Source organism: Schistocerca serialis, chromosome 7 (genome assembly GCF_023864345.2).
Source record: "Schistocerca serialis cubense isolate TAMUIC-IGC-003099 chromosome 7, iqSchSeri2.2, whole genome shotgun sequence".
Taxonomy (NCBI): Eukaryota; Metazoa; Arthropoda; class Insecta; order Orthoptera; family Acrididae; genus Schistocerca; species Schistocerca serialis.
In genome coordinates this window covers 166,854,825-166,999,003 of record NC_064644.1, presented here as the reverse complement: position 1 = coordinate 166,999,003, position 144,179 = coordinate 166,854,825, and the positions used below count along the sequence as shown (strand labels likewise).

The 144,179-nt window shown below is 44.4% G+C and overlaps 1 protein-coding gene across 1 annotated transcript; it reads left to right on the top strand.

The window, feature by feature from the left end:
- The first annotated feature begins 45,720 nt into the window (after positions 1 to 45,720).
- Positions 45,721 to 104,168, top strand: LOC126412206 (uncharacterized). The gene is made up of 2 exons (XM_050081688.1): positions 45,721 to 46,095; positions 102,253 to 104,168. Exons 1-2 carry the CDS (start codon positions 45,741 to 45,743, stop codon positions 102,348 to 102,350), a joined length of 453 nt encoding a protein of 150 aa, XP_049937645.1. The 5' UTR covers positions 45,721 to 45,740; the 3' UTR covers positions 102,351 to 104,168.
- The last annotated feature ends 40,011 nt before the right edge of the window (positions 104,169 to 144,179 follow it).

Here is a 144,179-nt window from a genome sequence, read left to right as displayed (position 1 = left end):
CTCGCCATCCAGGACAAAAACCCTGACAGCGTCACAGCCAAGATAATTGGAAGATACAAGCCCGCATCACAAGAAGCTCCGGTCGACACGAGGCACATTCCCTTCAGAAAGCGACACGTCAGGCTGCACTACGCCAACAAAAGTTACGTTCTGGACACCGTGGCGAACCCTAGCCAGAGAACAGCCAAGAGAATATACTGGGCCCTCAGGGGCAAGCCGGCAAAAAACAAAACTGAACACAAACTCCCGCAATACAATTGGAAACAAATATGGGGGAACGTCTCGGAAAAAGTGTTGCCTAAACATGCGAAGGAGACATGGTACAAAATAATTAACAGAATGGTACCAACCAACCAAAGACTGGCGGAGATAAAACTCGTCGCAAGTGCCAAGTGTGACGTATGTGGCATGACCGACACCCTCGAGCACCGATTCACGTGCGGGAATGCCATCAACATCTGGGAAGCGTGCCAGCAGATAGTGGCCCACATCAACAGAACAGCGCCGGGAAGCATCACAGTGGAAGCAATCACCGCCCCAGACTGCAACCCATTTCCACGGCCCAAGCGACTGGCGACTCTCTGGATCCTCACCATGACGGCACACGCCATCGTAGCGCGGAGGCAGGCCGACCAGCTGGCCTTACTAATGGACCTCTGGGAGTAGAACAAGACAGTCCAGCAGCACAAGCGATACCATGAGAACTTCAAAAACTTCCTGCAGATTCCACTGCAGACTGCAGACAGCAATCGCCAGAGTCCTTCCCAACCTGTGACCCTCAGCACCGCCACCAGCCACCTCACCGCACTCACCACAAAAATAACGTGTGCAATGATAGTGAACAAGTGCAACAGAAATAGTGAAATAGTGAAGTATAGTAGTATAAAGTGTTTCTTCTTAGTGAAATCAGTAATACAAAGTGCTTCTCACCAAACATCTGTCATGCTCGCAGCCAAAAGAGTGACAAAAGTATGTACAGTAGTACTACCAGTTTTTTTTAGTTAACTTTTCTTCCATTATTTGTACTTTACTGAATAGGAAACAAGCATTACTTAGTGGAAAGTGCCAACTACTCATTATTATTATTAGATTTTTTTAAAAATGATTTCCTTTACTTTGTGCCTATAAAATTCTATTGATTACTCACACTATCCTTTCTGCTTCTTTTATGTAATATGACAAAATTTTCTCTCTTCTTCAATTTAGGTATATTCTGTACTATATGTAAAAAAAGTTTCTTCCACTTCTCCTCCACCTGTCATGGTGACGTTTCCCTCATACTGTCCCACTTAAAAGTGTAACTAGAGGAAGAGATCAAACCAGAATTCACAATGTGCCTGTGGCATCACAAGTGCATCACATACAGAAACATAAACTCAAAATCAATGCATCGATGCCAAATATAAACTGTTATGCCTGTCCTGCAATGTCTACCCCCTCAAAAAAAAGACTACAAATGGCCATGTAAAAGGGTTTAAGGAACAACAACAAGAGAAAAACGAAAAAGGAAAATATAAAAACGAAAACATATAAAATGACAGTAATATTAACCAACACTAGGAATATAATAGATTAATAGAATAAAATGTCTTTTTTTTAATGTATCGTTGTTAATATATTTAAATAAATTTATATGGTTACAAAAAAAAAAAAAGTTCGAGTCTCTGTCGGGCACACAGTTTTAATCTGCCAGGTAGTTTCATATCAGCGCCCAGTCTGCTGCAGAGTGAAAATCTCATTCTGGAATCATTAGATTTACTCCTGGCATACAATACTTTTTTTACAAATAACTTACTAAATAATGTAATGCCACGTTTTTCACTCATATCTCACTATCAGTCACTGCACACACTATACACCACACGTTGTTTCGTAACATTTCACTCACCACACACACACACACACACACACACTGGTGATCTCTGAGCCATTTTCTGTACCGCAACTTCCCATTTGCTATCCTGAAAAACTGAGACAGCATCCTTCCATAATGAGTGAGATGTTGAGATCACTAAGAGGTATTAGTATTGTGCTATGCATAGCTTGGGGTAGGTATTTCTAGAAAGGAAGAAAGATGGAAAAAACATAAAATGAAAGTGTTATGTGGAATGTTGGATATTTTATAATCATCATTATTATTATTAATTTGTATAACCTTTTTTTATCAAACCCCTACTCTCTTTTAGTTAAGTAATCAATGTTTAAAGTGTACTAATTTTTAGCTGCCGTTTTCCTTTTTTGCAATTTCTTTAATCTCTTTTGGTAATTTATTGTACAGTTTTATTCCTTGGTAGAAAATGTTGTTTTGAGTTTTATGTTCATTTTTTCTTGGTTAATGTAAGTTGAGTCTGTCTCTTGTTGCAAGGGTCATGGACAAAGCTGTTTGTGCAGTAATTACCAATGTTATTTTAAATGTGTACAACTGACTGGGCCGGCCGGTGTGGCCGTGCGGTTCTAGGCGCGTCAGTCTGGAACCGCGTGACCGCTACGGTCGCAGGTTCAAATCCTGATTTGGGCATGGATGTGTGTGATGTACTTAAGTTAGTTAGGTTTAAGTAGTTCTAAGTTCTAGGGGACTGATGACCTCAGAAGTTAAGTCCCATAGTGCTCAGAGCCATTTGAACAACTGACTGGTAAATGTATTCACAAGGGGCAGTTAAAATCCCCATTGTTGTGAACAGATCTTTACAATGAGCTCGACTAGTATTTTTGGTTATTATTCTTATGACTCTCTTCTGAAGTTTGTAAATTGTGTTCATAGCTAAGAATTGAGGGTACACATGAATAATATGCAACTAAAAGACACTGCATGTTACACACTGAAAATAGGATTCTAAGGTTTTGTGTTCACACCACTTCAACTGAGAATCAATATTCATTCCTAGAAATTTTGCATTTGTGACACAGTCTATAGAGGTGCCATCTACATTTATTTTAACATTGTCATTTTTCCTCTTCAAACTGAAATTCATGGCATTAGTTTTCTTTGTGTTCAGTGTCACCTTATTACTTATTGACCAATCATAGACTTCCTTGAGAGTTTCATTTGCTTTCTAGGCAAGGAGTTCTCTTGTTTTTTCAGTGACTGTAATATTACTGTCATCAGCGAAGAGCACTTTACCGACTGAGTTTTTCTTCGGAGGAAAGGTAGTGTGGTATCCAACTCGCATGCACGGCCGTTTTGTTTCCGATTAAAAGCGATGAACCTATGTAACGCGCCAGCGGTTCCGCACATATGGTCCTTTATTGGTCTTTGTGGTCTTTTCTTAGGCGGCGAGGAACCCAGCGGGTACACACCTATCAGTGACTGGGGGACATGTGTGTCAGCACTGCCAACGGAGATGTCCAGTTGTGCAGCGAGTCGTTTGACTGTGATCTGTCGATCACTTCGAATGAGAGTGTCCATACGTTCCAACATAGGAAGGGTCACAGCTGTATGAGGCCGGTCGGAATGAGGGAGATCGGACACATTTGCGTGATCTTGTTGTCATGATGATAGACTCCTCGCCAACGGCTCACCGTGCTTTTGTTCACAGCCAAGTCTCCGTAGACATTGTGCAAGCGCCTATGAACATCTGCGATGCTCTGGATTTCCGCAAAAGGAACTCTGTGACAGCTCACTGTTTGAGAGCACATCCGTTACAGACTCCTTTTTGAAGGCTACGTTTATACAACGCCTCCACCTATCTGAACTTCATGAAAATATTGCACTATGCCCCACAGCAAATTCCGCATTTTTTGCAGCCGAAATAGGCTAAACGTCCCTCACATTATGGCATTACATGTAACCTATCTGACTGTGGATATTCATTTTATTGGAGATAAGAACAGACACGTCATCGAAGTTTTGAGATAGAACTGTCGCATTTCGAATTAAGAAATGTTCAAATGTGTGTGAATTTCTAAGGGACGAAACTGCTTAGGTCATCGTTCCCTAGACTTAAGCACTACATAGTCTAACTTATGCTGAGGAAAACACACACACCCATGCCCGAGGGAAGACTCGAACCTCCGGCGGGTGGGACCGCGCAGCCCGTGACATAACGCCTCAAACCACGCGGCCCCTGCGCGCGGCGTTATAATTAAGATTGTTACCTTTTATGCTAGAGTCAAACTGCTTCGTCCTCGTTGGACCACTGAACGGCAAGGCAAAGGATACTTACATCTTCTAAAACAATTGTATGATCAGGAATCAACTGTTCTTAACGAACCAACCTAAGTACATTAGCAGACAGTCCAAAGGAATTTAAGGAATTTTTCTTTCCAGTCAGTTATGCGTTAAACTAGGCGCGAACGAAAGTGACAGAACACTGACAAGGCCTACCAGCGACGGCGAGTCGCCACAGAGTATACAGGTGGACAACAACAGAGACGGCACGAAAGAATGACGATTCCAGCAAGTAAACCGAGATCGAAACCTAAGACTTAGCGAATTCCGGACGAAGACAACGATGTGAGGCGATATCTGCACAACAGCACAGAGAAATAGCGGCTGAGTGCAGAACTGTTGCCGCTCGGAGTGGCCGTGCGGTTCTAGGCGCTACAGGCTGGTACCGCGAGACCGCTACGGTCGCAGGTTCGAATCCTGCCTCGGGCATGGATGTGTGTGGTGTCCTTAGGTTAGTTAGATTTAAGTAGTTCTAAGTTCTAGGGGATTGATGACCTCAGAAGTTGAGTCCCATAGTGCTCAGAGCCATTTTTCAGAACCGTTTTGTTTTCCTTTATTGTTATTTCAGTTCCCCACAAAGGGGAGGGGCTGCCAGCGGATAAAAACAGCTCTACAGCTAAATGTTACATATGCTGTATTTAAAAGAAGGAAAATATATAAGAAGATGACAATAACAGATGATTTTGTAAAAACATAGTCGCGGACGATATTCACGATTTTTACATGAAAAAAATTAGCGTTAACGAGCTTTTTGTTAAAAAAAACACATCGATGGAAAATTTTGACAGCTTTTAATACTTGCTTGGCGATTTTCTATTGTAGTTAAAACAACAAATGTGAAGGATGCCATGATGTAATGGTGATGCTGGTGATAAATGAAAATAATTGTAATATTGAGAGCGCAACGATTTGTATGAGTATAGAACCGCAGGTAGTGACCAAAAAAATCAGAAAGTTGAATAAAGGGGAAAGGAGAAAATAGAAGGATCCTGTGAGATGCAGTGATGTGATTAGGATTGGAAAGAGGAGTATATCTCGAGACGATTTCACTCTTGGGCAGTGGGAGTTGGCTAAAATACCAGCGGGAGGGGATGGATAAGGCATGAAGGTGCATGGTAAGTGGAATATGTCGTGAAGCACAAGATAGCCGCGCGGAGTGGCCGCGTGGTTTGAGGTGCCATGTCACCCCTGTGCGGCCCCTCCCTCCGGAGGTTCGAGTCCTCCCTCGGGCATGAATGTGTGTGTGTGTGTGTGTGTGTGTGTGTGTGTGTGTGTGTTGTTCTTAGCATAAGTTAGTTAAAGTAGTGTGTAAGGCTAGGGACCGATGACCTCAGCAGTTTCGTCCCTTAGGAGATCACACACATTTCAATATTTTTGAACACAAGGTAACTAGATTGGTTATTAGTGGGTGGGCAATTGGGTGCTGTGACTAGGTTTTGCGACTAATGGTTCGGATCCGAAGGTGCTTTGGAAGAGAAGGAGGTGTGGGAAGTGGATGATTTGGTATTGAGAGTTGTGTGTGTGTGTGTATGTGTGTGTGGGGGGGGGGGGGGGGGAGGGTAGGCGGAGGCAGTTTGCAGGTCTCTCCAGGATTTCAAAAACGTTATAGAAATTAGGGGAGGCGGAGATTCAGGCAACATTGCAGGCTGTACAGAAGTGGGCAATTTTCCACATTTTCTTCCTGCCTGTTTCACAGGGGTAAGTGGCAACAGTAAAAAAAAAGATTCAAATGGCTCTAAGCACTATGGGACTTCACGTCTGAGGTTATCAGTCCCCTAGACTTAGAAGTACTTAAATCTAACTAACCTAAGGACATCACACACATCCATGCCCGAGGCAGGATTCGAACCTGCGACCGTAGCAACAGTTCGGCAGTAATTCGCACCTCAGTCATCTAAGCAACTGTAGTGAATTACGAAGTCATATAATAGAGAACTGCAGACGTTAACGATTCGAAAACCACTGTATTGAATGGCTGGCTTTGAAAGAGCCTAGTATAAGTCTGACTGTGAGACTGAAGAGGAAGGAAAAGTTTTATTCTCACATGCATTCTTCTCCTGCTAAACTTTTCAGTGTCCGAACCACAAATTCAGTGACTAGATATTGGACGGTAAAAGTAAACTGATGACTGTCAAAGTCCGCCGGGTCTCACACCAAGTCTATTAGCTTTCATTGATATCTGCTACATTATGCCAGTTCTGCTACTGCTCCCTTGATTGTACAGAATGTGACTCAAGTTCCACACAAATACCGTCTCGGAGTGAAAATATTTTTTGTCGACAAAAGAGTTATTCGACAGATGGAAATTTCGTGCTGTCTCAATATTCGGTTCTTGATATTCCTTCTTATAGCTTCTTTCATGAATGTCTCAAGAACCGAATCAAAACTCTGTCATCAACAATGACGTAATGGACTAAAGGTAACAATGTAGAATTCGGTCCAAAGAAGGTAGGGTCGTCAATTTCCTTAGATACATCACTATCTAATTCCTATTCGTTTGCAGTGTCATACGTCAACTTTATTCTTAGTATACTTCAGTAGCCTGCATATCAATTAATTAGTAAGCTGCAGAGTGTGCACTCCTTATATTACAGCATATCGTGAGAGGGGAAGAATTTAGAACTGAAAATATATTAGGCAGTGTAGCTAACTACAACAGAACTGTTTTCTTCAACACTGGAAGATGATTTTATATAGCTTAATTTGGATGCTGAAAGATCTTTCATCGACGCAATCTATCTCAAATGTTTTCGATTTTCAGAAGAAATTGTTCTGTTTTATTTTCTTCAACTGCTGTATTACATCGAAAAAGAGGTTGTAATTAAAAAATGCAAAATGTACTACAGTAAGTCCAAAATGATATATAAAGTATAGTGAATTTTAATAACAGAGTTTTCAGCTTGGTAGATGATTTCTGAATCTAGACTAATTAAAAAAAAAAGTACATACGCGGAAAAGTAACAAATAAAGAAATAAAATTAAGAAAATTATATTTCCATTGTGACTGAATGGAAAACGCATAACCAGTTCACACAGTCAGTCTAATCTGTGGCAGAATCCCGAAATGGATGTTGCTGTGCAAGACGTTCTCCGGGAACTTGTTGCAGGAAATCTGTACAAAATTCTCGATTTTGAAAAAACTATCATATTGTTCGTGACGAAAACAACTGTCTCAGAGGTAACACAATCTTGCAGATGGAAATGTGGTATATGTGCTCCTCAACGACCAGGGATTAGGTCAGCGCCAATGGTGATAGGTTGTCCGTACATAATTGTTTAAGTTGATATATTAATGTACGATAAATCTGCATTTAATGAAAATTGCTATATGAACTACTCAGATTTCAGAAAAATATCAGTCTGGTGTAAAGAGACACAACTAACTCTTGCTATTGAGAAATAGCGGTTTACGAAACGTAAAGGCTTAGTATCCGTTAAAAAGTTTAGTGAGCCACATCCAGTCAGTCATGTCACACAAATATTTTCGAGTGGCGGGGTGTATGACATTAGTTGGAGCGACCATATAGACTGAGTTGTTGGTAAAGTAAGTGATATGCTTCGAAGGAGATTGGGAAGCTGTAGTACATCTACAAAAGAGACTGTGTCCAAACCACATCTAAGATCCAAACCTAAACCCGCTCAAATGATCGGTACCACTATCAGATCAGTTTCACACGAAAGATATAATGCGTAATAGAAGGGCTGTACAAATGGTCAACACACTTGTTCGATTGGCGAGAGAGCCTAACAGAAACATGTTGAACAATCTCAGCTGGCAGGCATTTGAAGAAAGACGGCGTCCATCTCTCACGATAACCTGCTTATAAAACGTTAAGAACCATATTTTAGAGCATAAATCACCAGTGTTCATTATCTTCTTTCAGAGTTATCTCGTAGAAATCGTGCCGGAAAAAACAGTCACAAGATGTCCCACAGAGGCGTATTAGCACACATTCTTTCAATTCTCTACCCGAGAACAGAATGGGAGGAATTCTTAATACACCGACGGGAATGGAAAACGTTACAACACGAAATACTTTCAGTAGAACGAAAAACCAGCTAAAACATGAAGCACTTTCAGCAGAACGAAAAACCTGTCCTAAGTTGCAAATTTTTACATTTTATTCTCTCGATGACTAGTTTCGGGCCAAGATCTACACTCCTGGAAATGGAAAAAAGAACACATTGACACCGGTGTGTCAGACCCACCATACTTGCTCCGGACACTGCGAGAGGGCTGTACAAGCAATGATCACACGCACGGCACAGCGGACACACCAGGAACCGCGGTGTTGGCCGTCGAATGGCGCTAGCTGCGCAGCATTTGTGCACCGCCGCCGTCAGTGTCAGCCAGTTTGCCGTGGCATACGGAGCTCCATCGCAGTCTTTAACACTGGTAGCATGCCGCGACAGCGTGGACGTGAACCGTATGTGCACTTGACGGACTTTGAGCGAGGGCGTATAGTGGGCATGCGGGAGGCCGGGTGGACGTACCGCCGAATTGCTCAACACGTGGGGCGTGAGGTCTCCACAGTACATCGATGTTGTCGCCAGTGGTCGGCGGAAGGTGCACGTGCCCGTCGACCTGGGACCGGACCGCAGCGACGCACGGATGCACGCCAAGACTGTAGGATCCTACGCAGTGCCGTAGGGGACCGCACCGCCACTTCCCAGCAAATTAGGGACACTGTTGCTCCTGGAGTATCGGCGAGGACCATTCGCAACCGTCTCCATGAAGCTGGGCTACGGTCCCGCACACCGTTAGCCCGACTTCCGCTCACGCCCCAACATCGTGCAGCCCGCCTCCAGTGGTGTCGCGACAGGCGTGAATGGAGGGACGAATGGAGACGTGTCGTCTTCAGCGATGAGAGTCGCTTCTGCCTTGGTGCCAATGATGGTCGTATGCGTGTTTGGCGCAGTGCAGGTGAGCGCCACAATCAGGACTGCATACGACCGAGGCACACAGGGCCAACACCCGGCATCATGGTGTGGGGAGCGATCTCCTACGCTGGCCGTACACCACTGGTGATCGTCGAGGGGACACTGAATAGTGCACGGTACATCCAAACCGTCATCGAACCCATCGTTCTACCATTCCTAGACCCGCAAGGGAACTTGCTGTTCCAACAGGACAATGCACGTCCGCATGTATCCCGTGCCACCCAACGTGCTCTAGAAGGTGTAAGTCAACTGCCCTGGCCATCAAGATCTCCGGATCTGTCCCTCATTGAGCATGTTTGGGACTGGATGAAGCGTCTTCTCACGCGGTCTGCACGTCCAGCACGAACGCTGGTCCAACTGAGGCGCCAGGTGGAAATGGCATGGCAAGCCGTTCCACAGGACTACATCCAGCATCTCTACGATCGTCTCGATGGGAGAATAGCAGCCTTCATTGGTGCGAAAGGTGGATATACACTGTACCAGTGCCGACATTGTGCATGCTCTGTTGTCTGTGTCTATGTGCCTGTGGTTCTGTCAGTGTGATCATGTGATGTATCTGACCCCAGGAATGTGTCAATAAAGTTTCCCCTTCCTGGGACAATGAATTCACGGTGTTCTTATTTCAATTTCCAGGAGTGTATTTTCAGATCATCGTAACATGGTCGAAAATGACATTTCGTATGATGTGAAGAATATGTACTGGTCCGTGACTGGCAATACCCAAGATCTATTGACAACGACAAGGGATCGTACTGTGCCAACGTCCCTATGCCGTTATTGCAGAGTATCCTGTTGCGCAAAGTACTTAGGCCACCAGTCGACCACCACACCTTTAATTAGGTACAGTTTCTTATTTTTAAATAGATGTTAAGACTGCAGAACGCTATCTAATTGCAGAAGATTCCAGTTGGAGAGGAGCCTCTGATGACAAGAATCTAGCCCGCGCCGCAGTCACACTGACAATGAACTAATCGGACACGAAATCAGCCTTAGTAAATTAATATTGCAGCCACCTCAGCCGCTGACCATGCAAACAGCCTGTCTGTCAAAAGATGGGAACAACACCCTGCCTAGACACGACGCCGAAATCGTACCAAGCCACGACAGAACTGCGAATAATCACTTATAATTATTCACACCGCCAATGATTACTGAAGTTAAGCAGTAGTGAATAAAAGGGCCTATTTAATGAACCACTCTCGTTGTCTACGATACTAATATCGTCGGAGCAACAAATTACTTTAATTTCAGTACTTGATTATCTTGCGTGATGGTAAGTGCGACATCCAACTAGCAATTGTTATCTTTCGTAACGAGCTTTTCACAACGCAGTACGTACTCTCTGACATAAACTATTTCATTACTTGTACTAAAATACCAATCTGTCTGCCGTCTTGGAATGATTATTCTGTTTATGGACACTTCCATCACTACTGTTAGGAATTAAAACATTTTTTAATTCTCCCTTAAATGTTTTTCCAACTCTACGCAGCGATAATATGTAAGTGATGAGACTTCGCATGCGTCACAGAATAACGAATCTTTGTTAGTAGCAAAATCTTTGGCCTTTCTGTAAATAATTCAGTTACTACAGTTAAACTTATTCATCATTTAGAAAACTTTTTCCCTTAATTGAAATCTTTTCTTTAATATAGAGAAGATCTACTTTCAGTAGCTTATTTATAATTTCATTCGTTCAAGAAACTCTTACCAAACACATTTAAAAACACCACATTATACGTGATATCGACTCCACTGTATCAATATCTCTAAATTACACTCTTTTAGACTTCCGAAAATGATATAGATATATTCACACTACATACCAATTGAATAAACTGGGAAGCTTCCTTTAACCCGAATAAAATTGGATTTATTTTCCTTCTAGGTTCTAACATTCTGCGTGGTATCTGTTGTTCTATGTCGTGTCTCCCTACCACTTTCGCGCAACGACGCTCTGGGCGTGTTTTTTAGGGAATTGACTAGTTTGAACCTGGGACCTGTTACTGGTAAGGAGACGCCAGACCACACATGACATGTAGAGTTCAGAAGAGTTCAGTGAGACTAGCGATGATATAACCAAGTACTTAATGATTTCAGCGTCAGCTCCACTGCACTGTAAAAGAAACACTGCACTGTAAAAGAGTCTTAATACTAACTAAATTTAGTGGAAGGGGTTCAAGGCTTTCCTATTTTTAGTTAGCTGGTAAAATAACGTCGAAAAAGCAGTTACGTTTACCATTGGAAATTTTATTCTACTCACAAAACATTGTTTATAAATTGCACTATTGATAAAAGGAAATGTTTTAATACAGGATGATAAAAACCAACTGCGTTCAACAAAAATGTGAACGAATATTCCCTGAATGGGTTTCCAAGTTCTACAATGGATCGAAGGATAACCTATGCCGTATCACATCTATAATCTAGGTTTAAATTAAGTTTCACAAAAGAGAAAACTATCAAAATGGTCTACAGTGACCCTCAATTATCTTTATTTACTTATCTAACTTGTCGTAAATTACAGTGGCTGATGTGGCTTCTCAATAATTATATAACAGAAAAATCATCGCGTTTCAGATTTTAACTTACGTAGCAAATGTGAATACCATGAGCTTTAATTGACGATCGACACTAGTATTACGCAAAACGGGGGTGTAACAGATGAGACTTGTGCAGTTCTGAGTGAAGCCTTATGCGCTCAAAAATGTGGCATCGCGTGCTTTCATTACCTTTTGTCGGTGTTCGTCAGGGGGCGGCGGCCAGCGCAGCTCCCTACAGCTCGCCGTCTCGAAAGCAACTCTCTCCTAATTTCTCCTTACTACAATTTACCGAAGTTGGTTTAAAAAAAAAACTGTCTGGCTGTGTTTTCATCTGACCAATCAGGGTCTCAATGTTAACCTTAAGCTCCACCTGCAAAAATTCTGTCTATCCAATGAGAAACGTTATACTTTTCGTGGTGGGGCAATATTTTTAAAGTTTGCAACGTAACAGAGACTCGAAAAAGTCTCACGTTAAAACTTGCAGCTGGTGTGGCCCTTTTAGTGTTATCGTAAGATCTATACTGTTCTTCTGGAGGGCTCTAGCTTTTAACATGGGCTGGGGGGTGGTCCTGGGGGTTAGCTGGGACGTGGGTGTCCGTCCCTTATCGTAGGGCCTTCTAGCTTAACACGGTTCTGCTCTCGGCTTCTGTTCTCGTTTCTCCCCTCGGAACTGCGTCTGTCTCACGGTGGGAAGGTATGACATGCATTTAGGCATTCTTGTGTTAGTCCGTGGTATTCCATTTGCTCACTCGTTACTCGTATTACTTTGGCTAACTTAATGTCACGATTTATTCGGAGCTATGTGACATACTACTGGATTTGCTTATCATGTCAGGGTTTTCATGGAAGGTGTTTGATTTGCCTGACACCTTACAAGGTATCTCAATGCACGTTGGTTATCACCAGTGAACGAGTGCCAGCAAATATATTATCAGCCCCACAATACGAAAACAAGTAATAAAAAAAATCAAACAAAAATCCCAAACGTCACCGCCACTTTTCGACTAACCTTAAATTACAATTTAAAAGCAAATCTTGACCTCTTCAGGCGTTGACCACACTCGACCCGCTAAGTTCCCTAACATTTAAATCGGCCACTCGTCACCTTGATGAATCAAGTTTTGGTTTAGCTACGTGTAGCTCGTTAAATGGTTCCTTCAATTTATTATCGCTTTTCTACTCAGTGATACGTGCACACCATCACCGTATAATGAAACAGTTCGTCGTACTGTGAGCCAATTCTTTGTCTGCTGCAAGCTAGTGGTCTTGAAAATACAACTACCAACACGTACTCGAGGCTTTACCTTCTCGATACACACACGCACAATACCCAAACCACCTCAATAAAAACGACAAGCAACCCAATTACCTCTAGGTGCGCCGGACCACTCAACATACAATGCAGACGGGATATCGGTCACACCGATTCCACAAAACTCAGCAGTTATCAAAGCAATCTCTCAATGAAATCAGGCTCATACGGGACTCACCACAGCAAATTTTACGAACGAAACTGTTCCCACAACCATAATCAACAAAATTCCGTGCACTCTCCCAAGACTTAGGTGTCAACTGAGTAGCCTCACTACACCACGCAGTGAAACGCTATAAGAGCAGACCTGACATACACTCCTACCACCACTTGGTCGGTGAGAGGTCTATCCGGGAACTAACTAACCCTTTTCGTTGTACAATAGGAACCATTTAAAACGAACAAACACGCAACGCCACGCTCACACGGGACTCACCCCAGCAAATTTTACGAACGAAACTGTTCCCACAACTATAATCAACAAAATTCCGTGCACTCTCCCAAGACTTAGGTGTCAACTGAGTAGCCTCACTACACCACGCAGTGAAACGCTATAAGAGCAGACCTGACATACTCTACTACCACCACTTGGTAGGTGAGAGGTCTATCCGGGAACTAACTAACCCTTTTCGTTGTACAATAGGAACCATTTAAAACGAACAAACACGCAACGCCACGCTCACACGGGACTCACCCCAGCAAATTTTACGAACGAAACTGTTCCCACAACTATAATCAACAAAATTCCGTGCACTCTCCCAAGACTTAGGTGTCAACTGAGTAGCCTCACTACACCACGCAGTGAAACGCTATAAGAGCAGACCTGACATACTCTACTACCACCACTTGGTAGGTGAGAGGTCTATCCGGGAACTAACTAACCCTTTTCGTTGTACAATAGGAACCATTTAAAACGAACAAACACGCAACGCCACGCTCACACGGGACTCACCCCAGCAAATTTTACGAACGAAACTGTTCCCACAACTATAATCAACAAAATTCCGTGCACTCTCCCAAGACTTAGGTGTCAACTGAGTAGCCTCACTACACCACGCAGTGAAACGCTATAAGAGCAGACCTGACATACTCTACTACCACCACTTGGTAGGTGAGAGGTCTATCTGGGAACTAACTAACCCTTTTCGTTGTACAATAGGAACCATTTAAAACGAACAAACACGCAACGCCACGCTCACACGGGACTCACCCCAGCAAATTTTACGAACGAAACTGTTCCCACAACTATAATCAACAAAATTCCGTGCACTCTCCCAAGACTTAGGTGTCAACTGAGTAGCCTCACTACACCACGCAGTGAAACGCTATAAGAGCAGACCTGACATACTCTACTACCACCACTTGGTAGGTGAGAGGTCTATCTGGGAACTAACTAACCCTTTTCGTTGTACAATAGGAACCATTTAAAACGAACAAACACGCAACGCCACGCTCACACGGGACTCACCCCAGCAAATTTTACGAACGAAACTGTTCCCACAACTATAATCAACAAAATTCCGTGCACTCTCCCAAGACTAAGGTGTCAACTGAGTAGCCTCACTACACCACGCAGTGAAACGCTATAAGAGCAGACCTGACATACTCTACTACCACCACTTGGTAGGTGAGAGGTCTATCTGGGAACTAACTAACCCTTTTCGTTGTACAATAGGAACCATTTAAAACGAACAAACACGCAACGCCACGCTCACACGGGACTCACCCCAGCAAATTTTACGAACGAAACTGTTCCCACAACTATAATCAACAAAATTCCGTGCACTCTCCCAAGACTTAGGTGTCAACTGAGTAGCCTCACTACACCACGCAGTGAAACGCTATAAGAGCAGACCTGACATACTCTACTACCACCACTTGGTAGGTGAGAGGTCTATCCGGGAACTAACTAACCCTTTTCGTTGTACAATAGGAACCATTTAAAACGAACAAACACGCAACGCCACGCTCACACGGGACTCACCCCAGCAAATTTTACGAACGAAACTGTTCCCACAACTATAATCAACAAAATTCCGTGCACTCTCCCAAGACTTAGGTGTCAACTGAGTAGCCTCACTACACCACGCAGTGAAACGCTATAAGAGCAGACCTGACATACTCTACTACCACCACTTGGTAGGTGAGATGTCTATCTGGGAACTAACTAACCCTTTTCGTTGTACAATAGGAACCATTTAAAACGAACAAACACGCAACGCCACGCTCACACGGGACTCACCCCAGCAAATTTTACGAACGAAACTGTTCCCACAACTATAATCAACAAAATTCCGTGCACTCTCCCAAGACTTAGGTGTCAACTGAGTAGCCTCACTACACCACGCAGTGAAACGCTATAAGAGCAGACCTGACATACTCTACTACCACCACTTGGTAGGTGAGAGGTCTATCTGGGAACTAACTAACCCTTTTCGTTGTACAATAGGAACCATTTAAAACGAACAAACACGCAACGCCACGCTCACACGGGACTCACCCCAGCAAATTTTACGAACGAAACTGTTCCCACAACTATAATCAACAAAATTCCGTGCACTCTCCCAAGACTTAGGTGTCAACTGAGTAGCCTCACTACACCACGCAGTGAAACGCTATAAGAGCAGACCTGACATACTCTACTACCACCACTTGGTAGGTGAGAGGTCTATCTGGGAACTAACTAACCCTTTTCGTTGTACAATAGGAACCATTTAAAACGAACAAACACGCAACGCCACGCTCACACGGGACTCACCCCAGCAAATTTTACGAACGAAACTGTTCCCACAACTATAATCAACAAAATTCCGTGCACTCTCCCAAGACTTAGGTGTCAACTGAGTAGCCTCACTACACCACGCAGTGAAACGCTATAAGAGCAGACCTGACATACTCTACTACCACCACTTGGTAGGTGAGAGGTCTATCTGGGAACTAACTAACCCTTTTCGTTGTACAATAGGAACCATTTAAAACGAACAAACACGCAACGCCACGCTCACACGGGACTCACCCCAGCAAATTTTACGAACGAAACTGTTCCCACAACTATAATCAACAAAATTCCGTGCACTCTCCCAAGACTTAGGTGTCAACTGAGTAGCCTCACTACACCACGCAGTGAAACGCTATAAGAGCAGACCTGACATACTCTACTACCACCACTTGGTAGGTGAGAGGTCTATCTGGGAACTAACTAACCCTTTTCGTTGTACAATAGGAACCATTTAAAACGAACAAACACGCAACGCCACGCTCACACGGGACTCACCCCAGCAAATTTTACGAACGAAACTGTTCCCACAACTATAATCAACAAAATTCCGTGCACTCTCCCAAGACTTAGGTGTCAACTGAGTAGCCTCACTACACCACGCAGTGAAACGCTATAAGAGCAGACCTGACATACTCTACTACCACCACTTGGTAGGTGAGAGGTCTATCTGGGAACTAACTAACCCTTTTCGTTGTACAATAGGAACCATTAAAAACGAACAAACACGCAACGCCACGCTCACACGGGACTCACCCCAGCAAATTTTACGAACGAAACTGTTCCCACAACTATAATCAACAAAATTCCGTGCACTCTCCCAAGACTTAGGTGTCAACTGAGTAGCCTCACTACACCACGCAGTGAAACGCTATAAGAGCAGACCTGACATACTCTACTACCACCACTTGGTAGGTGAGAGGTCTATCTGGGAACTAACTAACCCTTTTCGTTGTACAATAGGAACCATTTAAAACGAACAAACACGCAACGCCACGCTCACACGGGACTCACCCCAGCAAATTTTACGAACGAAACTGTTCCCACAACTATAATCAACAAAATTCCGTGCACTCTCCCAAGACTTAGGTGTCAACTGAGTAGCCTCACTACACCACGCAGTGAAACGCTATAAGAGCAGACCTGACATACTCTACTACCACCACTTGGTAGGTGAGAGGTCTATCTGGGAACTAACTAACCCTTTTCGTTGTACAATAGGAACCATTTAAAACGAACAAACACGCAACGCCACGCTCACACGGGACTCACCTCAGCAAATTTTACGAACGAAACTGTTCCCACAACTATAATCAACAAAATTCCGTGCACTCTCCCAAGACTTAGGTGTCAACTGAGTAGCCTCACTACACCACGCAGTGAAACGCTATAAGAGCAGACCTGACATACTCTACTACCACCACTTGGTAGGTGAGAGGTCTATCTGGGAACTAACTAACCCTTTTCGTTGTACAATAGGAACCATTTAAAACGAACAAACACGCAACGCCACGCTCACACGGGACTCACCCCAGCAAATTTTACGAACGAAACTGTTCCCACAACTATAATCAACAAAATTCCGTGCACTCTCCCAAGACTTAGGTGTCAACTGAGTAGCCTCACTACACCACGCAGTGAAACGCTATAAGAGCAGACCTGACATACTCTACTACCACCACTTGGTAGGTGAGAGGTCTATCTGGGAACTAACTAACCCTTTTCGTTGTACAATAGGAACCATTTAAAACGAACAAACACGCAACGCCACGCTCACACGGGACTCACCCCAGCAAATTTTACGAACGAAACTGTTCCCACAACTATAATCAACAAAATTCCGTGCACTCTCCCAAGACTTAGGTGTCAACTGAGTAGCCTCACTACACCACGCAGTGAAACGCTATAAGAGCAGACCTGACATACTCTACCACCACCACTTGGTAGGTGAGAGGTCTATCTGGGAACTAACTAACCCTTTTCGTTGTACAATAGGAACCATTTAAAACGAACAAACACGCAACGCCACGCTCACACGGGACTCACCCCAGCAAATTTTACGAACGAAACTGTTCCCACAACTATAATCAACAAAATTCCGTGCACTCTCCCAAGACTTAGGTGTCAACTGAGTAGCCTCACTACACCACGCAGTGAAACGCTATAAGAGCAGACCTGACATACTCTACTACCACCACTTGGTAGGTGAGAGGTCTATCTGGGAACTAACTAACCCTTTTCGTTGTACAATAGGAACCATTTAAAACGAACAAACACGCAACGCCACGCTCACACGGGACTCACCCCAGCAAATTTTACGAACGAAACTGTTCCCACAACTATAATCAACAAAATTCCGTGCACTCTCCCAAGACTTAGATGTCAACTGAGTAGCCTCACTACACCACGCAGTGAAACGCTATAAGAGCAGACCTGACATACTCTACTACCACCACTTGGTAGGTGAGAGGTCTATCTGGGAACTAACTAACCCTTTTCGTTGTACAATAGGAACCATTTAAAACGAACAAACACGCAACGCCACGCTCACACGGGACTCACCCCAGCAAATTTTACGAACGAAACTGTTCCCACAACTATAATCAACAAAATTCCGTGCACTCTCCCAAGACTTAGGTGTCAACTGAGTAGCCTCACTACACCACGCAGTGAAACGCTATAAGAGCAGACCTGACATACTCTACTACCACCACTTGGTAGGTGAGAGGTCTATCTGGGAACTAACTAACCCTTTTCGTTGTACAATAGGAACCATTTAAAACGAACAAACACGCAACGCCACGCTCACACGGGACTCACCCCAGCAAATTTTACGAACGAAACTGTTCCCACAACTATAATCAACAAAATTCCGTGCACTCTCCCAAGACTTAGGTGTCAACTGAGTAGCCTCACTACACCACGCAGTGAAACGCTATAAGAGCAGACCTGACATACTCTACTACCACCACTTGGTAGGTGAGAGGTCTATCTGGGAACTAACTAACCCTTTTCGTTGTACAATAGGAACCATTTAAAACGAACAAACACGCAACGCCACGCTCACACGGGACTCACCCCAGCAAATTTTACGAACGAAACTGTTCCCACAACTATAATCAACAAAATTCCGTGCACTCTCCCAAGACTTAGGTGTCAACTGAGTAGCCTCACTACACCACGCAGTGAAACGCTATAAGAGCAGACCTGACATACTCTACTACCACCACTTGGTAGGTGAGAGGTCTATCCGGGAACTAACTAACCCTTTTCGTTGTACAATAGGAACCATTTAAAACGAACAAACGCGCAACGCCACGCTCACACGGGACTCACCCCAGCAAATTTTACGAACGAAACTGTTCCCACAACTATAATCAACAAAATTCCGTGCACTCTCCCAAGACTTAGGTGTCAACTGAGTAGCCTCACTACACCACGCAGTGAAACGCTATAAGAGCAGACCTGACATACTCTACTACCACCACTTGGTCGGAGAGGTCTATCCGGGAACTAACTAACCCTTTTCGTTGTACAATAGGAACCATTTAAAACGAACAAACACGCAACGCCACGCCAACTTTTAACAATTAATGTAATAATCATCGATGCTTCGATTCTTCGCAGTAGCGGCCGGCTGCTGCGCGTCGGTCAGGCAGCATCTCTGGACGTAGCGAGGGCGACATGGTATATCGCTGCAGTCGCGCATGCTCGCCACCTGCTATTCCGCAGACGCTCTCATATCATCTAGAACACAGTTTGATTTTGGTTTTACCACATCATACGCATATATTATCGTGACCACCAGGTATTATCATTGATTTATCACGAAGGACGGTCAGCACCAGTAAGGGCGAACGTACCCCGTGCGTTTTGACGCAGCACAAATATGCAATGAACATTTACAGCGCATACAGCGCAGTTATCTATATGCACTGTAACGGTTCGTCACACATTTTTGACATCTTCGGAAATGCCATTTTCGAGAATGTTACGATGATTTGAAAATCAGTCTCGGTCCGAAATTAGTCATTGAGTGAATAAAAATGTAATAATTTGCAATTTTGGGCTGGTTTTTCGTTCTACTGATTAACAGAAGTTGCTAACACAAGGTACTCCACCGTGCCGGAAGTTCATGAAGCACTTCACTCATTTTTATCAAACTATAGTGAGATGTTCATCACATAATGACTGTTAAGTGATTTGAGTCCAATCGAATCTGATGTCTATCGTCATCAGGAGGAGGTGTGACACCAACGACCACGAAGCCCAATTTGTATCCATTGTTACATTGGAGGAAAGTTGTCTTGAAGAGTTTTCAACCAAGTCTAAGACACATGTTGCATCAATTTTTGAAAATTGCTGTACGTTAGCTGGTATGGGAGGACACGCCTTCTCATCACACCCCAGACGTGCTTAATGGGTATCAGACGAGGGCACTGGACTGGCGAATCAAGGCCTCCTATCTTCCTCAAGGCCTCAGTATTGCGAACTGCAGTGTGGAGTGTTGCTTCACACTGCTATAATATGACATTCGGTGTCATGGACATCAAGGGCAAGGGAATGCAAATTCTTGCCTTGTACTGGACAGAGTTCCGCCTCTCTTCAACACTTACCAAAACAGTCCTCTTGTCATATCCAATAGCTTCCCACACCGTGACTCCAAACTCAAATGGTTGAAATGGCTCTGAGCACTATGGGACTTAACATCTGAGGTCATCATTCCCCTAGAACATAGAACTACTTAAACCTAACTAAGCTAAGGACATCACACACATCCATGATCGAGGTAGGATTCGAACCTGCGACCGTAGCGGTCTCGCGGTTCCAGACTGAAGCGCCTAGAACCGCTCGGTCACTTCGCCCGGCCACATCGTGACTCCAGGGTCTGTCGGTCGATCGAGTGCCGTTTCCTTATTTCGCCCCGAAGATCTTCCGAGTTGAGAAGGGCGTGAGCTGCAGAAAATGCGGATACAGAGGCTCGCGCAGCTTGAGCAGAGTTTTATGTTTACACGTCTGGAAGCAGTGTGGACGCCCATTGTAACGTGCTGGGCAGGGCACTGCGCCGCCGATATCGGCCGAGCAAAGTGGTAAGGAGGCGGCAAGTGCTGGAATAAACAGTTGTCGTGCCGTGTCAGTCACATTGGACAGCCGTTTGAAATTGCACGGACGGCGGCCGAGCGTTAATTTGCTATCATGTTACAGAGTGGTCCTTATGGTGTGCACCGCAGCGTCCAGTCATTGAGAGATTTTGATATTTGTGTCGCCGAGGCACTTTTGCTGAGTTGTTTTCGTTCGTCTGTAAATTAGGCTGAGTGCATTAATGCCGTTGGCCGTACCTGTTAAGTTACCTCAAGATTACTGAACTTTCATAAAGCGTGATCTGCAATCATGCGTCTGCTTATCGCGCGTGTGTAATCCTAGCCGATGGTCATTCGGATTTGTAATTGATAGCCGGCCACTGTGGCCGAGCGATTCTAGGTCCTTCAGTCTGGAACCGCGCTGCTGATACGGTCGCAGGTTCGAAGCCTGCCTCGGGCATGGATGTGTGTGAAGTCCTTAGGTTAATTAGGTTTAAGTAGTTCTAAGTCAAGGGGACTGATGACCTCAGATGTTAAGTCCCATAGTGCTCGGAGCCATTTGAACCATTTGTATTTGATAATTATTGTGATGTATAAATTATCTGTTAACCGGATGATTAGTTAACGCTGAAAATTGTCTTTCCTGTGTGGGCCGATTTATGTCAGCGGCACTTCACACGTAATTCTTTTTACCGTGTGCATTCGGATTTGTATTTTGAAATTATTGTCATACATAAATTTTCTTTTATTTGTTGTTGTTGTTGTGGTCTTCAGTCCTGAGACTGGTTTGATGCAGCTCTCCATGCTACTCTATCCTGTGCAAGCTTTTTCATCTCCCAGTACCTACTGCAACCTACATCCTTCTGAATCTGCTTAGTGTATTCATCTCTTGGTCTCCCTCTACGATTTTTACCCTCCACGCTGCCCTCCAATACTAAATTGGTGAGCCCTTGATGCCTCAGAACATGTCCTACCAACCGATCCCTTCTTCTGGTCAAGTTGTGCCACAAACTTCTCTTCTCCCCAATCCTATTCAATACTTCCTCATTAGTTATGTGATCTACCCATCTAATCTTTAGCATTCTTCTGTAGCACCACATTTCGAAAGCTTCTATTCTCTTCTTGTCCAAACTATTTATCGTCCATGTTTCACTTCCATACATGGCTACACTCCATACGAATACTTTCAGAAATGACTTCCTGACACTTAAATCAATACTGGATGTTAACAAATTTCTCTTCTTCAGAAACGCTTTCCTTGCCATTGCCAGCCTACATTTTATATCCTCTCTACTTCGACCATCATCAGTTATTTTGCTCCCCAAATAGCAAAACTCCTTTACTACTTTAAGTGCCTCATTTCCTAATCTAATTCCCTCAGCATCACCCGACTTAATTAAACTACATTCTATTATCCTTGTTTTGCTTTTGTTGATGTTCATCTTATATCCTCCTTTCAAGACACTGTCCATTCCATTCAACTGCTCTTCCAAGTCCTTTGCTGTCTCTGACAGAAATACAATGTCATCAGCGAACCTCAAAGTTTTTATTTCTTCTCCATGAATTTTAATACCTACTCCGAATTTTTCTTTTGTTTCCTTTACTGCTTGCTCAATATACAGATTGAACAACATCGGGGAGAGGCTACAACCCTGTCTTACTCCCTTCCCAACCACTGCTTCCCTTTCATGCCCCTCGACTCTTATAACTGCCATCTGGTTTCTGTACAAATTGTAAATAGCCTTTCGCTCCCTGTATTTTACCCCTGCCACCTTTAGAATTTGAAAGAGAGTATTCCAGTCAACATTGTCAAAAGCTTTCTCTAAGTCTACAAATGCTAGAAACGTAGGTTTGCCTTTCCTTAATCTTTCTTCTAAGATAAGTCGTAAGGTCAGTATTGCCTCACGTGTTCCAGTGTTTCTACGGAATCCAAACTGATCTTCCCCGAGGTTGGCTTCTACTAGTTTTTCCATTCGTCTGTAAAGAATTCGTGTTAGTATTTTGCAGCTGTGACTTATTAAGCTGATAGTTCGGTAATTTTCACATCTGTCAACACCTGCTTTCTTTGGGATTGGAATTATTATATTCTTCTTGAAGTCTGAGGGTATTTCGCCTGTTTCATACATCTTGCTCACCAGATGGTAGAGTTTTGTCAGGACTGGCTCTCCCACGGCCGTCAGTAGTTCCAATGGAATATTGTCTACTCCGGGGGCCTTGTTTCGACTCAGGTCTTTCAGTGCTCTGTCAAACTCTTCACGCAGTATCGTATCTCCCATTTCATCTTCATCTAAATCCTCTTCCATTTCCATAATATTGTCCTCAAGTACGTCGCCCTTGTATAGACCCTCTATATACTCCTTCCACCTTTCTGCTTTCCCTTCTTTGCTTAGAACTGGGTTTCCATCTGAGCTCTTGATATTCATACAAGTCGTTCTCTTATCTCCAAAGGTCTCTTTAATTTTCCTGTAGGCGGTATCTATCTTACCCCTAGTGAGATAGGCCTCTACATCCTTACATTTGTCCTCTAGCCATCCCTGCTTAGCCATTTTGCACTTCCTGTCGATCTCATTTTTGAGACGTTTGTATTCCTTTTTGCCTGTTTCACTTACTGCATTTTTATATTTTCTCCTTTCATCAATTAAATTCAATATTTCTTCTGTTACCCAAGGATTTCTACTAGCCCTCGTCTTTTTACCTACTTGATCCTCTGCTGCCTTCACTACTTCATCCCTCAAAGCTACCCATTCTTCTTCTACTGTATTTATTTCCCCCATTCCTGTCAATTGCTCCCTTATGCTCTCCCTGAGTCTCTGTACAACCTCTGGTTCTTTTAGTTTATCCAGGTCCCATCTCCTTAAATTCCCACCTTTTTGCAGTTTCTTCAGTTTTAATCTACAGGTCATAACCAATAGATTGTGGTCAGAGTCCACATCTGCCCCTGGAAATGTCTTACAATTTAAAACCTGGTTCCTAAATCTCTGTCTTACCATTATATAATCTATCTGATACCTTTTAGTATCTCCAGGGTTCTTCCATGTATACAACTTCTTTTATTTAAAGAGAGTAATTAACCCTTAAAATTGTCAGGTGGTGATGTTTCTTCGAAATCGTGTGGGCTGACATATGTCAGTGGCAGTTCACACGTAATTATTTTCACCGTGTGCATTCGGATTTATGTATTGTAGTACTGAAATTTAATGTTGTATCTATTTCTGTTGCAGGCAGACTGTGAGCCGGTTATGGTTTCTGTATTATACTGCATAAAGCCGCGTGGGTCGCGCCACTGAATCTGACTACCGATATTACGTCTGTTTGTCAAAGGTTTTTGAACGGATCACGATCAAACAGAGTAGCAAGTTAAAGAGTTGTTAAATTCCTGTACTTGAAACAAAGCCTTAGGTGCTAGATAATTTGATGTTAAATTGTTCCTTTTGATTTTACTAATGTAAATGTCTTTATTTTGGATAGTTTGGTAATTGCTGTGTTGTATGTTATAGTTATCGCCAAGTTGTTTTAAATGTGCTAAGGTAGACCACTGCCATGGTGTTGACTTTTGATTTCCTAAGCAGAGTAGATCTGAGAGGACATACAAATTAGTGCTACAGCGTGCTAGCCTATGTGACAAAAGGTATATTTGTTGATCAGTTATTTTAATCTTCGTGTTAGCGAACTGCTTCGTTGTGTTCTGTCTTCACGGTTAATTACTGTTAAGACTTGACGTCTTTTGACGTGTCCTTTTGATATGTTTTGGTGGAACCTTCCACCGGCGAAGAACTTGGTCTGTGTTAATTTGAGCCGATAACTCGTCCGTTATAATTAAGTACGATCTCATGATTTTGGGGACTGAATTCTAGCTTAAAATTGGCTTACGGACTGAGCACTATAACATTTAAGTGATTTCAGGTTCTTTAAATGAATTTCTTGGCTTAGTTACCTGAAAAATCTAATGAGTATAAGATCTTGCATGAGTTTTTAGGCCCGAAGCAGCTTTTCTGTGAAAAAGTACTTGTATAGAGCGTCTTCATGTTGTTCATTAAGTTATTATGATTTTGTTGTTCATTCAACAAGTAAATCTTTTGTATGGCTTACTGTGTTATTAATTCTTTGTCTGCAAGCCTGACGCAAGCTTCGGAACAGCCGTGAAGTGTGTACTTCTGAATCCTTTTAAATTTTCTAAGCTTGGTTTAATGTCACTTCTTTCATTTATTTGACAAATTACACTATATGATCAAAAGTATCCGGACACCTGGCTTAAAAGACTTACAAGTTCATGGCGCCCTCCATCGGTAATGCTGGAATTCAATATGGTGTTGGCCCACTCTTAGCCATGACGACAGCTTCCACTCTCGCAGGCAAAGTTCAGTCAGGTGCTAGAAGGTTTCTTGGGGAATGGCAGCCCGTTCTTCACGGAGTGCTGTACTGAGGAGAGGTATCGATGTCGGTCGGTGAGGCCCGGCTCGAAGTCGGCGTTCCAAAACATTCCAAGGGTGTTCTATAGGATTCAGGTCAGGACTCGGTGCAGGCCAGTCCATTACACGGATGTTATTGTCCTGTAACCACTCCGCCACAGACCGTGCATTATGAACAGGTGCTCAATCGTGTTGAAAGATGCAATCGCCATCCCCGAATTGCCCATCAACAGTGGGAAGCAAGAAGATGCTTAAAACATCAATGCATATCTGAGCTGTGATAGTGCCACGAAAAACAACAAGGGGTGCAAGCCCCCTCCACGAAAAACACCACACCGTAACACCACCGCCTCCGAATTTTACTTTTGGCACTACACAGATGACAGATGACGTTCACTGGGCATTCGGCATACCCACACTCTGCCACCGGATCGCCACATTGTGTGCCGTGATCCGTCACTTCACTCAACGTTTCCCCACTGTTCAATCGTCCAATGTTTACTCTCCTTACATCAAGCGAGGCATCGTTTGGCATTTAGCGCCATGATATGTGGCTTATGAACAGCCGCTCGATCATGAAATCCAAGTTTTCTCATCTACCGCCTAACTGTCATAGTACTTGCAGTGGCTCCTGATGCAGTTTGGAATTCCTGTGTGATGGTCTGGATAGATGTCCGCCTATTGCACATTACGACCCTCTTCAACTGTCAGCGGTCTCTGTCAGTCAACAGACGAGGTCGGCGTGTACGCTTTTGTGCTGTACGTGTCCCTCCATATTTCCACTTCACTATCGCATCGGAAGCAGTGGACCTATGGATGTTTAGGAGTGTGGAAATCTCGCGTATAGACGTATAACACAAGTGACACCCAATCACCTGAACACGTTCAAAGTCCGTGAGTTCCGCGGAGCGCCCCATTCTGCTCTCTCACGATGTCTAATGACTACTGATGTCGTTGATATGGAGTACCTGACAGTAGGTGGCAGCACAATGTACCTAATACGAAAAACGTATGTTTTTGGGGGCGTCGGGATATTTTTGATCACATAGTGTACTTCATCCTATTTAATTTATCTGAATGCGTCTCTTGGTGTAAAGTTCCAAGCAGCCGTTATTGTTGATCTCTGAAGCTTGAATAATCTTTGCTTGGCTATCTTAGTGTAATAAGAACAGTTAAATTTTGTCGGCCGGGATGGCCTAGCGGTTCTAGACGCTACAGTCTGGAACCGCGCGACCGCTACGGTCGTCGGTTCGAATCCTGCCTCGGGCATGGATGTGTGTGATTTCCTTAGGTTAGTTAGGTTTAAGTAGTTTTAAGTTCTAGTGGACTGATGACCTCAGAAGTTAAGTCCCATAGTGCTCAGAGCCATTTGAACCATCATATAAATTTTGTTAGGTTATGATAGGCTGTGAGTCGTGTGACATGTAAAACTGTTTAATGATGGGCCTCTGTAAATCTATCAAAAATAGAGTTTGTTTAATAAATTCGTGTTGTGTACCATATTCTTTTCTTTGGGTGCCAGCACCTTACGGCTCCAACCTAGCTCCCTACAACCTGACAGGAGTTGGAGAAGTATGGGTTTCGAGAATCTCTGTTCCCTGTGGCTTTTCACAAGGTCCTCTACGGACACTGCGTCAGTCTGACCACCACGAATAATAGCAGCGAAACTCATCGCTGAGCATCACAGTGCCTACTTAGTCTGGCCGTACACCACGTAAGTCACTGTTGTCTGTGGTATGATGTCAACGGTAAACAACCAATGGCAACTCGAAATCTGAAGCCAGCTTCCAGTAATCTGTTCCCAACAGTTTGTGATAATTCTCTTCATGTCACCTCTACCCGGATATCAGTTATTGTCAACTGTTTGTCACACCCAGTTGAACAATCCTACGATATTCTCATCGTATGGTACTTCTGGAAGGCCCCATGAGTTGTATTCTTGCCACACTGTCATTACGAGTTTCGTTACCACTCTCTCTGCAGTTATTGCATTATGCTTGTAGTGTATCGACCATATTCGGTCAAAGAATACGCCAGATCGGAAGCGAGTTGCAACAGAACCAGCTGCAGGCGCGCGAGAATGTTACGTGCTACAAAGCAAAAGACGGTCGCCTGGCGTTGCGAAAGGCAACCAGCTGTTTGCGGTATTGCAACATCATACACTGCAAAAAAATGGTTCAAATGGCTCTGAGCACTGTGGGACTTAACATCTGAGGTCATCAGTCACCTAGAACTTAGAACTACTTAAACCTAACTAACCTAAGGACATCACACATATCCATGCCCGAGGCAGGATTCTAACCTGCGACCGTAGCGGTCACGCGGTTCCAGACTGAAGTGCCTAGAACCGAACGCCTACATTGCATATACGCTGGTGGAAGGACTGAATCTTCCCTCACTTGCCACGTGGAGGTGTTTACAGTACATGCCTTACGCCCCAAACGAAAACATTCTGGAGCATATAAGTGCCCTCCCATTCGTCTACTATAAAATTGAAGATGTTTATTTGACACCACAAACGAAACTGATGACTCAGTGGGTCGAATATAGTTATGTAGCCTTTTAAAAACTTCATTGTTTTAGTGACTGTGGCTTGAAGACCCGTTTGTGGTGTCAAATAAACATTTTAAACTTCATTCAGCTACACTCCTTGATGACAATTAATGCCAAAATACGAAAGTCATGTACTAAATGAACCTTGTCTCAGTATCACAGCCTACGCAATGAGGCCGCAACACCCATAGTAACATCACAGAATGAAATAGAAGGTCCATAGTTCGACCACGAGACAGGACACCCTGCCCTTAGTCATGAAGGAGCCGCCTGCTTGCTGTGCCTCCATACTGTGATCGTGTGGTCACAGCCGGTGATTTGCTGACAGTGACATTCAAGTGACTGCATGCTCGGCCCCGCTCTTGTAGCTGTCAGCAATGCTGGACGTCTATTGTTTCGCATGAGAGGCAATTGGACACTTCCACCAAGCTCTTCCTGATTTACAATGTATGAGGACTGAAATAAAGAAATTAACTGAACGAGCCTACAAATTTTCATGTGTGACAATCCAAGGGTCATTTAACATAGCCAACAGTCTGTGAGATAGGTCGGTATCACGTTCCCATGCCCATCATGATTCGACCTTCCTCAAAGTCTGAGACATGACGATAAATAGCACATGCACATATTCTGTGCATACTGTGCTGCGATCTTCACCAGAAACGTTAGACGCACACGGCTGCCATCATGTACTCCCATCATTCTTTATCTGCAGGAATGGCTTTTTTCTACACTGAAATTAACCCGCAAAGCACAGACATTTTTTTCCCCAAATCTTTAGACTTATTTGATGTGGCCCACCACGATTTCGTCACCTGCGCCAACCTTTTCACCTCAAAATAGCACTTGCAACGTGTGCCCTCAGTTATTTGCTGCTTGTATTCCAGTCTCTGTCTCCTCCTGTAATTTTTACCGTCGTACATCTCCCTCTAGTACCATGGAAGTTATTCCCTGATGTCTTAACAAATGTGCTGTCATCCTGTCTCTTCTTATTGTCAGTGTTTTCCATATATCCCTTTTCTCGCCGATTCTGCGGAGAACCTCCTCATTTTTTACCTTACCAGTCTACCTAATTTTCAACACGCTCCTGTAACACATCTCAAAAGTCTCGATTCTTTTTGTTCTGGTTCTCCCACAGTCCATGTTTTACGACCATACAATGCAGTTCTCCAAACGCACATTCTCAGAAACTTCTTCAAATTAAGGCCTATGTTTGATACTAGTAGGCTTCTCTTGGGCAATAATACCCTTTTTGAAAGCACTAGTCTGCTTTATACGTTTTCCTTGCTTCGTCGTCATGGATTCTTCTGCTATCCAGGTAGTAGATTACCATCACTAATTTTGATGTTTAGTTTCTCACTGTTCTCATTTCTGCTACTTCTCGTTACTTTCGTCTTTCTTCGATTTACTCTTAGTCCATATTCTGCACTCATTAGACTGTTGACTGCATTCAGCAGATCCTGCAATTGTTCTTCACTGATGACAGCTATGTCATCAGCGAATCTTATCATTGACGTCATTTCACCTTGAATTTTAATCTCACTTCTGATACTTTCTTTTATTTTCTTCTTTGATTCTTCGATGTATAAATTGAGTGGTAGGGGCGAAGACTACATTCCTGTCTTACACCCTCTTTAATCTGAGCACCTCGTTCTTCATCTTTCACTCTTATTGTTCCCTCTCGGTTTTTGTAGATACTATATGTCACCCTTCTTTCACTATAGCTTCCCCTATTTTTTCGAGAATATGGAACATCTTGCACCATTTGACACTGTCGAACGCTTTTTCCAGGTCGACATATCCTAAGAACGTTTCTTTAATTTTCTTCAGTCTTACTTCTACTATCAACCGCAACGTCAGAACTGCCTCTCCGGTGTCTTTACCTTTCCTAAAGGAAAACTCATCCTCATCTAACAGATACTCAGTTTTTTTTCCATTCTTCTGTGTATTATTCTTGTCACCAATTTGGATGCGTGAGCTGTTAAGCTGATTGTGGCATAATTCCGCACTTTTAGGCTCTTACTATCTTCGGAATTGTGTGGTTGATGTTTTCTTCGGGAAGTCTCGTGGAATAACGCCAGACTCATAAATTTTCCTCAACAACGTTAGTAGTCGTTTTGTTGTCACTTCCCTCAATGATTTTTAGAAATCGCGATAGGATGTAATCTATCCTTTCCGCCTTATTTGATCTTAAGTCTTCCAAATGTTTCTTAAATTTTGATTCTAATACTATATCCCGTATTTATTCCCAATGGACTCCAGTTTCTTCTTGTTCTATCACGTCATCAGACAAGTAGTCCTCCTCATAGATGTCTTCAGTGTTCTCTTTCCATCTGTCTGCTCTCTCCTCTGCAATTAACAGGGGAACTACCATTGCACTCTGAACCTTACCGCCATTGCTTTCAATTTCACCGCAATTTGTTCTGAGTTTTTTCTGTATGCTGAGTCAGTTCTTCCGATAATCATTTCTTTTTCGATTTCTTCACATTTTTCATGCAACCAATTTCGCCTTAGTCCCCTTGCATTCCCTACTTATTTTATTTCTAAGTGACTTGTATTTCTGTCTTCCTGAACTATTGCACTTCCTTCTTTCGTCGATCAAATGGAGTATTTCTTCTGTTACCCTTGGTTTTTCCCTAGTTATCTTCGTTGTAAATATTTTCCTTTCCAACTCTTGTAATTGTCCTTTTCAGAGATGTCCATTCCTCTTCAACTGAACTGCCTACTGAGCTGTTCAATATCACAGCAGCTGTAACCCTAGAGAACTTCATGGGTATCTGTTCCATCCTTGCTGACCTCTGTGGACGAGCGGTTCTAGGCGCTTCAGTCCGTAACCATTCGGCTGCTACGGTCGCAGGTTCGAATCCTGCCTCGCGCACGGATGTGTGTGATGTCCTTAGGTTACTTAGGTTTAAGTAGTTGTAAGTCTAGGGGACTGATGACCTCAGATGTTGAGTCCCATAGTGCTTGGAGCCATTTGAACCATTTTTATTAATTTTGCACACGAGACATACGTCTCCCTTCTTTAAGCTTCTATATTTGTCCTTCTTCTTTTGAATTATTGAATTAGATCGCTCACTGGCATTGTGATGTATATGTCAAGAACTCGTGATTTTCCCGCCAGGGGCTGGCCCCACGGTTCATGTGCCCTTGTCACAATCTTCTCTCTACGGGTTACGGGTAGGAGGAATGTCTGGACGGGGCCGCAATGATAGTTTTAGCGAAAAAATCCTAGTTATGCACCCCTCTGGCGGCCGGTCAACTTGATTCCGCCAACGCGGGTGGACACTTACGCCAAAGAAACCCCGCTATCCGTCACCTTACAGCAAGAAATATACTCAGCTGAGACCGCTAGCTTTTGCAAGATGGACTGGATTCCGCGCGATAAAATGAACTAGCCAGTGACATAGTGGAAGATAGGTGATCCCAAGAGGCGGTGACATATTCTACTGCACTGCGGTGACAAAACTCATGGGATAGCGGTAGGCACTTATACGCACGGTATAAAAGGGAAGTGCATTGGCGGAGCTGTCAACTCCGTCGCCAAATCTCGCGGCATTCGCAGGGGAAGCTCCTACTCGTACGAGAACCGACCGGAGAACATCGGTGGTTACCGCAAGCTCATGAAGCTTGTGGAAGAAGGAAATGGTATTGTTTTATCCACAATGCCGAGCCGCAGAATTTGTTGAAGATGGTCTTCCGCCATCTTCTGACCAAGTGGGACCCAGAGTTCCTGAAGCAGCAGCACCTCGCAGCTCAGGGTTTGCCTGTCCACCGGCCTGATGAAGTCGCCTAGGGCACACAGGAACAAGTCTCTGTTCCTGGTTGTCCTGGTCGACAACATTGAAACTTGTGGACTTTTAGGGGAAGGTCGAGCCCTTTCGTGCAGAAGATAGGAGAGCCCAGTGCTACGTCTGCAAGGGATGGACCATGTGGTGCGCTGCTCTCACACGCCAGCTCGCTGCGCCAGGTGCGCCGGACCGCACCAGAGTAGGGAGTGCAGCAAGAAGAAAGAAGACCCGCCGACTTGCTGCAGCTGATGTGAACCACATGTGGCAAGCTACAGGGGCTGCAATGGCTTCCGCCGCAAGACAGCCACCAGACGGATCCAGCCAGGACGCAGCTTCGCTGACGTCGCCAGGGTGAAGCGCCACCAGCTAGCAAACGGCTGCGCCGTCAAATGCGCCACAGTCCGCACGAGTAGGGCGCGGATGTCAAACGGAGCGACGGGTCATCTCGCAGCGTCCCAGTGGACAGCGCGCAGCGACGAAGAGCAACGTCGCAGCCGCCGGAACGGACGGCAACCAGCTCAGTACGCTCCTGCGGGCACTGACCCAGCTTTTGCGACAAATTTCAGCACTCGTTGAAGCAGCAACGGCGGCCTTCCCAGCCAACGCCGTCAAAAACCAGCGACATCACGGATAACGCTCATATCCATGGCTTGACGATAAGCCCGTTCAATGCGAACGGACTGTGCTCCCAGCAGGACGAATTTCGCCAATTCCTACGGAACGAGGATGTTGCAGGAAACATTTCTCAAAACCGGGGTGAACTTCTGGGCAGCAAACTACTGTAGCTACCGGGACGATAGAGCCACCCACTTGGGCGGCACCGCCGTCTGTATCATGAGTTCGCTGCAGTGTAATTTTTTCCACCCGCTGGAGCTCGCCTTGTTGGAGGCCACGGGGGCCGTCAACACCACCGCCGGGAAGATTTTCTTCGTGTCGTTATATCGGCGGCCCAATAGACCAACACACGAAGCAGATTTCAATTCTCTGCCGTCACTTGAGGGCGACTTTTACATGCAGGGGATTTCAACCAGAAAAACCCGGAATGGAACAGTCGTCTCACCAACACCAACGGGTGCCAACTCTCCCACATCGTAACGGCGTAGTCTGCCAGGGGCCGTTTGATCCCACACACTTCCCTGCCCGACGTCATAATAATAATGTCGTGTGACTAGGGCCTCCCGTCAGGTAGACCGTTCACCTGGTGCAAGTCTTTCGATTTGACGCCACTTCGGCGACTTGCGCGTCGATGGGCATGAAATGATGATGATTAGGACAACACAACACCCACTCCCTGAGCGGAGAAAATCTCTGACCCAGCCGGTAATCGAACCCGGGCCCTTAGGATTGACATTCTGGCGCGCTGACCACTTTTTTTTTAATCTTATTTTGTTCGTTTTCGTTCGTTGTATCTGCTGTGGGCGGACGTCGAAAGACACCCGTTTCAGCTCGTTGTTGATCCATTAACTCAGTTTCTTTTTTTATTACAGAGGGCAGCTAGCCCTCTGACCGAACACGCTGAGCTACCGTGCCGGCACCACTCAGCTACCGGCGGCGGCCAATTCACATACGTTGAAACACGGAACATCCTGTCATCCGACTCTGTCCCTGTCTTCTGGGATCGTCTAGACCAGAGTCCGAGTTACAGGAACTTGGGGAGCGCTTCCACACGGAAGTACTATAGCCACCTGAAGACAAGGCAAACACCGAAACTGTCGGGACCGACGCAGTCCTAGAGCCTTCTTCAACCGAAGATTACTCAGTGCAGCAAATGCTGCTATTCCGAGACGACCGCAGTGGCCACTACACGTCTCGCGTGAATTACCGCCGCACAGCCTGGCAGCTGCCACCGAGAAGAAACGACTGTTTCGTGAATGGCAGTTCACCAGCCAGCGAGACACTAAAAGCCACGTCGACCGCATGCGACAGGAGATAAAGAAAGCAGTCGAAGAACATAGGAACAGAGAATGGACAGACGTAGTCCACGCTCAATCCTGACGACAGCAGCACCTGTAAAATCGTAAAAATCTTCTGCGCCGCCGACAGCGCGCACCGCTGCTACAAGCCGGCAACGAATAATTCAGCGAGCTTGATGCAAAAGCCGGCGTTCTGGCCGACTCATTCACCGCAATCTTCGCGCCAGTGACCGATATCGTAGACGAGGTCCACGGCCACCGAGTCGATGAGCAGTCCCCCGTCTCACTAGCAACAAGGAATGAAGAAGACGTAATCGAGACGATTACAGAGGAAGAAGTAGCGGTGGAACTTCGGTGTCTTAACACCTGGAAAGCAGGCGGCAGTGACGGAATCAACAAACTCCTGCTAAAGAACCTGCCACCAGGAGCACACCATCACTTAGCCGATGTGTTCAACGAGATACTTCACTCAGGCTGCTATCTTACAACGTGGAAACACGCCGAAGTTGTGGTCATCCCGAAGGCCGGGAAAGATTTTCGCCAGGTAACAAACCACCGGCCCATCTGTCTGCCCCTGTCGCTCTCGAAAGTTTTCGAGAGGCTATTCGCGAAAAGACTGAATGAACACCCAGGAGGGTGTCATCCCAGACGAGCAGTTCGGGCTTCGAAGCGGCCATTCAGACTACCACCAGCAACTGCGACTCTTAGAGCGGGCGATGAGAGCACTGGAAACATGAGAATACCTTGGAGCAGTGTTTCTCGACGTGTCCAGAACCTTCCATTCCGTCTAATATGACGGCCTCGTGTACAAACTCTTCCCACTCTGGCTGCTGCCTATCGGAGCGAAACCTCCAAGTCAAGGCAGACGACAGATACGTGCGGGAGTACCGACGGGGTCTGTACTCGGCCTTTTGCTGTACTCATTGTACCGGGTGATCAAAAAGACAGTATAAATTTGAAAACTGAATAAATCACGGAATAATGAGGATAGAGAGGTACAAGTTGACACACATGCTTGAAATGACATGGGTTTTATTAGAACCGAAGAAATACAAAAGTTCAAAAAATGTCCGACAGATGGCGCTTCATCTGATCAGAACAGCAATAATTAGCATAACAAAGTAAGACAAAGCAAAGATGATGTTCTTTACAGGAAATGCTCAATATGTCCACCATCATTCCTCAACAATAGCTGTAGTCGAGGAATAATCTACATCTACATCTACATCTATACTCCGCGAGCCACCTTACGGTGTGTGGCGGAGGGTACTTATTGTACCACTATCTGATCCCCCCTTCCCTGTTCCATTCACGAATTGTGCGTGGGAAGAACGACTGCTTGTAAGTCTCCGTATTTGCTCTAATTTCTCGGATCTTTTCGTTGTGATCATTACGCGAGATATATGTGGGCGGTAGTAATATGTTGCCCACCTCTTCCCGGAATGTGCTCTCTCGTAATTTCGATAATAAACCTCTCCGTATTGCGTAACGCCTTTCTTGAAGTGTCCGCCACTGGAGCTTGTTCAGCATCTCCGTAACGCTCTCGCGCTGACTAAATGTCCCCATGACGAATCGCGCTGCTTTTCGCTGGATCATGTCTATCTCTTCTATTAATCCAACCTGGTAAGGGTCCCATACTGATGAGCAATACTCAAGAATCGGACGAACAAGCGTTTTGTAAGCTACTTCTTTCGTCGATGAGTCACATTTTCTTAGAATTCTTCCTATGAATCTCAACCTGGCGCCTGCTTTTCCCACTATTTGTTTTATGTGATCATTCCACTTCAGATCGCTCCGGATAGTAACTCCTAAGTATTTTACGGTCGTTACCGCTTCCAATGATTTACCACCTATGGCATAATCGTACTGGAATGGATTTCTGCCCCTATTTATGCGCATTATATTACATTTATCTACGTTTAGGGAAAGCTGCCAGCTGTCGCACCATGCATTAATCCTCTGCAGGTCCTCCTGGAGTACGTACGAGTCTTCTGATGTTGCTACTTTCTTGTAGACAACCGTGTCATCTGCAAATAGCCTCACGGAGCTACCGATGTTGTCAACTAAGTCATTTATGTATATTGTAAACAATAAAGGTCCTATCACGCTTCCCTGCGGTACTCCCGAAATTACCTCTACATCTGCAGATTTTGAACCGTTAAGAATGACATGTTGTGTTCTTTCTTCTAGGAAATCCTGAATCCAATCACAAACCTGGTCCGATATTCCGTAAGCTCGTATTTTTTTCACTAAACGTAAGTGCGGAACCGTATCAAATGCCTTCCTGAAGTCCAGGAATACGGCATCAATCTGCTCGCCAGTGTCTACGGCACTGTGAATTTCTTGGGCAAATAGGGCGAGCTGAGTTTCACATGATCTCTGTTTGCGGAATCCATGTTGGTTATGATGAAGGAGATTTGTATTATCTAAGAACGTCATAATACGAGAACACAAAACATGTTCCATTATTCTACAACAGATTGACGTAAGCGAAATAGGCCTATAATTATTCGCATCTGATTTATGACCCTTCTTGAAAATGGGAACGACCTGCGCTTTCTTCCAGTCGCTAGGTACTTTACGTTCTTCCAGCGATCTACGATAAATTGCTGATAAAAAGGGGGCAAGTTCTTTAGCATAATCACTGTAGAATCTTAAGGGTATCTCGTCTGGTCCGGATGCTTTTCCGCTACTAAGTGATAGCAGTTGTTTTTCAATTCCGATATCGTTTATTTCAATATTTTCCATTTTGGCGTCCGTGCGACGGCTGAAGTCAGGGACCGTGTTACGATTTTCCGCAGTGAAACAGTTTCGGAACACTGAATTCAGTATTTCTGCCTTTCTTCGGTCGTCCTCTGTTTCGGTGCCATCGTGGTCAACGAGTGACTGAATAGGGGATTTAGATCCGCTTACCGATTTTACATATGACCAAAACTTTTTAGGGTTCTTATTTAGATTGTTTGCCAATGTTTTATGTTCGAATTCGTTGAATGCTTCTCTCATTGCTCTCTTTACGCTCTTTTTCGCTTCGTTCAGCTTTTCCTTATCAGCTATGATTCGACTACTCTTAAACCTATGATGAAGCTTTCTTTGTTTCCGTAGTACCTTTCGTACATGATTGTTATACCACGGTGGATCTTTCCCCTCGCTTTGGACCTTAGTCGGTACGAACTTATCTAAGGCGTACTGGACGATGTTTCCGAATTTTTTCCATTTTTGTTCCACATCCTCTTCCTCAGAAATGAACGTTTGATGGTGGTCACTCAGATATTCTGCGATTTGTGCCCTATCACTCTTGTTAAGCAAATATATTTTCCTTCCTTTCTTGGCATTTCTTATTACACTTGTAGTCATTGATGCAACCACTGACTTATGATCACTGATACCCTCTTCTACATTCACGGAGTCGAAAAGTTCCGGTCTATTTGTTGCTATGAGGTCTAAAACGTTAGCTTCACGAGTTGGTTCTCTAACTATCTGCTCGAAGTAATTCTCGGACAAGGCAGTCAGGATAATGTCACAAGAGTCTCTGTCCCTGGCTCCAGTTCTGATTGTGTGACTATCCCATTCTATACCTGGTAGATTGAAGTCTCCCCTATTACAATAGTATGATCACGAAACTTCTTCACGACGTTCTGCAGGTTCTCTCTGAGGCGCTCAACTACTACGGTTGCTGATGCAGGTGGTCTATAGAAGCATCCGACTATCATATCTGACCCACCTTTGATACTTAACTTAACCCAGATTATTTCACATTCGCATTCGCTAATAACTTCACTGGATATTATTGAATTCTTTACTGCTATAAATACTCCTCCACCATTGGCGTTTATCCTATCCTTGCGGTATATATTCCATTCTGTGTCTAGGATTTCGTTACTGTTCACTTCCGGTTTTAACCAACTTTCCGTTCCTAATACTATATGCGCACTATTTCCTTCAATAAGAGATACTAATTCAGGAACCTTGCCCTGGATACTCCTGCAGTTTACCAATATTACGTTAACTTTTCCTGTTTTTGGTCTCTGAGGACGGACGTTCTTTATCGACGATGATAATGTCCTCTCTGGTAAGCCGTCAGGTATTTTATCGTTTCGCCCAAGGGGGGGTCCCTCTAACCTAAAAAACCCCCGTGTGCACGCCACACGTACTCTGCTACCCTAGTAGCTGCTTCCGGTGTGTAGTGCACGCCTGACCTGTCTAGGGGGGCCCTACAGTTCTCCACCCAATAACGGAGGTCGATGAATTTGCAACCATTATAGTCGCAGAGTCGTCTGAGCCTCTGGTTTAGACCCTCCACACGGCTCCAAACCAGAGGACCGCGATCGACTCTGGGCACTATGCTGCAGATATTAAGCTCAGCTTGCACTCCGCGTGCGATGCTGGTTGTCTTCACCAAATCAGCCAGCCGCCGGAAGGAACCAAGGATGGCCTCAGAACCCAAGCGGCAGGCGTCATTCGTTCCGACATGTGCTACTATCTGCAGCCGGTCACACCCAGTGCGTTCAATAGCTGCCGGAAGGGCCTCCTCCACATTACGGACGAGACCCCCCGGCAAGCACACCGAGTGCACACTGGCATTCTTCCCCGACCTACCCGCTATTTTCCTGAGGGGCTCCATAACCCGCCTAACGTTGGAGCTCCCTATAACTAATAGGCCCGCCCTCTGTGACTGTCGGGACCTTGCCGGAGAATCGGCCACTGGCCCAACAGGCGAGGCATCCTGTGGTGGCTCGGAAACGATGTCATCACCACTAGGAAGCACCCCGTACCTGTTGGAAAGGGGTAAGGCAGCTGCCACGCGGCCAGATCCTACCTTCGCCTTTCGGCCAGGCACGCGCGAGCCCACCACTGTCCGCCATTCACCCTGGAGTGATGGCTGACCGGTAAGATGCTCACTGCCGGAAGACGCAGCGACATCAGGAGTTCCATGTGATTCCAAGGCCACCGAAGTAGGCATAGGTCTCACCACAGTAGCCCCAACGCCACTACGAGCCGACGCCTGCGCCTCGAGCTCGATGAGCCTAACAGACAAAGCCTCCACCTGCCCCCGAAGGGTGGCCAATTCTCCTTGCGTCCGCTCACAACAACCACAGTCCCTACACATGACTATGTTTAGCCTACTCTATACGGTGACAAATTCCCAAGATAATCTTCTGATGAGCTACTCTGATAATCAAGAAACACTCACTGAAATACGAGACGCGAAAACTACGCTAGGTTTTCCCAGAAAAACTATTTAAAAGCTAAGCGCAGCAAATAAGTACAAAAACGCTTTATACAAACAGTACTCGCTGCTGCTGGTGCTGTCGCTCTGGCTGTCACAAGACAACTGCTGATTCAAGTGACTAGTGGCTAACGGCCGCGAAACAAACAAAAGACGGTTTTAGGGCGCTTTCTGTTCTAAACGATCAAGAAAACACTAAGAAATCTAACACGAAAACTACGTAAAGTTTTATCAAGAACTGTTAGTTACTATGCAGAGCAGATAAACACAAATAGAATCCCTTCCTTAGTGGAAGGTCGTAAACAAAATGCAAAATAAACGCTTTATACAAACAGTACTCGCTGCTGCTGGTGCTGTCGCTCTGGCTGTCACAAGATGTTGTGAACAGCACTGTAATGCATGCCCGGAGTATGGTGAGGCATTGGCGTCGGATGTTGTCTTTTAGCATCCCTAGAGAAGTCGGTCGATCACGGTACACTTGCGACTTCAGGTAACCCCAAAGCCAATAATCGCACGGACTGAGGTCTGGGGGCCTGGGAGGCCAAGCATGACGAAAGTGGCGGCTGAGCACACGACCATCACCAAAAGACGCGCGCAGGAGATCTTTCACACGTCTAGCAATATGGGGTGGAGCGCCATCCTGCATAAACACGGTACGTTCCAGCAGGTGTTTATCAGCCAGGCTGGGGATGACGCGATTCTGTAACACGATTGTCATGCGCAGTCTCTGATGTTTTGCTGTCGAGCGCCATCTGTCGGACATTCTGTGAACTTTTTTTTGTTCTAATAAACCCCCATGTCATTCCAAGCATGTGTGTCTATCTACATTATTCCGTCGTTTATTAAGTTTTCGAATTTATACTGACTTTTTGATCACCCAGTACAATGGCGATATTCCGCTAGTGACGCGCGTCGAACTGGCACTCTACGCCAATGTTACAGCGTTGTGTATCCGCAGCATGAATGCACGCACCATGAATCACCGTCTCCAACTCGGGTGCGACACTCTGGATTCATGGTCAACGAAAGGGCGGCTGAAATTCATCGCAGTGAAGAGCCAGGCAGTGATCTACACCCGAAGAACGCTGATGCCAGACCTCCGGCCAGTGAAAACCAAATGGTTAAAATGGCTCTGAGCACTATGGGACTTAACATCTGAGGTCATCAGTTCCCTAGTCTTAGAACTACTTAAACCTGACCAACCTAAGGACAGCACACACATCCATGCGCGAGGCAGGATTCGAACCTGCGACCGTAGCAACAGCGCGGTTCCGAACTGAAGCGTCTAGAACGGCTCGGCCACAATGGCCGGTCCAGTCAAATCCCTGAGAGCTCCTGCCCCATGGAGCAAGACGGCGAATTAACTAGGGATACCCCCAGACGCCTCATACCCGAAACATCAGAAATGATCCATGGGGCACCTGCGCGCTCTCTACCCGCTGCTGAACCCACAGTTGACACTCGCGCTGTACCTAACACTGATTCGATCAGCATTAGAGTAAGCAACTGTGTTGTGGGGAAAGGCCATAGACTTACTCATCGCAACGTCAAAGGTTCCAGAATCGAGTTTTGAAGACCACCCTACGCCTTCCGAGGAAATACTCCACTCGTCTACTGCACGGAGATACAGGCATCCAACTCCTGCAGTACACGTGACGTCCTTCTGCGAGAAGGCAGGGCAGTCCCACAACCGGCTTGTCCGTGAATTGGACCATCAACAAATCACAGGCCAAGAACACGTCTGCCTGACCTGTTGAGAGAAAAATTTTCTCTTGGATGGTATAGGAAGGCCAATTCGTATATGTAAGGTTTTTCTTTTCTTCCTTACAGGAACAGCAGGAAGAGCATTTTCATACTTACATTGCTCGACATGTCGAGCAAGGAAAGCTCGTTAAAAAGGCTACAGAAGAGGTGATATTTACAATTTGATTCATGTGAAGAGATTTCCGATGTGGTTAATGCTACACGAAGGGGATTAACAGACCTTGAACGCGGAGTGGTGGTTGGAGCTAAATGCATGCGACATTCCGTTTCGGAAATCGTTGAGAAATTCAGTATTCCGAGATCCACCATTGTCAACAGTGTGTCTAGAATACTAAATTGTAGGGATTACTTCTCATCACGCAAAACGCATTGGCCGACAGCCTTCACTTAACAACCGACGGCCTCGGCATTTGCATAGAGTTGCATTGTTAATAAACAAGCAAACCTGCGTGAAATAACCAAGAAAAATCAAAGTGGTACGTATTACGAATGTACGAGTTAGGACAACGCTGCCAAATTTAGTGTTAATGGGCTATGGCAGCAGAACACCGAGGCGATTGCCTTTGCTACCAGTTCGACATCGCCTGCAGTGCCTCTACTGGGCTCGTGAGCGTATCGGTTTGACTCTGGACGACTGGAAAAGCGTGGCCCGGTCAGGTGAGTCGCCATTAAAGTTGCTGAGAGGCGATGGAAGGGCTAAAGTGACATCATAGACCAATATTTCTGCAGGGGACTTCCAACGATTTGCTGGGTCCTTCTCACGTGGAGCTGCTGCGCTACGCCGGAGAAGAGGAGGTTCGACACGGTATTAGGAAGTGTGACCTATGTCACCTCAGTGCAGTATAAATATTGTAATACCTCGATATCTCTGAATAAAGCATTTATCTAGCTCTGCATAACAAATACTTGCTCATGACGTTTCTGTAATACACATGCTTGGAGATTTTTCTTCTCTGATATTCCCATTATCCAAGTTTCCTTCCTTTCAACTGAATTATAGTGAACAAAGTCTAGATTTTAAATTGTGTGTTGTGATTTAAACTGGGGACCTAGAAACGACGGGGAGGATTCGTCCCGCCGTAGCCCTCAGTGATTCACAACAGGCCTTAGCAGTCCACCAACCCCACCGCCGCCCCACACCAAACCCAGGGTTATTGTGCTTTTCGGATCCCAGTGCACCCAGCCACCGGGAACGTACCATACCAGACGAGTGTAACCCCAAATGTTTTCGTGGTAGCGTAGTTATGGTGTGCGGGTACGTGGAGACAGTGTTTGCACAGCAATAGCCGACACAGTGTAACTGAGGCGGAATAAGGGCAACCAGCCCGCATTTGCCGAGGCAGATGGAAAACCGTCTTAAAAACCATCCACAGGCTCGCTGGTCATACCCCGAGGTGATTTAAACCCACAAGCCGCCCACCAGAGCGTTGTTTCACCATGTATCAGCATTATCCTTCATTTATGAGCATGAGTGCATTATAAAGGCCACACAAACCTTCCTCATGAATCAGTCTATGTAATACCGAAAACCGTATCGAAATCCATACAGTAGTTTGTGTGATTAGCCTTCAGCTAGACAGAAACCGCGGGGACGGACTCTAATCTCTATGTATAAAAGGAAATGTCTCGAGTGACTGACTCACACACTGACTCATCATCGTCCAGCCCAAACGGCTAAGGACAGACACCTGCAACGTGCAGATGGTGTTGATCTTATACTGTAGGCGTCGTTTCAGGAAGGATTTTTCGAGATTCCATCCCTAAGGGCTAAAATAGGGGATGAGAGTCTTTTTGAAATTATGTCGCTGTTAAGGCAATTTTGAATCCAAGTCTCCGAAAAGTGGAAACCGTTTTCTAGATTATCAATAACGTAGTACGTGTTTCAGAATTTTTGTAAACGTAACCCCTACAGGAGTAAAACAGTGGGTGGAACTGTTTTGAAAATAAAATATTACTAAAGAACTATCAAAGCATTTTTAAAGCTAAAGGTATGAAAACTGGTATTTGGCTTCTGATTTAGATATAAAGATGTTTTGGGGGATGAAAGTTTCTATGAAAACATAACTACAAGAACGCAAAAGACATGGTTAACAAACCAGAGACCAGAATCGTTTTCTGGTCAGAAGTACATTCGGATAAGACCATGCTTGTATGGTCTTCATGAGCTTCAAACGCTTAGAAGGTGTTGCAGTTTGTGAACAACATAAAAATTCGATTAAATAAGAAACCAAGAAGTCTGTACAGACCGTATAGTCTACACGATCGAAACAATTCATTATATATGTACATATTGGTGAAAACGTTGTCCCTTGAAAATTTCAACGAGACTGTAGTTCCAAAACAAATATAGTTGTTGAATGTTTTCACTCAGTGATCTTTGATTTTATCCTAATGATGATGAAATTTTGTAAGTTTAGTTAACAATTCATGTACAAAGTGTTGTACATGTCACAACATTATTACTATAAAAAATTAATGTCTTACATACATCTTCGAGCGCAAAGAGAAGATTGAAGAATTACGAGTAATAACCACGTAGTTATGTCCCATCGTGCCGGCCGTTGTGGCCGAGCGGTTCTAGCCCCTTCAGTCCGGAACCGCGCAGCTGCTACGGTCGCAGGTTCGAATCCTGCCTCAGCATGGATGTGTGTGCTGTCCTTAGGTTAGTTAGTTTCAAATGGTTCAAATGGCTCTGAGCACTGTGGGACTTAACTTCTGAGGTCATCAGTCCATTAGAACTTAGAACTACTTAAACCTAACTAACATAAGGACATCACACACATCCATGCTCGAGGCAGAATTCGAACCTGCGACCGTAGCGGTCGCGCGGTTCCAGACTGTAGCGCCTAGAACCGCTCGGCCACTCCGGCCGGCCAGGTTAGTTAGGTTTAAGTAGTTCTAAGTCTAGGGGACTGATGACCTCCGATGTTAAGTCCCATAGTGCTCAGAGCCATTTTTTTATGTCCCATCGTAATCATCGTCATCGAGGGGCACTAATATAAAATGATTTGTTGATGCGCCTTTCCATCTTTTTAAGTTTGACACACTCGGCTCCAATGAGATGTACGGACCCTGCAACGAACTTGTGACGTCACAGTAGTTGGCTTGTCCGCCACGCTCCATTCAGGGCCCACGTGAAATCAATACGTTGTTGAAAAGTTGTGCACTAACGGTGTTATAAATTTCACGTGCTAACGAGGGTTTACATGCATTTAGATAAGCGATCAATAATTTTTTAACTCGTCTCAAATAGTTATTCGCTCCCCGCCGGAGACGACTGCTACCACTGTAAGATGTGCAGGCCACATGCTGTGACGTACGCGCCACGGCTATCTTCCTCGTGGGCCTCGCACACACTGTATTGTACACTACTGGCCATTAAAATTGCTACACCAAGAAGAAATGCAGATGATAAACGGGTATTCATTGGACAAATATATTGTACTAGAACTGACAGGGGATTACATTTTCACGCAATTTGGGTGCATAGATACTGAGAAATCAGTACCCAGAACAACCACCTCTGGCCGTAATAACGGCCTTGATACTCCTGGACATTGAGTCAGAGTTTGGATGGCATGTACAGTTACAGCTGCCCATGCAGCTTCAACACGATACCACAGTTCATCAAGAGTAATGACTGGCGTATTGTGATTAGCCAGTTACTCGGCCACCATTGACCAGACGTTTTCAATTGGTGAGAGTTCTGGAGAATGTGCTGGCCAGGGCAGCAGTCGAACATTTTCTGTATCCAGAAAGGCCCGTACAGGACCTGTATCATGTGGTCGTGCATTATCCTGCTGAAATGTAGGATTTCGCAGGGATCGAATGGAGGGTAGAGCCACGGGTCGTAACACATCTGAAATGTAACGTCCACTGTTCAAAGTGCCGTCAATGCGAACGAGAGGTGACCGGGACGTGTAACCAATGGCACCCCATACCATCACGCCGGGTGATACGCCAGTATGGCGATGACAAATACAAGCTTCCAATGTGCGTTCACAGCGACGCAGCCAAACACGGATGCGACAATCATTATGCTGTAAACAGAACCTGAATTCATCCGAAAAAAATGACGTTTTGTCATTCGTGCACCCACGTTCGTCGTTGAGTACACCATCGCAGGCGCTCCTGTCTGTGATGCAGCGTCAAGGGTAACCGCAGCCACGGTCTCCGAGCTGATAGTCCGTGCTGCTGCTAACGTCGTCCAACTGTTCGTGCAGATGGTTGTTGTCTTGCAAACGTCCCCATCTGTTGACTCAGGGATCGAGATGTGGCTGCACGATCCGTTACAGCCATGGGGATAAGACGCCTGTCATCTCGACTGCTAGTGATACGAGGCCGTAGCGATACAGCACGGCGTTCCGTATTACCCTCCTGAACCCACCGATTCCATATTCTGCTAACAGTCATTGGATCTTGACCAACGCTACAATCCGACCTTTATCAAAGTGGAAACGTGATGGTACGCGTTTCTCCTCCTTACACGGGGCATCACAACAATGTTTCACCAGGCAACGGCGGTCAACTGATGTTTGTGTATGAGAAATCGGTTGGAAAATTTCCTCATGTCAGCACATTGTAGGTGTCGCCACCGGCGCCAACCATGTGTGAATGCTCTGAAAAGCTAATCATTTTCATATCACAGCATCTTCTTGCTGTCGGTTAAATTTCGCGTCTGTAGCACGTCATCTTCGTGGTGTAGCAATTTTAATGGCCAGTAGTGTATTTAAGACACGCCCTCCTACGAGGTGGTAACCGAACTTTCAAAATCTCTGTACGATATTGTGACACTCGGGTAAAGCCACGGAGGTTGGCATATCTCTGTCTCCGCTTCCACGGTCTAAAATGCAGTACCGGGTAGTCTGCTGGGGCGCCGCCGCGCAGCTGATAGGAGGTATTTAAATGGCAAGTGGCGGCGTCTGCTGCATGCACTCACTGTCCCAGCAGATGACGTTCACTTTAGCGGACGGCGGTTTACCTTGTCGAGCAATACTTAACCGAGACTTTGCTCGCTTCCCGGAAATCTCGTTACCAGGAAAAAGCAGGAATTTACGAAGTGGAAAAAGCGTAACGCAAGAGAGGCGCAACACTCGGCAGCAGCGGTGTGTCCTGGGACGCGGCACGTGGCCAGCCCGCCGGCTGCCGATTGGCTACACGCGGGAGTGGTGGGGGAAGGGTGCTAGGGTAGGGGGGACCGGGCCGCCGCAGGCCAGCTCGCGCAGAGAGCTGTGCCGGCAGAGTATCGCGTACGCTGGCGCGATGCTGACGGCCTCAGCTGCGATGGTGGAGACGTGCCTGCTGCTGCCCGGCGCCGTGCCTGCCGAGAAGGAAGTGGCGCGCGCCCGTGGGGCCGCGCGCTGCCTGTTCGGTCCGGCGGACCCGGGCGCCGCAGAACTGCTGTTGCGGGAGCAGCTGGCAGCCGAGAGGGAGCGCTTGCTGTGGCGGTTCGGCTTCCGAGTCGTAGCAGCGCTGGCGGCCGAGGGCGTGGAGGCAGGCCTGGGGGCGGAAGAAGAGCTGGCCGCGAAGGAGGAGGCGCAACCCCTCGGTCCGGCGCCGGCGCCGAGCTTGCGGAGACCCAGGGCCAAGCCTTACCACCGCCAGACCACTGTTAAAGGTACGTCCCACTGTGTGTATGGTAACAAGTCTCTGTGTGATGCTGTCAACTGCCGTGTCTGAAGATGTACTTCTAGGTGCGGAAAGGTTTACTTTTCTTCTTCTTTCTCTTTACAAGTGTGTCACTAAGTTACCTGCAACGTCCTCTTGTTCACTGCTTCCATTGTTGATGATTAGTTACTGCTTGATCTATCTAGTTCACTTGGCCTACCTGTTATATTTTTCCCTATTGGTCGACAATTGATTGCTGTTGCTGGCATCCTATTTCTCTGTTTCAACATTTTGTTGATAGAGGACTAGCAACCTCTTTTTCATATTTCTTGAAGCATTTATTAACAAATTGTCACAGTTGCAGGCCATATGTATATTTGGCAACTAGTTTCGAACCAGTTGGTTCGTGCTCAAGCCTGACCTACTGAGGTTGCACGGAAAGTGCCTGATCCTACTGACAACCATCAAAATGGCAATAATTGCTTTACAAAGTAAAAAAAAAAAAAAGAGTCTGACTTGCTAACTAGGCACATTTGATTGCTACAGTCATCTGCCATTACTCTGTAAAGCATGCATTGTCGTTACGATGTTTGTTATTAAGATAGGGACTTCCAGTGCAACCACAGTATGTCGCATGAGAATGGACCAGGTGGTTCGAAACAAGACGCCAAATATATGTCCTGGAACTGTGACAGATTCGTTAATAAACAGTTCATGAAACAAATTATTTTCGCTCATTCTTATGGCATTATCTCTCCCATTAACCCTATACTTCTCGACCTGTTCGTACATGCTTATAAGTCCTAGTTTTCAAGTCCCAGATTTTTTTCACTCAGTATCTCCCATGTCCGACGATCCTCTCTCACTTTCTTACTTGCGATCGTTTCTTAGACTAGTTGGAATCCAAAAGTTCATTACACGACAGAACTGGCTGAAACACGCAGTCGCCGTCGTCGAAATACGGTGCAGAAAAATGTAATTGTCATCCTGGCCAGACACCCGGAAATGTAAAACCAACCAAGACAGGAAAACTTGTTACAACCATATCAGTAGGGAAAATAAGGTACTCTGACCGACTATCATATTACCTTCGTTTGGATTTCACAATCGGTGAAACTGTTCTCTTAGGTAGGACGGGGAATGTCACACTAACTTCGAGACGGCATATGAATGATGCTTAGACACTAAAGTCATTGCTTAAATCAATTTAGAGGAATAGCCAATTTGTATTTTATGGATTGACTTATACTCGAAGCTGTCGGAGACCAGCGAACGTAATGGCAAACGCTGTCTTCCAACCATTAGGTACCTGTTGTGTTAATCTCTGCACTGTATGTCATACTTTTTGCAGTATAAGTAAGGGTGCTCTCCAGCCGGAGGGCTCCTTAAACATCATATTAATGTGTAATAAACTGCTGTTTTGAAGGTTCAATACTCATACTGCAATTTTTTCCCCCAGCAGGCTTACAACTGTACAGTTGAATCACACCTACTGTGTAATCTGTCACTGAGGTCACAGAAAATCCAATCACGAGTCTTTGCTTCCCTATGCCAGTTTTGGTTCTGCACAGTCAAACTCTAGTCAAGTATTAGTACGTTTGTTGCATTCCGTTACAAATGGTAGACTTCTTGCGGTGTGTGGCATGGCCGTAGGAAAGGTGAACTAAGAGCTACTTTGTGGTTTCTCATTTCGCTATGTATGTGGGAGTGAAGCGAAGCGTCGATACATTGCCCACCGTTCTTCTTCTGAAGTTCAACAACTAACAATACGACACACGGAGGTACATTGACGACTAGTCGCTCGATAGCGGTATCGCATAACTCGCCTCCCTCACTCTCTGCATATACTGAATATTGGTTACAAAAATATTTGTCCCGCCGCTTCTACTCGAGGTGTCTAAATCCAGGTTAGTTGACACTGCACTATCTCCACTACGAAGTTGTTGTACGTCCATCTTTGTGAACCATTGTCCATGGGACATCGGCTATTCATTTACGTAATAAAATGAAACATCTGCAGCCGTCATTTTGATGTTATTTTATTATATTGTTGCCAGTACCGGTGACCCAGTACACCATTTTCAAACCTTCACTGACGCTGAGATGGTATACCCGATCCCTTCAGCGGCCAACATGTACGAACTGACTTCTGTAGAATCAGCTATCAACTCGCTACGAAGGCAAGGCACTGCTTATGTACTCGCCTTTAAGTGTCTGCTTACCAACTGTCTTCTGAGACGTAGATCACGGAAAAGGTCGACGAATTTTCCTCATTGTTACCAACCAAGTTGGCGTGGTAGTAACGAGGCTGGACTCGTGCCTGCGGAAAAAAGTTCAGATCCTGTCTGGCAACCTTTGTTCTAGGATTCCCTTTGTTTCCCTGAATCACTTGTGGCGGATGGTGCAATGGTTCTTGCATCAGTTTCGGATTTCATCTCTAACTGCATCGTTAATCGACGGGACGTTGATCTCCCTCCTTTTCTTCTGAAAGCCATCGTTGAACGAAGGCTTTGGCAGACAGCTGGAAAACCGTGAGCGAAATGTGTGTGCTCGTATTTCTCTGCCGCCTACACGTAGCAACGTCTCTGTTGTAGTGAGTGTGAAGTCGACACCGTGATCAGTAATGCGGACCCTTGCCACAGCATTAAGCGCCCCTGGAGATGCAATAAAGAGATCCGTCTTATTAGCAATGCTGAAGTGATGGCGCAGTTAGTATGGGAGTGCCGTTCTCCGACGTGTGATGGTGGCGGAAAATGCGGAAGTTGTAATGCGAGTCCAAGCGAGCAGAGTCGCTGACGGATTGATTAATTTCTGTCTAGAATCACGAAGTCGTATGTCATAAAGTAGTGAAGTATTTCTCATTACGTTGTTGCTAATCGTTTTTGCTCGCAGTGGAACGTGAGAAAATTGAAGATTGCTTCTAGGCTGCAGCCTCTGCGTGTTTCTACGTTGAGCTAATCTGCCTCCCCCCTCCCACTCGACGGCACTAGTTCCCTCTTTTCTCTCGTACTTAGTTTTCGCTACTGATTATGATACAAACTGTATACAAATCTTGCACTTGGGCTTCTTTGCGATCTTCTCAGCTTGGCGCTGTAAGCGGCCGCTAGTGTTTCTTGAATCTTAACCTGGCCCTGCATATTGCAATTATTCTTTTTTTGTCCATCAAAAACATTCTTGTTCACAGTTTATTTATTACGGTGTAACCGCTTTCGGCCACTAATATGGTCATCTTCAGACCAATAAGTAAGTAAGGACCTCCTGCTCACAATAACCCCAGGGTTATTGTGCGGTTCGCTCACACCAATCCCTTTGATAAGCAGGTATCTATAAGATAGCCTATGTGTTAATGCAGCTAATTCAGGGTGAAAGCTATCGCCATTTCGTATGTTATCGATATCCGTCCAGTCGTTTCAAAAATGGTTCAAATGGCTCTGAGCACTATGGGACTTAACATCTGTGGTCATCAGTCCCCTAGAACTTAGAACTACTTAAACCTAATAACCTATGGACATCACACACATCCATGCCCGAGGCAGGATTCGAACCTGCGACCGTAGCAGTCGCGCGGTTCCGGACTGAGCGCCTGAACCGCTAGATCACCGCGGCCGGCCAGTCGTTTCAGCGTGAAGGAATAACAAACTTAGTAACACACACAAACACACACACACACGCACACACACAAACTGCCGCGATAATAATATATGTCAGATTTACATATTAACTTGTCACAGTTGTCGCGTGACGGAGACGTACGTGGGATGAGTAACCTCTAGATATGACATGTGACTGAATCCAATTGAAAAACATGTATGAGTTCGTTAGGACAGATCAAACGCCCCGCCGCCGGATCTCTCAGAAGTATTTACCGTTACTTCGCCGATTAAAACGTACGTCAGTAATCAAAACGCGGAGAGCATACGTTACGTCTCCAGGCTGCCAGGGAAAAAAGCCGTGTGAGATAATGAGGAAAGAAAACATAGAGAAAGAAGAGAAGTAGGCTTGCCCTGTGCTGCAGACAACTGGGCGCCGCCAGTGTTGCAAAACTTTTGCCCAGAAGGCGGTGAATCGCGCGCAATGAGGGCAACCGCTGACACATCGCTTCCTCACTCTTCTGAGTAAGAGCGGAGAGGAGGGAGGAGGAAAAACCAAACGATCCGTAAACAGCTGCGACCTACTCGCTAGCCAAAACACTGCTGTCCTGTTTGCTAGCGGACAGCGCAGAGAAACAGTAGCTATGTAAGGTTCAAATGGTTCAAATGGCTCTGAGAACAATGGGACTTAACATCTGTGGTCATCAGTCCCCTAGAACTTAGAACTACTTAAACCTAACTAACCTAAGGACATCACACACACCGGCCGGCAGCTATGTAAGCTCCGTTACTGTTGTAATCCTCCTGTGCAATTGTGAAGTTGTTTTATCCACTTTTGATGAACATGGCGTCACTGAAATATTCACACATCGTAATCGCAGTGCGGTACTTCGTCCTCGTCGTCTTCGAGACGCTGTCATCGTCGTCGTGGTTGTTGTTGTGATCTTCAGTGCGAGGACTAGTTCGATGCAGCTCTCTATGCTAGTTCAAAAATGGCTCTGAGCACTATGGGACTTTACATCTGAGGTCATCAGTCCCCTAGAAGTTAGAACTACTTAAACCTAACTAACCTGAGGACATCACACACATCCATGCCCGAGGCAGGATTCGAACCTGCGACCGCAGCGGTCGCGCGGTTCCAGACTGAAGCGCCTAGAACCGCTCAGCCACACTCGCCGGCTCTATGCTAGTCCACCTGTTCTAGGGATGGTGGTTATAGCTAAAATACCGGTTTTCAGTTATACTGGTCTTTTCGTCTCCAGCTGGTTTGATGCAGCTCTCTATGCTAGTCTACCTGTTCTTGGGATGGTGGTTATAGGTCAAAAACCGGTTTTCAGTTATACTGGTGTTTTCGTCTCCAGATTAACCTGAACGTTAAAACCGCTTGAAATAACAGATTTTCGGTTTGTTTATTGCTGTTATTTCCAGCAATAAATGTAAGACTTCGAACAAAGGTTGGAAAATTCAAATGAACGCGAAGAGTAGATCATCTCTATCGACATGAGATAGCGGCTATGGCAGAAATCGGTCTCAGTATCTCCAATAAAGACGGCAAAGATGAGGAAGACGTTCGGGATGACAGCGAGGGTGAAAGGTCACAAACTGAGGTCTTCCCTGCACCTTCACTTTATGGTGGTGTCAATTTTTCATCCTCAAGCAACCATACAATTGAGGATTCACTTATTATTTTAAATTTATAGAATGTAAATAAAATTATGGGTATATCAATTAAGGGACACTGTGGATATTTTGTCCTTACATGATGTCGCAAGTTCGTTGGCCCTTTTAAAGTAAATAGAGCGTTGTACTTCATTGATACTGTACTTGGAAACATACTTCCAAACTAGGGAAGGTGCCATTCTGCATTACAACCAATGTCTGAGGAGAACAGCAGGAAACTATCGCATAGACCAGACGGGGGAAAATCTTGCACACTGCACGTAAATTCGTTACTTCTTTTGGGCCACGTCACAAGGCAACGGATACATTATTGTTTCAGCAAAGCTATGCTCATCCTCATGTATGTGAGTATCGATGGTTTCTAACCGTAAGCAGATTTATTAAAACTGCACTGATCTTTTCCTCATTTTCTGTAACAACACAGTATTTTAAATCAATGAAAATTTTGTGAATAAACGTTATTTAAAGACCAAAAATTTTAGCACTGGTGCTATGATAAATATGGCGTTTTCTTAGTTATTAACAGAAAATGAAAAAAAGTGTTATAACCGAGAGCAAACAGATAACGAAAATACCGGTTATTCCGAATTCATATACGGTATCTATTTCAGCTGGTCATTTTGTCCATTTCTACCGTGTACAAGTCTCTTGATCTCAGAATAGTTACTGCAGTTTGTTTAAAGTAAACCTGATTTGCATCCACATAGCTGCGCTATTACCACCACTCTTATGCAACCGGCGCGAATTATGAGCAGGTGTCCCGGGCATGGATGTATGTGATGTCCTAAGGTTAGTCAGGTTTAAGTAGTTCTAAGTCTAGGGGACTGACGACCTCAGATGTTAAGTCCCATATTACTCAGAGCCATTTTTATGAATAGGCGTCATCATTCACCCTTATAAATACGCCTACCAACTTGTGTCTTCCTCAGCCAATAAGCCAAGAAGTCACTGCGTGCTGTGTTGAAAGGTATGGTGTAAGCACAGTGCTGTCTCGATAGTTGTCAGTTTCTGTGGTTCAAATGGTTCAAATGGCTCTGAGCACTATGCGACTTATCTTCTGAGGTCATCAGTCGCCTAGAACTTAGAACTAATTAAACCTAACTAACCTAAGGACATCACACACATCCATGCCCGAGGCAGGATTCGAACCTGCGACCGTAGCGGTCGCTCGGCTCCAGACTGTAGCGCCTAGAACCGCACGGCCACTCCGGCCGGCCTCAGTTTCTGTGACCTGGAGCTGTACTACTGTGAGGAACAATTAGTATGGTAAAAGGATGGAAGATGTATGAAAGAGAACTTTACCTGGAATCAAAAGAAGATCGAGACGACGAACTTGTGTCAAATGACTCGCAGTAGCAATACGGGCAATATGGACAAAGAACGTAATACACGGAAAAATCTAGAAAAGCTTTATACAGGGTGTCCCAGCTATCTTGTCCACCCAAAATATCTCTGGAACAATAACAGCTATTGGAAAATGACTTTCACCGGTATCAATATAGGGCTGGGGACCATGAATGTACATATTTGGAAACATTCTAAAACGAAAGCATATGTGTTTTTTTAACACAAACTTATGTTTTTTTTAACACAAACTTATGTTTTTTTTAATGGACCTCCTATATTTTTTCTTCAGCAATCCATAGCATGACAAAGCACATACACAATGGCGTTGATTGCATCGCAATATTCCCATTACATCCCGAAGTTGACGCTTGAAACACCCGACATGCGCTGCTAGCGCACGTGCTGAGGCTCAGGCGTGAACCCCATGCTGCCCGTAATCGCGATGTGATTGACATGCGTAATAACGCTTCCATACTTATCAAGAGGTCCGAAACGAATAATACGGTCTGCTTCCATGCTGCATTAACGTCATACATTCCAGCAGGTATTTATCCCATAGGCTAGGGGTGATGCGGTTCTGTAACATATCTGTGTACCGCAACGTTAGTCACAAAGTTAACTTCGCTTATCGTTAATCCGTTACTAAAAAGGTAATGCCGTTCAACGTTAAAACTTTACTTTATTGTAGATCTAGCGCAAGTGACAGTTAATCATTCACTCGTAATAGTAAAATTCATGTTGATGGTTTTAGTGAAACGAGCAAGTGGACTAAAAGTTTTACCGTTGTTTCGGACCTCTTGATAAGTATGGAGGTGTGATTACACATAATCACACCGAGATTACGGGCAGCATGCGGTTCACGCCTGAGCCTCAGGACGTGCGCTAGCAGCGCATGTCGGGTGTTCTAAGCGTCAACTTCGCGTCTCAATATCTCGGGATGTAATGGGAATATTGCGATGCAATCAACGCCATTGTGTACGTGCTTTGTCATGCTATGGATTGCTGAAGAAAAAATATAGGAGGTCCATTTAAAAAAAAACAGAAGTTTGTGTTAAAAAACACATATGCTTTCGTTTTAGAATGTTTCCAAATATGTACATTCATGGTCCCCAGCCCTACATTGATACCGGTGAAAGTCGTTTTCCAATAGCTGTTATAGTTCCAGAGATATTTTGGGTGGACAAGATAGCTGGGACACCCTGTATATCAGAGAATATCAAACGGCTGATGCTGCTGACGATGACAACTAGAATTATTTGGAAAACTAAGTAGGAAAAATGCCGGAGTGGTTCCATCGAGAAGGCGACGAACATTACGCTTTCCGACCTGTGGTTGGCTAGGCTGGTGCCGTGTATTTAATGACTTCCTTGTCATCTGGAAGCTAAAATCCAGTCTCTTTCAGTTTGAGGCCATAAATACGGCTCAGTAAAAGTGATGGACCTGTGATTGGCACCTGGTGCTGAAGACGAATCGCAGTGTAGGACGGGACGAGAGGATTGCAGGCTGCTAAAGCGCAACGCGCGCCTGCTCCGGAAGTCGTTAAGACGTTGCGGGCCCATTGTATGAGCGCCAATCTGTGTGCAAATTAGCGGCTCAGCGGAGGAAAGGGAATGGGTAAGGGGGAGGGGTAGGGGGGCCCAAGCGAAACACGACGGATGGATGGAGCACGCGGGCCATTTCGCAGAACCGCGAGGCGCGCATCCGGCCACAGCGGATCCTGATCGCGCTGCCCTCTGTCTGTCTTTTGTCACCATCTCGTGCTAAGAGGGGCTAGTCAGGCAGGTAACTGCTTTTTGAAGGGATAGTTTGTCCATAAATCGTCGTGATAGTACTACAACAGATAACTGAGCTCCACGAATACAGAGGGAGGAAAAATTTCGTGAGCTGACGTGTCCATTATCGTACAGAAGAGCTGTAACTGCGTTTGCTATTTTCTCAAAACTGAACACCATTTTTTTCTTCTTCTTCTTTCGTATAGGCCGACTAAGGACCACTACATTTTCAACTGTTGTGTTTGGAGTGGATTCTGGCGTTCGTCCAGTAGTTGTGCATGCTCTGGATGCATTGTTCCTTCCAGTCGATATGCTGACTGGTCAACCTTCTGGGACGCGTCTTGTGAGTATGTCCGTACAAGGATAGAGGTCTCTTCCTAACCACGTCGGTAGTCTTTATATTTGTTACTTTCTTTGACTGGTCCCAGTATCTTCACCACTATATTCCCTTCTGGATTTCCAGTTTTGAGACCCTTCCAGTTGAGAACCAGACACGCTAAAGTATATAGGGCGGATAACTGATAGTGCTTCATGTTTCGTTAAAGATGCTGCTGGTCAGTTGACATGCCAGTCCAAGCTTTTTTAAAAAAAAATGGTTCAAATGGCTCTGAGCACTATGGGAATTAACATCTGAGGTCATCAGTCCCCTAGAACTTAGAACTACGTAAACCTAACTAACCTAAGGACATCACACACATCTATGCCCGTGGTAGAATTCGAACCTGCGACCGTAGCGGTCTCTCGGTTCCAGACTGAAGCGCCTAGAACCGCTCGGCCACATTGGCCGGCAAAGCTTTTTTTCGAATTGATAATGCTGTTCTTTCGGAATGATTAGGTTCCAATCACTCTCCCAGTTATTTAAACCCGTCTGTGTAGACTTCTCAACACTTCAGGTGCAGTGGTGCAAGAAAACCAAATGATGTTCGCATTGTATTGTTTTTTTCAAGCAGCACATTACTAGATAATCCAAGGGGAAAAACGACCCATCATGAAGGAATTATCAGAATGGGACACAAATCGGTACATGTGATGTTAATGTACAGAGGAACAAATTATTATAGTTTCAGAAAAATTGGTTGATTTATTCAAGAGAAAGAGCTTCACAAATTGAGCAAGCCAACAAACCTTTGGTCCGCCTCTGGTCCTTGTGAAAGCAGTTATTTGACTTGGCATTGGTTGTCAGAGTTGTTGGATGTCCTCAAGAGGGATTGTGAAATCACGAACATGATGGACGTCTTGGCCATAATTCTCCAAACGTTCTCACTTGGGGAGAGATCCGGCGACACTGGTGGCGAAGGTGGGACTTGGAAAGCAGGGAGTCAACCAGCAGAAATTCTCGCCTTGTGCGGGCGGGTATTATCTTGCTGAAATGTAAACCCAGGATGGCTTGTCATAAAATGGAAAAAACGGGGCGTAGAATGCCATCGATGAACTGGTGTGCCGTAAGGCTGCCGCGGATGATAACAAAATGAGTCCTGTTATGAAATGAAATCTCGCCTAAGAGAATCACCATGGTTGTCGGGCTGTATGATGGGTGACAGGTTGGTATCCCTGTGCCGACCACGGCTCCTCCAGACACGTCTTCGCTGATAAACGGGGCTCAGTTCGAAGCGGGACCCCTCACTGAAGACAGTTCTACTCCATTCAATGAGATTACAGGCCCATATGACCAGCGAAGATATGTGCGGGGACGCCCTGGGTAGCGGTGGCATATCATCCTGATTGTTACCCACCATACAGCCCGATAACTAGGAATGACTGTCTGAGTTGCCATTGTATTTCATATGAGGACCCCTTTAGTTGTCAATTGCGCACTCTTACTGCGGAGCGATACGTCGACGATACTCTACGCCTCGTTATGTTGCCTTTCATGGCAGACCGTCCTGGACTTAAATTTCAGCAAATTAATGCCAGCCCGCAGATGGCGATTTCCGCTATTTGTCTTCGTGCTTGCCAAATCCTACCTTGGCCAGCAGTGTTGTCGGTTCTGTCCCTGTATGAGAACGTCTGGAGAATTATGAGCCGGTCCCTCCAACCATTTCGGAATTGGGACGATCTATCGTTCCAATTGGACAGAATTTGCCACGATATCACTCAGGACATCAAACAGCTCTATCAATCAATGCGAAGCCGAATAAAAGCTTACATAAGGGCCAGAGGTAGACCAACGCGTTATTTACTTGCTCAATTTGTAACTCTTTCTCCTCAATAAATTATCCATTTTTTCTGAAATTGTAATCATTTGTTTCTCTGTACGAGTCGTCACATCTACTGATTTCTGTTTCATTCAGATTATTCCATCGTAGTAATTTTTTTGTCTTAGAGTGCATTTGCTCTTTCATTATTTAGCGTCCATGCACATTAACACACCACTTTACATTGCTCAAGATGCTCAAACGCTCAATCCTGGTAGCACTTTGCCTTCAGAATAAATTTTACAGCTTGTAGTGAGGCGGTATGCAGTAATCTATACGTTCCATCGAGATTACAGGATCGCCTTACCGCTCGACTGTAAGTTTCGCTTTGGACTTGTGTCTATACTACCTTCCAAACGCCATAACGTGTTAATCTACCAAAAAGCGTACATACCGCTATATAAAATATCCACTGTGCAGAAACGCTTAGATTGCATCTAAAATATGCGCCACCATTCCTGATGTTTCGGACAGCGCTGGTCTATCAGTGTAAGCAGGTAAGCCTCTGTGGAAAAATAAATGAAAGAACATAAGAGTTTAAAGTCCCGTCGATGTGGGGATCATTAAAGAATTGGATGAAGTTCGGGATGGACGTCGACGGAAAGGTACGTCAGGCGTCTCCCTGTTCACGTCCACTTCAATGTGGATGCCAGACGGATATGTGGGCGCATTCCTCTGGAATTCGAGTCTAGCGTCTTAACCACTGCTTCAAGTCTTTCGCTGTGTAAGTGGAGTTTAGATAATGGGATGGTTACTAAACATTAAAGCATTAAATCGGACCATTTAGCGCAAATGAATAACTCAGTGAAAAGCATTGGGCCTGAAGTGAAGTGACAAGGAGTTTCAATTCCCAGTTCAGTATACTGTTTTCAGCTGTCATTAGGTTTTTGTATTTTCCGCACTTCAAATGGCTCTGAGCACTATGGGACGTAACTTCTGAGGTCATAAGTCCCCTAAACTTAGAACTACTTAAACCTAACTAACCTAAGGACATGACATACATCCATGCCCGAGGCAAGATTCGAACCTGCGATCGTAGCAGCAGCGCGGTTCCGGACTGAAGCGCCTAGAACCGTTCGGCCACAGCGGCCGGCTTCCGTACTTCAATAGGCAAAAACAGAACTCTTGTAGGATCACTTTGTTGTCAGTCTGTCTGTACGTATCTTTTTCTTAGTAGCAGATGAGATTGTGTCAAATACTAAGGTCTAGAGTCCCTTGGTGATGTAAATAACTTAAGCTTCTAAGTGAATGCAGTCAACAGGTACGGCTATTTATGTTACATACTTTGACAATCGGAAACTTATCAGAACCATTAAATGACCGCCGGCGCTACAGTCTGGAGCCGCGCGACCGCTACGGTCGCAGGTTCGAATACTGCCTCGGGTATGGATGTGTGTGATGTCATTAGGTTAGTTAGGTTTAAATAGTTCTAAGTTCTAGGGGACTGATGACCTCAGAAGTTAAGTACCATAGTGTTCAGAGCCATTTGAACCATTAAATGAACAATCTACGTACATATCGAACCAGGTGGTCTAGCGAAGACGGTAAAGTAGCTCAGCATGTTCGGTCAGAGGGTTGGTTGTCCTCTATAATAAAAAAAAATCTGAGTGAAGTATTCAACGATGAAATGGAAGGTGTGTCACGTGACACCGTTCAGACTTAATGATGAGAAGAATGACGAACAGAATGACGGGAAAAAAGAGCTAAAGCGCATGGCTGGAAATTGAGAAGTCGCGAAATCGAATCTCGGTCGGACCACGGATTTTTCAGTCTATGTTTTAACCTAGCCTTCACCTCTCAGCTATGTAAGGAATCGCCAGAAATAAAACTTGTTTCGGATTCCACACTAAACTAGTTCCCGTTTCCCTAGAAAGCTGAGGTATGTTAGAGACATGCAAGTCGCCATAGTGGCTTCCGATAGAAAAGATTGCACCGCATCAAGTTATTATTATTATGTACATACATAATTAAGAATGTAAGAGCGCGAGTCCTGCTAGCATCTGCCATGCCTATTTTGTTTCTCCTGGTTTTCAGAGTCATAAAATTCAATTTGAGTAATAGGAGCGCGTAATTCGATTCGCTGAAGTAACAGAAGACGGGTATAAATTCAGCAGTAACACCTGGAAATATGTCCATTTAGGTCTTGATCTGCGTAGTGCAGTACAATAAAACGCGCCGTTTGTCGCTGGATATCAGTTCTTAAATCTTCTCTGTAGTACCCTTGCATAAATACGTAACTAGATAGTAACTGACAGAATTATTATTATTGTTATTTTCTATTCATTTGCCCGTTTTTGTCGTTACAACTGCTAGGAATGCACCGTTTGATTACGAGCACAGGGTACGGAGAGGATTGCGTTGTCCAGTGCTGATTCGCAAGCAACCGTTGGCAGAGTGTGCAGAGTGTCGGAGCTCTTCCAGGCCTAGTAACAGCGCCTCGATGCGCGGCTTGCTGTAGGCCCGCCGCGCGCTGTGCAGCGGTGGGGTGTGCCCGCGGGGCATCGGCGCACGCGCTCGCTCTGTTCCTGACCTACACGCGGGGCCTTGAGCTCCCAGCGGCCTGCAGCGTGTGCTCAGAGCTGCCGTGCAGTCTGGCCGCCGACATCACTGCGGCGGAGGCGTGCACAAGCACGCGGATGCAACAAAAGCATCGTGAATCTACACCCTTTGCTGGACGAAGTGCTTTCCACAGCCCTCTTAAGTGGCTAATCCAATCAGTAATAGGCGCATATACACCGAGGTGACAAAAAATCGAGGGATAGCGATATGCACATGTACGCCGATGGCGGTAATATCGCGAACACAAGGTATAAAAGCCATTACATTGGCTGACCTGAAATTTGTACCCAGGTGGTTCACGAGAAAAGATTTCGCACGTCATTATGGGCGCAGGCTGGGAATTAACACTCTCTGAATGCAGAATAGTAGTTGGAGCTAGAAGCATGGGATATTCCTTTTGGGAAACCGTTAGGGCATTCGATATTGCGAGATCCACAGCGTCAAGAAAGCGCCGAGAATACCAAATATCAGGCAGTACTTCTCACCACGGGCAACGCAGTGGCAGATGGCCTTCACTTAACGAGCGAGAGCAGCGGCGTTTTCGGAGAATTGTCAGTGTTAACAGACATGCAACGCTGCGTGAAACAAGAGCAGAAATCAATGTGCGACGTATGACGAACGTGTCCATCGGGACAGTGTGGCGAAATGTGGCGTTAATGAGCTACGGCGCCTGACAGACGATCATCGCGATTGCGTTTGCCAACAGCATGACGTCGCTATAGCTCCTCTCCTCTCGTGACCATATCGGTTGGACGCTAGACGACTGGAAAACATAACCAGCTCAGACGAGCCCCGATTTCTCTTGCTAAGAGTTGATGGCAGTGTTTGAGTGACCCCACGTAATCATGGACGTATGTTGTCAACAAGGAACTGTGCAAGCTGGTAGTGCCTCCATAATGGTGTGAACTGTGTTTCCATCGAACGGACTGGATCCTTTGGTTCAACTGAAACGGTTGTGGTCGGCTACTTGGAGACCATTTGCAGCCATTCATGGACTTACAGTTACCAAACAATGATGTTCGCAATTGGTTTGAAGAACATTGTGGACAGTTCCAGCGAATGATGTGGCCAGCCACATTAGCCTATATGAATCCTATATAAAGCTTATGTGACGTAATCGAAACGTCAGTTCGTGCACAAAATCCTGCACCGGCAACGCATTCGCAATTATGGACGGCTATAGATGTCGCATGGCTCGATATTTCAGCAGGAGACTTCCGACGTCTTGTTGAGTCCCTGCCGGTCCAGTTGCTGCACTACGGCGGGGAAATGGAAATCAGACACGATGCCATGAACTTTTTCACCTCAGTGTACAGTGAAAGATGAAACTCGAGGCCGGTTGAAATTGCACACACAACCAGTTAGCTCCAGGAAAAGCTCTATGGTCAACCGGGGATCGAACTGCAGTTACGTGAATTTTAGCTTTCCCCTAATCACTTGACGACCACTTTGAAATCGTGAGTTATTCTTCCACATTTGACTTAAATGATATTACGCGGTATTCCAGGAAAGTGAACGGTATAAGCGCTCCTTTATTCACTCCAGTTTGATGATTACTACAATAAAATGTGTGTGTGAGTACCTAAGGGACCAAACTGCTGAGGTCATCGGTCCCTAGACTTGCACACTACTTAAACTAACTTATGCTAAGAACAACACACACACCCATCACCCATGCCCGAGGGAGGACTCGAACCTCCGGCGGGAGGGGCCGCGCAATCCGTCACATGGCGGTTTAAACCACGCGGCCACTCCGCGCGGCCCGCTACAACAATAAGGATGAAATAAAATTCTGACCATGAAAATGTAGAGGTGACTAGAAGGTCTAGGGCTCTAGGCTATGAAATAAGAGCAAAATACTGTTTGTACTGTCCTGTATATGAGCCATAGGCTGCGTAGGGTGTCGGGAAGTACAGGGAAGCATTATACGTAATAAAGAGAAACGGTTAGGATGTCAGTCTGCTTGATGGTGTCCTATCCAGGCACGTATTTCTTAAGCGTGTCCTGGTTAGTAGAACTACTTCCTACCTAACAATACATACGACAGTAAGATACTTGCGTCTGGGGTCATTTATGGCAGAGACACTAAACAGATACACAGAAAGCTGCAGAAGGCTTTCTGTACTATCGAACGGTTCTTGCTTTGTTTCAAATACTGATAACATTCCGATTAACCCACACGCACTGGTAACCGTAATCAGTTTGAGTTAAAGCCTATATAATTAGAAGTTGAAAAGTGCATGCGGATCGATGACTCTTAAAAAGTGAAGCTTCCCATTAAGATAGGATTGTTAACATTGGTACAAGGAAGGGGAATGCATCGACAACAATTGCATTAAAAACGCACTGTGTATTACCGTAAACATTGTATCGGACTCTCACGGACTCCCAAAATTCGTAGTATACTTTAAGTCCATGAACCAGTTTCCCCACACACATCCACCAGTTCAGTACAGTGACTTACCCTCTGCGATCAATTCAACCTCACTAGAGGTACCAAAGCGTGGATGAACGCACGTTGCACATGAAGCTGGCGTCTAATGCGCCTAATGCGGTCCAAAGTTTCGAAGCGTTCGTGGTGCACAAGAAATTTCTTATAAGCTCGTGACAGTTGAAATCTTGACTAACTGTAAGAAATTTTCTTTCCAGTCAGCTGATATGTAGAGAAAAATGTATCAACGCCCAAGACATGAAGGGCGCTCACACACACACACACACACACACATATCTGCGTTATTAAACGTGTGCGTCATCTGAAGGCCTATCCGTTATCTGTCACCATTGACTGCACCTCTCAGCAGTCGATAGTCATTCGGCAGAAACCAATCAGTGCTATAGGATATGTTTTTGGCTGAGTAACTGCCGATTCACTATTCGTTCATTTGAAGTGATCATGCTGAATTTTTCAACTGCTGCAGAAACTGAATAGTTTTCTGTGCAGTTCTTACCCATGTACATTCCTAATGGTCAGCGTTGTTGGTTTCTGGCGTGGGTGCTTCGGACTGTCCCCAACGATTATTGCAAATCTAATTTGTAATGGAGAGCTATAAAACAGTGTCCTTTCTTCCACGCGAGATCAGCCCAGAAGCCAATCGTATTTATAATCGAAACGTAAACTCAGTCAGCAGGCGCATGCACCACATCGTTGCCGACCGACCGCCGTGTCATCCTCCGCCAATGGCGTCATTGGAAGCGTGATGGAGGGGCTTGGGTGCTGCACACCGCTCTCCGGACCGATGTCTGTTTTTGCGAGCTTGAGCAGCTACCACTCGCTCAAGTAGCTCGTCAGTTGGCAACACAACTGTTAAGTCCACTCAGTTCCACTTCTTGCACCAAGGAAAAATCCCTGGCAGTACCGGGAATCGAACCCGGGTCATCCGCCTTTGTCAGTCACACTGACCAATCAGCTACGAAGGCGGACGATATTAAAAATCACATCGCCCAAATGCAGTCACATCGACACGCACCACTTCCTTACACGTCTTTGTCACTTGCGTCTTTACATAATGCTAATCTCATGCCTTGGCTGCGTTGTACATTACGTCTGAAAAAAGCGAATCCGTATTCTGTTTTTAGTGTAAGCTCTGTTGGCTGCCCGCTAGTTGAGGGGGCGGTGAGTGGATATATCATGGTGGAAGTTTAGCCATTCTTCACAGCGCAAGGCTAATCTTGCCAAGTCGACCATACCTTCTAATAAAAAGCCGGCCGACGGAAGACTCATGGGCCCCAGCACTTTTCTTAATAACGCCTCCGTAGCGGCAGGCCAGTCATACCTCCTGAATGATTGCCTTCTTCACTCTCCTCTAACTCGACGGAATTGCTCTTGATGCGTTTCACATTGTGGGTGCTCCGCAACGATTGCAGCGTGCGTTCCCTGGATGAAGACGGACTGCCTCGCAGCGGTGTTCTTCACTTAGCCAGCCCGTTGGCCGGAATTAGTGCTGATGGGGCGCTGAAGATAAGTTATCCACGGACGGAACGTCGGAGAACCGTAAAGTAAACGCCCGGAGAATATGTTCCGCACTGGAGGGGAATTGGTTTCGTTCAGCAGCATTAACAGACATACAGGGTGTTTCAGAATGTTTACCGTGATTTAAAGTGACCATAAATATCGTACTAAAATGCACACACACATATTATTTCATACATGCGTACAAACACTCGTGTTCTAAGTTCCATTTAATGTATTCAATGAGAGTACAGCTTATGACTCGCGAAATAGTCTATCACACGCCACAAATTTCGTTGTATTTGACGGGTACCTCTTTCAACAGTTTGAATGATACGTTCGCGCAATGCGCGCACATCTGGTAAATGTGTGTCGAACATCTTTCTCTCATTATATCCCTTAGGAAAAAAAATTCAATGGGGTAATGTCCGGCAATCTTGTTGGTCGTGGAATTGGGTCACCTCTTCCAACCCAGCGACAAAAATATTCCTTATCCAAAGACTGTAGAGTACATGTTGCCTAATGAGGAATTGCTCCATCTAGTAGAAACATCACACGGGCCTGCACCTCCTGGAACTGGGGTACAGCATAGTAGTGAAGCATATCCAAGTACACAGTACCAGTGACGGAAATTTTGTGTTTGATCTTGGGGTTCCCCCTATGTGCTTCCTCACAAGCAGTGGCTTTTCATTAACCCGATACGCACGTTTTGTCTATTTACACTCCACTTCAGTTAAACATTGCTCCATCTGAAAACTCTATTTACTGTACGAAATTTTCATTATCGCCAATAGGGAACAAATTGATATCAGCAGATTATTTACGCTGTTCAAAATAATGTAGTTTCACTTCTTGGAAAATCGGAATCTAATAAGCGTACAGTCCCAACCGTTAACGTAACATTCTATGCGCCATGGTATTCGGTTCACAGAGCTGACGTGATCCTCATCTTAATAATTTGGACGGCGATCGTGTAAACACCGTCCGTATGTTTTCGGCAGCCTCTGGATACGTCGAAGATCGCCCACAGCTTATTTTTGTTTCCACCTGAACTCGTAACTAAAATTGACTGCATCTGTGCCTCAATCAACTACACATCTGGTGGCAGTTCCCCGGAATTTAGCTGCACCGTGATTGCATTTTTCGTCTGTCTGCCACACAACACATTTTTTCTCTGCACTGGTGCAGCCACTTTCAGCTTTAATCGACAGTAGCACTCCCACTGACAGATTCTGAAACTGAAACATGCCATAATGGAAACTTAATGAGTTTTCAACACACTAAAAACAGGATATCATAGGTATAAGCCGTAAGTAAATAGTAATACCTATTTGAAATGAGGCTAAATATTTTGGGACACCCTGAATTTTGCATGCTATCCGATTATTATGTATGGATCGATGAACAACCGGGACTTTAAGCGATCTAGCTGAAGTCCATTATAAAATAAAAACTGAAAGGAGAGAGAGAGAGAGAGAGAGAGAGAGAGAGAGAGAGAGAGAGAGAGAGAGAGAGACTTATAAAATTCTGTGGCCTCTCCCTCTATTCTCCTTCGAATGGCAAAAAATTCCAGTGCAGTTGGTGCTTCCATATTAAAAGCACGTTTCGTAACTGCATTTTACTCGCTCAGGAAAAAAATCAAATAGTTGCGTCGTTCGACTCGCTTATGCAAAAACAAGGCGCAGATATATCAAGGGGTGGTCTACATGGTGATAAGATTCACGTTTTTCCTGTCCTAGCAGAGGAATAATGTTCAGACTTCGTTCTCTCCCTTGTTATAGCTCGATAAACTTCGTCACACAATAACATCTATCAGCACAAAAACAAATAATAACTTTGGGGCAGCTCTTTTTGCTAATTATCGCACTAAGTTGCTTCAGGAAATACTTTACTTTTTTTTTGTAAAGACGTATCTCACAGGAGCCTCTTGTCTGTTTTCCATTTTGAGTGAACAGCACTAGATTTATTGACTACATTAATTAACGCCACATATCAGTTTTATATTGATTTAAAAGTTGACGGGAAGGCGAAGTTAACTGATAGGTTTTTGTGCAGCTGAGGAAGAATGGTGTGGAGATAACGAACAGTCGTCGCAATATCATTACTTTTGATATGTGCTCACACAGAAGAAAAGATTTACATTAACAATAAGAGAAACATTTTAATATAACTGTAATTCTTTATGCAGTCCTTAAGTTCTCCACATCACTGAAGCAATATACGAGCAATATTTCTGCAAATTATACAGAATGAGGTGACGCAGCAGTGAACTGAAACTCTATTAATTTCGCACGAATTTCATTCTAATAATTTGGCTTATTGTTTTCTCTGGCTCCTATAAGAGTATCCTGCACGTTTCAAAATTATGTCGCTTAGTACACTCAAGCGATTACTGGTTCAATTGTTGCCAGCAACTGTCATTCAGAAAGCACCACAGCGAGGAAAAATAGAGCGTTAAATTTATCCTTGTATTTTTTTTTTAGTCATCGCGTTATTTCCGTAACACCAGTGTAGCCCTTATCCTTGCCTTGTTTGCTCGTCACAACAGCACGTCTCGAGACGTTATCAGTTCTTCTGTTATTCGACCTCTATTCCTTATCCTCTAGCTCTCCTGTCACACGCTTTTAAACTCGTGTTTACACTCTAGAGGAGGACTTGGCGTCCACTCGATAAGAGCTGTCAAGGTCGCAGCCAACTATACACAGCATCCTTGGAAGACGCTGACGGACACCGATATTTAACATGTGTAGGTTTCTCCTCTGCGTGCTGCATCATTTCAGTGAAACTGTGAAGGGGAACCGCTTTCGGCTTCTGTATGTCTCATCATCCTCATGAACCTACTGGTGTCTTCCAATAAGACGCAAAAAATTCCAGGTTACATATTCTACGGAACTTTAAAACAAAACTACGTGATGCAGTCACAGATCAATATGTGGCGAAGAACTGACAAGGGATCGTGGTCCAGCCACTCATGTTAGTTTCCACAGAATGCCACAGGGCTTTAAGCATTGTTTCCTCGGTAACATTCGAGAGGAGAAAGCAATGAGTGTGTGGCGGTGTGAGGTTACAACTCATCTCATCTCATCGACATCAGTGTTGTAAAACGTACTGATTTACTAATCACAATTAGCTGAATTAAACTTAACACATAAACAACACTGGTAGTTCGAAGATGAAGCGTGCCCAAAGTGCGAACGAATATTAAAGTACAAAATTTTTGAGGTTTTTGTGGACCCTTGTTGACCTACATCTTCGGCCAGCGTTGGCTTAATGCTTTATCTGTCGTTCCGCTAACACGGGTGGCTGGCATTGTCAAAGATTCACCCTCCATTTCTGACAGTGGGTGTAGGTCTAAAATCCTGAGACGAAAGCCAACAGGCAATACAGCAAAAAGTAAAGTGTATGTACCTTTTAGTAGCATGCCAGTCCATAATAATGTACTTTTATACATTCTACCGCTCCTTATAAAAGCCGTAAAGGTTCCTCGGTCAAAACCATGGACTACTACTTCGTATAAGTACGACACATTCTTTATGTGGATCTTATTATGTAGATTTGACGTAAGTGTATCTGTGGAATCATGCTCAAACAAACACGTGAAATGCAGGCAATGGTTTGAGGAGTAACGTTAATATTCGAAGATAGTCACCACCAAGAAATAGTACGCAGCTGTGACAGAGACTTGAAAAAATACTAATTTAGATTGTTGTTGACATAATTAACTCTTACCTTAAAGCAGGTAGCTCTCAAAGTGACCATCGCCAGGTCGTTATTCGGCATTGTGGTGTTGCGCTGGATAATCCATTGATGGTCCGATCGCCGGGTTCAGAATCATTTGGCGTGACTAATAAAGGTGACATTGCTGCTCCGCCAGTACCCTCAATGCCGTATTCTCCGATGGGTGCATTTCAAGGACAATTTGAAACACGCTTGTTGATGAATCTTCTCCCACACAATTTCACACCATACCCTCAAACAGATTTTCTGTCGTGAGTCTTGGCCAGCTTTTTGTGGCCTGGACGATACAGCTTCTCGTGTTTCTGTCTTTGACGATAAATTTATTCCATTTAGCATCTCACCCCGTTGTGAAACTCCCCTCTGTTCGCTAATTCAGCTTTTCTAACACTAGATCATGCAGCACCACTCATTAAATACACTTCTTTTGCAAGTTCCTGTAGTGACTGATGGTCTGTCTTGGGGAACAACCCCTGCTCTGTGACCAGTGGAGAATTGCGCCATGGGCACTTCAGAGAAGACTGTCAACTTTTTTTTAAGGTAGCGTTACAAAAGTCTGCGCAGTAGGAGTTATTTGTTACGCAAAAGGAGCAGTTTACAAACTGAAAGGCTGGAAATTCTTACTCAGGTAATTTATCACTTGCACTGCATTGACTATAAAGGTTGGAACACGCTGCGTACACTGTCCGTCCAAAAAGTTCCGGGTCTGATTTTATTCCTGGCATATAAGCGACGTCATCGCAGTAACTACGGTGCAGCTTGAACTAACAGCTGTAAACAACAGATGGGCATTTAATCAGTCAGTAGTGAGAGAGTAATGTTCAGTAGCGGGCTACGGTCGCAGGTTCGAATCCTGCCTCGGGCATGGATGTATGTGATGTCCTTAGTTAGGTTTAAGTAGTTCTAAGTTCTAGGGGGCTGATGACCTCAGATGTTAAGTCCCATAGCGCTTAGAGCCATTTGAACCAAGTGGCGGGCGTGCGGCCTTACAGTGTGTCAACATTGTTGTGTCGCAAATTTCAGTACAGCAACATCTCTAAGTCAAGCGTTCAATACAGTCTCCCGAATGTGAAAGGTTTATCCCGCACATATTGATTCCTGACCAGAATCTCATGGACGTCTTCTGCGATGTTATTGAAATGCAGCACGTGGAGAATTCTTTTCTGGAAAAAATTATAGTGGGTGCCGAGACTTGAGTTTTCAGTACGAACCTACTAAAATGCGAGAACGGCAGAAATGCGCTTGAAGTGTCAATGCTCTGACCACAAATGGTTCAAATGGCTCTGAGCACTATGGGACTCAACTTCTGAGGTAATCAGTCGCCTAGAACTTAGAACTAACTAAACCTAACTAACCTAAGGACATCACACACATCCATGCCCGAGGCAGGATTCGAACCTGCGACCGTAGCGGTCTCTCGGCTCCAGACTGTAGCGCCTAGAACCACACGGACACTCAGCCGGCACTCTGACCACACAACCGATGTTAAAGCCAATGCGACGCACGAGTTGAACACCGCAAAGGAGGACTCTGATGAACTTTCTGCGCGGTGTACCGAATGGGGAATGACTATGTAGAATGCCTGAAACATTAAAATCACCATCTGAACTTTTCTCTATGTGTTATTAATTCAGTCTCGAAGCTATCTGGACAGAAGGGGTATATATAAGATAAGAATAGCTGATTACATGTTATATGTTACTGTAAGAGTTTTTGGGTGGCTTGCCGTAAGACAGTAACCAGCACACTACATTATGGCGGTGGCTGTGGAGAATAACGTAGTGTGATGTCGCGATGACCGGGGAATGTAGTGAAGTTGAGAGGTAGGGATGATCGCAAGACACAGCAGCTGTTTGCGTATGTGACCTCGGCCTTGGCAAAGGACGTCTTCGAAGCTGTCGGCAGCGATAGCGATCTCAGGAAAGCGAATGCGTTTCTACGAAGCACCCTCCCTCCCTCCTCTCCCACCGCTCACCACCCCCGCCCTCCCGCATACTTATTTCCTTTCACGCCATCGTTCTGCGTCACAAACACGAGGACTGTGAAGTTATGGTAATGGCCTAGTGGTACGCAAGATGCTTATCTTCTGTCTCCCACAGATACGCTTCTACGGAAAAGTGTGAGAATGCCTGGAGAGGATTCATGGAATTGCCTTCTGTAGAAATCGCTTGTTAGAAGTACGTGAACGACTAAGAAGTCAGAACTTTTTGTACTGTAGAAAACTTATGACGAGACCATTATTTGTTGGTTTGTGCAACTATACTACCGGAGATCTATATATAAAAAACTGTCTTCGTTCGAGCTAAATTTATGCAACATTCAGCTCGGCCTATAGATTTTTGTTCGTATTGAACAGGAAACATTACCGTGGGCTGCACGTGGCCGTATTGTCCACAACAGTGCCCATGCAGGTTTCCACACAGAACAGGGCGGTCGCCGTACATAGCGGACTGCAGTAACAGGTTTCCTGCTGCACCATTCACAAGCGGCATTTACGATGTCGTTGTTCGGAAACTTCCGCATACCTACAGTGCGTTCAACTGTATCTTTGTTTCTTGTTTTCCCTTGGTGCGTGCTCTTGTAGGACTTCGTGCACTCTTGAATTTGTTTCTAATCAGGAACCTTCCTCATGCCGACGATTCGTGACTGGAACAGCAAATGAGGGAAGTGACAGGGGTACGCAAAATACCCTCCGCCACCATAAAGCGGCTTGCGGATTATACACATCTACATCTACGTGACTACTCTACTATTCACAAGAAAGTGCCTGGCAGAGAGTTCAATGAACCACCTTCAAGCTGTATCTCTAGCGTTCCACTCTCGAACGGCGCTCGGGAAAAACGAGCACCTAAATTTTTCTGTGCGAGCCCCGATTTCTCTTATTTTATCGTGATGATCATTTCTCCCTATGTAAGTGGGTGCCAACAGAATGTTTTCGCAATCGGAGGAAAAAACTAGTGATTGAAATTTCATGAGACGATCCCGTCGCAACGAAAAACGCCTCTCTTTTAATGATTGCCACTCAAATTCAAGTATGATGTCTGTGACACTATCTCCGCTATTTAGCGATAATACAAAGCGAGCTGCCCTTCTTTGTACTTTTTCGATGTCATCCGTCAGTCCCACCTGATGCAGAACCCACACCGCACAGCAATACTCCAGAATAGGGCGGACAAGCGTAGTGTAAGCAGTCTCTTTAGAAGACCTGTTGCACCTTGTAAGTGTTCTGCCAATGAATCACAGTCTTTGGTTTGCTCTACCCACAACATTATCTATGTGATAGTTCCAATTTAGGGTATTTGTAATTGTAATCCCTAAGCATTTAGCTGAATTTAAAGCCTTCAGATTTGTGTGACTTCTCGCGTCATCAAAATTTAGCTGATTTCTTTTAGTACTCATGTGAATAACTTCACAATTTTCTTTATTCAGGGACAATTGCCACTTTTCGCACCATACAGATATCGTATCTAAATCATTTTGCAATTCGTTTTGGTCATCTGATGACTTTACAAGACGGTAAATAACAGCATCGTCTGCAAACAATCTAAGACGGCTTCTCAGATTGTCTCCTGCGTCGTTAATATAGATGAGAAACAATAGAGGGCCTACAACACTTCCTTGGGGAACGCCGGATTTTGCTTCTGTTTTAATCGATGACTTTCCGTCTTTTGCTGCGAACTGTGACCTTTCTGACAGGATGTAACAAAAATCTACGGCACAAATTGCAGCAGACATACCTCACACGACGAAGAAGTTATGTTATGGGTGTGGAAACGCTTTGTTTGCATGTTACAACTCATTTTCTCCAACTCATTAATCATGGGAAACACACGAGAACAGAACGAACCAGCATACCACATGTAACTCTTTTCACAAGAGATGTTCAATATGCCCTCCGTGGGCATTGATATATGCATCAACCCATCATATGGTCAACATTTAGTGTTGCAGCCTCATGTCTTGTACTGCCACTAGGGTCGTCGTAAACTGCATGAAGACTTGCCGCCTCCCGTTACGGTGCTCGCTCTTCTAGGCCTCCCTCAGTTACGAGTATCAGGCGTAAATGCACCATGTTTTCAAACGTTTTTCTGTCGGGGCAGCTTCGTCCTGGAAACCTCTCCAGGTACGAACGTCGAGCACCAGAGTCATTGCCGTCGGCTGATCCACACAGCAAATGGGCAGCTGCCATCTCTGCATTTGTGTACGCTCTCACTGCAGGAGCAAAGTCTGTGATTAACTCTACGTAGTAATCTGTGTGCTTGAACAAGTTGTACTGATCGTTGGAACAGTTGGTGTTACCTGTTCAAATGGTTCAAATGGCTCTGAGCACTATGGGACTTAACTTCTGAGGCCATCAGTCCCCTAGAACTTAGAACTACTTAAACCTAACTAATCTAAGGACATCACACATATCCATGCACGAGGCAGGATTCGAACCTGCGACCGTAGCGGTCGCGTGGTTCCAGACTGAAACGCCTAGAACCGCTCAGCCACACTGGCCGGCTCTATGGTAGTCCACCTGTTCTAGGGATGGTGGTTATAGCTAAAATACCAGTTTTCAGTTATACTGGTCTTTTCGAGTCCAGCTGGTTCTATGCAGCTCTCTATGCTAGTTCAAAAATGGCTCTGAGCACTATGGGACTTTACATCTGAGGTCATGAGTCCCCTAGAACTTAGAACTACTTAAACCTAACTAACCTAAGGACATCACACACATCCATGCCCGAGGCAGGATTCGAACCTGCGACCGTAGCGGTCGCGCGGTTCCAGACTGTAGCGCCTAGAACCGCTTGACCACCGCGGCCGGCTTGTTACATGTTAACAAGCAATGACGTACGTCGCATTGGAACAGGGAAATGTAAAGCAATATCACTGGTGGTACACAATGAAACCATATTCATGATTCTAACGCTCCGTTCATATTTGTTTCCCATGATTGACGAGTTGGAGAAAATGAGTTGTAACACGAAAACAAAGCGTTTCCATGTTCATATAACATGAGTTTTCGCCTACGGGTGAGGAATGTGTCTTGCGGTTTGTGCCGTACATTTCTGTTACATCCTGGGTAGGATAGAAGCTACTACGCGCAAGCAGCTGCTTGCACTGTGGCTCGCGGACTCTGCTGGCGGCTATCAAGGACGTCCCAGTTCCCACGGCCCGAGTCAGTATCGGGGCGGCGGGCGCCTGTGACGTACTCCAATGCACAGCGGACTTGCTCGTGTCAGACGTCAATTCTCACCGCCTCCTCATCGCCCTCTTCTGACGTTAATGACAATGGTTGAGCTGCGCGTATGATGATATCGGGGTTACTTGAGATTGAGAAATCGATCAGGCGAACTGCGACCGAGAAAGCTCACGGTGTTAATTTTGAGACGAAAAAAGAGATCGAGGCGGAAGTGTAAGTACGTAAATAATAGTGCAGGTTTGCAACACAGTTCTACTGTGCTCGGTCGTGAGGTACTGTACTGCGTCTTAAAGACACTGAGTGCGTTATCGAGCGAGGTGGCGCAGCGGTTAGCACATTGGACTCGCATTCGGGAGGACAATGATTGAAGTCCGCGTCCGACCATCCTGATTTAAGTTTTCCGTGATTTCCCTGAATCGCTTCAGGAAAATGCCGGGATGATTCCTTTGAAAGCGCACGGCCGGCTTCCTTCCCCAATCCGATGGGACCGATGACCTCGCTGAATAGTCTCCTCTCCCAAATCAACCAACTGCTGTTTAGTATTCCATTGCGTGAATCAAGAAAATCACCTGGAGATCATATCCGAAAGAACGCTATCCAGTTACTATCAACAATTTTCAATACAATACTACGTGCAAGGAGATAGGTAAGCTGTTACTCTTCACTGGCGATTCGATATAGAGAGAGTAAGATGTTAACACGAAATATTCCCAAAACAGTGCGCCAAGAACATCTCCTAGACTTCAGATTTTCACTGTTCCTATAGCGACAGACACATAAATAAGGAACGATATCGAAAGTAGCTTTTCTTTCTTGTCCGTGTATTTATTAGTACATACCTCAACTTAAGCGAAACTAAGCAATGTGGATACCATCTTCCATTGGAGTGGGGTTACATAATAATAATGTAAAGCAGTCTGAGTGCCCTTAAACTCAGAGACACAGGGACCGAAACCTCCCACCGCAATAACGACGGATGCCTGTGTGCCGGCCAGCCTAGATGTTGTCTACATCTACCGAAATAAATACCGGGCTGGTTTCCAAGTCCTACAGACACACTCAAAACGTTATAACATCTGATTACGCGATGTACACTAGACGTAGTAGACAGGACAAGCATATGGCTCCTCTGAGGAGGGTTGGAGGCGGGCGGCAGGCGCTGGCATTAGCATTAAAATTCTTCAAACAAAAAACTTTTCAATTTAACGCGTTTTTTTTTAAAACGGATTACAAAGTATAAAATAATTTGTCTTACCCCCATAGTCTCCTAAAAATTAACTATTCATGCATCAAGTATGTATTGCATGTGCCCTACATTTTTCGTTTTAAATTCTATAAGTACTTTCGTATCTATTAAAAATTCCCAAGCAAAAATTTTCAGTATTAGCTGTATACGGTTAGGATTCTGTTTGAGGCTATGAGAAATTAGATCACACTTTCTAGTCTGATTTAAAAATGTATCATATTAAACAGTTTTTATTTAAATAATTATTTTCTGCTTTTTAGTATTCTGCGTGCCAAGTATTTTGATCGATTTCAAACATTTCGATGAGATTACAAAAATGGTTCAAATGGCTTTGAGCACTATGGGACTCAACATCTGAAGTCATCAGTCCCCTAGAACTTAGACCTACTTAAACCTAACTAACCTAAGGACATCACACACTTCCATGCCCGAGGCAGGATTCGAACCTGCGACCGTAGCGTCGCACGGTTCCAGACTGAAGCGCCTAGAACCGCTCGGCCACCTCGGCCGGGGATGAGATTACAAGAGATACATGTGGTAAATTTCAGGATTATTTCAGTTTCTCTTAACCTGAGTCAACCAATACATTGCTTCCTCCTTCGATTATCTCACGAAAGGACCTCGAATGTAAAAGTTAGAGAAAATGGAGCTCATACGGGGACTTACTAGCAATCATTCTTACCACAAAATATTCGTAAGTGGAACGGGAAAAGAAGAAAATAGCAGTGACATACAAAGTACCCTCTGCCACCCATGAAAGCTAGTTAATATTGTATTGTCATCCAGTTCTGAGCTATGTTGAAATTTCTGGTCTCTAGCTAATTGGGAAATTATGGTGGTAAAGAAAGTACCCTTCGCCACACATCAGACTAGAAAGCGAGTCAGTTTTGCATTGTCACCCAGGTCTTCGCTATGTTGAAAGTTTGAGTATGTAGCTCATCGGGAAGTTAGTTAACAATTAATTCGAAACTTTGTACTGAAAAAATAGACAAGAAAGCGACCTAATAAAAACGAGTTGGTAATTATGCTTGGTTGGTTCTCTGCCTGATTGGAGGCGTGTCACACCATACCACACAACACTCGATTCGGCACTGGTTGGAAAGAAGGTCACTGGTATGAATAGATGGACTCAGAGTGATGAAATTCCGATACACGAGATCTAAGTGCTTTTTTCACGTTGAAATATCGATGTTATCATTGCTCGTCCAGTTTTAAATCACTGTGACAGTAAAATGCAGTTGTAGTCGGAAAGAGACACCACGGCAGTGAATCCGACTGCGGTCTTTTGCGTCAAATATCCTACTCCATTTGGTCTTGAAGGCTTTGTATTCGGTTCAGATTACTGTAGAGGTACGAGATCCATCTGACGGGGTTCGTCTGGTAAAACATGCCGTCCAGCTGGGAGGGAGATTTGAGGCAGGGTGGGGGCGACAGTGGATGGGCTACCCCTGTCGCCGGTGGTATCGTGCTGACGTTGGCGGATCGCTACTGGTACGGGGACTCGCGAGTAAACAGAACGGCGTCGCTGAGTCCTTGTCAAAGTGTTTGGCCTTGAAGCGCGCGCCAAAAGCTAGCGGCGTTCTGTCGAAACGTGGTCAGGGCCGGAAATGCCGCCGCAGTGAAGGCTGCCGTCGGCGAAGCATCTAACAAATGCTGTACGTAATAGAATCGTTCTGTGTAGTCTGTTGTGCAGAATTCATAGGAGGTGTAAATTTTGACAGGCGAAGAAGAATAAATCTCTCCTTGGTGTCAACCGTGGCATTTCAAGGATGTTTGGGAGAAAATAGGAACAGTGGTTGTTCTAGATCTGCATCCTGCATGTTAACGCATTCGAATTTGGGAATAGTTCCTGAGTCTATAAGATCCTGTAAAAAGAGTTTCAATGACCGGACAGAGATCTTAAACACCACCCTTCTTGAGCGACTAAAAACTCGTTCTGTTGGTTACATTTTTGTAGACTTCGTAATTTCCTTATTCCAACGGCATCATTTAGCACATAACGCTTAAAACCTGCACTTCTTGTGTATTATTGTAGCCTCTTGGTTCAAATGGCTCTGAGCACTATGGGACTTAACTTCTGACGTCATCAGTCCCCTAGGACTTAGAACTACTTAAACCTAACTAACCTAAGGACATCACACACTTGTAGCCTCTCCCAGATGTATATTGAGCAAGCAGTAAAGGAAACAAAAGAAAAATTCGGAGAAGGTATTAAAATCCATGGAGAAGAAATAAAAACTTTGAGGTTCGCCGATGACATTGCAATTCTGTCAGAGACAGCAAAGGACCTGGAAGAGCAGTTGAACGGAATGAACAGTGTCTTGAAAGGAGGCTATAAGATGAACATCAACAAAAGCAAAACGAGGATAATGGAATGTAGTCGATTTAAATCGGGTGATGCTGAGGGAATTAGATTAGGAAATGAGACACTTAAAGTAGTAAAGGAGTTTTGCTATTTGGGGAGCAAAATAACTGATGATGGTCGAAGTAGAGAAGATATAAAATGAAGACTGGCAATGGAAAGGAAAGCGTTTCTGAAGAAGAGAAATTTGTTAACATCGAGTAACGATTTAAGTGGCAGGAAGACGTTTCTGAAGGTAATTGTATGGAGTGTAGCCATGTATGGAAGTGAAACATGGATGATAAATAGTTTTGGCAAGAAGAGAATAGAATCTTTCGAAATATGGTGCTACAGAAGAATGCTGAAGATTAGATGGGTAGATCACATAACTAATGCGGAGGTATTGAATAGAATTGGGGAGAAGAGAAATTTGTGGCACAACTTGACTAGAAGAAGGGATCGGTTGGCAGGGCATGTTCTGAGGCATCGAGGGATCACCAATTTAGTACTGAAGGGCAGCGTGGAGGGTGAAAGTCGTAGAGGCAGACCAAGAGATGAATACACCTAGCATATTCAGAAGGATGTACGTTGCAGTAAGTACTGGGAGGTGAAGAAGCTTGCACAGGATAGAGCAGAGCTGCATCAAACCAGTCTCAGGACTGAAGATCATGTTGTTGTTGTTGTGGTCTTCAGTCCTGAGACTGGTTTGATGCAGCTCTCCATGCTACTCTATCCTGTGCAAGCTTTTTCATCTCCCAGTACCTACTGCAACCTACATCCTTCTGAATCTGCTTAGTGTATTCATCTCTTGGTCTCCCTCTACGATTTTTACCCTCCACGCTGCCCTCCAATACTAAATTGGTGATCCCTTGATGCCTCAGAACATGTCCTACCAACCGATCCCTTCTTCTGGTCAAGCTGTGCCACAAACTTCTCTTCTCCCCAATCCTATTCAATACTTCCTCATTAGTTATGTGATCTACCCATCTAATCTTCAGCATTCTTCTGTAGCACCACATTTCGAAAGCTTCTATTCTCTTCTTGTCCAAACTATTTATCGTCCATGTTTCACTTCCATACATGGCTACACTCCATACAAATACTTTCAAAAATGACTTCCTGACACTTAAATCAATACTGGATGTTAACAAATTTCTCTTCTTCAGAAACGCTTTCCTTGCCATTGCCAGCCTACATTTTATATCCTCTCTACTTCTACTTCGACCATCATCAGTTATTTTGCTCCCCAAATAGCAAAACTCCTTTACTACTTTAAGTGCCTCATTTCCTAATCTAATTCCCTCAGCATCTCCCGACTTAATTAGACTACATTCCATTATCCTTGTTTTGCTTTTGTTGATGTTCATCTTATATCCTCCTTTCAAGACACTGTTCATTCCGTTCAACTGCTCTTCCAGGTCCTGTCCTGAAGATCATAACAACAACAATTATGTACAAAGAAGGAAAAACCGTCTTCTACCCGAAGGGTTATTCTAAAATCAGAGTGCTTAATGTATTGGAGGCGATAAGCTCTAGCTTTTCATCGACATTTGAATTGACTCGTACACAGGCAGTTATTGTAATATCTGGAGTTTATTGTGTTCGCTGGTCACCTTGCGCTTTACGTTTTTGCTGGCTTCGAATTCTAGTGTGTTTTCGATGCTGTCATGAAAATCGCTTCGATTTGTCGACTGTACCAATATATGCAATATCGATTTAGCTAGAGTCGACTGTATCCGACGCGTGATACTATCACCAGCATCCTCAGTGGATTAACAAAATGAAATTCAGTATCGGATCAAAATTATGTAGATACCTATTAGCGGACGTTAGAGTCCACCCTTCGTCTTTATAGGGCTTGAACCCTGCTGTAGGCACTTTCAGTGGAGTGTGTGAATATCCTTGGAGGGATGGCAGCCCATTCTGCCGCAAGAACGACACCATATAAGGTAATGTATCGACGCTGTAGTCTGGGAGCGTTAGATGCTCCAACGCATCTCTAAGGTGTTCCATTGGGTTGTGGTCGGGTCTCTGGGCAGGAGAATCGATTTCAGGAATGTTATTGTCCACAAAGCAATGTTGCACAGACGCTGCTTTCTGACAGAATATACTGACAAGCTGATACGAACAATAATCTCCGAACTGTTTCTCTACCTTACGCAGAACCCAGTACTGCAAAATGTGTTGGTATCAATCCGTAGTTAGCGTTTCCGTAAGTGCAATAACGGGGCCACACTCTAATCACGAAGAACTCCGTGACAGCGTTATTACCTCCTACCGCGTATTTCACTCCTGGCACGACGAATGATGGCAAATACCCTCCTCCATGCAGTCGCCAAATCCAAGTCCTTCCATCGGATTCCCACAGGATGTAACATGAATGATAATTCCGAATCGCCCGTCTTCAGTCATCTACTGTCTTGTGGCGTCGCTCTTTACACATCAAGCATCACTTAGCATCGGCTAAAGAAATATGGAAATTTGCAGTAAGTTCCTATCGGACCAAACTGCTGAGGTCATCGGTCCCTAGACTTACACACTACTTAATGTAATTTAAACTAACTTACGCTAAGGACAACACACACACACCCACTCCCGAGGGAGGACACGAACCTCCGACGGGGGGAGCCGCTCAAACTGTGGCAAGGCACCTAAGACCGCGCGGCTACCCGGCGCGGCCGACTAAAGAAATGCTTGCCTTATGGCGAGCTGCTCGACTACTGTATACCTCATTCTTTTCAACTCCTTACGCCACGTCATTGTGCTAGGGGACTCATTAGTGATTAGTTCCTCTGATTTCTTGCTATTTTGTACAACCACTGTCCGAAACGTTCTAAGGTGGCTGTCTGTTAGTACGTAGATCAACATGGTCTTGGTTTAGCTTTAGTTCCACTTAACATTCACATTACCAACAGTGTCGTTGGTCAAGTTATAAAAGGGGAGTGTATCAGTGGAGCTGAAATTTGTACTAAAGTGATTCCCGTGAAATAGCTTCCAAGGTCGTTATGGCCGTAGGACGGGAATTAACAGACTTCGAGCGCGGAATGGTAGTTGGAGCTAGGCGCATGGGACATTCCATTTCGGAAATCGTAAGCGTATTCTGTATTGAGAGAGCCACAGCGTCAAGAGTGTACCGAGAATACAAAATTCCTGGCATTACCTCTCACCACGGTCAACAGACTGGACACGTAACGACGGAGATAGTTCAAATGGCTCTGAGCACTATGGGACTTAACATCTGAGGTCATCAGTCCCCTAGAACTTAGAACTACTTAAACCTAACTAACCCAAGGACATCACACATATCCATGTCCGAGGCAGGACTCGAACCTGCGACCGTAGCGGTCGCCTGGTTCCTGACTGAAGCGCCTAGAACGACGGAGAGCAGTGGCGTTTGCGTAGAGTTGTCAATCCTAACAAACAAGTAACACTGCGCGAAATAATCTCAGAAATCAATGTGGGAGGTACGACGAACAGCGCGGAAAAATTAGGCGTTAAAGGGCTACGGCAGCAGACGACCGAGCCGAATGCATTTCTAACAGCACGATATCACCTGCGGTGCCTCTCCTGGGCTATTGGCCATATCGGCTTGACCCTAGACGACTGGAAAACATGACCTGGGCAGATGAGTCCCGGTTATCGTTGGCAAGCTCTGGTGATAGGGCCCAAGCTGATGAGGCGGACCACACAAAGCCATGGACTCAACTTGTCAACAAGGCACTGTGAAGCTGGTGGTAGCTCCATAATGGTGTGGGCTGGGTCCACTGATGCAGCTGAAGCATTGGCTGGACATTGTCTGGAAATGGTTGTGTTCAGCTACTTGGAGATCATTTGCAGACATTCATGGTCTTCATGAACCCAAGCAACGATGGAATTTTTATGGATAACGATGGGCCTCTCACTGGGCGACAAGTGTTCGCGTTTGGTTTGAAGATCGCAGTTATGGACGGCTGTAGAGGGAGCACAGATGAATACACTACTGGCCATTGAAATTGCCCCACCACGAAGATGACGTGCTACAGACGCGAAATTTAACCGACAGGAACAAGATGCTGTGATATGCAAATGATTAGCTTTTCAGAGTATTCACAGAAGGTTGGCGCCGGTGGCGACACCTACAACGTGCTGACATGAGGAAAGTTTCCAGACGATTTCTCATATACAAACAGCAGCTGACTGGCGTTGCCTGGTGAAACGTTGTTGTGATGCCTCGTGTAAGGAGAAGAAATGCGTACCATAACGTCTCCGACTTTGATAAAGGTAGGATTGTAGCCTACCGCGATTGCAGTTTATCGTATCGCGACATTGCTGCTTGCGTTGGTCGAGATCCAATGACTGTTAGCAGAATATGGAGTCGGTGGGTTCAGGAGGGTAATACGGAACGCCGGCTGGATCCCAACGGCCTCGTATCACTAGCAGTCGAGATGACAGGCATTTTAATCCGCATGGCTGTAACGGATCGTGCAGCCACGTCTCGATCCCTGAGTCAACAGATGGGGACGTTTGCAAGACACCAACCATCTGCACGAACAGTTCGACGACGTTTGCAGCAGCATGGACTGTCAGCTCGGAGACCATGGAAGCGGTTACCCTTACGCTGCGTCATAGACAGGAGCGCCTGCGATGATGCACTCAACGACGACCCTGGGTGCACGAATGTCGGATGAATCCAGATTCTGTTTACAGCATCATGATGGTCGCATCCGTGTTTGGCGACATCGCGGTGAACGCACATCGTAAGCGCGTATTCGTCATCGCCATACTGGCGTATCACCTGGCGTAATGGTATGGGGTGCCATTGGTTATACGTCTCGGTCACCTCTTGTTCGCACTGACGGCACTTTGAACAGTGGACGTTACATTTCAGATGTGTTACGACTCGTGGCTCTACCCTTCATTCGATCCCTCCGAAACCCTACATTTCAGCAGGATAATGCACGACCGCATGTTGCAGGTCCTGTACGGGCCTTTCTGAATAAAGAAAATGTTCGACTGCTGCCCTGGCCAGCACATTCTCCAGATCTCTCACCAATTGAAAACGTCTTGTCAATGGTGGCGGAGTAACTGGCTAATCACAATACGCCAGTCATTACTCTTGATGAACTGTGGTATCGTGTTGAAGCTGCATGGGCAGCTGTAACTGTACATGCCATCCAAACTCTGACTCAATGTCCAGGCGTATTCAAGGCCGTTATTACGGCCAGAGGTGTTTGTTCTGGGTACTGACTTCTCTGGATCTATGTACCCAAACTGTGTGAAAATGTAATCACATGTCAGTTCTAGTATGATATATTTGTCCAATGAATACCCCTTTATCATCTGGATTTCTTCTTGGTGTAGCAGTTTTAATGGTCAGTAGTGTTTTTGTGCCGGGGATGTCCAACTCGTCGAGGTGCTACCCTGTGCCGGGTACAAAGAGGCTAGACGCGATATTAGGAGGATCCCATGGCTTTTGTCACCTCGGTGTGTACTGTGAAGGACTTGCACAATCCGGAGATATCATTAGCTTGCGAGACCGACACAGCTCCATTAAGTTGCGGACAGCTACCGGCGAGAAGACGGGTCGCATGGCGCGGGGTGGGGGTGGTAAACAGCGGCCAGCGGGGCAGGGGCCGCCTGTTGCGTCACGGGCGATCGCGGTCACGCGGAGCCCCGCGTGCGGCGCTGCCGTCTAACCGACTGGGCACGGTGCCAGCGCGGGAAAACCTTCCCGCCACGTCTCCGCGCCGCTGCAGCCGCGGCGCCCGCCGTCTTTCGGTAGCCCGGTCCAGACTGGAGCCGGCCTTGGGGCGGGCGGGCAGGCTCCGACCTGTCGACTCGCACCGCTAAAGAGGGGCGGGGCCGCGCGCACCCGAGCCTTTTGGCGCCAACTCGGAATTCCTCCCATTCCTGGCGGCCCGCAGTTGATCTCGAACCTTCGGCACCGCGAGGTCCAAACCGGCTTTCCACACGGCCAACCGTCATGCTTGTCACCTCACAGTTAATGTATGATCGCGGGCAAGAGGCTGATTGCAACATATTGCGCCTCGAGCCTCTTTCGATACCCATCTGAAGGACGCGATAAGGATCGTGGCGCGAACTTTTAAACCCAGACGTACACCCCTATATTGCTCCCCACGCAATCCTCCGACGACAACAGGTAGTAATACATGAGTGGATGAAACTCGAAATATCCAAGTCATGAAACGCTGAACAACTTAGCACGCACTCTAGAGAGCCAATTCGGGTAAATAATGCCCATGTCGATCCAGAAAGCTATAATCTGATATGAATGGAGAAATCAGTGAACTTACTTCCATCGTCCCCTGGGAGCGAACCAGCCAAGAAAAATAGGGGATAATATCAGGTTTGCCAGAACAACAACTGAAGTTCACCTCTCTGCTCTTCTCTCCTGCCCCCCTCCCCCCGCCCCCCTCCCTCTCCCGGTGCCACCCATAAATAGGTGGTCCAACTAAAAAGAGAATTAAGAGAGAAAAGAGACAGAAAATGCAGTCTCTGTAGTTATAACCCGACTGGAATAGGTAGAAGTAAGTAAAGACAGTATTTGTGTACCCGAAGGAAGACTCAAAAAATTACTGGCGAAAACTGCTCTGTATTAACAGTGGTATTCTTTGGATAGTGGCAATCTTCACTCTTCTTAACAAATGTGTGTGAAACCTTATCGGACTCAACTTGATGTTCAGTTGAGTGTGAAATCTTATGGGACTTAACTTCTAAGTTCATCAGTTGCTAAGCTTACACACCACTTAACCTAAATTATAAAATGGTTCAAATGGCTCTGAGCACTATGGGACTTAACATCTGTGGTCATCAGTCCCCTAGAACTTAGAACTACTTAAACCGAACTAACCTAAGGACAAACACACGCACCCGTGCCCGAGGGAGGACTCGAACCTCCGCCGGGATCATCCGCACAGTCCATGACTGCAGCGCCTCAGACCGCGCGGCTAATCCAGCGCGGCATTCTTCGTAACACCGGAGCCAACTAAACTTTATGGAGGCCTAGAAAAAGATTGCTAGCAACGGTAATTAAGTTTCTAAGAACTATGACCTGGCGTATTAATGTACCTCAAAATGCGTGGTGGCCACTTATTTTGTGCCTTACGCCGCGTAACTAATTGTTTCTCGTATTTGAACTAATAGCAGTCGGTACTGTATGGCTTTGTACTCACGTTACAGCTTCCATTTACAGTCAGTGTTTTAGAACGTTAAAACTGAACTACTGTACTTCTGTCTTTCTTTGTTCTCACAAACGTACCATAATTGGCTGTTACTAGACTAGAACAGTTTTCGTTTCAAACTTTTCCTTACAGGCAGAAGTAACAAGATTCATTTTGCCAGCTTCTTGTCTTGGTATCTGACAAACTATCGCAGCTGCTAGACTCATAGTTTCAACACAAGGTCACGACGCTTGCTGTATGTACGAGCCATTTAAGTCATGTCCTTGACGGCATATCTCAGATTACACAGTGCCTTCGTAAACTTGTTCAGATAAGGAGTGCTTACGCGTCTTCTATTACTTAAATGCCACAACTCATTAGCTGTTCAAGGTTGGAGCAATGAAGGCGCATAGTTTCTTCCTAGTACACAGTAATGTCATCAGACGCTTAAGCGCCGGCAGTTCACATTTCTGCTGCCATTTCCGAAACTGCCACATTCTCTTCAATTAGTCTTACGCACACATGTTGACTTTTTATATTTTCTAGTACCTTGTGATTCACGTCAGAGGGATACCCGATTTTAACACTAACAAGCCTCCATTAAGTTTGGTTGGTCGTTTTGGGGAAGGAGACCAGACAGCGAGGTCATCGGTCTCATCGGATTAGGGAAGGACGCGGAAGGAAGTCGACCGTGCCCTTTGAAAGGAACCATCCCGGCATTTGCCTGGAGCGATTTAGGGAAATCACGGAAAACCTAAATCAGGATGGCCGGACGCGGGATTGAACCGTCGTCCTCCCGAATGCGAGTCCAGTGTCTCCATTAAGGGTATACAATCTACTGAAAAGAGGTCATGATAAGTTAAGGACCTTCCAGTATTTTCTTCCCGTAGTTATCCTGAATTAAGTGTTATAGATCCCTAAGCTGCGTTCTTAGAATCCAAAGGAACTATTGATTACTTTTATCCCCTTCTTTTAAACAGTACGAGGTCCCTTTGAAACCGAATTTATTTCTGAACCGCTTTGATTTCATTAAAAATAGTGACCTTAAAAAGCAATCGAAATGCAGTTTACAGAAAGACAAACTTTAAATGGTTAGATAGGACACTGGTTCAAATGGCCCTGAGCACTATGCGACTCAACATCTGAGGTCATTAGTCCCCTAGAACTTAGAACTACTTAAACCTAACTAACCTAAGGACATCACACACATCCATGCCCGAGGCAGGATTCGAACCTGCGACCGTAGCGGTCGCGCGGTTCCAGACTGAAGCGCCTAGAACCGTCGGCCACACCGGCCGGCATAGGACACTGGATGAACATAGCCAGAAACAATAAGGACATAAGAAGTTACAGGTTTTTAGGCCTTGTGTTGAGGTAACTAGGAAAAGTTAATTTCGGAATGGAACTATTAAAGGACAGCGGAAGATCGAAATATGTAAACTGTAAAATATATTATCGTGGATGTTTCGTGTGCCAAATTTTAAAGATGGAGAGAGGAGTGCAAGACGAGAAAGGTGGATGATTTCAGACGGGACAGGAAAGAAAGCGTACCGTACGGTTACGATGCTCTATCTGGAATTGTTTGGGTATCAGAACCTTGTGCTTTTGTACAGCTTTTGTCCAACTGGTACAGCTATTATTGCCGGTGACGAGCCCTGAAAATATTCGTTCAGGATTCCAGTTGCTATCTGGCAGTAAATTACACGGTCAAACGATTGCACGAGACGGTGATGGAGGCTTATAGAAAGCCGGAGTGACGACATCGTGGTATATCGGTACGAGCGCACGCCATGTTGGGCTAAGATCGCTGAGTGATTTTCCGCAGTGCTCAGCCAGAGGTGGCGAGTGAGTCACTGCTGCCGCAGGCTACGCTTTCGTTCGCGTCAGCCCGATGTGGAAGTGGGAGCCACGCTGATGCAATTCCAACACTCAGCTCGCTCTTCCGGGAGAACGTAATGCTAAGCGCAGCGCGCGTTCCTTCACACTTACACCATTTTGCCAAAATAGCTTTCACTCATTCCACTGAGATTATACAAAAAAAGTCTGAGCAGTATTCGTAAGTTTTCCAAAGGTATCAGCATGTTAGGGTCGCTCGTTTGTGGTTTATGGTATAAAAGTGAGCATAGTATAATACTATATACCTGCTAGCTCGCTGATACGAAATATCCTCGGTGAAGAACAGTTAAAATCCTGTATATATGGACGTTGAAATGTTTCATAGGTGAAGCAGGGACTCTAAACTGTCAACATTAGTCTTCAACCAAATATTCAGACTCGAAATTAAAGTCAAAGCTAGTATTTCAATGCGGTGAAACCGAAAAAAAATCACTTGCTCAGATGTTGCTCTTGTATTGCGACTGCAACGAATTTTGTTTATACTTTGAGCGTAGAAAGTCCTACCTCGTAACAGAGGAAATGAGACATTTTGCTTTACTAAGTAACTATCTGCAGTGACCGTCTTCTGTTTTTCTCCTGTAAACTGTGACTGTGTGCTGAGACAAGTTTCATAAAAATTGATCAACCCGCAGTTACAGTTTATACTTGTCGACTGGCATACTCGTTGCAGTTTTTTACGTCAGTGAGGAACCTGAGGTTCATTGAGATATCTATATGAGTAGACATTATGCTGGTCCGCTGTGGATCACCGTAACGAAGGTTGCCTACTTTGTCCCAACTGACCTCGAACGAGAGTGACACGTATGAGGGCTGATAAAATCGAGGCTGATGCCGTACATGTGTATGTTCCTTCCATACACGTTGAGTTATTTGCAGTCTCCTTCAACATAGAACCTGTTTGAATCCACAAACCTATGGAATCATTCCTTATACTTCTCAAATCATTCCTATATATTTGTGTAAGACTCCAAGAGATCGCCAGTTTCAACTTGTGGCACAAGACAATACTGCTGATATTTAAAGGGTGCAAATCCTCAGATAATTCTTTTGTTGCTTACGTTCACATGAGGTCAGATTTGCGATAATGACGGAACAGGATGTGAAAACTAACAATTCAAGCACGGTTACCACGATTTTTTTTATGGAATGTCTCTTTTAGAGACTGGACATTTACAATCTGAACAAAGTCGGAAGTTTTACGAAACTCTTATCAATAAAGCTGGTATTAACACATACAGGTTTAAAACTTAAATCTGTAGGGTGGTTTTAATTAACCTTCCGCCACTTGAGCCAGTGAAGGAAAACTATTTTCCAGACCGAGCGGGGTGGCACAATGGTTAGCAAATCCGCGTCCGGCCATCCTGATTTAGGTTTCCCGTGAATTCCCTAAATCGCTTCAGGCAAATGTCTGGGTGGTTCCTCTGAAAGGGTACTGCCGAGTTTCCTTCCTGATCCGATGGGACCCATGACCTCGCTGTATGCTGGTCCCCCCCCCCCCCTCCCCCCCACAAAACCAACCAATTATTTTCCACATGAGCGCCCATCTTTATAGAAATGTTCAGACTGTATGATACAGTATTTGCGTTGTTAATAGCGTTTCTGTCAAGGACTGCCATTAGGTGCCAGTATTCGTACACAAGAATCAGTATGAATCACAGTTGCAGAGAATCAACATGGGTCTGGCCAAGGTGAGCAGGACTTTTCTCGTAAAGATGTTGTACCATAGACAACAGCAATACCAAAAGAACAGCAACGGTGGCGCGGTTCATTGCGACTGTCGACGCATTAAATGGTTCAAATGGCTCTGAGCACTATGCGACTTAACTTCTGAGGTCATCAGTCGCCTAGAAGTTAGAACTAATTAAACCTAACTAACCTAAGGACATCACACACATCCATGCACGAGGCAGGATTCGAACCTGCGACCGTAGCGGTCGCTCGGTTCCAGACTGTAAAGCCTAGAACCGCACGGCCACTCCGGCCGGCCTCGACGCATTAAAGAAATACGGAGAGGTCCTGTTTGCGCACCGGCATGGCAGAACCTGATACGGACGTTCGAACTAAGTGGCAATTTGAGAATCGCTCCCAGGGGAGGCCGACAGCCAATTGCGCCGGAAATTGCTGAAGGCGTTACTGTTGCCATGGCTGAGAACGCTGGACGCAATTCGCGATCTTCAAGCAGTGCACGTTGGAGGTTGAAAATCAGCGTATCGAGGGAGTTAGCTAATATCCCAGCTGAGATGTTTCAAGCAACAGTAGAGCAATGTATAGCCCGGTTCCAGGCTGTCGTTTATGCAGGTGATGGTAACATTGAGCAACTTTTGTAACCTGGAAGGTAAACATGATACGCTATTAACAAATGTTACCTCCACATGTGGAAATTATAATGTGAACATGTGTTTGTTTCAATAGTTTGAGCACAAGGGAAATTGTAGAAGAGGAGAAACGGAGCGACCAGCTGTTGCGGAGCATGCTTTCCAGCCAGGGAACCACAATATTCGTTTCGAGGAGACGCAAGTACTAGTGGCCACAAGCGGATACTACGAAAGGCTCTACAGGGGGGCAATCGAAATCGCTAAACACCCAAATAATTTCAACCGAAAGGAGGACGGCGTGAAATTAAACGGTATATGGATGCCTGTGTTAAAGAAGATGTGTACCACCCGCCCACTACTGGGTGATGGCAACGGCGATCGACGGCGACGGACAGCGGCCAATTGCACTGACGTTTTCAAAACACGTGACGTCACACCGCGGAATTTAGCGGCAGTCAGTAGCGAGCCAGTGGGTGTGTTGGACCTCCCATCGACCTACGGACCCCCTTGAAGATGTCTCCCGCAGTCGGAGACGAAACGTTGCGAATTGAGACCAAATTCATCAACCGACCGCGGCATAACATCCCGGATAATTATAATGGACATGATATTTCCGGCCGTGAAAGTCTACATTTTAGTACTTAATAAAGTGTAATACCCTACCATTGACTCCTTTACGAATGAATAAGATTTGAAACAACATTTGTTTCTAGAATGAAATTTTCACTCTACAGCGGAGTGTGCGCTGATATGAAACTTCCTGGCAGATTAAAACTGTGTGCCGGACCGAGACTCGAACTCGGGACCTTTGCCTTTCGCGGGCAAGTGCTGTACTGGTAGCTCAGTCGGTAGAGCACTTGCCCGCGAAAGGCAAAGGTCCCGAGTTAGAGTCTCGGTCCGGCACACAGTTTTAATCTGCCACGAAGTTTCAACATTTGTTTCAAGTGCGCGTGGAACCCTATTAATACACTATTGGCTCCTGAGTTGCGCTTTCATCGCAGCACCCGCACTACGAAATTTCCGGAGTAATTACGCTTCCTACTTTGCATCGAGGCTGGAACACTAATTGGAACTGTGACGAGGTGAGGTGTACGGCGCGGTAGGTGGGCAGCGTACACCCCGGGCGCGCTATCGCTCGGCGTGCTGTGTGACCCGGTGGCCCGCATCGGGCCTGCTGATAGCAGCCTCACGCCGTGACGTCAGCGAGCGTGGGCCGGCGGCCGGTTTTACTGCGCTGGCTGTGGCTGCGTAACCAGGCAGCAGCCAATGGCGCTCTCGCTCTCGGCTCATCACTGAGTGGGCGGCAAGCCGAGCAGCACGCGATTACTCACTCCGTAGTACTCCCCTCTCGGCTTCTTACCTCACCACTCCGTCACGTGCTGTTTTTGTGTGCCGAAGAGGCATTGACGTATGTGCGTGCCTCTCACGATGAGCTGCGGGCTAAATGGCGTGAGAAGGATGTTCATGCCCTACCGTAACATTTCCACTCCGCTGCCTAGTATACAGTACTTGCAGAGAGTATTTACTATTGAGCTGTTCAGTATTATGGTGTGCATTAGGGCTTCATTTCTTCCCAACGTAGGAATAATGATTGTATGCTAGCTGTATGTAATGTGTGGTGTGCGTACTGTAAGACCTTTAGTACACACACCATCAGATTATTTGACTTGTCGCTCTAACGAAGTAGGCGAGTGTCAGCAATGTGTCTCGTGGTCTTATCGTGGCGTGTTTATCTTCTGCCGTTTGGTCAGACGATAGAAATGCCACTTGCACGCTTAGAGTAGCAGATAGACGGTGACCAATTTGATTAATTTTCACACACATTTATTAAAATAATAACAAGCCTAAAAATTACTTAACTCGATTCTGGATGCTATTTACAATTGACAATCTGAAGTTCCTTTGGTAATGGTACTTTAATCTTATTCTCATATATATCTCTGATACTTGACAAAAGTGTCTATACATTTATCTTCATGGCTATGTACAGGAATATGGTAATCTTATTGGGCGCAGACTGAAACTTGACTATAGACTAGTACAGACAAATGCAGACTGGTACAGACTAATGCAGACAAATGCAGACTAACTGATCGGAGGTCTGTACACTCATTATAATACCTCGCGCGTTCATGTATCACTGCGCGAGTGTGATCCGCAAGGAGAAAAGGTTCTACATTAGCAGCAATCTCATTGGCTGCGTTACATATTAATAAGCGGATCGGCGGAAGCAGAATTTGGTCCATCTCTATGGCAGCACCATCTCGTAGTGCGGAGACGGACGAGCGCTGCGCCTGCGCTGTTGTGCTTAGCGGGGCGCGCTCTTGTGGGAAAGTTGTGTACGCGCTGACTACGCGGAACTATGTTGGCAACATAATGGTACTGCCGTTTCTCGTTTCTCGTCTTTCACTCTCTGTTCTCTTACGAACGTTCTTCTGTGCATTCTGTTGCGGCCATTGCATGGCCAACGTCTTCATACCATTTATATACGATGAACTCACATCACTGTTGACCACCGCCTATGCTCGACGTCAACATGGAAGAATAGCCACTCGTACACAGCGAGGGGAGGGGGGGGGGGGGGGCAGCAGTGACAGTACAAAAAGTGTCGGGGGCGGGGGAACGCGGAAGAGAGGACAGTCGTTGCCATAATGTGGTCACAGGGCGATTTATTTTATGTCCAAAATGGCATGAGCATCCACTTTCGAGCCAAGGCTGGAAGCATTGTCGACACGACGAACTTTGTAAACTGTTTGCTTGGTGGTTGGAGTATACAAAGATGGCGTTATACAGAAACGACACCAAGGCAAGTGGTGTGGTGGACTACTGACTATAGACAACATGGCTGAACGACGCCTGCGGAGATGTGTACGGCGGGAGAACTAATAGAGAAAAGAAAAAAAATGGTTCAAATGGCTCCAAGTACTATGGGACTTAACATCTGTGGTCAGCAGTCCTCTAGACTTAGAAGTACTTAAACCTAACTAACCTAAGGACATCACGCACATCCATGCCCGAGGCAGGATTCGAACCTGCGACCGTAGCAGCAGCGCGGTTCCGGGCTGAAGCGCCTAGAACCTCTACGCCAAAGCGGCCGGCACGGGAGAACTGAATCGCAACTGTTGAGCAACTCACTACCCAGACAAATGTAGGGGCTCCCTTCAGTGAATCCTCAATGAATGTTCAGTGAACGTTGCTGCCCATGGGCCGCCGCACCAGGCACCTGGTTGAACCACCCACGCTGACTGCTGTTCATCGGCGACAAAATCTGGAATTTTCACGCCTGTACCGCAATTGGACGCCTGAGTGGCAACATGTGGCCTTTTCGGCTGAATCACTTTTTACACTCCATCGGACAGATGTCTGTTGGCTTATATGTCCCTGCAACAATCGTCGGAAGGGTCCAGGCCGGAGAAGGGAGCGTTATGATCTGGGGAATGTTTTCGTGGGTTTCGTTGATTGATCCTGCAAAGCACAGTGGGTCAATGGAAGCATTCAATTATTATTGGGGACCACGTCCACCCCTACAACCAGCTTGTTTTTCCTCGGGACGATGGCTTCTACCAGCAGGCCAACGCAACGAGTCGCACTGCTCGCTGTGTACGTGCGTGGTTCGAAAAGCAGCAGACGAGTTTACAGTACTCCCCTGGCCGCCGAACTCTTCGGATGTAAACTCAGTCGCGAATCTGTGGAACAATCTCGATCTGGCTGTTTGCGCTGTGGATCCCTCAGCGGAGAAACGTAGTGCAGTTGGCCATGGCTCTGGAGCCAGCATGGCTCCACATTCCTGTTGGTAGCCTCCAGAACGTCATAGAGTGTCTTCCGGTACTTCCGCGCTGCAGAAGTTGGTTATTCAGGCTTTTGGTAGGGGGTCACTGGACCATGTATTATTTCCCTTTCTCCTACACAGTATACTCTCATGTTGTATCATTTTACATTTGACCAGTCCATAATATGGTGAAGCTTCACCTCGAGAGTTCCGTTTGCACTGCAAGAAATATTTCGAACAAAATCTTGTCCGAGCAGACTCGGATACTAGCGGACACTTTAAGAAACGTTGTTGTGGTCTACAGTCCTGAGACTGGTTTGATGCAGCTCTCCATGCCACTCTATCCTGTGCAAGCTGCTTCATCTCCCAGTACCTACTGTAGCCTACATCCCTCTACGATTTTTACCCTCCACGCTGCCCTACAGTGCTAAATTTGTGATCCCTTGATGCCTCAGAACATGTCCTGCCAACCGGTCCCTTCTTCTAGTCAAGCTGTGCCACAAACTCCTCTTCTCCCCAATTCTATTCAATACCTCCCCATTAGTTATGTGATCTACCCATCTAATCTTCAGCATTCTTCTGTAGCACCACATTTCGAAACCTTCTATTCTCTTCTTGTCTAAACTATTTATCGTCCATGTTTCAAATCCATACATGGCTACACTCCATACAAATACTTTCTGAAACGACTTCCTGACACTTAAATCTATACTCGATGTTAACAAATTTCTCTTCTTCAGAAACGATTACCTTGTCATTGCCAGTCTACATTTTATATCCTCTCTACTTCGACCATCATCAGTTATTTTCCTCCCCAAATAGCAAAACTCCTTTACTACTTTAAGTGTCTCATTTCCTAATCTAATTCCCTCAGCATCACCCGACTTAATTCGACTACATTCCATTATCCGCGTTTTGCTGGAAATTAGGATGTATATTAACAACTTTAATAGAGGCACTGGATTTCTTATTTGTTTTTGTTTTACACCTTTCATTCCCTACTCGTGAGTGTTGGATGGGCCGATGTAGAACAAGACCTCATTCTTTCCAGCCAGATATCCCAGTTGAAAAGAAGTTGGGCAGAGGGAGTTTTTTCATGGGATTATATGCCAGGGGATTCTCAGTTTGAGGATTCGTCTATTTATTTCCTACATTAGAAACTGCGTAGAAGTATGTCCCGCATTATACTTTCTTATGAGAACATAATCGCTACATGCATACAGTGTATCTGTATAAACTAACTGTGTACACAGCAGGACAGGACTGATGACCTTGCTGTTTGGTCCCTTAAACCTCAACCAACCAACCAACAGCAGGACACGCAAATGAAGAATTTGACCGAAGTATCGTACACTGAGAATGGGGTAATATATTTACATCGCTTTAACCTCGGAAAGTCAGTCAGCCGGCGGGAGTGGCCAAGCGGTTCTAGGCGCTTCAGTCTGGAACCGCGCGACTGGTACGGTCGCAGGTTCAAATCCTGCTTCGGGCATGGATGTGTGTGTCATTCTTAGGTTAGTTACGTTTAAGTAGTTCTAAGTTTTTAAAACAATGCGCAGCGTTCCGCCTCAGAGCGCGCACTTGGCCGTCACATTCTTGTCTGGAGCGGACAGTAAGTAGACAGTGGAGCGCAGGAGGCACAACGCGGAAGCGTGCGTGCGCCGGGACCGGCTGGCAGGCGCGCAGAGGTCGCTGGCTCTAGCGGTACCACGGGCTGGCTCCGCCCGCTACACCGCAGAGGAATGCCCAGGCGGGACCGGAACCCGCTGGCGCTGAAATGCTGGGAGTTCACGGCCGGCCGGGCCCTCAGGCACTCCTGTCGGCCCCCGCACCGTTATTTCCCACTGGGAAACGCGCTTAGATTCGAATGCCACAGGGCACTGTTTTTGGACCAATGGATTTGATGTACAATCGATAATTCAGAACCCGAAAGAATTTGGCGTAATGGCCTCCGTGTCCGATGTACCTTCAAATATCCTTCACGACAAGGCCTCTGGTTAATCAAACGTGTCTTGACTTTCCTGCATTCGAAAGGGATAGTGTACAAATTGATGGCCAAGTCTTGTCTGAGAGTAATTGCGACGTCTCGGGTGTTCTTTGTGCGATTGCTTAATATTGCGATTCGGGTGTTCAGCCGAGTTGTTCTTTCCATTTCCATAATGGGACGCGCCACTGATATGCGGATGTCACAGATTAGAACGGTAGGCAATGGGCCCGCCTATGCAGTCCACAGATAGTGTTTGGAGTTTCGAATGTATGTTTGTTTAAGAAATGTACACATATTTCGCCGGCCGGGGTGGCCGTGCGGTTCTAGGCGCTTCAGTCTGGAACCGCGTGACCGCTACGGTCGCAGGTTCGAATCCTGCCTCGGGCATGGATGTGTGCGATGTCCTTAGGTTAGTTAGGTTTATGTAGTTCTAAGTTCTAGGGGACTGATGACCATAGATGTTGAGTCCCATAGTGCTCAGAGCCATTTGAACCATTTTTTGAACACATATTTCAATGTAACAATGCCTGATGTCAGTGCCACAATCGAAATAAACTAAATTAACCGTCACTGGCGTTTGTCACGGGATTTCAGTGGAAGTAGTTCATGAGATGCCGTAGTATGAACATAGTAAACACTGACAATTGTTTGTTCCACGTTGTAGTGGAAACGAAAGTTTCTCACGCATGTATTTGCAGTCCTGCACAGATGTTAATAAGTCTCCGGAGGTGTCTTGTTGTAACATTACCTAGGCGAAACTAGAGACAAATAAAGGTGAATGCAGTGCCCCAGTGATGCATGACGCGTAAAGAACCAATGTATCCTCAAAGACTTGTGCTCAGAATGACCTCCACCAGCGTCTGTACAAGCTTTCAGTCTGTCGTGAAACGATTGCTGCACACGTGCTAGCATTTCAGCGGAAACTGCGGCGCAGGCAGCAGTAATGCGCCGTTTCATGTCATGTGAAATTGTTTGACGACGTTGAAGAGGTTGACACCCAGTGGGATACCGATCGGCGTACTCGATACACGAATGAAAGGCATACTTCCTACATTCACTATAATCAATGAGCATGTCCACATGTTTTCGCATTGGGAAATGTTATCTTCCAAGCAAGTCCTACTACGTCCACTATCACACAATAAGCGGCAGGACCGTCGAAATGTAATCGCAGTCTTCACACAACACAATGTAAGCAAACATAACACCGTCATCTAGCACCTAAGCAATTGATAACTCGTAAACTAATTCCACTGGCTCCCTGCAACAAACACTACTGACGTTTCCATTTACTCTACTTTTAGGATTTTACTAGCAATAGACATTGTCCCATTCAAGAGAAGGAGAAGGAGATTTAGTGTTTAACGTCTCCTAGACATCGAGGTCATTAGAGATGGAAGACATGCTCGGATTAACAAAGCATGGAGAAGGAAAGCCGTCATGCCCTTTCCAAGGAACCATCCCGGCATTTGCCTTAAGCGATCTAGGGAAATCACGGAACACCTAAATCTGGATGGCAGGACTCGGGTTTGAAGCGTCATTCTCCCAAATGCGACCATTTAAAGATTTGTAAATGTTTTAAGAAACTGCACTTTCATCAACGTCTCACTGTCTGTTTATTAGCTCCAGATACGCACCCTCGTCTACAATTCAATTCCTTAAATACATCGTATCCATAGTGTCTTCCAACTTCAAAGTGTTTATGACGACCTCAACTCTGCTGGACCACTTTCAGCGAGGTGTTCAGTGTCTGTGAAGGAACACCAGTACATTTTTCCTCAAGAACAAAACGCTGCATTCTGGAGCGAAGTCGACGTTCTAACTCATCCCAAAGGTGTTCAGTTGTGTTCAGGCGAGATTCCGGACAGGCCAGTCCATTTCGCGAATGTTATTGTCCTCAGACCATTCCCCCAAAGGTGGACACACTGCATTGTCATGTTGATATAAACAGTCATGGCTTCCGAACTGTTACTCTACTGTTTCAAGGCACGATACTCTAAATTGTGTTTATATTCTTCCGCATTTAGCGCTCTCTTAAGCACAATAAGTGAACCACACCGTAATCACGACAAACATCCCTTTACCATAACATCATGTCCCCAGCACTTCACTGTTGGCACCACACGTGATGGCAGGTAGCATTCTCCAAGACATTCGCCAAACCCAGACACTTTCATCGAATAGCCATAGGATATAGCATGATTCATCAATACAAATCACTCGTTCTCAATCGTCCACCGTCCAGTGGCGTCCCTCTTTACATCACCTGAAGCACCGCTTAGCACTGACTACGAAAATGTGTCGCTTATGAGGAGCTGCTCGATCATTATACCACATTATTTTAACTCGTTACGCACGGTCGTTGTGCTAGATGGACTGCTGGTGGCACTTTCGAACTCACAAGTGATTTCTTCCTTTGATTTCATGCGACTTTTTACAATCATCTACCGCAGTGCTCAACCCTCCCAGTCCGTCAGTACGTGAAGTTTGCGTCGTCTTGGTTTAATTGTGGTTGTTACTTCGTGTTTTCACGTCGGTCTCGTCACTATCCATCGTATTGAGCAACTTTCGAAGGACTGAAATGTCCGCGATGGATTTGTTATTCAGGTGCATCCAGTCTACGTTCGAAGTCACTGTGCTCTGTTGATCTAGCCATTCTGCTATTACTGCTTCTCTGTTGACAGCACACCCCGCTTCCTTTAATATTGTCGGCTCTACAGGCCGTGACATCTATTGGTCAGTTCTGCATTACGTATGGGTGTTCGGGTACTTTTGTTCGGATAGTGTGTATGACATGGAAGATACTGGAAAATTGATGCCTGTTCTAACGTTTCAACATCGATGACAATTTTCGACTGTTTCCCTAGGTCGCCATTTCTGTAGTTTCAGTGGTTGTAACTGGAGCTGTGAGGAGCATTTTTTACCTACTCTCTGCTATTTATGTCCACATTGTATCTAATTCATTGGACTACTTAATATTTGACAGAGGTGAAAACAATAATTGTGACACTCTGCTGTCGCGGCAGTGATACACTAGAGACCTTTGCATACTGGAAAACTAAAATATTTCATGTAAAAGAACCCATTGTGAAGAAATATAGTGAACGGATACGCTAGTATGGAATGCCGTTGGAACCCATGTGAACGAATGAACCAACTGGAAAACCAGCTCTTGAACGTCGTGCAGACGTGCCGAGCTTTGGCTGGCTCTGACAAAGGCGGTGAGGCACTCGCCATCCGACGGGAAATGCGAATGAGGGCCTGGGGCATATCTGCGGTTTCCGTCCGGATGCTGACGGAACCTTTTGATTTTGCCGCTCGCCACCTACGGCGGAGCAGTAAAGATGTTTACGGCTCTACAGCCGGGAGAACTGGCCAAGCATCGCGTTTAATTGTTTACACCTGGCGGGTGAGTCGTCGTAAGTGTTGGATCATTACCTGCTTCCTGTCAGTCGGACGCTAACCCCACGTGCAACTGCGAAAAAAAAAAATAAAAATAAAAATAGTTTCATTATCATGGATCAGAAATGCGCGTGTTGCTCGCGTGATCCATTGAGCCAACGATGCTGCTACGCATTCTCCACCACAGACTTTGTTATTAAGTGTTACGACGTTAGCTAGATGCTAATGTGTGTAATAATAATTTATTTATGGTAAATTATTGATGCTCTTTCATCCTGCGGTCATGGAAGAGTGAATATTATTTATATGTTGAGTTCGGATGTAAGTTAGTGGAGAGGAAAGTGGCGAATGAGATGCGACACCGTTTTTCTTCACAACTTGGAAGACATCATACTGTATTGAGTTAAGTTGCGTAACTGATGGATATTCTTTGCCACAGAGTACCTACTATTACTATAAGCTGTTTCAGAGTACCATCAAACTGAGGATCTCCCGAAAACGATTCGTTTTCGATACGATTTGTTATAATAAAATGACAGGAAACTAGCATCGGTAGCTACAGGCGTCCTGTAGCTAATGTGCTGTGAAAGTATACCGTTTCAGTGTTAAGGCACATTGATAATCTATCAATAGCACGTCGTTTTGATACAATTTATCACTGTTAAATAGCAAATAATGACATTTGTGATGCATCTTCAGGCAGTGTATTCTATATACAGAGCACTGGCTGCCATATCGAAGCTGTAGTTTGGTTGATAGTCGAGAGATGTGAAGAGAAGATAAAAGGTTTACGGCCACCTCCTTCCAATTTTTTCGCTTTTTTCCCTAAAAGAGTCTGGGTCTTTCTTATTAATTTCATAGTAGTATTATCTGCTATAGTCGATGTTATTTACTATAAATAATGTATTTTCTGTAAGTCTTGTTGGAATGGGCAACGACTGGAATTTTTTCCCATCTTAATTTTATTCGAGGTGATGATTAAAATTTTATTTTTATTTTTGTAATGTTTTCCTTGAATATTTACGTAATAAGTCAAAATTAAGATATAAAAGGAACAAATTACAAAAGTTAGAACATTGTGCATTTAGAAAGAGAATGGAGAAGTTGGGATATGAGGCCAGGACTTTTTGCATGCGAATTCGACACTCTCTGGCATCTTTTCCAGCAAAAAATTTCTAACATGTTACCATGTTACCGAAGTTAGTTTTCCACATCTATTAAGTACGTGGTTTAGGCTATATAACACCCAAGGAGCCACATTACTGTACAGTTTTTAGGATCCCGCACCTAAATCGGTAGAAACGGAACTCTTAAAGGATCATTTTGTTGTCCGTCCGTCCATCCGTCCATCTGTCTGTCTGTCAGACTATTAAAAATCTTTTTCCTCAGGAATGGGTAGACATATCGGAATTGCTTTTAAGTCACATACTAAGGTCTACAGTCCCTCGACGATGTAACATATTTGAGCTTCTAAACCAAAATAATCAAAACATAATGACCATTTATGTCACATATTTTGATAACTCTCAAACACACTCATTAAAACCTAGACGGTACTTCCCGTTGATCTACACTCGTGAAACTTGTCAAAAAGGAAGGTTTCACAGTTCAAGAAAATAAATAAACCCGAAAATTGTTAATTTGAATTGTATCAAACGGGAAATATATTTTTATCATTTCTTATCCGACTTCAAACTTAAAACGTTCTCGAAAGTCTTGGAACTCCTGGAGTCGATATCTTGCGAGTATCGATGTCGATAACAGCCAAAAATAGTCAGAGCGTGAGTCCTACTCACAATGACCAATTTAAAATTTTTGTTTTTCTTTTCTTTTTATGTTTAGTTAAAAGTTCCTAACTAGTTGTATTATCATCTCAGCAGTATAGCTTCTTTCTGCACTTCGAGTGAGTAGTGCTGATGTCTTTCGCACCCATTTACAGAATGCTTACAGCTGCCCGATTTGAGCGGCGTCTCGTATTAGGGCCCCTATACAAGAGGGCGACACCCGAGGCGCGTGACGGGCGCTTCGGTTGTGCCCACGCCTTGTCGCAGCCGTGTCGCGTGCCCCGGCGAGCTTCCGCCGCCACCTGCAGCGCACTCCTCTCCTAATTGGCGCTCATCTGCAAACAATGGCCCAGGTGAAGATGGCCCGCAGGCTTGTGGCGCGTGGACCCGCATGCGCGCCTCGCATGGGGGTCGTCTTCACCTGGCGCATTGTCCGCTACCGGCGTTCACCCTTTCTACCCAATGGCGCTAGGACGCTCCTTACGTACACCTGTAAAGCTCATGAAACTAGTCCATGTTCCTCACCTGTCCCCACTCGTGCATTAGCGTCCTATTGTAGGGGCCTGCACGCGAGTAGGATGGTGGTGAGACGTTGTGCAGAGTGGCAAGGGCTCTGTACCACGTGACACAGTGGCTAAGAGCGTCGTCCTGCCCCGCCTGTCTCTAGCTTGCCCTTTGGGGAGCACAGGCAACATTTAGCGTTGATTTTCGTGTCAGTTGAGGTATGGTGAAGGTAGTGTTCGTACACTTTTTGAGTCATCAGTCTTCTGAAATTTTTGATGCGATCCGCCTCATTTCTTGCCTTATCAGTCTACCTAATTTTCAACATTCTTCTGTTGCACAACATCTGATACCCTTCGATTCCCTCCTGATCCGGTTTCCCTACTGTCCATAACTGTCTGCCAAACAGAAATTTCGTCCTTAAATTAAGGCCACTGTTTGAGACTAGTAGACTTCTTTTGGCCACAAATGTCCTCTACACACGTGCTACTCTACTCTTCACGTCCTCCTTGCTTCGTTCGTAATGGATTATTTTTTTAGAAGAATGAGATTTTCACTCTGCAGCGGAGTGTGCGCTGATACGAAACTTCCTGGCAAACTAAAACTGTGTGCCGGACCTAGACTCGAACTCGGGACCTTTGCCTTTCGCGGGCAAGTGCTCTACCAACTGAGCTACCCAAGCACGACTCACGTAGGAGAGCTTCTGTAAAGTTTGGAAGGTAGGAGGCGAGGTACTGGCAGAAGTGAAACTGTGAGGACGGGGCGTGAGTCGTGCTTGGGTAGCTCAGTTGGTAAAGCACTTGCCCGCAAAAGGCAAAGGTCCCGAGTTCGAGTCTCGGTCCGGCACACAGTTTTAATCTGCCAGGAAGTTTGATTATTTTTTTGTTTCCAAGGTAGCAGAAATCCTTAACTTCTTCTACTTTGTGGTTCAAAAATGGTTCAAATGGCTCTGAGCACTATGGGACTTAACATCTGAGGTCATCTGTCCCCTAGAACTTAGAACTACTTTAACCTAACTAATCTAAGGACGTCACACACATCCATGCCCGAGGCAGGATTCGAACCTGCGACCGTAACGGTAGTGCGGTGCCAGACTGAAGCGCCTAGAACCGCTCGGCCACACCGGCCCGCCATGTACTTTGTGATCACCAGTTCTGCTGTTAAGTTTCTCGTTATTCTCATTTCTCCTCCTACTCTCTTCGATTTACTCGCTACCTGTATTCTGTACTCATTAGACTGTTCATTCCATTCAGCTGAGTTTAGGAATGATATCAGCAAAAATTATCATGATATCTTTTCGCTATGAATTTTAATCCCACTCTTGAACTTTTCTTTTGTTTCCGTCGTTGCTTTTTCGATGCTTAGAGAGTTTCCCAGAAATGCTAGGTCAGACTTCGAGGGGATGTAGAGGGAGTCTTGAGAAACAAACCGAGGATAGGACTCCGTTTCCGGACACATCATCCAAAGACCTGATGTCTGGTGTTTGCTGCACAGTCGTAACTGCACCGTGAAGTGGACTGCGCCTGTAAGTGTAGGCTATCCATTTTGCATCCACATGTCCGCATTGCAATACCTGGCCAGCTGCCCAGGAGAAAGAACACTAACGGCTAGTTTGAGCCACGTCTACTTTGAGGTACTAACCATCCTAAAAGCATCCTCCCCTTAATGACTTAAATTATTAGTCCGCAAATGAAGTGAATTCTGAAGAAATGTTGTTCATTACACTGTCCTCAATCATCAACAGAAATATCTGCACTTACCCGTAACATCCTGTGTATATACTGGGTGACTGAAAAAAGAAAAAAAAACTGACAAACCTTAGGGACAAGTTCCTCATACATAAACAAGTAAAAAGGTCTAGTAAACATGGGATCTAAAGAGCATATCTTTAGAAATATGAGCAGTTGGTCATCTTTGATACTATGAAACACATCTATTCTACTGAAAGCTCTTTGCTTTCCATGTTTTTGAAGGAGGAAGTATTGACCAAAACAAGGAAAAAAAATCCAGTAAATGAGGGTTGTAATATGCATACTTTAAAAGCTATGAGCACTTGTTCATCTTCGCTTGTTTGAAAAATAGCTCTTTTACCGAACAAGTGCATGTAGCTCTTGAGGTACACATTGTAGAGCCTCTGTTTACTAGACTTTTTTCTTGTATTGGTTCAGACTGTCGCAGTCGTGATCTTCAGTCCTGAGACTGCTTTGATGCAGCTATCCATGCTACTCAATCCTGTGCAAGCTTCATCACCCAGTACCTACTGTAGCCTACATCCTTCTGATTCTGTTTAGTGTAATCATGCCTTTGTCTCCCACTACGATTTTTACCCTCCTCGCAGCCCTCCAATACTAAATTGGTGATCCCTTGATGCCTCAGCATCTGTAGCACCACATTTCGAAAGCTTCTATTCTCTTCTTGTCCAAACTACTTATCGTCCATGTTTCACTTCCATACATGGCTACACTCCATACAAATACTTTCAGAAACGACTTACTGACACATCTATACTCGATGTTAACAAATTTCTCTTCTTCAGAAACGCTTTCCTTGCCATTGCCAGTCTACATTTTGTATCCTCTCTACTTCGACCATCATCAGTTATTTTCCTTCCCAAACAGCAAAACTCCTTTACTACTTTAAGTGTCTCATTTCCTAATCTGATTCCCTCAGCATCACCAGAGTTAACTCGACTACATCCCATTATCCTCGTTTTGCTTTTTTTGATGTTCATCTTACATCCTCCTTTCAAGACACTTTCCATTCCGCTCGGCCGGTCTTCCAAGTCCTTTGCTGTCTCTGACAGAATTACATTGTCATCGACGAATCTTAAAGTTTCTAATTCTTCTCCATGGATTTTAATTCCAACTCCAAATTTTTCTTTTGTTTCCTTTACTGCTTGCTGAGTATACAGATTGAATAACATCGGGGAGAGGCTACAAGCCTGTCTCACTCCCTTCCCAACCACTGCTTCCCTTTCATGTCCCTCGACTCTTATAACTGCCATCTGGTTTCTGTACAAATTGCAAATAGCCTTTCGCTCTCTGTATTTTAGCCCTGCCACCTTCAGAATTTGAAAGAGAGTATTCCAGTCAACATTGCCAAAAGCTTTCTCTAAGTCTACAAATGCTAGAAACGTAGGTTTGCCTTTTCTTAATCTAGCTTCTAAGATAAGCCGTAGGGTCAGTATTGCCTCACTTGTTCCAATATTTCTACGGAATCCAAACTGATCTTCCCCGAGGTCGGCTTCTACCAGTTTTTCCATTCGTCTGTAAAGAATTCCCGTTAGTATTTTGCAGCTGTGACTCATTAAACTGATAGTTCGGTAATTTTCGCACCTGTCAACACCTGGTTTCTTTGGGATTGGAATTATTATATTCTTCTTGAAGTCTGAGGGTATTTCGCCTGTCTCATACATTTTGCTCACCAGATGGTAGAGTTTTGTCAGGACTGGCTCTCTCATCCCCTCGCAAATATGAAAAAAAAAGAGTTTGCAGTAGAAGAGATGTGTTTCATAGTCTCTAAGATGAACAAGTGCTCATTGCTCATATCTCTCAGAATATGCGCTTTAGAGCCATTGTTTACTTGACTTTTTTTTTGTTTGGTGTAAGGAACGTGTCACTAAAGCATCTCGGTGTTTTTTTTGGGACACCCTGTATGCTATGTAGCACTGCAGACTTTATAATGTATGTTGAAAAAATAGACCGATTGCAGAGTGATGGTAGTAAACAAAATAGGCCTTTTCCTTTCGTTTCAGATTTCTACAGGGTGCAAAAGGCACCTGCCGACAAGAAGCTGGAAGCGGTATCCAGCAGACCGACAGAAGGCGTGTGCGCCGATGCCGATGCCGACTGAGCTAGCGCGGCCTCACTCTCGGCTTGAGCGCTGGGAAGTCTTCCAGAAGACTGCCGTTTGAAGAGGCTCGTCCCGGTACACGCCATCTGCGACAAGCAGGACGGATGGAGAACCTGCATCCGAACGTCACTCCATCGACCATGTAGCGTGGCCGGTCCTCGGGAATCAGCGGATCTCGTAAATCTGTAGATCCGACCACTGACTGTGAGGTTACGCACGCTTGCGCAGTGGACTCTGGTGTGGTGCGAAGAGCATATGCTTCTGATTTCCTGTATTTCTGTGCTGCTATCGGTGCTTCTACCGTATAGCACTCGCCAGTGACTCTACATTAACACAGTTTGATGTAATACAGTCTTGGTCATACTCTCTCCTGTAATATTTACTTCATTCTTGCACACTGTTGTTAACATTTTAATTCTTGAGGATATGTGTGATGTGCAATGTTGTAAATAGCCTGCAAAAGAAAACTCCCTCTGATAGAACACAGGATTGTCTGACATTATCACTACTGATAATAGTGTTTAGTACTTAGGGTGTCCAAGAGGTCTTAAACATTATTTATTGTATTATAAAAATGTAAATAGTCAAAGTAAAAATTATTTAAATGTAGTAAGCTAACATACCAAAGCCGGAGGACAGAAGGTGTGATAATATTGTTTTAAAAGGTTTAGTTTCTCTTTCTCATTCCGTTAGAAACGTATTATTCCTTTTGTCACTTGTGTTAAGTTGAAATAATTGGTACAGTGTACTGATGACGTGAGCATCCCAGATAAATATTTGGGGAGAAATTTTGCATCTTTTACGATAGTCTTCTTGTTATTGTTGACTGAAATGTGGAAATTAAGAGAAGACTGGTTTTGAATCTCAAATTGCAACTACTTAGTTGTATTAATTCTCGTGAAACGTCATTATGTTTAAACGTGAGGTTAATTTATTTCACTGTTTTGTTGTAAAAGTAATTTTTATCCTAACGTTGCATCAACTATTGGCTGCAAATGTCTTAGACATAACTTACACGCACTCTACTTTTCTAAATAGTATCTGCACCGCGTGATTTAGTGTTTCCCTCGCACTCCAAGCACTGTCCATGCTTCGCAAAATATCGTGCCTTACGTGTTTGTCGATCCTATTCTAAATGTCATGTGTAGATGTGTCTTGTTGTGGAGTTCCTAGCTAGGCACAGATTTCGCCAGCAAATCCCTAGTTTGTCGCCTCTTCTTGTCTGGCTAGCTTTTCTGAGAGCTGCCAGCCTACAGCGGATAGGCCAAAGAAAGTGCGTAACACACACGTTGCATCCTTAGCAGTGTAGTGTAAGTGTTCCATCCATTGGCGATTTCGTCTTCTCTTGACTAACCACTCTAGTCACCCCTAAATAATCTTAGTATTTGACATCTGAAATTACCTTTAAGGGGAAAATATGTAAATTTTGTGAAAGAGATTGACAAAGTCAAAATATTTAATGTATAAATGTAAGTATTTAACTTTGTGTAAGTGCGCTGTAATACTGAAATATTGAGGGTCTTCGTAGCATTGTGTCTTACTTCAGGCATAAGTACATCTAAAACAAAGGGAATTATCTTTGTGGTATCGTTGTATATTACTGGATGTTGATTCTATGATGAATGTACAGTTTAATTTAATCTGTCCATTAATTATTACGTAATGATTGAAATGCTGTCGTTCAGATTATTAAATAAACATTGTATATTCCGTTCAGTAATGTCTAGTCTGAATGATACCAGATCTCATTATGCTATAACATTTGTTATTTTCTGCGTAAGATACAGTAAATGTCAGTCATCTGAATAAACTCTTAACTGTGACTAAAAAAACTGTATTTAATATCTGCTGCTGCATTTGTCTTGGAATACCCCTGAATCTTGTTTTACTGACAGATGAAGCACATCGTAACTACAGCAAGATCTCGCATTGACATTTAAGAGACAGTGTTGCAATATTTCCAAAAACAATACTGTAACACTTAAGATGGAGAAATATACCAAATGGGTACAACTGTAACAGTATCTATATCTACCCAACTTCGTCACTTGTTTATCCCACATTGAGAAACTAGTTTACAGAGGAGGCTATTTTATTAGAAACACTAACAGCACTAATCGAACAAGAAACTGCACGAAATCCTGAAAAAGGAGAATGGAAAATTACCTATACAAAAACAAAAGGAACAAACATTGCGATACATAGAAGTAATCAATAACGGAAAGACAGAATACACAAAGCGACTAGAACTAAGTCACATACCTGACGCCACACAAACTAGCATTTTGACAGGGATAACAGACAACTGGAGGAACACAAAATAAATCTCAGTATCTGCTTTCGGTAGAATATCAAATGATTCTGCAAAAGAACATGAAGCAGAAAAATTTTAACGTCTAATAAATACATTTTTCACAGCTCCAGTGTCCACGAACGGAAATGTAATGAATATGATCTCACACACACAAAATGTATTTCAGAATAAGCGAAGCATGACAGTAACTGTTACAACAAAACATGAAAACCGAAGCAACACTATGTATTAGGGTTTATAAAATTCTTCCAGCATCAGTTCAAGTGGCCGTTGTGAAGGAAGAACATTACTATATCTTTTTCAGTTTCGCGACAAGGTGATATCAATTTGCAGTTCTTCGATACACGTCAAATTAATCCAAGAGGTAAGTAGTTAATAGCAATAACTAGTGAAATATATATTATAGCAACCTGTATTGTAAGCTTAGAATCTGCAGCTTCACACGTCTCAAACAAATTGGTGTAATTAATGTAGCATTGAGACTTATTAGATGCTTTACATGGTATAATCCTTTCCATGCACTGCAATCGCTTTCCATGTCCACATTAAAGGAGCAGTGCATACAGTAATGAACAATGCAATGAAACTCAGAACACGATGGTTCTGCTATGGAAAGCCAGCCGACAGAAAAAACTTACAAGACTAAGAGAGTATGTAAAGGGAGAAGTCAGATTATGGAATATAGCATGAGAGGAAAAAAGATGGAAACTGACAGGAATCTATACATATTCTAAAAGTGGATGTAAGTGTGTGTGTATGTATGTTCCACATCTCCTCCTAACACACGGGACTAATGTTAACCAAACCTTATTACACATCCTTTATTGTAAATCAAAAATCGCTGTGGGGGGTAAGGACCATCTACCTATCCTAGTTCGGGAGATATGCCGTAATTAACACTGAGATGCATGAAAATCTGATGCATCATGATTGACGTATTGTTACTTTTCTGCTAATAACTCTATTAGACATCAATTTCGCAGACAGTATCCATATATTCCGCTAAATGCACAAATAGCTCAGGAGACTTGACGTCATAAAAGCAGCCGCATTGTGCATGACGTTTAAATATATTACTACTCACTCGATTCGCAACACATTTTGCAGCCAGTATGCACATATGCATGAAAAGAGGATATAAGATAAACATCAACAAAAGCGAAACGAGGATAATGGAACGTAGTGGAATTAAATCAGGTGATGCTGAGGGAATTAGATTAGGAAACGAGACTCTTAAATTAGTAAATGAGTTTTGCCATTTGGGAAGCAAAATAACTGATTATGGTCGAAGTAAGGGAAGATATAAAAGGTATACTGGGAATGGCAAGAAAAGCGTTTCTGAAGAAGAGAAATTTGTTAACATCGAGTATATCTTTAAGTGTCAGTAAGTTCTTTCTGAAAGTGTTTTTATCGAGTGTAGCCATGTATGGAAGTGAAACGTGGACGATAAACAGTTTAGACAACAAGAGAATAGAAGTTTGGTTCAAATGTCTCTGAGCACTATAGGACTTAACATCGGAGGTCATCAGTCCCCTAGAACTTAGAACTACTTAAACCTAACTAACCTAAGGACATCACACACATCCATGCCCGAGGCGGGATTCGAATCTGCGACCGTAACTGTCGCACGGTTCCAGACAGAAGCGCCTAGAACCGCTCGGCCACTCTGGCCGGCAGAATAGAAGTTTCTGAAATGTGGTGCTACAGAAGAATGCTGAAGATTAGGTAGGTAGATCACCTAACTAATGAGGAGATACTGAATAGAATAGGAGAGAGAACAAATTTGTGGCACAACCTGACTAGACGAACGGATCGGTTGATAGGACACGTTCTGAGGCATCAAGGAATCACCAATATAGAATTGGTGGGAAGCGTGGGAGGTATAAACTGCAGAGGATGACCAAGAGATGGATACAGTAAGAAGTTTCAGAAAGATGTAGTTTGCAGTAGTTACTCGGAGATGAAGTGGCTTTCACAGGATAGAGTAGCATGGAGAGTGGCATCAAACCATCTTTGGACTGAAGACCACAACAAAAACATTCACATATGCCACCTACAAAAATGTATCATTGTATGAAACAGACTAGTAGATATGACGCCATAAACACTGCGGTACGTGAAAAAATGCCGCAACATACATGAAGTTTTAATACATTTATTCTCTACAGTTAAGTCACTCCTACATTCGAAACGACGTAAGGGAATCCATGCTATATAGCAGCGCTTGTGGCAGCTTTCAACTGCGAAGAGCAAATGGCCGTAAGCGAAAACAATAGCCGTCTGTAGAGCTGTGAAGAGGTGTTGCCATAGAGGCGTTTATAAAATCGTATTGTAGACACGTGAAGCAGCTGCGTCCAGCGTACAGAAATTGTCCGGGATCAACTCACACCGAGTCTATTGCAAATGTGTAGGTAAGGCTTCGTTTCTAAAGGAAAACTGGCAAAATGAATACCCGGGCAATGCCGTGTTTGTCACTTAGTACAAAATTGAATTCGAACTACCCTTTTTTGGATGCTGTGCATAAAGCTGAAATATTCTGAGTGAACTGCGAAAACGAAAATACAGTATACTTATTTATTTGTTGCTGTTACACGAAGTTCTGGCCGCTGAAGTTCCTAAGAAAGAACTTATGGCTTTATACAACTTGAAGCTTTAATGTAAAACAGGAAACACTTTTTAATGCACTGCAGAACAATGGGAAGTGTTTCCTATTCATTATTGTGATCATGCTCTACCAGGTATCTACGGGAAATTAAGTTAAATTTACTTAAAGCTTTATTTATTCTTAGTAAGAGAGAACTATGTAACACTACATAGTTGTGTGTGAAATAAAATGAAATAAAACCGTTTACGATGGCCAGAAATAAAGAACATATAAGCACATACTCGTACTACATAGTAGTTACTGTTCTAGACTCGTTAAGGGCATTGAATTAATGGTCAGAAATGAATACTTATTTTTGAACATAAACGAATTACACCTTAAGCTCATAGCAGCTGTTCTAACGGATGCCAGCCAGAATAAATGCATGTATTATGAAGCGCATGAAAAACATTACACCAACCTCTGATGAGCCAAAACATTGGGACCACCAACTAAATAGCGTGTTGCTCCACCTTTGGAACACAATACAGCAGCTATTGTCGGCAAAGATCCTTTGTGGGACTGTATAGGTATGTTGCACCATATGTCTTCGCACAGTTCACGCAATTCGGTGGATTGCAGTTGCCGATCCGATGACCAATAGCTTCCGAGATGTGCCCCATTGGTTCAGATGGGTCAAATTTGGAGACGAAGACAGCAACGTGAGTTCATTATCATGCTTCTCAAAGCGCTGTAGCACTATTCTGGCCTTGTGACACGGCCAATTATCCTGCTGGAAGATGTCACTGTATTCTGGTCTAAATGGATGGACATTCACACTCACTGTATTCTGGAAGAAATCAAGAATCAAGGTAGTCCCCAACAACGTTTGTATAGTTCACAGCTGCCATGGTGCGTACGATTACTACCACATGTACCTCTAATACCCAGATGAATGTTCTCTGCAGCACAATACTGCCATCATAGTCATCCGTCCGTGGCGTAAATTACGTTTCGAACAGTCGTTCGTCTGGATGACAGCATATTGTCCTGGTGCAACAATGATTGTGATTCATCCGACCAGGCAACATGTTTCCATTGATTGACAGCCTAGTCTCAATGCTCCCGTGAACTGACAATGTTGGTGAGTCAACAAGCAAACATACAAGGGATATCTGCCGCGGAGCTCCATCATCAACAACGTGCACTGAACGATGGAGTTTGAAACACTTGTGCCTAAATCAGCATTATATTCTCTGACATCAGATTTTCCACTGATCGTTTCTTACCGTCCTTTACAGAGAGAGGAAGCCTGCGACGTTGACGCTCCGTGATGTGAGGCGTGGACGTGCATCACGTTGTCGCGCACTAGTGGTTTCACCGTGAAAGATGCCTACCGTTGTCTCTTACAGCTATCCACCATCTATTTTATCTTTTTCAAGTTATATAATATTTGTTTTACAACTGTCTTTGAGATACCAAGTCAGTCAGCTTAATTACCCACCAGTTCTTCGTAAACGGTTTGCATGGCCTCTGCATCAGAAACTTTGTCTTTGGTGTCTTGTTGGGTCTCAATCAATCACAGGGCTTCGCAGTCGTGTATGCCATGTGTTTGTGGTTCGAAAGGAGTTCAGAGTAGATGGGCTAAGAGAGTTCTGATGGAGAGTAGATCACCTATGACATCATCGATGAGTATTCGGACTTCCCCACCCCTCCCCCAATCCGCACATCTAACAGAGGGCTATTGCCCTGTATATAAAATGGTGGGAAATTCCAAAACTCGCGAGAAATTAAAAAACAGCCAGTGGTTTCCTTTACTTCTATGACGTCACTGTGGAAGTAGGACTTCTGTCCTAAATATAAAATCGCGGGAAATTCAAAAATCCAAAATGGTGCTTTGTCTTGGTGGTGGAAGTAGACCACTTGTGCTAAATACAGAATCCAAGATGGCAGATCTAGAATACTGATGCAGCCCTACTCTCACATCCGAGTCCAGGATGGTGATCCAATGGGGCAACCACAGTATATTGGTGCAGCTCTACGATGTCAGAATATGAGATGAAATTCATGAAATACTGGTGGAGCCTTACCATGGTGTCAAAATCCAAGATGGCTGGCCAGGAATACTGTTGCAGTTCTATGACATCAGAAACCATGATCTAGGAGAGAGGGAAGTAATTTGCGTGCTAGAAAGTGCAAAGTCCTGTAGAGACCTGTAGGGCTACTTATAGCGGCACGGCCACTTGTTCTATACGTGGAATTCCATCCTGCCACTCGTAAGTTAAGCAATTCCCCCTGATCTTCGTTTAAACAACTGTCGCTATAAGTTCAAGTTGGTCAACACATGTATCACACAGTGTCAGGTTATTTCAGTTCAATAACCAGGATCCCACATCTTCCCCAGGGCCATTTGCGCTACGCTTATACAATCTCTGTCCCCCCCCCCCCCCCTCCTTTTGCTCTAACATTGCGGTTTAAACAGTTCCCTCTCTACGACAGTTACCATAAGTTCAAAATGGTGAGAGAATCGTCTTATCCCCAGTTTCAAAAGATGGGAAGTTTGCTATTTGTCAAAACTAAGGAGCAATTGTTAGAATTTTAAAACCGAATGGCCCACTGGTGCAGCCTGTATAGTTGTCACTATCATATTTAGTAGGAATAATATAAGGACAATTGCTTCTTTATTTAAACAAACGCAGGGAGGGCCTCGATTACTGTGCGCCACGATCCAAAAACACTTGCCGGGCCGTACGCCACCGTCGGCTGCGCTCACTGCTGCCCACTTTCAAAAGACTACACGATTTTACACTTAAACATACCCTAATTTAGAACAGGACTGCGTCCTGTTGCGGTAGAGGAAGGTAATCTAACAGTTGCGACATTCCATAGCTGGAGCAGTCTACTTGGTTCTCTGCAGACTGATATGCAGTTTCAACCAATACATATTTGGTACAAAACTGAACAAGGTTACTTAATGGTTTCAGCACCCCCTTACTGTGTGATATACTCCACCGCAATTTCCGACCTTTATTGTAGTCCAGTTAAAAACTTTTTTACAGATAAAACCTGAATACGATTCCATGAAAGTTATATACCACCTACGATAGATGTCTGTATCATTCATTAACTACCGTCAATTTTTAATGTATGTGTACAGAATGGACAGCACATGTGAAAATCTAATAGTATACTATGTCATTTCACGAGAAAAACTCGATTAAATATAAGTCTTCCACACACTTGTCCCATACTTCATGAAATCAACATACAATTCAAGTTAACCACTATACAGCAATCAAATTGTAGATAAATTTAGGCATTACATCAATGATAAAACCAATTCAACGAAAGCGAACTCGACATAAATAGAAGTGTGCAGGACAGTAGCGTTTGATATCGAAACTTAGATAGTATGCTGCTCTATCGTCGGGGAGGAAAAAAAGAAAGAACTGGAACAGAACACTAGCAGAGTTCGATCTCTCTTCTCTCTTTCTCTCTCTTCTCTCTCTCTCTCTCTCTCTCTCTCTCTCCTTTATCTCTCCCTCTTTCAAGCGCGCTCGCACACAAAAACACACATACACACACACACACACACACACACACACACACACACACACACACACACACACACACGCAGACACACACACACACACACACACACACACACACACACACACACACAGTCAATCAAGCAAATGTTTCGAGAAATGTATTTGGACTGTGTATGTACTGCATCTCGATATACACATACGACTGACATATACATTAAATGCTTCCAAGGGATTTCTAAATCACGTGTGGGTCGCTGTAGCTCAGTTGTCAGTTTACTAGGGATTCTCTTCGTAGCAGTAGATTCAATAGATTCGGACAGTAGGTCCCATGAAGAATTCAGTAAGGTGGTAACAGCAGGTTTATGCTATAGACTGTAATAGACTCCCAGCTAGCTGTAATGATAGAGTCATAATGATGGATGCCACCAGCTGTATTACAGCGCCCACAAACACATCTAATGGGCCTCTGTATTACTTTTCAACTAACACTGATTTTCGCTGTACGTACACCTTAGTGTGATGGAAATTTGATATTGAAGTAGACGAAATGCTTGATTCCAACCACCCTTCCTGCAAACAGAATGTGATCTAATGTCTGGACTAGCACTGCATTTTAAATGATTCCTCAAGAAAATTGTAAGTGTTTTACATTGGACATATAACATTTCCAGATTTCTGTCCACTACTCAACCCTAGCATCCAGATGTACCAACCATCAAGAATATGCTGGAGCTGCACACACAGCTGTTTGGAGACAAGCTCAGTGGAGCACACTGTGTGCAGCACGTCAGAGCACAGTGTCTTTTTTGTGATTCTAACGAGCATCTAATAACTATAAGTGACTCGTATTTTTACTTACTGCGTGCATTTTAGTACAAATTTGTAAATTTATTGCATATTTGTGTATGTAGTAGCCACAGTTCGGTGTTTCAGTTACTGTCTAGTCTACAGTTTAGTCGTCTTTGGTATGGATAGGGACTGTGATAGCTGCTTTCAGATCCGAGATGAGTTTGTGACCCTTCGCTGGCTTTGGTCACGCAGTTTGATGCTGTTGCCAATGGGCATCGCTGTCGGTGGACTGAACATGGGGATACAGCGTACGTCCACCACATCCCTCATGTCCCCCATCGGCCCACTACAGCGACCGCCCTGTTTACTGACCACATTCGGGGTGACGCCTCACTCATTTCGAGTGGGAGGTTGTTTCTAGTTGTGGCAGACAGCAAAACAGCAAAAGATTTTCCAGGGGCCAATCGTAGGGTCTTCCCGGATCACCAGTCGGAGTGGCCGAGCGGTTCTAGGCGCTACAGTATGGAACCGTGCGACCGCTACGGTCGCAGGTTCGAATCCTGCCTCGGGCATGGATGTGTGTGATGTCCTTAGGTTAGTTAGGTTTAACTAGTTCTAAGTTCTAGGGGACTAATGACCTCAGAAGTTGAGTCCCATAGCGCTCAGAGCCATTCGAACCATTTGCAACGAGTGCTTCCGAAGCCAACAACATCACAGGGTGTAGCCAGCTGCAGATGAAGGCCCATAGCGGTACAAATGATGGGTACTGCTTAGGATCAGACGAGATTATCTCTGGTTTTGGGCAGACAGCAAAAGTGGTAAGGACGGGCACTGTTCAATATGCCCTAGACATGTATGTTCCGAGTAAGTTTTTAAGGGATGGGGAAGATTCACCATGGTTTAACAGCGGTGTTAGAAAAGTGCTATGGTCTGGAACCGCAAGACCGCGACGGTCGCAGGTTCGAATCCTGCCTCGGGCATGGATGTTTGTGATGTCCTTAGGTTAGTTAGGTTTAACTAGTTCTAAGTTCTAGGGGACTAATGACCTCAGAAGTTGAGTCCCATAGTGCTCAGAGCCATTTGAACCATTTGAAAAGTGCTATATAAACAAAGAGCACTTCATCTCAGATTCAAGGGATGTAAAAACCTAGCTGACAAACAAAAGCTCAACGAAGCGAAAATGATCGTAAGGAGAGCAATGAGAGAAGCGTTCAATGATTTTGAAAGTAAGACGTTGTCAACCGACCTGAGTAAAAAGCCTAAGAGATTTTGATCGTATGTAAAATCAGTAAGTGGGTCAAAATCATCTATTCATTCTCTCAGCGACCACACCGGCACCGAACCCAAGATAACAGAGAGAAGGCCGAAACACTGAATTCAGTCTTCCGAAGTTGTTTCACCGCGGAAAATCGTAACACTGTCCTTCATTTCAATCGTCGTGTGAACGTCGAAATGGCAGATATTGAGATAACCCATCGCGGAACTGAAAAGCAGCTACAATCGCTTAGTAGTGGAAAGGCTTCAGGACCAAATGAGATACCTATTAGATTCTATAGAGATTATGCGAAAGAACGTGCTCCCCTTCTAGCAGTAATGTATCGTAGATCGCTTGAGCAACGAAAGGTACCTAACGATTGGAAAAAAACGCAGGTCATTCCCATTTCTAAGAAAGGCCGTAAGAAAGATCCACACAGTTATAAACCTATATCGTTGACGTCAATCTGTTGCAGAATTACGGAACATGTTCTATGCTCAAGAATTATGACGTTCTTGAAAAATGAACAGCTCCTCTATAAAAATAAATATGGATTCCGTAAACAGAGATTCTGTGAAACTCAGCTCACTCTGTTCCTCCATGAGATCCACAGCGCAATGGACAACGGCCCTCAGGCGGATGTCGTTTTGCTTGATTTCAGTAAGGAATTCAAGACTTTCTTGCAGATAGAACTCAGCACGTCGCTCTTAACGGAACTAAATCGACAGATGTGAAGGTAATATCCGGAGTACCACAGGAAAGTGTGATAGGACCGTTGCTGTTCAAAATATATATAAATGACCCAGTAGAAAGCGTCGGATGCTTTTTAAGGCTATTTGCAGATGATGCAAAGTAGCAACGCCAGAAGACTGTAAGAATTTACAGAACTACCTGCAGAGAATACACTGGCAGTTGACCCTAAACGTAAATAAATGTAACATATTGCGCATACATAGGAAAAAAATCCACTACTGTACAGCTACACTATTGATGTCAAACAGCTGGGGACAGCGTCTGCCGTAAAATATCTAGGCATAACTATCCAGAGTGACCTTAAGTGGAATGAGCATGTAAAACAGACAGTGGGAAAAACAGACACAAGACTCAGATTCTTCGGGAGAATCTTAAGGAAATGTAGCTCACCCACGAAATAAGTGGCTTATAACGCGCTTGTTCGGCCGATTCTCGAGTATTGTTCATCTATCTGGGATCCCTATCAGGTAGGACTGATAGAGAAGATAGAGAAGATCCAACGAAGAGCGGCGCGTTTCGTCACGGGATCGTTTAGCTGGCGAGAGAGCATTACGGAGATGCTAAACAAACTTCACTGGCAGACGTTACAAGAGAGACTTGTGCATCACGAAGAGATTTACTATTGAAATTTCAGGGCAGCACTTTTCAGGAGGAGTCAGACAGCATATTACTTCCCCCTACATACGACGGGGGACCCTAAAGAAACCGAATTGTTGTCATAAAAAATTTATTGATGAACCTTTTTACAAAATTACTTCAGTCACCTTCAAAATACTCTCCATTACATGCGATGCACTTGTCAAGTCTCTTTTCCCACTGTTGGAAGCATGTTTGGAACTCTTCAAGTTTGATATTGTCCAGTGCCCTTTGCGAAGCTGTTTTTACCGCCTCCACATCGTCATAACGCTCCCCTTTTAGCGTTTTTTTCATTCGTGGAAATAGGAAAAAGTCGCATGGGGCTAGGTCCAGTGAATACGGAACTTGGGGAACGACAGACCACCTCTGAGATGCCAAATAGTGGGTCACTCGTAAGGCCGTGTGTGCTGGAGCGTTGTCGTGATGCAGAAACCAGTCACCTGATCGCCAAAGTTCCGGGCGTTTTCTCCTCACATCCTCTCGCAGACACCTTGAAACATCCAAGTAAAGTGCTGGTTAACAGTCTGACCAGGGGGTACGAATTCCCGCTGCACAATTCCACGAACATCAAAAAAGACGAAGATCATCGTCTTCACATTTGATCTCACTTGCCTTGCTTTTTTTGGTCTGGGAGAGTTGGGAGTCCTCCATTGGCCTGACGCTTGTTTGGTTTCTGGGTCATACCCGTAACACCAACTCTCATCCCCTGTAATGGCTTTGTTCAAGAAGTTTGGATCACGTGCAATCTCTGTTTTCAAGTCCTGACACACATTCATGCGGATGATTTTTTGCTCCTGTGTGAGGAGGCGCGGAACAAATTTAGCAGCATCACGTCACATGTGCAAATCAAAATCCGCTGGCACGAGCTCCAACTGATTCCTGTCTCTGCTGAAATTTGGTCGATCGTTTGGCGACAATCCTCGTTGATCTTTTGGCAGACCTTTTCAATGTTCTCATTACTTCGCGATGTTGAAGGGCGTCCAGAACGAGCTTGGTCTTCGACACACATCTCACCACGTTTAAAGCCCAAACCAGTCGAAAACCTGTGTGCGGCTCATAGCGTCCTCCAGGAAAGCTTCCTGAAGCATTTGGTGTGTCTCCGTTGCAGTTTTTTATGCAGGAAACAAAATTTCACACACACTCTTTGTTCTTTAAAGTTGCTATAAGGACTTCGCAGAGGTAACCCGCCAACAGACAGAGAAACACAATACCACACGTGCATGTTCAGCTCTACACTGGCGCCGTCTGCACAGCTGTTTCATGAAGGTCTATACTAACACCATCTAGCGTGAGAAGCCTGCACTACGTATACGAGTGGCAGCGCCCTCGGAGTCCGGTTTCTTTTGGGTTAACCCGCTACATCTCGCGTATTGACTACGAGGAAAAAATTCGAGAAATTAGTGCCATTACAGAGGCTTACCGACAATCGTTCTTCCCACTTACTATTCGCCAGTGGAACAGGGTTGGAGGGATCAGATAGTGGTACCGAAAGTATCCTCCGCCACACACCACTAGGTGGCTTGCGGAGTATGATATAGATGCAGATGTTCATGTAGATGTTTAGGCGGGGACAATAACCTCCACAGGGCACTTGGCGCCTACCGTGACGTCACGGCCTGCCCCTTCCGAGGCGCCCTTGTCGCTGTCGATTTTGATCGCACCTTTGATCGTACTGACGACGATTTCCTTCCCGCCATGCTTGAACACATGGGCGTTTCAGAGGCGTCGGCAATGGTGATCCTACGTCTAATCCATGGGGCGCTCACGGATTATGGTCAAGGGCCACCAGACCGAATACATCACTCTTGGGGTGTCCTTAAGCAGGTGTCATATTCGCGGCGGCCCTCGAACCCGCACTACACGGCCTTTACCAACGACTGGAAGGCACCTGCGTATCAGACGTGACCTTCCGACGTGATGCTTTCGCTGACGACATGGTTCTCTTGGCGCGATCGGGCGACGAAATCCAAACGACGCTTCAGTGATTGTGTCGCTACGGCGTGCCATCAGGTAGCGTCATCAACATACGGAAAACAACGTATATGGATGTCGGAAGAGGCCTTCTCCGCCCGACAGCGATCCCCTTTCAGAAGGTTCCCAGACTGACCTCACTGGGAGTGCAGCTCCCCAGTATAGTACGCCGAACTGCGACAGCCACATATCGCCGGCTACTACAATGGACATGTGCGCTGCTCCGTGACAGCAAATACCGCAACATGGATATGATTCTCCGGATGCGTTACAATAACACCGACGTAGTGTCCATACTTAATTATTTTCCACACATTCTTCCCCTGTCACTATGGCCCATAGTTTACAGGTGGCTTATGAACATTTTGTGAGTGCGGGTCACATATCCGAAGTCCGCTACACTACTTTAATGATATCTCCGCTGGCGGGAGGCCTGGGTTCACTCACGTCCACCAACGGACGACACGATTCGCGAAGACGCTGGCCGACACCAGACTGATAGGGACGCTGCTTCAGATCGTTGCGCTCTGAGATCTTCGACCACCGGTCGCCGTGGGACACATAGCTCCGTCACTCGCCCATATCCGAGATTTTCTGGCCGGACTGAGATGCATGATAGAGGATCTACTGGTGACGAGGGCGCCGAGTACAAGAAACTATTAACGTATCTATCAAGCACGACAACCCCTCAACAACGTCGAACAGCTCCACCAGACCATACGCCGGACCAGGGTGTAGCACGCTGTAGCATGGTGAACAGCAAATTAGCTACAAGTCAGCGCCTCCAATCCATCCATCTTACGGACGACTCTTTGTGCCCGCACTGCGCAGTCGTCGATTCATACACACACCACTTGACAAGTGCTGCGACAGGCAGCTGCTGAGATCTTATACAACCCATGCTGGCGCTCCTGTTGCGGCAACAGGCAGAGTATCACGCCGAACGAACTCCTACAACCAGATACTGTTTACTTTCCCATCGCCAGAACGAACGCCTTCAACTGGCTGAAGATCATGGTGCTGTACTACATTTTGCAAGCTGTGCCTGAAAGCGCTCTCGACTAGGGGTTCCACCTGATGACTAGTCACAAGGCGTTCTGCAGCCATGGATTGTATCGGACACGGCTATCGAATTATTTATGCGCATTATTCGAAGATCCTCCGATCCCCTGGGGCATTCCGAGTACTACAAGACACACTTGAAGACGATTCACGGAATATGAATAATCCTCAGAGGAAACGGTTAAGAGGGAGTCCCCTCTCCATCAATTTGCGAGAAGACGGCTCGGAAGCTTCTGGTGGCAATAGCAGGATCCAATTAAAACAAAATAACTAAATAAATTTGATCAAATAAAGCTCTCTTGATCTTGTAAGACCCCTTTCCTTCCTTTCCTTCCTTGGCACTGAGGGGGTGGGAATGGGGCATTGTGGTCAGTCCTCGGAATGTGACCCCTGCTCGCGTTGCCCCCGACCCTTCTCTCGGGCTTAAAAAAGAAAAGAAAAAAAGAGTAGCGTCTTTGATTAGTAATCAAAACGTCCTCGATCCAGCGTTCGAAACCCAACACCTCTTAAATTTTGATTAATAATCGGCACTGGCTGCCGAAGACTTCCGGCATAAGAAGTCACCCCTCATTCTGCGAACGGCCTTGTCAAAGAGGGTGGACAAGTGGACAGAGATTTAATGCGCTCTCTTTTCCTTGGGGCGGGAAACTGCTCCTAACGGCTGAAGGATCAAGAATGATCAACGGCATGAGGGTGCAGAAGGAAATGGAAACCACTGCATTAACGTGTATCCACAGCACATGTGTCCTGCAGTTGAAAAACTGTCATGATGATCTCCCCATTGACAAAAGATTTCGGAATAGTCCCCCATTCGGATCTCCAGGAGAGACTGCCAAGGGGAAGGAGACCATGAGAAAAATATTGAATAATGAACGAAAGGATAACGTTCTACTAGTCGGAGCGTTGAATGTAAGAAGCTTTAATGTGGTAGGGAAGCTATAAAGTCTGGAACAGGAAATGCAAAGACTCACTATGGATATAGAATGGGTCAGAGAAATGAAATGGAAGGCAGACACGGATTTCTGGTTCAAATGGCTCTGAGCACTAGGGTACTTAACATCTATGGTCATCAGTCCCCTAGAACTTAGAACTACTTAAACCTAACTAACCTAAGGACAGCACACAACACCCAGCCATCACGAGGCAGAGAAAATCCCTGACCCCGCCGGGAATCGAACCCGGGAACCCGGCGTGGGAAGCGAGAACGCTACCGCACGACCACGAGATGCGGGCACGGATTTCTGGTCAGATGAATATACCGTAATGTTAACAGCAGCAGAAAATGGTATAACGGGAGTAGGATTCGTTATGATTAGAAAGATAGACAAAGAGTGTGTTACTGTGAACAGTTCAGTGATAGGGTTGTCTTTGTCAGAACAGACAACAAATCAACACCGACCACGATAGTGCTGGTGCATACGCTGGCGACGCAAGCTGAAGGAGAAGAGATAGGGAAAGCATGTGAGGATGTTGAGAAGGTAATACGGTAAATGAAGGGAGATGAAAATCTAATAGTCACGGGGGATTGGAAAGCAGCTGTAGGGGAAGGAGTAGAAAAAAAGGTTGCAGGAGAATATGGGCTTGGGACAACGAATGAGAGTGGGGAAAAGTGACATTGAGTTTTGTAGTAAATTTCAGCTTGGAATAGCGAATACTCTGTTCAAAACGCACAAGAGAAGAGGTATACTTGGGTATTTGGTTTGTGGTACGCTCCACAGCGCGGTTATCAGCGGGTGTACTTGGAGAAAACCGGCTGATAAGGGAAGATTTCAGTTAGGCCAATCACAGAAATTGGAAAGAAAAACACAGGTTCTCTATTCGAATATTTACTTCGTGTTCTTTCGGAAGTCTGTGTTTAGTAACGCTGCTCAGCACTGTCATCGATTGCTGTCACCCACAGAAAGCATTTATTGCGTCTTCCCATTAGCACACTTTACAATAATATCTGAGACAGTTGAAAGATTTACACCAAATAAATTAATAAACGCAGGTACTGATCCCTCGTGGTACACAAAACAGATCAGAACACTGTTACAGAAGCAACGAAAAAAGCATGTCAGATTTAAAAGAATACAAAATCTCTAAGACTGTCTATGTTTTAAAGAAGCTCGAAACTTTGCTTGGACTTCTACTCGAGGTCCTGTTCCACAACGAAACTTTTCAACGCGAGGTGCTGTTCCACAACGAAACTCTTTCTCTGAGTCCGAGAGAAAATCCAGCGAGGTCCTGGCCGTATGTAAAATACACCAGCGTAAGTTACAATCAATGCCTTAACTTCGCGATAGTATGGTAATATTACCGATGACAACCCAAAATAGCGGAGTTGTTAACACAGTTTCCCAAGATACATTCACAAAAGAAGACGAAGTAAATATTGTAGGATTCGCGTCAAGAACAACTGCCAACAGGAGTAAATAAAAAGTAGATATCCTGGATGTAGTAAAGCAGCTTGAAGTACTTAAGTTAGGCAAGTGTTTAGACAACATACCAACTAGGTTCCTTTCAGAGTATGCTGACACAATAGCCCCATGCTTAGCAATCATATAAAACCTCTCTCCTGACGAAAGATCCGTACTGAAACTGGAATGTTCCATAGGTCACACCAATTCAAGAAAGGAAATAGCATAATGTCCTGAATTACAGTCTCTTATAACCGACGTCGATTCCAGGTAGGATTTTGGAACATACGCTGTCTTAGAACATCGTGAATTACCTTGAAGGTAAGTGTCTATTGCCACATAGTCAGCACGGATTCAGAAAACATCGTCCATTTAAAACACACCTAGCTTTTCTGTCCTGAGCGTCGTCCTTTTCGCTATCGCGCTTAACCCTGTAATGGCCTGTCTCCCGCTGGGTATCTCCGGCTCCCTTTTTGTTAACGAATTCGCCATCTATTGCAGTTCTCCACGAACCAGTCTGAGAGGCGTCTTCAGAGATATCTCCATCGTCTTTACTTGTGGAGCATCGACAATGGCTTTCATTTTTCAATTGAGAAAACTGTTTGTATGAATTTCTGGCGGTGCAGTTAATTTCTCCCACCATCTTTACACCTTGGGCCTGTTGCTCTTCCGTTTGTTGAAATTACGAAATTCCTGGGGCTGCTGCTCGATAGGAAACTCTCTTGGTCCTCCCACGTGTCTTATTTGTCAGCCGCTGTACGCGCTCCCTCAATGTCCTACGTGTCCTCAATGGTACAACATTACTGTGGGTGATTTGTTTATGCATCTGCACGTCCGTCCCTCTTACGCCGTCTCAATACTATCCACCATCGTGGCATCCGTTTGGCCACTGGGGCCTTTACACAAGCCCAGTTGAGAGTCTGTATGCAGAATCTGTCAAACTACCGCTGTCCTACCACCGTGACCTTCTCTTCAACAGGTACGCATGCCGTTTGTCTGCCATGCTTGGCCACCCATCCTGTGCCTCCTTCTTCGATGACTCCTTTGATCGCCGGTGTGGGGAACGTCCCTCTTCTCTGTTACCTCCTGGAGTTCGCTTTCGGCTCTTGCTCCAGCAGATTAACTTCAAGTTCCCTGCAACTTTTCCGGTGGGTGTGAACCCTTCACCATCTTGGCTTCGTGCGGCAACTCAACTCTTGTTCACCTTGGCCTTCATTCGCTTCGTAAGGACACTACTCCAGTCTCGCTCTATCGCGCTCAGTTTCACGAACTTCGCGTGGAATTTCACGCTAGTACCTTTGTGTACAATGATGGCTCTCGGACTGACCGTGGTGTCGGGTGTGTCTTCGTCATTGGCGCCGATGTTTTTCGGTTTCGGCTTCCGGCACACTGCTCAGTATTTACAGCAGAGCTCTTCGCCCCGTATCAGGCCGCGCAGTACATCCGGTGACACAGGCTTTTCAATTGTCTCATCTGCTCAGACTCTCTCAGCGCCCTTCAAAGCCTCTGTGCGCTGTGCATCGTCCTCTTTTTTACCACCATTTCTTGGATTCCTGCCAAAATGAATTGTAATACAATAATTAATAGAAAACAACACAGTGCAACGGGTCCAGGAAAGCTGTCACTTGCTCACTCTTGACTGATCCACTGTGATGTTTATGTGGGCTCCTGGTTACGTCGGTCTGACAGAAAACGAGGCTGCTGACGCTGCTGCCAAGGCTAAAGTCCTCGAATCTCAGCCCACTAGTTCTTACATGCCCTCCCATGATCTCTGTGCTGCCGCCTGCCACGAGGTGGTGTCACTTTGGCATCGCTGTCCGCCCTTCATGGGAAAAAGCTCCGAGTTAATAAGGATCTCCCGGCGGTTTGGACGACCTCCTCTCGTTCCTCCCGCCGTGAGAGGGTCATTTTAAAGACATTGCGTATTTGGCACTGCCATCGCCATTTGCTAAGTGGTACTCCCCCACCACTTTGTGCACGTTGCGCCCAACTTTTAACTACTCGCCTTTTCCTGACGGAATGTCCTTTTTTTAAGCGTTTACTTTCCCATTTGGATTTGCCGCCTGAGTTTTCGGCAGTTTAACGAACGACGCTCGGCCTGTCAACGGCGTTTTACTTTTTACCCGTGTTGGCAATATGTCGAAGGCCATTTAACTTTTGGTTCTGGACCAGCGTTTCTCTGTGGCGTGTTTTAGAGGCCTTTCTCCACGTCCTTGTTTTTATAGTCCATAGATTGGGATTGACGTGCGATAATAGTTTTTAACTCCTCTCTTTGTCTTAGTGTTTCACAGTTTTGGCACGGGCGCGAATGACTCTAGTTGGTTTTGCGCCCTGAAATAAAACAAACAGACAATAATACACCTAGCCCTTTATTCGCACAAAATAACAAAATAATGAGCTGCGTCGACATAGGATGTCAAATTGAGTCTACATTTATAGGCTTCCAGAAGGGTTTTGACACCGTTCCTCACAAGAAACTTCTAGTCAAATTGCGTGCCTACAGAGTATCGCTTCAGTTGTGCCACTGGATTCGTGATTTCCTGCCAGTCAGGTCACAATACGTAGTTATCGATGGAAAATCATCGAGTAAAACAGAAGTAATATCTGGCGTGCCCCAATGAAGTGTTACAGGCGCTCTGCTATTCCCAGCCTATATAAACGATCTAGGAGACAATCTGAGGAGCCCCCTTAGACTATTTGGAAACGATTCTGTCATTTACTGTCTAGTAAAGTCATCAGGAGATCAAGATCAATTGAAAAATGGCTTAGACACGATGTTCCTGAGGTGCGAAAAGCTGCAGTTGTATCCGAATAAGGGAAAGTGTAAGGTCATCCGTGTGAGTAGGAAAAGAAAGCCGTTAAATTTCGGTTGCACGAGTAATCACATAAATTGAAAGGCTGGCAATTCAACTAAATGCCTATGAATTACAATTATGAACAACTTAAATTGGAACGATGACACAGTGGAAGATAAATCAAAGACTGCGTTTTATCGGCTGAAAACTTTGACGACGCAACAGGTATACTAAAGGGACTGCCTAAACAACGCTTGTTCGTTCTCTGCTAGAGCATTGCTGTGCGATATGTGATACGTATCGGATAGAATTGACACAGTACATCGAAAACGTCCAAAGAAGCGTAGCTTGTTTTGTATTATCACAAAGTTGGAGAGATAGTGTCACGAATATGAAAAGCGAGTTGGGGTGGCAGCCATTAGAACAAAAGCACTTTTTCATTGCGGCGAGACCTTTTCATGAAATTTCAGTCACCAGCTTTCTCGTCTGTATGTGAGAATATTTTACTGTTGCTAACCTACATAGATAGGAATGATCATTTTGATAAAATAAGAGAAATCAGAGGTCGTACAGAAAGATTTAAGTGTTCACTTTTCCCACTGGCTGTTAGAGAGTTGAATGAAAGACAAATAGTCTGAAGGAAGTTCTAAGAACCCTCTGCCGGGCACTTACATGTAAATTACGGAGTAATTATGTAGATGTACATGCACTGAAGATTTATCAAAAACTTCTCGTTCTCGGTACTATTTGTTGCAATTAAACGTCAGTTGATGACGTATTATCAGTTAAGACCTTCAAAAGGCCGTAACGTAAAAGAATTGATTGTAAGTTACACATTTCCTTAGTAATTTAATATAAGTTTGTTCTGTAATATTCAGTGCCATGTGCATGTAAGCGAGCTCGCTCCCACGAGTAAATTTGACTTTGTGAACATGTCACGGAATATGAACCAGCCAATTGCAAGATTGATTTCTACTTGGCTGTCTGACATGATCGTAGATCAATATTTGATTATTCATCGAAAGAGGCTTTACAGTTTCTGGGATACATAATTCCTTTGTAAATATTGTGCATGACTGTGTTCACAAATATTCGTGCACGTGCATGAGTGTACGTGTACACACACACACACACACACACACACACAAATATTACAAGAAGTGCAAAAAATTTAACAATAATATTGTACTAAATAAATTAGTTTTTGCATTATCTACAAGAGAGCTTGCACTACTTACAGTGGGATATTTGGCATTTGTTGTTTAAAGTCTTGTATTTGAAATATTCTGATAATTTCGCTAGTAAATAGAAGCAACAGCATTAGGGTTTTATTAGAACGTGAGAGTGATGAATATTTGTATCGTGCCAGTTGTAGTGGAAGGTTTAAAGCCTGCTTCCTGTCTGCATATGGAAATTTCTTTTTTTGCCTTTACTTATGTTCATGAATAGGAAGTTTTGTGTTTATCTAGCTGAGTGCCTGGCATTACTCAGCTACGTCATTATTCCAATGTTCTTAATCCATCTCATCCTTCCCCTTATATCTGTGGACCTCCTCCATTATTCTCTCCCTCGGTCTCCTCCTCCCCATTCTGTCAGTTCATCTCCACTGACACCCACTCTGTGACTTGTTCCTGCCCCTGTTCATCTGTTCCTTCTCCTTCTGTCGATGTCCTCCTATTCCCTTTGCCTCCTACTCACCCCTACCTCCTGTTCTCTGTCTCTCTGTCCACCTCCTCCTCCACCTCTGTCTTGTCCCTTCCCTCTTTGTCCATCTCCTCTTCTCCTCTCTATCCTCCTCCTCCCTCTACTCATCCTCCCCCTCTCCCTGTCCTTCTTCTCCTCTTCCTCCTCTCTGTTTATTTTCCCCTTCTCCTCTCTCTCTCCAGCTCCTACTCCCTCATACCTATAGTATCCTCTTTCCCTTTTACTGTTTGTCCATCCCTTCAGCGCCCCTTTCTATCTCCGGTTTATCACCCACATCTGGAAAGAAGGGTGCCGGTTCTTATCACCACAAAATTTGTTGAATGGAAAGTCGGAATTAATTATACACACATCAAAAAAAGTTTTGCATCACACACGTTCCCAAACTCCTGAAGATAGACATTGACTGTGTTTCTTGTATCACAGACACAGTCCCTCTGACTGTTCAGAGATGTCACTAAACCAGCCTATAGATGTAAACAACCATGCACGAGCAGCGCTTATTAGACGGAAGGGGGCAGACAGCCGATCAGTTCCAGTCATTCCTCCAGGAAGGAGGTACACGGCTAGTGTTGTCTGTAGTTCAACCATGCCTAGACGGTCAATAGCGCGGTTCGATCGCGTCCGCGTTGTTACTTTGTGCCAGGGAGAGCTCTCAACAATGGAAATGTCCTGGCGTCTCGGGGTGAACCAAAGCGATGTTGTTCGGACATGGAGGAGATACAGAGAGACAGGAACTGTCGACATGCCTCGCTCAGGCAGTCCAAGGGCTACTACTGCAGTGGACGACCGCTACCTACGGATTATGGATCGGAAGAACCCTGACAGCAGCGCCACCATGCTGAATAAATGAACTATTTTTACACACAATACCACACGCGCACAATACTAATGCATGGTTTCCTGTCAAAAAATATTTCCTAAAAGTTCTTACGAAATAATCAGGGTTCATACATTAGCAGAGAACAATTTCACCACGTAAGATGGTGTTTGCACCTTATTTACAGATTATCCATAATCTAAGTCGAATTTATGATTTCTGAGTGGGTTCTGGGCCACCAATACACAATTATTATCGCGAAAATTGACCACCAAGATTTTTGTGTCCTTAGTGATTTGATTTTAAACTGCCACTGCAATATTTCACTAAGATGTCGGCTAACGTAAGACAATCCCTTATCGAATCTGGTTCAGGCGTTGTTTTACTCTCAACAAATAATATATATTAATTCTTTCCTGTACCTTAACTTTATGCATTGTCTGGCCCCAGTAGCTGAGTGGTGCCGGCACGGTAGCTCAGCGTGTTCGGTCAGAAGGTTAGCTGCCCTCTGTAATAAAAAACTGAGTCAACGGTTCAACACTGAACTTGAACGGGTATCCTAGGACATCCGCACCGAACAAATGCAACGAAAAAAAAAAAATGTGGTCAGCGTGACCGAATGTCAATCTTAAGGGCCCGGGTTCGATTCCCGGCTGGGTTGGAGATTTTAGTCCGCTCAGGGACTGGGTGTTGCGTTGTCCTAATCAGCATTATTTCATCCCCATCGACGCGCAAGTCGCCGAAGTGGTGTCAAACCGAAAGACTTGCACCCGGCGAACGGTCTACCCGACGCGAGGCCCTAGACACACGACATTTACATTATTATTTACTATATGTATTAACATTTAAAATATTTAGCCATGTTATTCACTCATTATTCAGCATTTTACCAATAGTCCGCGTTGTAGACCAATAGCGCTAATGGCTGCGCTCCATTGTAGCTGAACAGAAAACTTAATATTTACATAGGACGAGAATCATATTAAAATAAAAATTCAAACCCACGCATTGATTTCAATGTCACAGAAAATCTATTTTTGAAATATTACTTAACAACATAATACAGTTTTTTACCGACCTCAGTGCTACAAGACATCAATCGTGTCCGATCATTACAACAGTTCGAACAAGAAGAAGGAATTATTCTAGAAGAATCATAGATAACAAAAGATGACGATTTCCATTATCTTTCTCCATGAATATTGTCTGAGATCTAATTTTCACAGAAATTAAATTATTTAAATTTATTTAATTAAGTTTTAATTATTTAAATTTAAATCAATTATTATCATTTTGGTGTCGATGAAGTCCTTTTTCATTAATATCACGAGAATTTTGCCGCCCGTGGTAGGAGCGCGATCTAAAGCGTCTTGTCACGATCCGCGCGGCTTCCCCCGTCGGAGGTTCGAGCCCTCTCTCGGGCATGGGTGTGTGTGTCGTCCTTGCGTAAGTTAGTTAAGTTAGATTAAATAGCGTGTAAGCTTAGGGACCAATGACCTCAACAGTTTGGTCCCATAAGCCCTTACCACAAATTTCCAATTTTACGATAATGTTCGCTCAAATTCCACACACAACGCTGTCGTGCATACTGTTCTGATTAAAATATAGTCGTGGATGTTACAGGCTGCATCCTGATTAGCTTCGTCGACATCAGCGATATGACTGCTGCATCTCTTGAGGCGCCCCCACTGTGAGCACTTTGAAGTATGCCGCGCTGGTGCCACTGTAACGTTGGCACACGGTGCTCCAGATGGCGGCGACCGCGCTGAATTAACGCACGGCACAACAGTATTTCTTTCCCCATTGTAAGAAACACGTGTGCCAAGTCTGACTGAAATACACTCCTGGAAATTGAAATAAGAACACCGTGAATTCATTGTCCCAGGAAGGGGAAACTTTATTGACACATTCCTGGGGTCAGATACATCACATGATCACCCTGACAGAACCACAGGCACATAGACACAGGCAACAGAGCATGCACAATGTCGGCACTAGTACAGTGTATATCCACCTTTCGCAGCAATGCAGGCTGCTATTCTCCCATGGAGACGATCGTAGAGATGCTGGATGTAGTCCTGTGGAACGGCTTGCCATGCCGTTTCCACCTGGCGCCTCAGTTGGACCAGCGTTCGTGCTGGACGTGCAGACCGCGTGAGACGACGCTTCATCCAGTCCCAAACATGCTCAATGGGGGACAGATCCGGAGATCTTGCTGGCCAGGGTAGTTGACTTACACCTTCTAGAGTACGTTGGGTGGCACGGGATACATGCGGACGTGCATTGTCCTGTTGGAACAGCAAGTTCCCTTGCCGGTCTAGGAATGGTAGAACGATGGGTTCGATGACGGTTTGGATGTACCGTGCACTATTCAGTGTCCCCTCGACGATCACCAGTGGTGTACGGCCAGTGTAGGAGATCGCTCCCCACACCATGATGCCGGGTGTTGGCCCTGTGTGCCTCGGTCGTATGCAGTCCTGATTGTGGCGCTCACCTGCACGGCGCCAAACACGCCTACGACCATCATTGGCACCAAGGCAGAAGCGACTCTCATCGCTGAAGACGACACGTCTCCATTCGTCCCTCCATTCACGCCTGTCGCGACACCACTGGAGGCGGGCTGCACGATGTTGGGGCGTGAGCGGAAGACGGCCTAACGGTGTGTGGGACCGTAGCCCAGCTTCATGGAGACGGTTGCGAATGGTCCTCGCCGATACCCCAGGAGCAACAGTGTCCATAATTTGCTGGGAAGTGGCGGTGCGGTCCCCTACGGCACTGCGTAGGATCCTACGGTCTTGGCGTGCATCCGTGCGTCGCTGCGGTCCGGTCCCAGGTCGACGGGCACGTGCACCTTCCGCCGACTACTGGCGACAACATCGATGTACTGTGGAGACCTCATGCCCCACGTGTTGAGCAATTCGGCGGTACGTCCACCCGGCCTCCCGCATGCCCACTATACGCCCTCGCTCAAAGTCCGTAAACTGCACATACGGTTCACGTCCACGCTGTCGCGGCATGCTACCAGTGTTAAAGACTGCGATGGAGCTCCGTATGCCACGGCAAACTGGCTGACACTGACGGCGGCGGTGCACAAATGCTGCGCAGCTAGCGCCATTCGACGGCCAACACCGCGGTTCCTGGTGTGTCCGCTGTGCCGTGCGTGTGATCATTGCTTGTACAGCCCTCTCGCAGTGTCCGGAGCAAGAATGGTGGGTCTGACACACCGGTGTCAATGTGTTCTTTTTTCCATTTCCAGGAGTGTAGATTCAAGGGTTTAGATGGAGTTTTATCAAAGGATTTGCCCACACACGCACATGTCACATACATTTAACGTATCTCACACGTATTTACACGCATCTTTCACCTGGATCTCTAGCGAATTTCGCTCTGCAGTTTTGGTTTCACGCCGCTTAATGTTTATGATGTGATATCTCCTGAACTATGTGGCGTACAATGATACGATTTTGTAGGTACGTTTAGCGGCATATATAGATACTGTCTGTGAAATGCGTTGCGAAAAGAGTTAGTAGTAAAGAAGTAATTAATTTAAACGTCATGCATGATGAGGCAATTTTGCATCCAGCTCAATGTTTACGACGTCATATCTCCTGAATCAAGTGACGCGCAATTATGTAATTTGCAGGTAAATTCAGTGGTATATGTAAATACTGTCTGTCCGCAGCTCGTGTGGCCTAGTGGCTCGCGTTGCTGTCTCTGGATAAAGGGTTCCCTTGTTCGATTCCCGGCCGGGTCGAGGATTTTCTTCGTCCAGGGACTGGGTGTTTGTGTTGTCCTCATCATCTCATCATCATTCGGGCAGTGCCGAGACTTATGATGGAAAGATTTGGAACATTTACGGGCGCTGATGACCACGATGTTGACCGCCCCACAAACCAGCATCATCATTATCTGAATATTGTCTGAAAAATGTGTCATGTATTCAGTTAGTAATAAAGAAGTAGTAAACTAAAACCTCATGTTCCATGCGGGAATTTACCGCATGAACAACGAAAAAGTAAACCATAATTTTTTTCCTTCCATCAGTTTTGTGAGAATTGTCAGCGAGAAAAAATTACGTGAAGGTTTCAAATTGTGTGTAAAGTTTGTTGCGAGTCACTAATTGCTCTCATTCTCAAACACTGGATGAAGAAAAGACTGTGTTTTCGCGTGTCATGGGTTACACTGCTTTTTCATCTCCATCACTTTGATCGGTAGGTAGTTTTTATCACCACAGCGATTCTTTTCACACTGCAAGTGATATGTGTACATTGGTTGAAAACGGTCCATTGGCTTAGGAGAGGATGTGGGACACCCATACGAGAGTAATCCCAAAAGTAAGGTCTCCTATTTTTTTACAAGTACATGGACCTGTTTATTTCACCTCGTCGTCGTGAATCGCTTTCCGGCCAAATGTCCTTTTAACCTAGGGAACAGGTGATAGTCACTGGGCGCCAAGTCAGGACTATAGGGTGGGTGGGCGATTATGTTCCACTGAAACTGGTGCAGGAGAGCAACAGTTTGCCGAGCGATGTGTGGGCGAGCGTTGACATGGAGAATGTGTACGCCCTTGCTCAACATTCCTCCTCTCCGGTTTTGAATTGCCCGTTTGAGTTTTTTCAGACTCTCACAGTACCTGTCAGCGTTAATTGTGGTCCCAGCGACTCAGCTCCGACGACAAAGTAAAATAAGAAGTTCATAACTTTCTGAACAGCATGGCGGCGAGCTGGTATGACATGGGCATACAAAAACTGCCACAGCGTCTACAAAAATGCATCGACAGAAATGGTGATTATGTCGAAAAATAGCTAAATGTTTAAGCTGTTAACTGATGTGAACCACTATAGAAATAAAACAGGTCTATGTACTTATAAAAAAATAGGAGACCTTACTTATGGGATTACCCTCGTACATACATTTCTGAAAATCTGTGTGGGTACTACAAACCTAACATCATGGTTAGGTTTTGTACAAGAGAGGAAACGTGCGGGCCGATAGAGTTAACAAATTTTAAGAGCGCCTGTTTTCGTAAACAAGGTACGTGATTTGCGAGCGAGGTACAGCAGACAACTGCCGCTGGAATGCGCTCATTGCAATGCACCAGTTCGTTTCTAGGCGTGTACCAACCACGTTAGAAACAACGTCTGGCGTGCTTCGGAACGAGAAACACGTTCCGTGTGAGGGTAGTTTCGGCTTGTGCTGTGACACTGCGCCGTGTAGAGATTGCGCTTCCTGGCTGGCGCCCGGCCGGTGCCCGCAGGTGTGGGCGCTTCCTCTTGCCCTTTCCCTGCTCTCCCCCCACTGCTGCCCCAGCCACTGCTTCCGGTGTCTCGGGCGCCGGCGCTAGGGTTACCGCCACGCGACGTTGCGACGCGCCGCAGTGGAGGGGAACCCCTGGCACTGCATCAACAAACACTGCGGCCTCGTCGACGTCCTAAGTGGCCGCGACGATGACCTCTTTCGCCTGTTAAGTGCGATACCAGTGTTTCAACAATCATAATCCCTGGAGAGAGGAACACTGCAGGTTTCCAGAAGCATTACAGAAGGTAATGACTATGAAATGGGGAAAGGCAAGTTCCAGTCACATTAATGTGACAATCGCCTGTCTTCGACAACAACGTGTAATATGGCACGTGGCAGCACTGGTAGTAGAAGGTACATAAACAGTGTTTAGGGGGGGGGGGGGGGGGGGAGGGGGAACGGAAAGCTGCAGTCGTTGTCGCAACGCGGGAACGGAGCGATTTTATTTGACGTCCGAAAGTGCATGATCATTGGCTTTTGGGACAAGGGTGGAACGATTTCCAAAAGGGCTAAGTCTGTAAACTGTTCACGTGCAGCCATGGTTAAAATACACCATGTATGGAAAAATGGCGCTATCCGAATCCGGAGCCAAGGTAACTATGGTTCAATAAGGGCGATAGATAAGAGGGCTGAACGGTGACTGCAGAGATGTGTACGGGCAAATAGACTTGCAACTGTTGAGCAATTGGCCACCCAGATGAACCAAGTGCTACCAACAGTGTCTCCTTAATGACCGTTAAGAGAATGTTGCTGCATATGGGTCTTCGCAGCACAGGCGTCTGGTTCATACAACCATGCTGACAACTGGAAGGTTGGAATTTACACGCCAACACAGCAGCTGGGGCCTATTTTGTATCCTTCCGCCATTTTGCCGATCGATTCGATACGCGAGCGCACCGAACGGTCTTGTTTTCTAAACAAAGCCCCAAATATTATTCAGTAAGCATTTCGAAAGCGATGCCGAACGGTCCTAGCGAACCGAAACGCTGTTGTCAGTTCTCCTCGCGCCAACCAATGAAAAGCAGAATGAGATTATCATTCTGCAGCGGAGTGTGCGCTGATATGGAACTTCCTGGCAGATTAAAACTGTGTGCCCGACCGAGACTCGAACTCGGGACCTTTGCCTTTCGCGGGCAAGTGCTCTACCATCTGAGCTACCGAAGCACGACTCACGGCCGGTCCTGAGAGCTTTACTTCTGCCAGTATCTCGTCTCCTACCTTCCAAACTTTACAGAAGCTCTCCTGCGAACCTTTAATGAAAAGCAATCTACCACAGATTCGCGCATGCGCACTGCAGCGCCATAGCGGCACGAACTCGAAGTGGCTAGCAGCCGACACAGGTATGCCATTCTTCACAGTACCGAAAAGTGTGGTTAGAGTACGTAATACTGTCCAGATTTCGCTGACGTTGGGCTTCCATGAATACATGATAACGATAAAATATTGACTGTGTTCTGGAAGCTATCGTAAATGTCACATTATGTCATTTTATTCTAATTCACATCGACGTTTTGTTTTGGATTTTACGTTTCGGAGTATGAGTTAGGAGTGGAGTGTAGTACCACATTGTACAAATACATCTATAGAAACAACCGAAAAATTCGTCATTTTCTGTCGTTCCTTAGTTGCTTCAAAATCTATGGAGGTAGATTCCGTCTATGCAGCTAATGGAAGGCAGTTTGTTTATTCCCACACGCGTGTCGCTGCCTTTATTCGTGATGATGCTTCACAAATAAAAGGATCGAAACGCGTATGGGTATAAACTGCCTTCAGTTACTTTGCGTAGACGGAACACTTCTCCACGAATCCGAAAAATCGTTTAAGAGAGTGTCAAAGAATAAGAAGATGCATAGAGTGTGGTTGTAGCTCGCTCCTAGAGGTCCAAATGATGAAGTAGCCTACTTCCCTATGTGATACGTCAACGATTTGGTTCATAAAACAAAATTTAAAAGTCGCCTTTTCGAGAGCGTGTGGCGAGTGCAGCTATTGAAGTTCGTTGTAGTTTATAACATGCATCTGATGCATCAAAATGTTTCATATATGGTGGTATAGTCTGAAAGTATTGTGGCGGGAACATTTCATCTCTGTCTACTGTTGTTAAGGATTCGATAGCAGATAAATACTTGTGACAAGCTAGAGTATAAAGACGACTGCTGCTAGGTTCATACACAGTAATTTATGTTGTGCTCTTAGATTCCTGTCTGACCACACTCTCGAAAATCGCTACATATTCCGAAAAAAAATGGTAAATTACTTGTGACAAGAAGTAGTATAAATGTCACTGTCAGTTATTTCACGGACAGTAATTTTGTCTTTCATTTCTTGAACGCATGGAAGTCACGAAATCGGAGATACTCGTTACTGAGAAAGCGTGCTCCTACGTGTAAATTACAACGAATCAACGAATATTTCAGAAAAATGCAGAACTTTGACGATTAACGAAGTCCTACAATGTGTTGCAAACACGAAGACAAAAAAAAAAAAAAAAAATCGCATCTAGCGGTATACGAACGTACGCCCTTTGCCACGATAGTTTTTTTTTATCGTTTCGTACATCACATGACATTCGTCGAAGTTCGTTTTTGACCCCTTCTCTCGGTTTTTTTCTTACAGAGATAAAGCAGCTCTCTGACCGAACACGCTGAGGTACTGTGCCGGGTTCAGTTCGCCGCCTTACCCCAACTTCGCTACTAGAACTCGCATGCTGTCGGCGCTTTATTTTCACCATTTGCGGAAAAGAGTATGCGAAGTCACTAGTAATTTCAGCTAGCACTCATGTAATATACGTAAGCAGAATCGATGTCTTGATATTTAACGGCCTTTAAACTCTTAATTGCATAAAAATAACAGGTGTTTTGAGAGACTATTAACCAAAACCATTTTTTTGATATTCTAATCATTTACAGTAACCACCTAACCTAACCATATTTCTACCAAAGGAAAACAGTTTATTGTGAACTCACTTTCCAACTGGACGCATCCTGTGGTGGTTCTTTAGTAACAAATCACTAAAACCAAAGCTAAAACCGCTCAATATGTTTAAAATAACAAACAGTAGGTGTAAATTAACAAAGCTAACTGAACGACAGGACCAAACCGAAATCCAAAACCTCTCGGTACAGTTGTCGAGAAATCGGCGGGAGGACAGTTCAGTAAAAGGTGTAAGAAGCTTACTAAATAGGAAATTCGGATGAAGAACCGAAAATGACGTCACTACCGAGACTAATCTACTGCACCGATCGGTATGAACGATATAGAATAGGGCTCCTGGAGTCTACTCAATAGCGACAGGAGATAAATCTAGTTTTATGCTCCATCGGACAGATGGCCGTTGGCGTGTACGGAGTGAAACGTGTGAAAGCAAGCACACTCAACAAGGAGGGAGCATTACGGTATGGAGAATGTTTTCGTGGCATTCCGTGGGTGATCTCGTCTTTATGGAAGGCACAATGGATCAACGCAAGTACGCATCTATCCTTGGGGACCATGTGCACGCCTACATGCAATTGTTTTTCCTTGACAGGATGTCATATAGCAGCAGGTCATTGCAATGTGTCACACAGCTAGCAGTCTACGTGAGTGGTTCGAAGAACATCAAGATGAGCTTACCGTATGCTCCTGGCCACCAAACTCCCCAGATTTAAACCCAATCGATTATCTGTGGGACTGCCTCGTGCCATGGATCATCAACCGAGAAGCCTAGCACAGCTGACAACGACACTAGAGTTGGCATGGCTTGACATTTGTGTCGGTATCTCCCAGAACTTCACTGACTGTCTTTGTGGATGTCTCGCAGCGGTTCACTCTGAAGAAGGTGTTATTCGGGCTTTTGACAGGTGTTCGTTCACATTAAAGTGACTCGACAGTGTATATGCAGACTATCTGTAAACTTTGGTGTCAGCACTCCATCCATCAACTGGTGACACCAAAGTGTACAGACAGTCTGCATAACCAGTCATGTTGGCCACTGATGCGGTGTATCACGTTAACCCCTTCAGTATCAACTACGTCCTGAAGATGGCCCATTGAAGGTCGAAACTCATAGCTACACAATAAATAAAATCACAAGAACGCATGTAGGCGTTTCATTGGCTTACAATTGCATGGAACTTGTGAAACGGCTTCTTCATCAAATTACTAATGATACAGTGCAAGCTTCCGTCTTTCAATAAAATGGCAAAGGTAATGTTAATCAGAACACTAGAATAAATTTTAGTCTAAATAACAGTTGATTTATTCATTCATAACATCACATGACAAAAGATAGCTAGAGAAACGCCACACAAACATTTTTTATTTGACAAACTCATTCAGTAATATGGGGTCTATGGTGAACAAAGTGATCAGCTGGGGATCAACACACGACACTAATCAGAACTAATCACTTTACCTGACTTCATACGTGTGAATCCGTGGTATGGCCCAAAAACTACGCTACTATCAAGCATCTATATTCTGCTGTTCCATAAAGAAAAACATGGTTCCAAAGAACAGGGTGCTGAGAAGCATATTTTGGAGCCCTAAGCTGTAGCAGCGAATACTTTACCCTTCTGCAGGTCAGGATGGCACACCACGATGGGCACGGCGACTGCAGTCATGGATAGTGACAATCTGTTATGAAAAGTACGTGCCCCCAAGTAGGCAAATACACAGTCTCACATTTGGCTAATTCGAAATGCAGCTGCTTCCTTATTAACCTCTGAAACCCCGGTGGATTCCAGTGTGCATGAAGACCCGTTTGCTGGTCTGCCAAACCAATATGACTCCGTGCCACAATTATGTGTGACGGAATACGTCAAACGTTTAGAGGGCTGACTCGAACTAATTAAGTACACCCACACATCATTCATTGTGTATGTGATGTCAGAAGCAGTACCTCAAACGGTTCAAATGGTTACTGGCACAGGCTCTAAGTGTCACACTAGCAAAGGACACAAGTTTCACCATTTAGATAAAGACCTGTCGTTCTTTACTAGTGAAGTACCAGCACAAGAGTAAGTGCTTCTCTTTCTCTTAGCTTTCCTCGCCAGCTCAGTAGCATGACACATTTACATGCTTAGACTATTCTCACTTTAGCACAAGCCAATCACGAACTGGAGCGCCGCTTTCTAAGCTGGGAGACTACCCCTTTCTCTGCATACACAGATTTGACCAACCAGCGACTTTAAAAATTAATTGGGAGAAAGGGAAAAAAGATTCTACTTTGCACTCTCTTTCCCATGTGTTTAGGCCATATCTTTCCTAAAAGCATGACGTGGATGAAACCACAGCCCTCCGTACAAAGATCGTTATCTCCCCTGTTGCGTCCATTTCGAACTTTCCAAAGAATGGCCATAAACTCACTAAAAGCCTCGTGCCTTCTCAAATATGTTTTGTAGCAATGGATGCCTGAGCGCCACTGACCTGTCCCACGGAAATTCACAGAAAGTCACACCCGTCTCATTGGCTTCCTACCTACCAAGAGCCCATCCTCCGCTTTATTGCCAGTCATCAATGCTCTGTCCATAGCTCCAGCGACTCCTCGACGCTAGTCAGCCTACGTGGGCGCGACCGACAACCGACCAGACTAATCCAATGTGTCTACACAATGAGACCGAGGGACTGGGTTCGGCAGAAAAAACGCTCTCCTCGGCCCTCAGCCGTCATACACATTTACTGCAGTCAATTAACTCGGCACCCTATTCGTTTGAATACCGGTAAAACTTACGACTATTCCTTTAATAGAGCACACAAGCAAGAACATTAACTACTGCCAACCATTTCATTTCATCATACGAATGAAGTCAGATCGTATCCAGTATAGCAACCAAGTAATAGACACCATCTTCCCTAAGAACATTAAGCAGCATGACACCGTATCAGAAGTGAGAGTGTGCCCTGCAATCTCTCAACAGCCCTTAGCATACATATGATGTTTCATAAGTGAGGCATACTTTACATGTTTGATACTTGTAACAATTGCAACAGTCATATATCGGCCTTAGAGAGCCTATAAACGATTATTATTCAATAGATGTCCCAGAATAGCTGTTTACAATAATTAACCTGCTTTGGTATTTATTGCCCTGTCGAATATATGCGAATACAATTATGTCAACAAAAAAAAAAAAAAAATGGTTCAAATGGCTCTGAGCACTATGGGACTTAAATTCTGAGGTCATCAGTCCCCTAGAACTTAGAACTACTTAAACCTAACTAACCTAAGGACATCACACACATCCACACCCGTGGCAGGATTCGAACCTGCGGTCGCAGCGGTAGCGCGGTTCCAGACTGAAGCGCCTGGAACCGCTCGGCCACTCCGGCCTGCACAATTATGTCATTAGCAGACATATATCATGCTACTGGTTAAAAAATCGCTACATAAAATTTTGGTTATTTCCCATCAACGATTTTTTTGAAATGAAATGAAATGAAATGATAGATAATCATTTTCAGGCTCTCCTTTTGTGCCAACAAGTGTAGGTGGAGCACTTTGGCTGTTTCTGAGTATTGACACAGCATTGGATGCCGTGTCAGAAAGCTATAGTGGACACTAAATATGCAATCTAACTAGAGAATGTGCGCTGAGGTTGGTGGGAGAGAGTGTAAGCTAGTCCGCACATTCCACCACTCCCAAAATTCTCCGCGTGAAATGCCAATTTACATTCCTGATACGGTACTTGACTGAACCGCAGAACTTTTCAGTGTACTGGTCGTACAGTTTTTGGCAACATTGTATTCACAGGGTTTGCTGAGTGGAACGCATGGCCCACGTTTAACTTCTTGCATTCATTTTTCTTTGGGAGTATGCCAGGATTGTGACACACGTGTATGTTGTAACCTCCTCACAAAATTAAATTGAAATTAAAATAATTATTATGGATAGCGATTCTAATTTTTGTGTGACCTCAGAACAAAATTGGTTCCCATTTATAATCTCCGTGCACAAATGCATTCACATTTAATGTATCCACAAAATTCTTTTCTCATTTAATGTAAGCTCGAAACAGAAAAATTCCTAAACCTCATAATAAAAAATAAATTCAGTAACCTGGTAAAATTTGGACGACAGCTGTGTTGCATCGTGGCCCTGTAAGATCATTCTGAATAAAAAGAAAAAGTTCTTACCTCAATAAAAAAACGGCGAATATATCTGCTCTTACCTGAAAATTTTTTTCGGCACAGCTCCGTGCAATGCTGGCTTATACATTTGTGATTTGTGAAAGGAAGCAACTGATTTTTTTTGAAATGAATGCTTTTTTTTTAAAAAAAATTACTTTATATTACCAAAATTATTATTAGGGCATTTTTAAAACATTTGGATGACAGTTCAGATACATTACTAGACATGCGCGACACTGCTTCTTTACCTTATACAATAATACTCCATCTCCAGATTCCCGACCAGAGCAGACTGCAGACAAGCGCAGACAACCTCAGACAAGCGACTAGCCACAACTAACTGCTACAGTTACACACTTCGTATTGCAGTCAACACTGCTCTCTGGTCAGCGATTCTATATGGCAGGCAGCGCATACCTCTTACATAACCCTCCACTGGGGGGGAGGGGTCAAAAATTTGGCAGCGATGGTGAGTCAATTGGACTTGCCACGAGCAACAAATTTTTCTTAATTAACTAAGTTTACAATCACAGAATATATACATATATATAAGTGCAGAACATGTAATAAAATATAGTGCACATGCACTGAGTACAGAACATATCAAGCAATGACAAAATGTATACGCAATGAGTACAAATCATATTAACAAATGACATAAAGTGCACACGCACTGTAGTACAGAACATATCAGGAAATTACAAAATGTATACGCAATGAGTACAAATCATATTAGCAAATGACATAAAGTGCATACCCACTGTAGTATTTTTTTTTTACCATTTTACAAGAACTAGGATAGGAAAGGGAAGGATTGCATCATGGTCGTAGCACAGTAGGTTGCACGTAGCTGCACTGAAAGTCCATATCTTTCTACAGAAGCACAACACCAAGTGAGACAATCTGAAGTTCTCTTCCCTGAAGTATTAATCAGTGTAGCCAAGACATTGAAATGTCGTATTAATATTCAATGTTACCCTTTTATTAGTACATTTGGTACACCAAACAGTGGGACCATAATAACATCTCCATCGCTCAAGGTGGTGGACAGCATGTCGTGTCAACACCACGTTCTTGTGAGGTACACCAAAGTAGAATTAGTGCACAAACCAAATATAGTGCTCCATGATCATGAGGATAGGCAGGACAAACGGATATTGCAGTAATTTCTGGTAATTAGGTCAGAAGGTGAAGGACATTAAGCCTTATGCCAGTCATCATTGAGAATTACACTAGTCCATCAACTGATTTGAGTAATTGGTGGCACTCATCGCCTAGTTACTGAACATTTCTGTACTATGTATGAAGTATTACAGAATAATGTTTATAAGTCATCTGATTATAGTGAACATTGGCACTCATTGCCCAGTTACAAACCATTTTATGCATTTTTCAAAAGTGATCATTCAACAAGAGTTAATTAATGGCATACTGTTTACATAATTCAGCTAGTTATAGTAATCATTTGCACTCATTGGCCAGTTACAAAACATCAGAAGTCATCCTTCAAAACAGGAGTCGAAGAGTGTAGCATCAAGCTACTAGTATTCACATATATAGCATGTAAGTGATATAATACAAATATAAGAAATAGTGGCATTCATTGGCCAGTTACAAAACATATAGCAAGTATTAAATATTACAAAACATTTTTCATCATTCAAGTGACATACAACATATTTAAAATAATTATTGGCAGTCATTGGCCAGTTACAAATCATCAGAAGTCATCCTTCAAAACAGGAGCTAATGAGTGTAGAGCATGTATGCATTATTACAAAATATCATTCACTATTACTCAGAATTCATCATTCAAGTGACGTATGACATATTTAAAATGTAACACACTTTAACTATTACTCAAGGTCTGTGATTAGGAAAACATCATTCAGTATTACTCAGAACTCTCTTAAACTGGTAGCATCATTTGGGACTGTTAATACATTTTTTTTATACTAGCAATGCATTGCGTTGGGATCGATAATTAATTGCTGGGGCATAACTATATTTACTCTTGACTTATTGCTGCAAATGAGGATACGTAACGTCATTCGTCATGAGTCAGCTGTAGCAAGGTTATGAAACAAATAGAGTATATGTGATCACATTCATGAATAACACACACAAATGGGTAAAAAAAAATGCAAGTACTAGAACAGGTTTAATGACCAACTGCTTATAGCACATTTATTTCATGAATAGCTTCTCCTGAAAAAAAAAATAAAAAATGGACTATTAAGCTGAAAGAAGAAACGCATATCATGCTGAAAAGTAGTGAACTTCGAATTAACAGGTAATGAAATGTGTATTAAATATATATGTTCTCTAGCTGTCCTTTCCAAAACCTTCAGTCATTATACCATGCGACATAAGACATACTGTCAAAACGAACTGCAACAAATACTTAAATAACTACATAGCATTTCTTAACTAACAGTAAATATATAAACTTTATCATTATCCTCATCTGCAAAGAAAAACTTAGAAGTGGTGCGTTTAGTGGCCATATAAAGTTTATTTCTATCAACATCTGTAAACAAAAACTTCATTATTCGTATCACCATAACTTCATTATTATCATCACCTGTAAAGAAAAACTTCATTATTCATATTACCATATTCTTCATCACTATTCATCAACATTCATTATCATCTGCAAAAAGACACTTCATTATTTATTATTCATATTACCATTTACTTCATACAACTATTCATAGTATAGAGTTCCTTATTTCTAGCATATTCCATCTCTAAAACTAAGATGTGTAGTTCTGTCTGACAGCCTGCATCAATCGCCTCGTATTCTGAATGAAAAAATTAGTTAAGACCGCTATCATACGATGTGTATAGTATATTCTTGTTACTGCTTGTTAATTATGATCCATTTACTCTTCATGACGAGGTATTGCATCTTCTTTCGTTCATTCCGAAGATGAAATTCCCATTTCATAGTAATCCACTGTGGTTTGATTAATTTATTTCTTTTACACGTTATTGCTTTCTGAAAATGATGAACAATGATTAATGTCTTGCATTTAAATCATATACCCATTAAATAAAAACTGGTTTCTAGTGATATAATTGAGCATACAGCATAGCATGACAGAAAAAGTAATATGTCAAAAACATAGACAGTGTGCAGGTGCAAAAAATGTACAGAGAGTCTCACAATGTAGCAGCAAAAAAAATATAAAATAGTCACGATGTTGAGATATCATCAGGCAAAATGTCAAAGTCAATTGGTGTTTATTATATCTTAAAGATTTCATAGCGCATACAAACAAAACAGGAAAACAATAATACATACACGAAGAATGGAAAATGTGCACGGTCTGATGTGTAACGACAAGAAATGCCTTTCTTTGTTCAGCTTGTATTTTGTGTAGTTGATAGAGGCGAGAGTTGAAGACTTTAATGGAGAAAGAATTTGATAAAATTAATGTCACTAGATAGAATTGCATAATTGGTCATAAAATATGTAAGCTTATCTGAAAAAATGTGCACGGTCTGATGTGTAACGACAAGAAAAGCGACCTGCTAACCTTACCTTGCCGGGCACTTGCCAAGAAAAAAATACGATAATCATCAGTAAGTAGTCAGATAAATATAATTGCATCATTGGTCATATAAAAATCAGGAAATGGCATTTCAGTGTGATAAATCAAAAAGTATATTCATTTAATAAAGGGTTTAATATTGGAGACATGGTGATTGCCTTTACTTTTCTGGTTCTCAAAGTTTCGACGTGTACTGCATTGGGGTGAGGAATGCTGCGAATTCGATATGGACCTGCGTATAGAAGCTCAAATTTACTACACCTATTCTTTCCGCTGTTGGGTAAATAATGTGTGTGTACTAATATCTTCTGTCCAATGTGAAAGTCACGGCGTGTAAAAACCTGTTTTTGCTGTCTTTTCCGGCGTTCTGCTGCACGTTTGATGTTGTTCAGCGCAATGTCAATTATTTCATGGTGTCGTAGTCGACGAGATGTAGGAAAGGTTACTAATTCTTTAATTTTGTTAGGTGGTTCAACATTTTTCAGTATAACAGTCGGAGATAGCATAGTAGTTTCATTTGGTATGGAATTAATTACATCCTGGAATGAGAGTATGTGTGTGTCCCAGTCAATATGTTTTTTATGGCAGTATATTCTACACAGTTTACCAATTTCTTTCATTAGTCATTCAAAAGGGTTCGAAGAAGCATGGTACCTGGATATATAGATCGGAGAAATGTTTCTAGCTCGTAACATTCGTGGCCATATAGCAGATCGAAACTGTGATCCATTGTCGGAAATTACTTTCAATACATGCGCTACATGGAATAGAAAATGTTTTACAAATGCTTTCGAAACAGTTTTGGCAGTAGCTTTGCGTAACAGAGTGAAGGTAACAAATTTTGAAGTGAGTTCAACAGCGACAAAGATGTAGCAAAAACCTCTATTAGTTCTGGGAATCGGACCAAAAATATCTACAGCAGCCATGCGTCTCAATTTAACAGGTACAATGGGATGTAACGGAGGAATATGTGAAGTCGTATCTGACTTAGCTTTCTGGCAGATTTTACATGACGCTAAAACTCGTCGAATACGTTTCTCCATGTTGATAAAATAACAGTTCTGTCTCAGTATAAGAAAACATTTTCTGGCTCCTTAATGTGCGTAACTTAAATGAGTATACCAAATTAATTTGTTAACAAGCTCCTCAGGAATACATAATAACCAATTGTTGCTGTCAGGGTGAGAGCGGCGAAACAGAATATTATTCCGTACAATGTAATGGTTTTTAATGGTAACATTATTCCTATCTTGCCAAAGGTGTTTAATTTCTTTCCATACGTTGTCTTTACTCTGATCTTGTGCTATGTCTTGTAATGACGACGAAATGAAATTTTCAAATGCAACTTGTTGAATGTACATGACGCTGAAATTTGCTTTGCAGAAGTTGGTTGCGATGTCTTGCTGATTGTTGCTGAGAGAACGGGATAGTGCGTCTGCTACAATATTTTGTGTGCCGGGAATATGAACAATTGTAAAATTAAATTCCTGTAAATAAAGTTTCTATCTGCTTAATCTGTAGTGTGTAAATTTAGCGGAAAGTAAACACTGTATAGCTCTATGATCTGTGTAAATGGTAGTGTGTCTTCCATAAAGAAAATGCTGAAATCTCGTAAATGCCCAAACAACACATAGTGTTTCAAGTTCTGTAACAGAATAATTGCGTTCAGCAGGTGACAGAATGCGACTTGCAAAGGCGATGTTTTTAATTACTGTAGTACCATCTTCTTCAATTTCCTGAAAAATGTGTACGCGTAAAGCGGTGTTAGAACTGTCGGTGGCAATGGAAAAATTTCTAGTAAGATCTGGGTGCGATAAAAGTGGTGCATTCAACAAGGCTTCTTTCAGGTTCACAAATTCAGAATGTGCTTGCCTATCCCAGGACCAAATAGTGTTTTTACCTGTCAATTGACATAATCTAGGGGTGTCTAAAGCAGAGTAGTGAATAAATTTACGAAAAAAGTTAATTAAACCCAAAAAAACTGCGTAGTTGTTTCTTCGTCATAGGAACAGTAATGTCACGTAAAACTTGAACTTTTTCCGGGTCAGGCGTAATGCCTTCTGCTGAAATTACATGTCCAAGAAATTTTATATAAGTTTTGCCAAAGTGCGATTTACTGAGATTAACTGTGAGTCCTTGTGCACGAAAAGTTCGTAACAGTTGTTCAAGAATCAGATTGTGTTCAGACCAGTTAGCTTCTGCAATAAGAATGTCGTCTACATACGTTGTGATTCTGTCTTTAAGTTCTGTCGGAAGTATACTATGCAAACCGCGAATAAATGCTGCTGAAGAAATAGTTAAACCGAACGGTAATTTACAAAATTGATAACAGTCACCAAAACAGAGAAAAGCCGTGTACTTTCTGCAGTTCGGATGGAGTTGAATTTGCCAAAATCCCGATTTCAAATCTAATGTGGAATAAATAGCAGTACCATAAAATTTCTGTAGAAGTTCTTCTAGTGTCTGTGGGCGATCTGTTTCGTTAATAATAATGGCGTTGATGTGACGCGAATCGAGTACGAGGCGAAGTGAACCATCCTTTTCTTAACAATATGGAGCGGATTTATGTACGGACTAACTGCCGGTTCAATAATTCCTTGGTCAAGCATAGCTTGCAATTCTTTCTTAACTTGTTCTCTGTGAATATACGGAATGGGATAATGTTTGGCTTTAAATGTGTCGTGCTGTTTAACTTGAAATTCGTACATAAAACCGGACATAGTACCAGGAACGTTGTCAAAAACTGGAGCTTGCTGTAAAAGAATTTTGCGTAGTTGCGTGCGTTCATCGTCTGTATTTGCACTTTTCTGTTTAACTTTATCAGAAATCATTTGCATAACGTCATGGTCAGCTTCGTCTGGAGTATTATAGTTGTGTACGTACGTATCTGTGAACAATGTGGAATGACAGTCTGTGTCACGTGATCCGGAAATGACCTCTGTACGATTAATTGTTTGTTCTTCTGCAGATAAAGAGTGCTGAAATTCTAAAGCCAGTTGTACATTTTCATCCTTTAACATGAAATAGGAGTTTTGAAAGTCAATAATTGCGTCGTGTTGTACCAGAAAATTCGTACCTAAAATAACGTCTGTTGTCAATAAGGGAACAATCCAAAAATTTGAGTGAAATGTATGACCTGCAATACAAAATGATAAGTGTGTCTGTAATTTTGCATCTACTCCTTTACTAGATACTGCTCCTTTTACTTTAGTTTTGCCTAATGGTAACGTAGGATAGGTA

Coding starts and splice junctions, on each gene's coding strand:
- LOC126412206 (XM_050081688.1), top strand. CDS start 45,741: ATGCTGACGGCCTCAGCTGCGATGGTGGAGACGTGCCTGCTGCTGCCC. Junction 46,096..102,252: donor CCGCCAGACCACTGTTAAAG/GTACGTCCCACT, acceptor CTTTCGTTTCAG/ATTTCTACAGGGTGCAAAAG.